Below are 125764 nucleotides of genomic sequence, written 5' to 3' on the forward strand. Positions count from 1 at the left end.
AGATCATGCCAGTGCACTCAAGTCTTGGTGACGGAATAAAATACTGTCTTAAAAAAAAAAAATCTGAACATGTTGTGAAGTGCTTCCATCTTTTTAGTATACTATACCTCATATTTGAGTATGAATGACAATGAAGTTCTGATATAAGACAAAGTTAAAAAATAAATTTTACATGCAAAATACATTGTAAGTACCTAATATTCCACCGTTTGACACCAAGCACAGAAATAAAGAGAAAAGTAAAGAGGCAATGAACAGCACGTGAAAAATCCACCTAATTTTATTTTAATCTGTAAGATAACAAGGTAACAACAGGAATTTTCACCTACTGATGATGGAAGGGGTCAATAGGCTGATGTGGAAACTCATAGTATTGGCCAAATGCCATGTAATGTAGAAACTAATAGTACTGGCCATCTGCCAGTAAGTGTCACCTACTATATGTAATTTTTTTCACTGAATTTTCTCCACAGTCTTGTAATATCAGATTGCATATTACAGGACTTCCCTTTTATAGATTGCAGCTTATTAACTTGTGCTCTAATTCCCTCTACAACCCTGTAATATTAAAAAAAAAAATTCTACAGATTACAATTCATTAACTTCCACCTGCCCCAAAACACACAAGCAATTAGACACACAGAGAGGATTCAAGCAGGACTTCAGGACCCAAAGAACTCTTTACACTTTTCTATGTGACACTGATTGAAATTAAAAGCTACTGAATTATCATCCGCAGTTGTCACCCATAAGTGGCAACCAAAACATAACAAAGGATGACTTGGGATGAATTACTTAAGATTAAAATTGTATATATTTCTTAAAATCTATTTGAAAAAATAATAACCTTAACAATTACCTCAAGTTCTTTTACGCAATTTACAGAGTGAGTTCCTCCTTTATGGAATTAATAACTATGTATTCCACCTGCAAACGAACAACTTTTCCTGAAAGAAAAAACCCAGTTAAAAACAAAATAATGCTTTCCTAGTGAACACAAATAAATTTAATGTTTATGGCCAGTATTTCAGACCTAATAACGATTATTTTTTAATCCGAAATAGCACACGGAGGGGTCAAAATATTTGCAGGCCAGTAAGAAATAAAGTTTGCTGCTCAACAGGCAATGTGAATCTATAACTCTCATGTACACCTTAAAATTTTACCTGCTACACATGCTAATCAGAGTTACACCATCTGCCAAGAGCATGGGGCCTTAGTTTCCATAGGTATTCACTTTTTTAAAGAAGAACTGTCTGTTACTATAGTGTAACAGACAATGTTGTAATCATGTTGCATTTAATATTTTGTCATTTTCACTTCACCTACTATGAATCTATATAGATATGTCATCAAAACATAATTTTTACATATAAGAAGTTATTAATCCATAAAGAAGTAATAGTCTCTGTAAGATAGTAGTAAAAGGGGAAGGTACACATTTGGTGTCTGCTCAACTTCAAGTAACTAACCCTGGTTTACTCCCAAGAATCGATATAAAGTTTCTGCCAAAACTTCACTTCGCATTACGGACAACTTCCTAGTAATTGCCTTCGTAGTCTCAGGCCAATGTATGCAAGAGTACAGGAGGTTATATATCACATAAACATGTTGTAAAGAATAAAAATATATTATAAGCAAAAGAAATCAGAGGCTAGGTCACAAGGTACAGAGAAGTTAAAATTTTCTGGCAGTAAAAAATAGGGAATCTCATGGTTACAGGCAATATGTATCAGAAGGCAATAACATACTGGCAAGTTATTGAAAATTAAAGATTTATCAAAATATATTCAAATAAAGTAGAATAAAATATTGATGATAAATAACTGAATATACAAAGTATTAAACATAAGTGTTTCTCATATGTCAGTGAAGACAAACTTTTTAAAAATTTTATATAATGAAAACATGTATAATTTTGTAGGAGCAATAAAATGTAAGCTGTATTTTGCAGAATATGGAACAGACCCAACTTGGGAAGCTAATAATATAGTATAATAATATAGTAGAATTGGACAATACAGCTTCTTTTTCCCACCAAAACATCAGTTTTATTTTTTATTTCATCTTCAATCAGTCGATAAGTTCTAATGTTACAGTCATCCTTTAGTTCAAGTTGACACCTGAGAATCAGAATGACTAAATACATGTTTCTCCATTATTGTTCTGAAAAAAATGTATCAGTGAAGTACCTTATCTCTGGCACGGGGTTCAGTCAGGGTGGTAACAGAAACTGTAAAATTATAGAAAATAGTCACAAATATTCTTGGAAGGTCAGTGGTTGGGGGGAGTTCCATAGCCTGAGTAAAAGATTTGACTGAAGACAGACTAATCTTCTATATCTTGAATTGATAGCAGAAAAACTAATGACAAGGAAATGTGGAGAAGTTTATCTAAGTAACTTGTTTAATCATGTTGCCCTACAACCAACATTTAAACATTTGCAGGTAGGATACCTCTCTTGGGGGGATGATGACCAGGTTAGTAACCCTCTAATGGTGTTGACTCAAAGACTTTTTTTATTTAATGTGTGTTGAAGAAATGCCAGACGGGCCAGCTGGTCAGGGTGGCTGCTACAGCTCTTTAAGTCAGTGTCCTGGTCCCCTAGTCTGCTGTTTCACTGAATATTGGTGTCTGAGTATGTTATTCATTTATGGTATAGCTGGTGTCTGTGAGACAAACAGTGACAGGTGGTGACCTCCACATGATGAATGGTACAAAGTATTGCACAGAAGCCCAGAAACAAAAGTGTAAAGAAACTGCACAGTCAGTGAGTAATCAGTAAGTATTTGGTACCTGCCTGGGATTTCCAAGTTAATTGGGGATTTCTCAGGCTAGTGTTCCATTGTAGGACAATATCAGCTCTCTCCCCAAGAGATTCATCGTACCTGCAAATGTTCAAAGGTTACTTTTAGTATCATGTGAGTAAACAAGTTATTTAGATAAAGTCCCCCACATATTCTTGTTGTCAGCTCAACAGAAACAGTACATAAAACTGTTGAAACAGCTGCTTAAAACTAGTGGAGCCTCAGCTCTGCCAGCTCACTTAAGGGGCCAAATGCAAACAACTGTGATCTATAATCCATGGTTTTCAAAAAGAAAACAAGTTAGAGCCAGACCTTTGAAAACATGTAGAGAGAAATCTTAAACAATGTCATGTACAAAAGCAATGGACCCCAGTATTATCTTTAACACTGTGGGCTTTAGTAAGGGTGGGTTTTGTCACATTATACAGAGAAGAGCCAAAAAGTAGGGAGGAAGAACTGTCACCTACTTTATCATCTTGAACCCCTTAGTCACTCCCATAGAACTGAAATAACAATGAGAAAACAGAGGTCTTGCCTTAGCTGCCTCCTCCAATAATTAAGAAACAAAACAAACAAAAAAAGACAAAAGACAAAAATTATGCTACAGCTATGGGACCTTTCCTTAAGCAAGCGGAATTAGAAGGGCAGCTTTTATCCTTCCTGGTATGGCAAGATCAGCAGGGAAATTGAGTACATTAGCTCATTTCTTTTAACCCTCATATAAAGATAAGAAAAAGGTATTAGAGGCATATTCAAGAAAGCAGTGGGTGAAAGAAATGGCTTAGTGGCAGAGAAACTCAAGGTGCCCTGGGCTGATAGAAACCACCCAATCTAGAGGCAGCCTTGCAGTGGTGGGAAAAGGGAGTGGCACAAACCAACAGTGACACAGACAAAAGGCAGTACCTACTTGAGTGAAACTTGGTTGGTTCTCAGGGACCAGTGCTGCTGTTCTCTAGTTTGCAAGTGGTCCACGGCAAAATTTTGTATGTTTCTTTTATACAAGTGATGTCTCAGATTATAGTTCTCTGCTAAGATTTAAGTAGAATTTTAGAATTTGAAAAACACCTTTCTGATAATAACCACTATTGTTATTCCAACCCTCGGCCTAACATAGTTCTCTCTAAGTAAAACAGCATTTCATGAACAGAGAGAAATTTCAGAGAGCCCATGGACTGTTTAAGGAGCAATTAAAAAACATACATATAAAAAAATCTAATAGTCCTTGGGACTCCACCATATTTGTCATTCCCAAAATGTCGGGTAAGTGGAAGCTTTTGTATTACTTGCTACTGATATTAATTTGCAGCCTATGGAAATACTCTTCAAAAATGTCTCCCTTTCTCTGTGGTGATTTCTCAAAATTGGCTTATAATTTTTCTTGACTTTAAAGACTGTTTTCATACAATTCCCTAGAAAAACAGAGAGAGAAATATTTGTGTTTACAAAAACAGCTATCAATAATGAAAAAACAGCTTGTAGATTTCATTGAAAAGTGCCACATCAAGAAATACCAAACAGTACCACAGTGTTTCAGCATCACGTAAATCGAGCTTTGCTCCCATACAAAAAAGTTTCCCTATTTCAAGTTTATTCTTTTCATGGGTGATATTTTACTAGCAGCCTCAACAGAGACAATGCTTTTAAATTTATGTAATTCTTTAGTAAAGGATACACAGCTAAAAGGTTTACTCATTACACCAGAAAGAGTACAGATGTCCTCCCCTTGGAAATATCTTGGATGATTACTAAGTCATTGGTCAGGAAGATATCAAAATGTTAAATTAAATGCTAGCAACTTATATAACTTAAGTAATTACCAGAAATTACTAAGCAATATTAATTGTCTCTGACCTAGTTTGCCCTTTTCCACTTATAAGCTGCTAAACCTGATTCCTCTCTGAAAGGGCCTCGGGTACTTAATCTTTGCAGCAAAGAGAGAAATCATAAAAATAGAAGAAGCTATCTCTAAAAGGCAACTAGATCACATTGGTCCAGGATCCTCAATTCAGTTATTTACTTTCCCACCAAACATTCCCTGTAAGGGAATGTTACAGGGTTAAGAGGACACGTGACCCCAAGACTGTGCTTTCTAGAATGCATTTTTGTCTCACATACTGACACAAAAACACCATCTCCCTATATCCAGTTACTTACTAAGGTCATGTGTGTGGACCACACAATGCAATCAGTTGCTGAGTTTTGACTCTGAAGTCATAAGAATTTCTTTGAGTAAAAAGAAATTCAAAGCAGTAATTCCCCTCCCTTTACATTTGTAAAGAGCCCTCTCTGATTACACAGTCCACATAGACAATGTTCTTCATGCTGATAAACTTCTGCAGTTCTTATCTCATTCTTCTGTGATCTTACCTACAGTAATAGTTCACACCCCCATACCTAATGCTTTAAGAGTGTTTCCTCACATTTCTGATAAATATGGAATAGCAGCTGTTTGGTGGAAACCACATGATTTTCTCATTTGACCCGGATTGACTAGCACTCAAAGATCTGAGATAGGGGTTCCAACAGTCGTCCTGGTACTGTTTCCACTCAGCCCATTAAGATTGTCTGTGAATCTGCTTACTCTTCTCTTTACTCCAGAACTGTAAAGCAGCTCTCTCAAAGTCTTTTCTGGAGCCCACACTGTGTGCACTTTTTCTTCAACTACAGTGATTGCTGGGTCAATGCACTCCTCCAATGCTGAACACACATATTCAAGCCCACAGCTCACTGCCTGGTCCATCAGCTTATGAAAATGAACCAGCAAACCTACAAGTTATAACATCTTTGCTTGACCAAGTCACCCAATCACATTCATTTTTCAGTCAAAATTGGAGACACTCATCTAAACAATTTCACTTACCTTGAAACTAGCTAAACAAATTATCCTGAAATGCCCAGATTTCCAGCTCTCAGGCACATCCCCTCCTTAACAGGTGTTAACCCTAGAATTCTAGAAAATAATCAGTTATGAAAAACAGATGTTACACTCATTACTGAATTAGGAAAAATAAGATATGTAGATGTATCTGTTAAAACCAACACTCAATCTAATTAGTACACTTTCCCTTTCTGAAGATTCTACCAGATATATCATTGAACATCTTTTAACTTTTTCATTTATGAGATGACCCATAAAAATTAAAATGGACAATGGTCCAGCTTATGTGAGCTCACAATTTCTGCAATTTTTGTCATAAGTGGAACATCTGATATTCCACAGGCATTCCATATAACTGTCAAATACAGACCATAGTAAAAAGTGTCCACTTCACTCTTAAAAATGTGGTTAAAAAACAAAATAAGGCAAGTATGAGTAAGGACCCTGCAACACTAGCAGCACAAGCCTGATTTACTCTTAATTTTTAAAATACAAACAGTAATTCATGGTGTGGTCCAAAGAAATTGCTAAGATGGGAAAGAGGATATGCTTCACTTCACACCCCCTTGTGTCCTCTTTGGATTCCAGCACAATGCATCAAACAACACCATGGAGTGTCTAGGTCCTAAGCTGGTACCAGAGATGAAAAAACTGAGCTTACAGGCCCCACATCCCTGGATGATGTGGTTTCCTCAAATGACTCAGCTACCTTACACTCCAGATAATTTGTTTCCTTTTTAAAATCTCACTTGCCTGTTACCTGTACCTGCCACAATCTATTGAGCCTATCTTCTAAATCTGCCTTTTTCTTCTTTACTGTTACACAAACATCCCCTTGCCAGCTTCTAACAATGTTATTGCTTGGCTAAAAGGAATTAACATGCCCCCAGTGGGGTTTCTTAGCAATGGCACTCATCAAACTATGGTACCAGAACATTTCATGATTCGAAAAGAATGTTGCTATTATAATCATGATTGTCTTATGTTATTTACTAATTCTAGGTTGCAAAGTTGGATTAAGAACAATTATAAACTTGCCAGACTGATTTCTTGCTGCCCACATATGCCCCCTTTAGTAAACAGAGCCTGGTGCAGACAACAAAAACAGGGAAGATGTTAAGAGTTCAATCAGGACAGTGAAACAACTTGTAAAATAATAGGAAATAGTCACAGACTTTTTGGAAGGCTGGGGAGTTGGTATCATCTCAGTAGAATGTTTGGCTTAAGGCAGCCTAATACTTTTTACCCAAGTAGATAGCAGAAAAAATAAATAACTAGAGAACAGAGGAGAGCTTATTTAAATAACTTGTTTATTCATGTGGTCCTAAAATTAAACTTTAATCATTCGCAGGAGGAAAGGCTCTCTCAGTGTTGGGGTGACAAGGTTAATTTATCTCTAGTGGTGTTAACCCAAAGTTTTCTTACGTAATGGGTGCTGAAGAAATGCTGGCAGGGCCAGTTGGTCAGGACGGCTGCTACAAATCTTTTGGTCAGTTCCCTGGCCCCCTAATCCATGCTTTCACTGAAAATCAGTGTCTGAGAACATTATTCATCTGTCATGCAGCTGGGTCTGCACAATGGACACTAAAGTTTGCGTAGGATAGTAATCATAAACTGCTGTCTCAGTTGTTATGTTTCCACCAATATAATTTAGATACATGTTACTTCTTGAAAATTGCCACACAACTACTTTAGAGGTTTATTTTAGGCTTTCAGTCATAGGTACCCTCAAGACACTTTATATTCTACTCCTGTTTTCTAAGTGCCTTAGTCATGCCTCTTTTTCTTTCTTCCTGGAGTTCCTGGGTTCTGAAATTAGATAAAGTATAAATGGTAAATAAACTACAATACCTGAGGTAATAATTTTAGAAAAAGAATCAGGTGTTTTTAACTCAACAGACCAAAACTGCTACATGACTATTATACTACTGGGAAGCAGAAAGAAAGATCCAGAATTTCTTAATATAGTTATGAACTGATCTAGTTACAGGGCATTGAAACTACCAAAATCAGAGGGTTGTGCTATGTCATTAAGGGAAGTGGGAGAGACTCAAAAGGAAAGTGGTTTCCCATAGAAGATAATTAACACTGAAACAATGGTTTCAGGTGGTAAGTGGCCAAAATCTATACTGGGATAAAAGAAAGATTATACTAGTTATAAGATAACAAAAGCATATTTATGTACTTGATTGTTTATACTGCTGTTTCTAACTATGAAATTTAAATAACTAACATATAAATATTTAAAAGAGAGTATTTGTTTTGTCATTTAATAATCTATCAGTTGTTGCCAAGTGTGGCTGCTCACACCAAGAATCCCAGCTTTTCAGAAAGCTGAATTAGGAGAATCACTTGAGCACACGAGTTTGAGATCAGACTTGACAATGTAGCAAGGCCATGTATCTTAAAACATGCAAATATAAAATAGCAAACAAGAAACCCTTAAAACAACAACAAACAACAAGCAAAAAACAAGCAAACAAAAACTATGGATTCTTTAAAAAGTACCAAAAGAGAGGGAAAATAGATAAGTGGATCAATCTGGACTTCCAAATAATTAAGAATAAAATGATCTGCATAGTGAAACATCAGATCAACCATAGCACCATTCACAAGCCACAGAGGTGGGTTCATAAGTGCTGATACCCAGCAATGATGAGAAGTGCTACAAACTACTGAGCAGTCTAAGAAGTCAAAGGCTGTAGGTATTATCTTCCTCCACTGGTAAATTAGAAAGCCATGGAGAGGTGAAAATGACATTTATTTAGTTTACATGCTGAGAGAGAGAAACCAGAGGTTAAAAAAAAAAAAAAAAAAAGAAATGGAGGTAGAGAAGTTTTGAACTCTCTGCACAAATATGTATTTTTTCCCTCTCTTGATCAGTTGACATTTTTATTATTACTACAAAGAAAAGCAGGTAGGGAGACACTTAAAATCAAACAAAGCAAACTTATACAAGTGAAAAAATAACATTAAAGAAGATGGAGACAAAGTAATAAGATTCCTGGAGTATCTGCATGTGTCAACTAACAGCACATTCTAAATGGAAAAGAGGGCTTATTACAAAAACTGGAGACAGGTGAACTTGCTGTCAGTACCAGGTAAGAGCGGAAGGATAAAACATTTCTCAGTACTTAGAAAAAATGAATAACACATGAGAAATATTATCAGCCAGTGCAAGTGAAGCCAGACCACCATATTTCCTTTTTTGAGCACATATCTGGTGAAAGCCGCAGGTCAAATGTTTGGAATTCAGTTACTATACATAGACAGGCAATACTATCAGGCCTGAAGGAATGAAGTTATTTACACAACCTATGATCTGTTCATGTATTAATTCCCTCCCCAGATTTTTTGTCTGCTCTTACTGTAATTTGATGATAGTATTTTATTATGAGTTTCATTCTAACATTTAATATTTCAAAAGCAAAACTCTGCTGTTTGTTCCTCTTAACTTGTATTTTCTAAAGCTATGTGATATCACCTTTATAAACAAGAACTGTACTTGACAATAAATATTATAATATTTAGACATATACTTAGTAATTTCTCAACCTAGTGAAATCAAAACTGAAGTAAATAAATATAATTATTTCTCAATTCTATAAAACAAAGTACAGACATTAAGGATAACTACTCACATTCAAGAGATTTTAAATGAGGCAGATGCAGTGGCTCACACCTTTAATTCCAGCAATTTGAGAGGCCAAGGCAGGAAGATCACCTGAAATCAGGGGTCTGAGACTAGACTGTCTAACATGGTGAAACTACATCACTAAAAAACAAAATTTAAAAAAAAATTTAGTTGGTCATGCTGGAAAACATCTGTAACCTCAGGAGGCTGAGGCAGGATAATCATTTCAACGTGAGAGGTGGAGGTTGCAGTGAGCTGAGATCTTGCCGCTGCACTCCAGCCTGAGTGACAAAGTGAAACTTCATCTGAAAAAGAAAGAAAGAAGGAAGGAAAGAAAGAAAGAAAGAAAGAAAGAAAGAAAGAAAGAAAGAAAGAAAGAAAGAAAGAAAGAAAGAAGAAGGAAGGAAGGAAGGAAGGAAGGAAGGAAGGAAGGAAGGAAGGAAGGAAGGAAGGAAGGAAGGAAGGAAGGAAGGAAGGAAAAGAAAGAAAGAAAGAAAGAAAGAAAGAAAGAAAGAAAGAAAGAAAGAAAGAAAGAAAGAAAGAAGGAAGGAAGGAAGGAAGGAAGGAAGGAAGGAAGGAAGGAAGGAAAGAAAGAAAGAAAGAAAGAAAGAAAGAAAGAAAGAAAGAAAGAAAGAAAAAGAAAAAGAAAGAAAATTTTGGCTTTGATTTGGAATCTTTTCAGCCTTGTTGAAAAGCAAGGTTTCAACCTTATTCACCTAAATATTCTACTGCATAAATATTGATACCCCAATTATTATTAAATTGAACTTCCATGCATTCCTAAAATCTCTTATGTTATTTATGATACCCAGTGCTTTAACATCACTCAGTCTCTTTTCTAAATAATAATAAAAATAATTAGACATTGCTATGTTCTGTTGCCCAGGCTGGAGTGCACTGGTGTAATCTTGGCTCACTGCATCCACTGCCTCCTTGGCTCAAAGAATCTTAATACTTAAATCAGCCTCCAAGCAGCTGAAACTACAGGCACACACCACCAAGTTCAGCTATTTTTTTGTATTACTTCCAGCCATCAACTATTGCCATTCTGCTCAGACTAGTCTTAAACATCTGGGTTTCAATGACATGCCTACCTGGGCCCCTTAAAGTGCTGGAACTGGAGGCATGAGCCAGAGGCCTTGCCCTTTACGTAAAATTTGGTAACTTCTTCAGGAATAATAATTAAAGAAAATGTGCATTCAGCACTAAATCTTCAAAAGAATAAAAATATCCACTATTTTTAGTAATGGTGCTGTCTTAATGTTTTAGTTTGTGGGTCATTTTGACGCAGAGTTAGCAAACTCATATGAACTTTTAAATAAATGGGCCATCCTTCCGTTTGCCTTCCACAGAGCAAGAATTTACTAAATGTTCTGTCACATTCCAAGCAGCATACTGAGAACTGGATGCAAAGAGGTAGACAGATATAGTCTTTACCTTTAAAGACCTCAAAATGCAGTCAGAGAGAAACAATCCCAATAAAATATGATAATTTCATAAGTGAGGTAAATAAAAATTTCATGCAGAAATGAAGTCTAAGTGAGTCACTCAGTGGGAGTCAGGGAAAGCATATCGGGATAACATCCAAGGTGTATCTTGAAAGACAGTATGGTTTTATCAGGGAGAGAGAGGGATTGCCATTCCAGGTGATGAAATATAAGCATGATGCTTTATATGAGGATGACAATCTTTTTCAAAGCCTTCATATACTTCCAGCCAAACAGAAATCTAGTCAGTCATCTATCTTGAAGATGAAGGTACTAGTCTAAAAACAATCCAATCATCTCAAAGATCTGTGCTTCCAACATTCAGTTTTAGAACTGAGGTAAGCCCAATTCCAAGAAATGCTACACAAAATTGTAGATGGGGTTGCACTTACCATTAAATGATTAGGTGTTATTGAGAATACCCAAGGAAGACTGGACACTATGGGGGAAGCCTTTCTACTTTTAGCATCTGGTAGCAGCAGTTCTAGATCTGTGTTACAAAATACTGCTGTGAATCCATTCATGTCTAAGACACACTCTTGGAATAAGAATATAATTTTCTAAAGAAATAGATCCAATCCCACTTGCTGACATGGATTCTCTGCCACTCCTCATTCTCGTTGACTCTTGTCCAATTACTTTACCATTCCCCAGGTGAAATGGCCACATGGATGACCTTTCTGACCTTAGGTACTCTTTTACCTAAGGAACCTTGATTTTTGCTCATTTCCATGGCATCATTCAATGGCAGTACAGTGCCTTTGGTTTCCAGTTTCCACATGAACCCACATCCTGCAATTCGGCACTTTTGGGCAATTCTTATTCTTCCACTTGTCAGGCTCTCCAGATCTAGTCCTTCATCACTGAGGCTGCCACACAACCCTCACTTTCCCCCTAGCTTGGCAGCCCCCTTCCTTCTCTTCTGAGAGACCCAGAATTTTCAATTAAACAGGCTGCCTTTATAAATTCAAAGTAATTAGGCTCTGCAGAACTCCACACTTTAAATATCTCCATCTTTCCACCCTCACAGAAAATATCAGAGGGAGAGACACTTACAGTTTCTCCCCAGAGCTGGAATAGAAAACATTTACAAGCATATGATTTGGTATCTCAATTCCAGGCTTCCCCAACCACAGATGAACTCTCAATATAGGTTATCACTTCTCTCTGCCTTAATGATTTATTCTCACCTTACTCACATGAACTGCTATACACCTCCAAGTTGCTCCTAAAATGCATCATCTAACCCTCTTAACCTGAGAAGATGAAGCTTCTTTAGGGTTTGTTTCTCATAGCTTCAATGTACTGTTTAACTCTGCAATTCCTGCCTTTCCATTGATCTAAGAGAAAGCAAATCTGTGTATCCTTTTCAACGTCCATTCTTCTTTCCATTTGATCCTTTGATCCTGGTTCCTATTGCTCTTTTGCAGTCTTGTTTTATTCATTGTACCACTTCATTTCTGGATCTTGAGCCAACATAGTAATAACTGCAGGAAATAGCCACCCAGTAAAATAGGTGTATAGCACCTCATGGTGCTCATTAATTCTCTCAAGTTGGCTCTTTTCTTGAAGAATAAAGGCTGTAGATTTTACATGACAAGATATCTCAGAATTGTTTTGGAATGCAGCTGGTTTATTCTCATACTTGCTTTTTGCTTTCATTTTAATTTTTGCTATCTCAGCATCTTAAAATTGATCACAAAAATAAAAATGTCAAATATTATACTATATGAACAATAACAAATTCTCTTTTCACAGCTAGACTCAACATTAATTCTGTGTTTAAATACATTTAAATAAGTCTCACAAATTAAGATATAGAAGCATGGCCAGGTGTGTAAGAGGTCAGGCCTCTGGTTCAAAAGTAAACATGATACTTAGGAGAAATCATAGGCGTTCACAATTTATTTAGGTAGAAACACAGACACATACACATGCAAACACATATACAATCAAGATGAATGAACAAATGAATGGACAGATAAAAAGGAAGCAATTGTAATACAAATGCAATAGTGGTATATAGGGGGTAGGTCTGCAAGCGTTCACTGCAAAATTCTTTCAACTTTTCTATATGGTTGGTTGAAACTGTTTATTATAACATGTTGGAGAAAAAGAGATCCAAGGGTACAGTTTATGTCAGAATATATTTAGATATCTTCCTACCGTCTGTCTAAGTGTTAAGGCAGAGAGCTCCTTATTGTACTTTGTTTAAAGCTGACTTCAGATTCAAAACAATAAATTTTAAAGAATCAAATGTCATGTAGTTTAACACCTCCACTTTATAAGCAAAGGGCAAATGCAAATATAGCTTAATAAGTGACTACATAATAGCATAACCAAAATTAACACGAGGGCTACTGACACTTTCATTAGTCCAATGGCTGTAAAACCAGCGATGGATCAAAATCAACCACACAGCAGAATGCAAATCTGAATGCAGAGTGCAATACTGACCATGTATAACACCCACCAAAAAAGTATGCATGCGGGAAAAAGACTGACAGACGTAGATAATAACATCACAAGTGTTTTTCTGTGCTATGCATGACTTTACACATATTTTCTCATCTACTTTTCTGTATTTTCCAAATGCTGTTAAACATGAGACTCTCCACCCATGTGGGGTCACTGACACTTGTAAAGTGACCAGTCTGAACTAAGATGTGCTTTAAATGTAAAAAGCACATGAAATTTCAAAGGCTTAGTGCAAAAATAAAAATGTAAAATATATCTCATCAGTATTTTCATATTCAATACATTATGAAGTTATAACTTGAATGTATTGGGTTAAATATATTATTAAATAAAAATTTACCTATTTCTCTTTACTGTTTCAATATGGCTACTAGAAAATTTGAAGTTATGTGTGCAGCCTACATATTGGAAAGCACCACTTGATAAATAACAAGTTATACATTTCTAATGGAATTAAAACTACTTAAAAAAAAACTACTTTTATTTAAAGACATAGTCACATAATGCATTTTGTAAATTACAAACATGTCTTTACAAGTTACTGTTACTATTAAAGAGCAAGAAAGGTTGAGAAATTCATTTAGCACATCATTTTAAACAGGTGTTTTGCATATCCACTCAACACAAAACTGAAGGACAGTATGGTATTGTAGAACAGCTGTATGCTATAAAAATCTCTAGATAATAGATAAGAGAATATTGGCTAAGCTATCAGTTCTGATGCAGAATGTTTCCAAATGTATCTTTCTCTGAGGTTCTCAATTTTCTCAAGTATAGAATAAAGTGATTGGCCAATGACTTCTCTAGGTCTTTACAAAGCAAATAGTCTATTACTGTTTAACTTGGTGGATGTAAATTTAAGACAATACATGAGAAATAATCTCTCAGCAGAGGTAAAACACAACAAACAAGAGAAAATGTGAGCCTTTGAATTCCTGCATGCCTTGATAAATGTAGCACTGGCATTCATGAGATGAGGAAAAGACATTCAAGAACACTACCGGTCCCCTGCCAGAAAATGATTTCAGAAGAAGTAAAATCCCTTGCTGCTGGCAGATTGCATTTATCCAATTTAAGGAGCCATCACACCATATGGTAAATCAGCTAACTACCCTCATTTAAAATGAAAACAGCAGAACTGACATTATAAAAGAAGATTATTAGTTCTTAGAGATTATATGTCAAAGATAAATGTCAAAGCTGTCTGAGTTTTCATGTTACAACTCTCTACAGCTTGATGATTTTATTCAAATTCATTTTTGAAAATGCATCAAAAAGCTAAAAAAAAACAATCATACAGTTTTGTTTTAGAGCTTTCAGCGACTGCTCACTGGTTACACAATCTTGGATAGTATCATATAATCATTTTACGCAACAGTTATTATTTTTTTTCTTTTCTTTTCTGTTTTTTTCTTGGAGACAGAAAAGGCTAACGTGCAGTGGTGTAGTTATGGCTTTCTTCAGCCTTAACCTACTGGCTCAAGCAATTCTCTTACTTCAGTATCCCAAGTACTTGGGAATGGCAAACTGCACCACCAACCAGCACTTGAAGCAGATATGATTTTTTTTTTTTTTTTTTTTTTTGACACAGGGATTTCCTATGGTTGCCAGGCTGGTATCAAACTCATGGCCTCAAGCAATCCTCCTGCCTGAGCCTTTCAATATGCCAGGATGACACACATGAGCCACTGTGCCTAGACTTGGGTTCTAAGAAAAAATGTAAAGATGACCTCAAGCATTCTACATAATGTGGAAGAAATTTGTTCAAGCTAACTACATAAAAATTAAAAATTTACGTGTGGTACAAAAATAAAGCAAATAATACACTTCAATAATATGGAGATATAACTGTTGTAAGAAGTATTTAAAAATCATTATCAGTAGATTGAGAGAAAAATGGCATTTTTGAAATATTTTTATCTCTTTTAAAGTAGCCACAGTGTCATTTCTTGTCTAGCAGAAAAGCCCAGGCTTTTAGAACAGAAGACGCAAATTTTCATATGCAAATGCCAGCCATAGAAACTGGATCTAACCAAACATGGCAATTTCTAGCCTCTTCTTTTTGACCTTGTCCCCACATGTGCCTGGAAACATGGTTTCCCCCACATATTCCCATGTTTACAGAACATCTGGGAATCTGCATCTGCATATTAAAACTCAAGGGTGGAGGGCCAGTTTTTTCAAGAGCTGCATGTCTAGTAAATTAGTCATCAATTGCTCCAGCCTTCTCATGTAACTGGCTGATTTCCACATCACTTTGGGTTTCTTCTATTGTCCTTGAAGAATATTTGAATTTTTAATTTAATTTATTTTATTTTTTTAGAGACAGGGATTTCCTATGGTTGTCTGGCTTGTCTCAAACTCATGGCCTCAAGCAATCCTCCTGCCTGGGCCTTACAATATGCCAGGATGACACACATGAGTTACTGTGCCTAAACTTGGGTTCTAAGAAAAAAATGTGAAGAATGACCTTCCCAAGCATAGGATCCCTTTACACCATCATTCTACAGAAAACATTACTTCTTCTTTCTTCTCTTTTCTTTCTTGCCTGTTAAACTCTCTACTTTTTAAAACCACTCCACATGTGTCTGTGTCATTTTATCCAATTGGAATGAGACAAGAGACCTTGTGTTCCTCCACTCACCAGAGCCACATCATTTTGGTGTATAGGCTAAAAATTCAAAGTACAGCATTTGTCAGAGTGCTGAATATGGAGGCAAGCTTGAAACCTGTTCTATCATTCCCCAGCATACTTACCCCCTATATTAATTCAAATAAAATAAATTAATGTGCATCCAACAGTCTAGTGCATATGTTTAACATTGACTTCTGAACTAAAGATATCGATTTGGGTCATGTTGGGGTGAACATGGAGAATGCCTCCTTAATCAGGAGTATTGATCTTTGGACTGGGAGACATCCAGGCATAATTTAAAGGTCTCTGGAGCAAAATTTATTTTCTAGTAGCCCATTCTGGGTGTTTGTAGAGAATTCTTAACTATCCTTTTGTAAAACTCTTCCCTATCCATAGCCTCTTACTCCTTCTCCATGAGAAACTTGCAGGAATTTTTAGTCTAGAAACAAAGTGTTTCCCTTTTCCCTTATGGTGCAGGTTACTTGCTACTACTTTTCTGATGAGTACAAGCATTTCTAAGCCAATGTCACCACCTACTTGAAATGGAAATCCTCTATCGGACACATTTTGTTTCTCTTTTCTCAGAGCAACACCATAGCTTCATTTTAAACTGTTAGAAAGTAAACTCTAGGTCTCTTCTGAGATGGAAAGTTTCTGTCTCTAACAAGTAGGAGAAAGATGTTTTCTGTAGCCAAAATTTAGTCTTAATATTGTCCCACTGAAAGAAAAACAGCCATGCACTTTTCATGTTCCTTTAAGAAATCTATTACATCATGTATTAAGAGAGCATTTAATTAGTTAAGGTAATTTTGAGCCCAGAAGTTAATGGGAACAATTTCTCTATGGGGAAATGCCTTAGCATTGCCATAATAGCATGACATAAAGTCTCAACTAGCATGAATTCTTCCTTAAAGGCGCTTTGCCCAATTATATAGTTTCTACTCAACACAAAACTTAACTCTGCTTAATTCTCAATTAAGAAGAATTAAAAGCATAACTAATGCCCAAAAGTTTAGTGTCTTTGATGTCATGGCTTGAAAGGTGATTCCTGCAGTCATTGTTGGCACATTTAAATGGGTGCTTGGATTTCAGAGCAAATAAAATAGTTACAGAACTCCTCCTAATATATTTATCTCCATTCTGGCTCACATACAGGAAGGAGGAAGACCATAAGAATCCCTTTATTCTGGCTTCTCTTTCTGATGGGTAACGGGGTGTGTTTAATATGCACACTGCTGGAGAGTTTTTTTCTCTTACTTTTTTTCTTTCTTTATTTTTTGTTTTTTTGTTTTTGTTGTTGTTGTTGTTGTTTGTTTTTTGTTTGTTTTTTTGAGGAAGTCTCACTCTGTCACCCAGGGTGGAGTGCAGAGGTTTAATCTTGGATCACTGCAATGTCTGCCTGCTGGGTGCAACAGATTCTCCTGTCTCAGCTTCCTGAGTAGCTGGAATCACAGGCATGCTCCCATATATCTGACAAGTTTTGATACTTTTAGTGGAGAGGGGGTTTCACCATGTTGGGGATTCTTGTACAGAGTTCCTGACCTTGTGATAGGCCTGTCTCATCCTCTCAGAGCTGGGATTACAGGCATAAGCCACTGTATTCATCCAAGTGTGTGTTTTTTTAAAGCACATGGACTTCATGAACCCTGAAACATATAGAAAAACATTTCTTACTTTACTTTGTACAAGGGAATGGCCTTATTATTAGCCCTTTTCAAGTGTTGCAAAGTAATCCAGCCATTCAGAAATCATGTCAGACAGTCTCCAAGAAAATAATTTTTGAAAATTAGAAAAAGAAGTTTCAGGGAAACCATCTAAGTGTTCTCTTATTTAAGGTTCTTTCAAGTTCTCTTATTATTGCAGGACCTTAGACAGACAAAGGAAGACTCATGACAATTATTTGACAATCCTGACAGGTATATAAATTTTCCAAGATTTAACTCAGGTATTTGACCTCTCGTGAAGAAATGTTGTTCTGTTTCAGAGCCAAACCATAACTGCAGCAAAACAGGCAGCTCTGCAAGCAAAAAAGAAAGACAAATTTGGAGATGAGCAATATGTCTTATATAGTAGGCTACACAGGATAAGAGAAAATAGAGAAGGAAAAGGAAAAGGTGAAACACCATTATCAATAGGCAATACGTTTTAACCACCCTATTAGGGACTCCTTTCTATTGTGTTTTTCCTACTTTCATGGTTTAAAATGGCTTCTATCTCTTTTATAATCTTCATCCAAACTGGAAAAATTTATTTATTTAATCTTTAAAAGGTTGGCTTAGAATTCAGGTGGGAAACAAAACTCAGAAGACTGATAAGAAGGCAAAAGAGTAAAAATTTTTTCCTAGGTGGGCTTTTTGCTTCTCTCTCCCTGTGCAAACCTGGAGAAAGTGTCTTGAACTTCTGACCTTGTGACCAGCCCACTTTGGCCTCCCAAAGTCATGGGATTATAGGCATGTAATCCTAACTGGCCAAACTGGCCAACAGCTACATTTTATATGCATATTGTTAAGCAATTAGTATTTTATTCTTTCATTCTTGGATTAAGAAAATAATTTTCAAATGCAATAATGTTAGATTTATTATTATTATTTTTTTATTGCATTTTAGGTTTTGGGGTACATGTGAAGAACTTGCAAGATTGTTGCATAGGTACACACATGGCAGTGTGGTTTTCTGTCTTCCATCCCCTTGCCAGTATCTGTCATTTCTCCCCATGCCATATCTTCCCCCCTCCCCACCCACCCATCCCTCCCCCATTTCCCCCCAATGGACCCCAGTGTGTAGTGCTCCCCTCCCTGTGTCCATGTGTTCTCATTGTTCAACACCCGCCTATGAGTGAGAACATGAGGTGTTTGATTTTCTGCTCTTGTGTCAGTTTGCTGAGAATGATGGTTTCCAGGTTCATCCATGTCCCTACAAAGGACGTGAACTCATCGTTTTTGATGGCTGCGTAATATTCCATGGTGTATATGTACCACATTTTCCCTATCCAGTCTATCATCGTTGGGCATTTGGGTTGGTTCCAGGTCTTTGCTATTGTAAACAGTGCTGCTATGAACATTCGTGTGCATGTGTCCTTATAGTAGAATGATTTATAATCCTTTGGATATATACCCAGTAATGGGATTGCTGGGTCAAATGGAATTTCTATTTTTAGGTCCTTGAGGAATCGCCACACTGTCTTCCACGATGGTTGAATTAATTTACTTTCCCACCAACAGTGTAAAATTGTTCCTATTCCTCCATACCCTCTCCAGCATCTGTTGTCTCTAGATATTTAATGATCGCCATTCTAACTGGTGTGAGATGGTATCTCAATGTGGTTTTGATTTGCATTTCTCTAATGACCAGTGATGATGAGCATTTTTTCCTATGTTTGTTGGCCTCCTGTATGTCTTCTTGTGTAAAGTATCTGTTCATATCCTTTGCCCATTTTTGAATGGGCTTGTTTGTTTTTTTCTTGTAGATCTGTTTTAGTTATTTGTAGATTCTGGATATCAGCCCCTTGTCAGATGGGTAGACTGCAAATTTTTTTTCCCATTCTGTTGGTTGCCAATTGACTCTACTGACTGTTTCTTTTGCCATGCAGAAGCTGTGGAGTTTGATTAGGTCCCATTTGTCTATTTTGGCTTTTGTTGCCATTGCTTTTGGCATTTTGGTCATGAAGTACTTGTCAACACCTATGTCCTGAATGGTTTTGCCTAGATTTTCTTCTAGGGTTTTTATGGTGTTAGGTCTGATGTTTAAATCTTTAATCCATCTGGAGTTAATTTTGGTGTAAGGTGTCAGGAAGGGGTCCTGTTTCTGCTTTCTGCACGTGGCTAGCCAGTTTTCCCAACACCATTTATTAAACAGGGAATCCTTTCCCCATTGCTTGTTTTTGTCAGGTTTGTCGAAGATTAGATGGTTGTGGGTATGCTGTATTTCCTCTGAGGCCTCTGTGCTGTTCCATTGGTCTATATCTCTGTTTTGGTACCAGTACCATGCTGTTTTGATTACTATAGCCTTGTAGTACAGTTTGAAGTCCAGTAGTGTGATGCCTCCTGCTTTGTTCTTTTTGCTTAGAATTGACTTGGATATGTGGGCTCTCTTTCGGTTTCGTATGAAGTTTAAGGTGTTTTTTTCCAGTTCTGTGAAGAAGGTCATTGGTAGCTTGATGAGAATAGCGTTGAATCTGTTAATTACTTTGGGTAGTATGGCCATTTTCACGACGTTGATTCTTCCTAACCATGAACATGGAATGTTTCTCCATCTGTTTGTGTCCTCTCTTATTTCATTGAGCAATGGCTTGTAGTTTTCCTTGAAGAGGTCCTTTACGTTCCTTGTTAGTTGTATTCCTAGGTATTTTATTATCTTTTTGGCAATTGCGAATGGCAGTTCGTTCTTGATTTGGCTCTCTTTAAGGCTATTACTGGTGTATAGGAATGCTTGTGATTCTTGCATGTTGATTTTGTATCCTGAGACTTTGCTGAAGTTGTTTATCAGTTTCAGGAGATTTTGGGCTGAGATGATGGGGTCTTCTAGATATACAATCATGTCATCTGCAAATAGAGACAATTTGATTTCCTCCTTTCCATTGAAATACCCTTTATTTCTTTTTCTTGCCTGATTGCTCTGGCTAGAACTTCCAGTACTGTATTGAATAGGAGTGGTGAGAGAGGGCATCCTTGTCTAGTGCCAGATTTCAAAGGGAATGCTTCCAGTTTTTGGTCATTCAGTATGATATTGGCTGTTGGTTTCTCATAAATAGCTTTTATTATTTTGAGATACGTTCCGTCAATACCTAGTTTATTGAGGGTTTTTAGCATAAAGGGCTGTTGAATTTTGTCAAAGGCCTTCTCTGCATCATTTGAGATAATCATGTGGTTTTTGTCTTTGGTTCTGTTTATGTGGTGAATTACGTTTATGGACTTGTGTATGTTGAACCAGACTTGCATCCCTGGGATGAATCCTACTTGATCATGGTGGATAAGCTTTTTGATATGCTATTGCAATCGGCTTTCCAGTATTTTTTTTGAAGATTTTTGCATCTATGTTCATCAAAAATTCCTTTTCTTAAAATTGTAATTATGTTCTGGAGTACATGTGCAGATCATGCAGTGTTGTTGTATAGTCACATACATGGCAAGGTGGTTTGCTACCTTCATCCACCCATCACCTATATCTTGTAATTCTCCTCTCATTATTTTTCCTTACTTTCCTCACCCTGCTGTCCCTTCCCTACCCACCTTACTGACCATATTGTGTGATGCTCCCCTCCCTGTGTCCACATCTTCAAATTGTTCAACACCCGCCTATGAGTAATAACATATGGTGTTAGATTTTCTGTTCTTGCGTCAGTTTGCTGAGAATGATGGTTTTCAGAAACATCTGTGTCCCTACAAAAGACACATACTCATTATTTTTATGACTGCATAGAATTCCATGTTATATATGTGCCACGTATTCTTTATCCAGTCTATTGATGATGGACATTTGGGTTGGTTCCAGGCCTTTGTTATTTTAAACAGTTCCACAATGAACATACATGTGCATATATCTTTATATTAGAACAATTTATAATTCTTTAGATATATACCCAATATTGATACTGATGAGTAAAATAGTATTTCTATTTCTAGGTCCTTGAGGAATTGCCACACTGTCTTTTACAATGGTTGAACTAATTTACACTTCCACCAAGAGTGTAAAAGTGTTCCTGTTTCTCCACATCTTCTCTAGTATCTGTTGTCTCCAGATTTTTTAATAATCGCCGTTCTAACTGGTGTGAGATGGTATCTCAGTGTGGCTTTGATTTGCATTTTGTAATGAACAATGATGATGAGTATTTTTTCTCTTTTTGTTGGTCTCATGTATGTCTTCTTCTCTGAAGTGTTTGGTCATATCATTCCCCTAATTTTGAATGGGTATGTTTTATTTTTTCTTGTAAATCTGCTTTAGTTCATTGTCGATTTTGGATATTACCCCTCTGTCAGATAGGTAGATTGCAAAATGTTTTTTTTTTTTTCCCATTCTGTTGATTGCCAATTTACTCTAATGACTATTTCCTTTGCTGTAACAAGCTCCAGAGTTTAATTAGATTTCATTTGTCTATTTTGGCTTTGATTGCCTGCTTTTGGTGTTTTGGCCATCAAGTCCTTGCCTATGCCTATATCCTGAATGATTTTGCCTAGGTTTTCTCCTAGGGTTTTTATTGTGTTAGGTCTTATGTTTAGATCTTTAATCCATCTGGAGTTAATTTTAGTGTCAGGTGCCAGAAAGGGGTCCAGTCTCTGCTTCCTGCACATTGCTAGCCAGTTTTCCCAACACCATTTATTAAACAGATAATCCTTTTTCCATTGCTTGTTTTTCTCAGATTTGTCAATGATCAAATGATTGTACATATATATATTGTTGCTTCTGAGGTCTCTGTTTTGTTCCATTGGTCTAAGTCTGTGTTTTGGTACCAGTACCATGCAGTTTTGATTACTGTGGCCTTTCAGTATAGTTTGAAGTCAGTCAGTGTGATTCCTTTGGCTTTGTTCATTTTGCTTAGGATTGTTTAGGCTATGCCAGCTCTCATTTGGTTCCGCATGAAGTTTAAGTATTTTCCAATTCTATGAAGAAGGTTATTAATAGCTTGATTGGGATAACATTGAATATAACTTACTTTGGGTCATAAGGCCACTTTCATGATGTCGATTGTTCTCAACCATGAGTAAGGGATTTTTCCCAAGTGTGTGTCCTCTCTTATTTCATTGAGCAGTGCTTTGTAGTTCTCCTAGAAGAGATTCTTTACATTCTTTGTTAGTTTTATTCCTGGGTATTTTATTCCCCTTGTAGCAATTGTGCATGGGATTTCACTTTTGATTTGGCTCTCTGTTAGTCTGTTATTGGCGTATGGAAACGCTTGTGATTTCTGCACATTGATTTTGTATCCTAAGACATTGCTGAACTTGCTTATCAGTTTCAGGAGATTTTGGACTGAGACAATGGGGTCTTCTAAATATACAATCATGTCATCTGCAAAAAGACACAATTTGACTTCCTCTATTCCTATTCAAATATGCTTAATTGCTTTCTCTTGCCTGATTGCCCTGCATAGAACTTTCAATACTATATTGAATAGCAATGATTAGAGAGGACATCCTTGTCTTGTGCCAGATGTCAAGGAGAATCCTTCCAGTTTTTGCCCATACAGTATGATATTGGCTGAGGGTTTCTCATAAATAGCTTAAGAGTGTTGATCAAGAAGCAGTCCCTCTGCTTTTTCTCAAATGTTCTCCTATTTCTACTCACCTGCCTCCAGTCCTGCTTCTATCACATCCATCAGGGTGACCCAGAAATCCTACAATGTGCTCACCTCTGGCCTGTCAATCTTCAGCAGCTGCTCCTATACAAATGGGTCTGGTGTTCATATGAACTCCTTAGACTTCTCCTGAGTGGGCAGCAGCAGCTTACAGGGTGACCCAAGTGGAGGCTATGGTGGGACCAGAGGATGACTCATCACCAAAAGTCGTGGTCTACAAGAATCTGCTGAGCCCCTTTAATTAGGAGGTGGACTTTAACTTCCAGGCAATGTGCACCCAGGAAAAACAGCAGATTAAGACCCTCAACAACAACTTCATGTCCTTCATAGCAAAAGTAGTTCCTGGAGCAGCAGGAAAAAATGTAGGAGACCAAGTGGAGCTTTTGCAGCTGCAGAGTTTGGCTCAGAGAAACATGGACAACATTTTGGAGAGCTACTTCAACAACCTTAGGCAGTAACTGGTGACTCTGGGCCAGGAGAAGATGAAGCTGGAAGTGGAGCATGACAATGTGCAGCAGCTGGTGGAGTAATTCAAGTACAAGTATGACAATGAGATCAATAAGTATACAGAGATGGAGAATAAATTTGTCCTCATTAAGAAGAATGTGGATGAAGCTTACATGAATAAAATGTAGCTGGTGTCTCATCTGGAAGTTCTGACTGATCAGTTCTGACTGTATACAGCTACCTGAGGAAGAATAACTTCCTCAGGCAGCTGTATACAGAGAAGATACAAGAGTTTCAATCCCGGAGCTTGGACACATCTGTGGTGCTATCCATGGACTCCATTATCACTGATGTAAAGGCACAATAAGAAATCACCAATCACAGCCAGTCTGAGGCTGAGATCATATACCAGACCAGGTATTGCAGAAGAAATTAAATAATAGCAATAATAGTAAAACAATACCTTACAGTTTGTAGTTGCTATAAAATAAATTTTCCAGTGTAGAGTGCTATTTAATGTAATACCTCCCAGTTCTGTCTAAGGCAAAATATTAACTGCCTTCCTGCAAACCATTACACTTTACCTATCCTTCCCCTATTGTTAGCAAAGTTCCCAGGTAACTAAAAGTTCCTGTGCCTCTTCCCTTCAACAGCTGCTAGGTGAGAAAACAGACAGGCTTTAAACAGCAGAATGTGTTCTCAAAATATTACTTTTGAAATGTAAAGTGTATCACAAAACGTGTCACAAGTTAATTAACTGTTCTTTGTTCTGGCTGCTGTAAAGCTGCTTCTGGATTAGTCATCTGATACCAACTAAATGCATAAAGGCATTCCATTTTCTCTGTGCTTTGTTCAGAATTGGGAAATGATTCCTCTGAGTTTGTTTTCATAATTTAATAAAATATACCTGCAGCCCTATTGGTCACTCCAAATCTTCAATTTTTTAATTGCAGTATAAGGAGATACAGACACTCCTCAAAGACCAAAGGGCTTTCCTGGAGGCTGCCATCACAGACACCTAGCAGTGTGGGGAACTGACTATTAAGGATGCCAACATAAAGCTGAGTTGGAGGCCTCCTGTAGGACACTAAGAAGGATATAGCTTGGCAGCTGTGTGAATATCAGAAGTTGATGAACATCAAACTGGCCCTGAAAATCAGGATTGCTACCTACAACCAGCTGCTGGAAAGCCAGGAGAACCAGCTAGAATCTGGAATGCAAAACGTGAGTATCCATGTTTAAAATGTAACAAATGTAAGAACTCAAATCCATTTTGTTTTGCAGAATTTAATTTGAGACATTAATTGCTCATAGAAAGCACATTGTTGTTTATAATACACCTAAAACTAATTTTAATTGCCAAGAATCAGTATACACTTTTACACTTTTTAAATCACAATTAGTAACACTCAGTAAGTATTTTTTAATTTAGTTTCTCTCAACATCTATAAAAATAAGTAAAAATAATTAAACTGAGTATAAGCACTAGCAAATTTAAAGATTATTATAAGCACTTATTTAAGACCTAGGTCCTAAATATTTGATCTGACACTAAAACCTAACTTTTTTGTTGCTTTATTTTAGCTGGATTACTTTTATAAGCAGCATAATTGTAATCATTCACTAATATTATTAAAATATCCATGTAGACTTACTTGAGAAACAAGCAGGTTTCCTAGCACAAAGACATTAACTGGAGACAAAAAGAGAAAATTGTGAATGTAAGCACAACTTTTGAAAGACAGGCAACATAAAATGTGAAAGAAATTAAGGTAAAATAATTAAACAGACAAAATAATGAGAATAAAAATTAAAATGTAAATTTAAGAAAAAAAATAAAAATATATTAAAAATAAATAGATTCATTATTTTTAATTACTAAATTGTATTTACCATGTCATAAAACTGTAATTATATTAACCATGAAAAAAAGTCAGAGAAATTATCAACTTAATTTTTAAGTTATTACATAATCAGCACTACAATTATAACAGTCATAATACCCAGTAATTCTAGTATCATTAAAGTGTAGCAGTCAAAAAATATTATGAAATTACAATAATCTCAGAATTAACAACAGTATCTGCTATCAGGATCTTCAAAGAAAGAAATAATAATGCAGAAATATTTTACTAATCTATTTGTTTCTCCTCTTGGAACGATCATGATTTACATCACTACCCGTGTCTTCAATTGCAGGGATACAGAGTCTGATGAAAATACCTGCTGGATCTCAGAAATTGTATGTCAAGGAGCACCGACTTTTTTTTTTTTTTTTTTTGTTCTACTAATTATTTTGGTGAGCTGGGTTCAACAGAGAACAGATATTCCCACTAAGTAAGTTCTTTGCAAGGTGAGATAAGCAGAAAATTATGCCTATACTATTAACATGACTATGTTTACTATATATAAATATATAAAATATCGTAAATTTTCACAGAAAGTTTGCAGTGTATTTTAAGAATGTGTGTGTGTGTGTGTGTGTGTGTGTGTGTGTGTGACATACTGCTTGTACTTTAGGACACACTGCATGTTATCACTTAATTACAATGTGATATTTACTTATTTGTGTATAATTTACTCTATCAAGCTGACAAATTAATATTAGCAACAACTCATTTAAAACCACAGACGCTTTTAAACAGTACTTTAATTTTTCACATCAACACCCTGAATCATTATACAGATTCTTAACTACAGATACCTTAAGGTTGTATTTAATGACATTTCTTCTGCAAAACTGTTGTTAGAGTTATACAAGGTGGTATAATGTAAAATTTCTATGTGATAGCTATCAATAGCATTAATTATTATAAGTTAACTCAGAGAAATTTGGCACTATAAGTTTTCAGTTAACTGACGTTAGGACTGTATCTATGTAAAACATCATATTTTATCAGTTTTAATTGTATATATGACAACTTCAGTTGAAGACGTGGTTCTGACTCTTAAAACTACAATATAAGTATAAATAACAGTTTCTCTCTTTAGTAACTAGTAGTGATTGCTTTGTCTGTATTCCCAGTTTTATTGTGAAAAGGGATCAATGAGGTGATGTATGTAAAATCACTGTGAGGATTACAAATCCCTCTCTGTAAAATTAAACAAAACTTAAACATCAAATGCCATCTCAGAGGCAGATTACATAAATTGGAGCATATTGAACTGCAAGTTACATAGATTAAAGAAAAAGAATTGAACAGACTTTTATTTACTGACCAGTGTGTTACTAAGAACAAAACTAAGTTAACAATACTCTACTTTGCATATTTGTATTTGTAAAAGAAATTATAAACAAAAAGCTGTATGTATATAAATGTACATACACAGAGATAATCTCTGGACTAAGAATATAAAATTGGTGGAAAGATAATTTTTAGACATATTTTATTTTTTGAAATATATATTCAACATGGATAAACAGGTAAATAAATTAACAACAAATGTCTTTCTGAAAAATAAACTGTTTTAAAACCATATATTTACAATTTAAATTTATTATCTCAATACATTAATAAATTTTCTGTAGCAAAAAGGAAAAAAAATTTAAAAAAAAATTCTCTTCTGCCTCAATATATTCTACAGGACAGGTAAAAATCTTACCTTTTAAGCAGTGAGTTTAGTGCTAAACTTTTATAATGTGATCAACCTATCCTAAAGCAAATAAAGACATCAAACAAGATAATTTCATACTTAGTATTCAAAATTTTATACTGAATATTGTTATTAATTATATTCCTAATAATTATTTTTCTATTAGGATGCACTAACTTGTATTTTTTTTTAATTTTTACTTATACTACCTCCTATTCTATGTTTCAGTTCTCAATAAGGCCTGAAGATAGCTTTGTGGGAATGATCTCTCCCACATATAAGTACATTTAGAACTTAATAAAATGTACTAAAATGTCCTCTTTTCAGATTCTGATATTTAAAACAATACCTTTCTTAATATTCAACTAAAATAATGGTAAACAATTTTATGTTTAGGTTATAAATGTAATTTCAATGCATCTACTCTTAAATATAATTTTTCTTTACCATTTTTGTTTGGATTATTGTTTTGCTAAAATTTTAGGTTCATTTCACATGTTATTAAACAAATCTGACAGTGCTAAGATACCTAACCCAATTATAGCAGAATACTTAAAATATATATCTACTTTTTTCTGAATTAATATTTTTCTGGCTGAAAGGATTTTAATTTTATACCTAACTGGTAAAACATGTTATTCTAGTTAAACAAAAAATTAAAAAGTAAACTTTTTCTGTAAATAACAAAATGAAATACTAAAGTATTATTAATAAACAAAAACAACCTTATAATTTTAAATACCCCCTATTTATTGTTGTGTCTATGTAATATATCCCAGTCTAGTATCTGCCTGAAATTTCTTACACACCTAATAGCTAATTTTACATTTAGTTCAAAAAGATGGTAAATCTATATTAGAAATAAATAGCTGGGTGTGGTGGCTCAAGCCTGTAATCCAGCACTTTGGGAGGCCGAGGCGGGTGGATCACAAGGTCAAGAGATCGAGACCACCCTGGTCAACATGGTGAAACCCCATCTCTACTAAAAATACAAAACATTAGCTGGGCATGGTGGCACATGCCTGTAATCCCAGCTACTCAGGAGGTTGAGGAAGGAGAATTGCCTGAACCCAGGAGGTGGAGGTTGCAGTGAGCCGATATCGTGCCATTGCACTCCAGCCTGGGTAACAAGAGTGAAACTCTGTCTCAAAAAAAAAAAAAAAAAAAAAAAGTGAACTACAGCCTTAGAAAGCCTCCTCAGGTAGCAGTTTTCTCTTTCACATTGCTTGTAACTTTTAGATACAGGAAAGGTGAAAGCATTAATTTCTGCCTACTAAGTTAGAAAAACATACAACATATTAGTATAAAATACAGTATTGAAAAACATGTCTTTACAAAGGAAACAGTTCTAAGTTCATTTAAAACATACATCTGATTATGTCAAAATAAGTTTAGATGTTCTTACAAAAACAATCCTCATTAAAACACTGAGTACAATTAATAAATGTGACTACATTCTCAGAAAATAAATTTTAAAGTGATTTTTAAAAGTTCAGAATCTTGCACAAATTGAATCAGATATAAAAATATTTTAAATAAAAACAACTTGCATTAAAATTATTTTTATTGATTTATAAGACACAAAAACTCATTAAGAAATTATATATATATATGAAGATGGTTATTTTTAATATTAAAATAGAACCAGTTGCAGTAGTTCATTCCTGTAATCCTAGTAGTTTGTAAGACTGTTTAAAATAAGCTTGGCCAACATCTTTATCTATAGTAAATTTCCATCTCTACTACAAATAGAAAACTTAATGAGACATAGTGGCAACAGCCTGTAATTCTAGCTAATTAGGAGGCTGACAAATAAACCTGGAGGCAGGAGGTTGCAATGAGCCAAGATAAAGCCACAGCACTCAAACCTGAAAATCAGAGTGAGACTCCATATCAAAATATAATATAAAATAGTATATTTAAAAAGGGGGTTTATGAGTTCTGCTGCAGCAGACATCAACATAACTGCCCAGCAGCTCTAAATGAACAATGGAGATCACAGCTCAGCACTTGAACTCCTATAAAGGATAGACTCTCTCCTCAGGCAGCTCCCTGACTCCCATATATCCAAAGAGTCACCTCATAAAGGATAGCTCAGACGGACATTTGGTGAGTATCCTTCAGGGACAAAGACAGCAGAAGAAGAAACTGGCAGCAACCCTTACTGTCCTGTAGCTATGGCAGGTGATCCCCAAGCAAGCAGGGCCTGGAATAGACCTCAGCAGTCCTACCACAGAGGGCCTAGACTGTTAGAAGAAAAGCTAAGAAACGGAAGAAAATAACTTCATTATCAACTGGACATCCACTCAGATACCCAATCTGAAAGTCAACAACTTCAAAGATGGCAGGTGGATAACTTCACAAAGACGGAAAAAAAAAAAAAAAACCAGCACAAAAAGAATGAAAGCACTCGAAACCAGAATGCTTCTCATCCTACAAGGGATCACAACTCCTCACCAGCAAAGGAACAAAACTGGATGGATAATGAGTGTGATGAATTGACAGAATAAGACTTCAGAATGTGGGTCATAAGAAAATTCTGTGAGCTAAAAGAACATGTTCTAACCCAATACAAAGAAACTAAGAAACTTGAAAAAAGATTTGATGAAATGCTAATGAGAATAGACAACTTAGAGAGGAATATAAGTGAATTGATGGAGCTGAAAAACACAACATGAGAACTTTGAGAAGCGTGCACAAGTTTCAACAGCTGAATTGACCAAGCAGAAGAAAGGATATCAGAGGTTGAAGGTCAACATAATGAAATAAAATGAGAAGGCAAGATTAGAGAAAAAAGGGTAAAAAGGAATGAACAAAGTCTCCAAGAAATATGGGACTATTTGAAAAGACCTAATCTATGTTTGATAGGTGTATCTGAATGTGATGAAGAGAATGAATTCAAGCTGGAAAATACTCTTCAGGATATTATCCAGGTAAACTTTCCCAACCTTGCAAGGCTGGCCAATATTCAAGTCTAGGAAATACAGAAAGCCCAACAAAGATATTTCTCAGGAGGAGCAACCCCAAGGCACATAATCCTCAGATTCACCAGGGTTGAAATGAAAAAGAAAATGCTAAGGGCAGTCAGACAGAAATGTCAGGTTACCCACAAAGGGAAGCCCATCAGACTCACTGCAGATGTCTCAGCAGAAACCCTACAAGCCAAAAGAGAGTTGGGCTAATATTCAATATCCTTAAAGAAAAGACCTTTCAACCCAGAATTTCATATCCAGCCAAATTAGGCTTCATAAGAGAAGAAAAAATAAAATCCTTTGCGAACAAGCAACTACTGAAAGATTTCATCACCACCAGGCCTGCTTTACAAGAGCTCCTGAAAGAGGCAATAAACACAGAAAGGAACAACCAGTACCAGCCACTCCAAAAACCTAACAAATGGTAAATATCATCAACACAATGAAGAAACTGCATCAACTAATTGGCAAAAGAGCCAGCTAGCATCAAAGTGACAGTATCAAATTCACACATAACAATATTAACCCTAAATGGAAATGGGCTAAATTCCCCAATCAAAAGACACAGACTGGTAAATTGTATAAAAAGACAAAACCTATCAGTGTGCTGTATCCAGAGGACCCATCACACATTCAAGGATACAAAAAGGCTCAAAATAAAGGGATGAAGAAAGATTTACCAAGCAAATGGAGAGGTAAAAAATAAAATAAAATAAAATAAACAACAAAAAAAAAGCAGGAGTTAAAATTCACATCTCTGATAAAATAGACTTTAAGCCAAAAGAGATCAAAAGAGAAGAATAATATTACATAATGGTAAAAAGATCAATGCAACAAGAAGAGCTAACAATACTAAATATATATGCACCCAATAAAGGAGCACCAAGATAAATAAGGCAAGTTTTTAGTGACTTCCAAAGAGACTTAGACTCCCATACAATAACAGTGGAGGATTTTAACACCCCATTGTCAATATTAGACAGATCAACAAAAAAGAAAATTAACAAGGATATCCAAGACTTGAACTCAGACTTGGATCAAGAAAACATAATAGATATTAACATAACTCTCCAACCTAAATCCACAGAATATACATTCTTCTTAGCACCACATCACAACTGTGCTAAAATTGACCATATAATTGGAAATAAATCACTCCAAAGCAAATGCCAAAGAATGAAAATCATAACAGTCTCTCAGGCCACAGTGCAATCAAGTTAGGACTCAGAATTCAGAAACTAACTCAGAACCACCCAGCTTCATGGAAACTGAACAACTGGCTCTTGAATGTTGACTGGATAAAAAATGAAATGAAGGCAGAAATAAAGATGTTCTTTGAAACCAACGAGAATGAAGACACGACATACCAGAATCTCGGACACATTTAAATCTTTCTTTAGATAAAAATATATAACAATAAATGCCCACATGAGAAGAAAGGAGAGATCTAAAACTGACACCCTATCATAAAAATTGAAAAAACTAGAGGAGCAAATTCCAAAAAACTCAAAACCTAGCAGAAGACAATAAATAACTAAGATCAGAGCAGAACTGAAGGAGACAGAGACAAAAAAATAGCCCTTAAAAATCAATAAATCCAGGAGTTGGCTTTTCAAAATCATGAACAAAGTATACCACTAACCAGATTAATAAAAAAGCAAAGAGAGACTAATTAAATAAATGCAATAAAAAATGATAAAGTGGATATTACCACAGATTCCATAGAAATTCAAAGCATCATGAGAGATTATTACAAACAACTCTATGCACATTCACTAGTAAACATGGTAGAAATTGATAAATTCCTGGATACTTGCCTCCTCCCAAGCCTACACAAGGAAGAAGACAAAACACTGAATGGACCAGTAACAAGATCTGAAGCTGAGGCATCAAATAAGAGCCTACCACCTAATAAAAGCCCAGGTCCGGATGGGTTCACAGCCTAATTCTACCAGACATACCAAGAGGAGCTGGTACCATTCCTTCTATAACTATTTCAAATAATCCAAAAAGAGGAAATCCTTCCCAAATTATTTTATGAGACCAACGTCCTGATACAAAAACCCAGCAGAGACTCAGCAAGAAAAGAAAACTTCAGGCCAATATCCATGATGAACAAAGCTGCAAAAATCTTCAATAAAATACTGGCAAGCCAATTGCAACAGAACATCAAAAAGCTTATCCACCATGATCAAGTAGGATTCATCCGGGGATGCAAGGCTGGTTGAACATATGTAAGTTTACAAACACAATTCACCACATAAACAGAACCAAAGACAAAAACCACATGATTATCTCAATTGATGCAGAGAAGGCCTTTGACAAAATTGAACAGCTCTTTATTCTAAAAACTCTCAATAAACTAGGTATTGACAGATAGTATCTCAAAATAATAAAAACTATTTATGACAAACCAACAGCCAATTTTATACTGAACAAGCAATAACTGGAATCATTCTCTTTGAAATCTGGCATTAGACAAGTATTCTTTCTCTCACCACTCTTAATCAATAGAGTACTGGAAGTTCTAGCCAGAACAATCAGGCAAGGAAAAGAAATAAAGGGTATTCAAATAAGAAAGGAGGAAGTCTAATTGTCTCTATTTGCAGATAACATGATTGTATATCTAGAACACCCCATCATCTCAGCCCAAAATCTCCTGAAACTGATAAGCAACTTCAGCAAAATATCAGAATACAAAGTCAATGTGCAAAAATCACAAGCATTTCTATACACCAATAATATAATTAAAGAGAGCCAAATCAAGAACAAACTGCCATTCACAATTGATACAAAGAGAATCAAATACATAAAAATATAACTAACAACGAATGTAAAGGACCTCTTCAAGGAGAACTACAAGCCTCTGCTCAACAAAATAAGAGAGGAAACATACAGATGGAGTAATATTCCACATTCATTGTTAGGAACAATCAATATTGTTAAAATGGCCATACTGCCCAAAGTAATTTACAGATTCAATGCTATCCTCATCAAACTACAAATGACCCTCTTCAGAGAACTGAAGAAACACACCTTAGACTTTATATGGAACCAAAAATAACCCCAAATATCCAAGTCAATTCTAAACTAACAAACAACGACAACAACAACAACAACAACAACAACAACAACAAAAAAAAAAAAAAAAAAAAAAAAAAAAAAAAAAAAAAGCAGGCGGCCTCACACTACAGAATGTCAAACTATACTGCAAGGCTACAGTGATCAAAACAGCATGATACTGGTACCAACAGAGATATAGGCTCATGGAACACAACAGTGGCCTTGGAGGCAGCACTATATATATATATATATACAACCATCTGATCCTTGACAAACCTTACAAAAACAAGCAATGGGGAAAGGATTCCCTACTTAAAACTGGTGTTGAAAAACTGGCTAGCCATGTGCAGAAAGAAGAAACTGGAACCCTTCCTGAAACCTTATACTAAAATTAACTCCAGATGGATTAAAGACTTAAACATAAGACCGAACACCATAAAAACCCTAGAAGAAAATCTAGGCAAAAACCATTCAGGATGTAGGCATAGGCAGGGACTTCATGACCAAAACACCAACAGTATTGGCAACAAATGCCAAAATAGACAAATGGCACCTAATCGAACTTCTCAGCTTCTGCAGAGCAAAAAAAAATGAATAGAATAGAATAGAATAGAATAGAATAGAATAGAATAGAATAGAATAGAATAGAATAATAAAATAAAATAAACTTATAATAAAATAAATAAAATAAAATAAAATAAAAGTCACTAGAGTGAATTGACAACCAAGAGAATGGAAAAAACTTTTGCAGTCTACCCATCTGACAAAGGGCTGATATCCAGAATTTACAAAGAACTAAAACAGATTTACAAAAAAAAAGAAAAAAAATTCCATTGAAAAGTGGACAAAGGATATGAACAGACACTTTACAAAAGAAGACATACATGAGGCCAACAAATATATGAAAAAATGTTCATCTTCACTGGTCGTTAGATAAATGCAAATCAAAACTACATTGAGATACCATCTGATGCCAGTTAGCATGGCAATCATTGAAAAATTTGGATACGGCAGATGCTGGAGAGGATGTGAAGAAACAGGAACACTTTCACGCTGTTGGTGGGAGTGTGCATTAGTTCAACCATTGTGGAAGACAGTGTGGAGATTCCTCAAGGACTTAGAAATGAAAATCCCATTTGACCCAGCAATCCTATTACTGGGTATATATCCAAAGGATTAGAAACTATTCCACTATAAGGACACATGCATACGAATGTTCATTGCAACACTGTTTACAATAGCAAAGACCTGGAACCAACCCAAATGTCCATCGATGACAGACTGGACAGAGAAAATGTGGCACATATACACCATGGAATATTTTGCAGCCTTCAAAAATGATGAGTTGATGTTCTTTGTAGGGACATGGATGAACCTGGAAACATCATTCTCAGCTAACTGACACAGGAACAGAAAATCAAATGCTGCATGTTCTCACTCATAGCTGGGTGTTGAACAATGAGAACACATGGACACAGGAAGGGGAGCATTGCTCACTGCGGTCTGTTGAGGGGAAATGGGGGAGTGATGTTGGGGTATTGGGGAGTTGGAGAGAGATAGCATGGGGAGAAATGTCAGATATAGGTGAAGGGGAGGAAGGCAACAAATCACGCTGCCATGTGTGTACTTACGCCACAATCCTGCATGTTCTTCACATGTATTCCAAAATCTAAAAAGGAATAATAATAATAATAATAATAATAATAATAAACAGAAAAAAATAAAATGTAAATCAAGTAAAACTGACATATATGGAATTGTTTAGTTTTCAATATATATTTGAAGTATTCCATATATTTATACATATATATACAAAGAGTCCACCTATATTTCAAACTGCCATGAAAAATCAATAAGCAGTGTTGTTTAGTTTTCCATAGGCTAAACAATACTGCTCATTGATTTTTCATGGCAGCTTATCCCCTCTCTGATTTGTAATTACTTTATTAAAACTCTTAAAGTGAGTCTTACAGTTTGAAGTTACTGTAACCTATTCAGAAATAAAAGCCTTTTAAAAACAAAGTAGATAAGCAAAAAAGTCTAGAATATGTTTCAAAGACATAATACAGCCCTACAAAGAATTGTTAACAAATATGCATAAAATAATAATAATTAGTTAAGGATCACAACTTATAACTTACTTAAAAAAAAAGAAAAACCTCCATTTTTACAATTGTGATACCTTTTCCAGGAGTTTGAAAGCCCATTATAGCTAATCAAAGATGCCCACTGAACATTTTGTTATCTAATATTTTTTCTTGAAATGTGAAGGTACTTCAATATTAATTATATTCAACAACTTCTAAGAAAACTGAAATTATTTAATTCCACATACATTACTTGAAAGCTTCATTGACATTGGTTTGAATATTGAAATATCTTTTCAACTGTTATGTCATATAACAAATTTTAATATTTGTCATTAAAATGTTATACATTATAATGTAAATTCATAGTGTGTTCTAATGAACAAGTGTGTATTTATATTATGCATGCCTTCCAATTCTTGTGAAGATTACTGTTTTACAAATGTCATTGATTAATTATTTAATACCCTACAATCAAAGGCTCCTAGGTTTGCATTTTATTATATTACTATTCAATTATTTTATTAAAAAGTCATAAAAAACTGAAAAAGAAGAAAAAATACTGTATGGTTTATTTAATCATAGATTACCTGAACTGACTTTATAGTAGTAACACTTATCCAAACTTGAATAAACTAAAATTTTCAAAATCTTCTGAAGTTTCTGTGATTTCTAAGAAATATACATTGAGTTAAGAAGTATACTCAAACTATATCAGTCATATGTATGTTTGTCTTCACAATTTTCTGAAGAGATGATTGAACACTGCTAGTTTCTCAAGGATGACTTCCACTGCAGATTTTAGTATTTTTGGAAGCTTTTCTAGCCTCTCTCCACCTGATAGAGTTACAACCTTTCCAATCCCACTTCCAGTTTTGAGCCAGGCTTAGAGTAAAATATAAAATAAAGTCTATTGATGTATATAAAACTGTACACAATTATGCAGACTGTCTGTTACTTTTATAAGCTCATAATCCATATTTTTCTCTTTCTTACTCTGCTCCAGTGACTGTGACTTTGCTGCTATTTTAATAAGTTAAGCAGGCATATCCTGAGGATATTTATTCTTGCTAATTTGGCTTCATACTCACATAATTATGCTTTTAAAGTTTCCTTTAGATAGTTACTTAAAGGTAACCTTGTTAGTAATTTATTATGTCATTTTATATAAAAAATTAAACTGCACAGTATAATAAATAATTCTGTCTTATGCATTTTGTATACAATTAATAAACTAACTCAAAAACATACCAAACAACTGTCTACTATAAGAACTAATATAAAATCTAACATTCAGGAATCAAAAGAGCATCTTCACAAACTATTTAATTATTCTTTTAACTATAAAACCTAACATTAAAAAAATGAGTGCTTCAGAAATATTAATAAATGCAACACTGCAGGGCAGACAGCCTCAAAGTCTCAGAAAAAGTATTTTACCAACTAAAAGCTGTCTCAATCTGGACCCTAAAAAAAAATAGTTTGTAACAACCATGCAAACACTGAATCAAGAAAGGCAATTTAAAAATTATTGAAAAGACTGTGGTGTCATATAACCTCTCAGGCACAGCTGAAGTTTCCAAAACAGCAATCAACATTCCCAATGGGAAGGACTAACCTCTGATTCTGGAAGGAGTAAAGAAGATTTTTGGCACAATACTAATTGTGTTTGTCCTAGAAAGTGTTAAATAAGACTGTTAAACCAAAAACAAAAACACACCTTGAAGAAATAAAGCCTAACTTCCAGTTAGTATATTATAACATTCCAAATAAAGATTTCTACAAAACAAAACAACAACAGCAATGAAAGTATAGTCATTACGAAGTAAAAGCAGAAACTAAAAATGTCCCAAAATTTTTAGACAAAGATTTGAAGAAAATATTTGCATGTCCAAAAGAAAAATAAAAGAACAACATGAGAGTTTCAGAGACACAAATTATAAAAGGAAAATATAATAAATATAGAAAAAAGTACAATTATGAAAATAGAATATTCAGTAAAGAAGGTTAACAAAAAATTGAGCAGATATAGATTCAGTCAATCTAAAAAAAAAAATCCAGTATAAGAACATTAAACAAAACAGATTAAAGATGTTCAAAAAGCCTAAGCTTTAGCTGATAAATGTATGCAATGTTGGTGTCTCATAACTTCAGGAAAACAAAAGACAGAAAGAATATCTGATAATATTAATAAATAAAATTCTTCACAACTGGATATAGTATGTAAATCTACGAATTTAAGAACACCAAAAATCTTCAAACATAAAAAGTCAAAGAGAGTCAAACACAAGAGCAGAAAGTTAAATCTGTCTGGTTTTTTTTGTTTTATTTTGTTTTGTTTTGTTTTGTTTTGTTTTTACAAAAAACAAACACTGCATCAACTCACTCATAATTGAGTGTTTTGAAAAATGATAACACATAGACACAGGGAGAAAAACATCACACACTGGGTCCTATTCAGGGGTAAGGCCTAGAAAAGGTGTAGTGGGGGTGTGAGTATTGGACAGGAATAGCATTAGGTGAAATACCCAATGTAAATGTGTGGGTGATGGGTGCAACAAATCATTATGGTACACACATACCTATGTAACAAACCTGCACGTTCTGTTCATGTATCCTAGAATTTAAAGTATAATTTAAAAAATAATAACAAAGTAAGTAAATAAATACAGGTTTTATAACTTTAGAATGTTAAATTTTGTTATTATTACAATGACAAAGTATATTAGCAGACCACTAGAAAACTTTCTGCACTATAATTAAAAAAGGAAACCATGAATTCAGTTGCTTTTAGTTTCCCATAGAGGCACCATGGGTTGAAGCCTCAACCGTCCCACCAGGTATTAAAAATGAAGAGCCAAAGACACATGTTGCAGATATTTTTTTCACACAACTTCTATCCTGCCAGTGCATACAAATGGGGAGTGACTTATTTGTGCTCAGTGCTCAGTAGAGCAGTGGATACAGTGCCATTCATGGATTGGTTAACAGCCAATGGAACAACAAGCCTAAAGACATGTTTCAACCATGAGATGTGAAAAAATGAACAGCTATGGATGATGGAAACACCAGCCTTTGACAAGAGGGTATGTTTTAGCATGAGGCTAATAGAAAGTGTCAGCAGATTCAGAGATACCATGTTGAGGAAGAAAGATGGCTTCACTCAGATCTTGCTACCAACAAGATCAACAGATAACAGCACATTGAATAGAGAGGTAATGAATGAAATGCAGAGTGCTCTGGATAGTAAGCTTGTGCTGCTCATTGTGATTGGCAGTGTCTTTTGCTGTGGTCTTAATTTTGAAAACCTTGTGAAGCATTTAAACATGACAGGACAAATGAAGTGCTAAATTAGCGGACACCATCAAATACTTTGTGAATATTCGTTGAGTTACAGAAACCTATTATATTGATCAACGGACTATCCATTGGACTGTCCCTCTGTGCTATGGTTTGGGATGAAGAAAATGCCATTTGGTTTCAAACTCCTTACACAAGCTTTGAGGAGAGTCCAAATGGATGTTCTACCGTTATTTTTCCAAGATGATAAGTGGAGCATCTGACAATTAAGTGTTGATCAATGAGCAGAAGATGATGATGCAAGAACCATGTGCCAAAATCTGGCCTCTCAGGTGTTTGGGTCTGAAGCATTCACACAGGAAGTTGTGATGAGAATGATGACATTTTCAACATGCAATACAGTTGTGCTTGAAATGTTTAAAGCTCTTGTGCACTACAACATGAAGATAGAGTTGAAATAGGGCAATGAGAGAGAGTGGGAAGTACTGAGAAAAATCTGGGGCTCAGCACAATGAATAAAACCCATGTTAAAGTATGCAAAATAAAATTGATGAGTTTTGATTCTCAGTCAGTCTGCTCATGACAGTGGACTAGGCTGAGCAGAGTTCACCATTAGATACAAGATGCTCTACTTTTTTCATGGCCCAAGAAAAGTTCACCCATAACTAATGCTTGAGTGCAGTACTAAAAAGATCCAGGCTACTTATTATCAACACAATTTTAAGCACTGTAACTTTAAAATAAATAGCTGACTTGGTGTTTCATGTCTCTCAGCACTGTGGGAGGCTCAGACAGCCAGATTGCCTGAGGTCAGTTCTATACCAGCCTGGGCAACATAGTGAAATCCCAGTTCTGCTAAAAATTTTTTTAAAAATTATCTGGGAATTGTTTGGGGCACTTGTAATCTCAGCTACTCAAGAGGCTGAGGCAAGAGAATCACTAGAGCCAGAGAAGCAGAGATTAAGTGAGTTAAAATTGTGCCATTGAATGCTAACCTGGGCAAAAAGAGAAAATCTCCATTACAAAAATAAATAAATTGAAATTACAAAAGTTTTTTCCTCAAATGTCATTATTTTATGTACAAATACACACATTTAAGTATAAATTGGTAAGCACTAGAATTATTTTAGCTCTAATTTTTTAAATCTATGGCTCATAAAATAGCAAAAGTTTTTTTTTTTTATTTTGAATTACAAAAAATATTGAAATAACATTTTTTTTTCCACAGAATGGAGAGTCTTGAAGAGTATGAGACAGCTGCTATTTCCATTTCACAAATATACACACAGGACAACATGAGATGTTGCATTTGTTTTTATTAAGGTACAAATAGTTGAGATAGAAAATTCTGAATGAAAAAAATTATCTTTCAGGATAAATATTTCTAGCAAAAAATTCACTGAGTATCATTACCCAAGGCAAAACATGTGCTAAAGATTTATGCTGAGAAATCAGTTGATTTTTTTTCACTTTAAAATGACTGTTTCTTACTGAGTTAACTTATAGAAACCACTTTCTCTTGATAATAAAGTTTTCTGTGCAGTATTCATGAGTCATAAAATAATTGTGGTAGAAATATCTAAGTGACTGTTTATCACATGCAGTTTTTAGGTTAACTTGAAGTATGTTTTATTTAAGAAGTTAAAATTCAGGACACAGCATTAAATAGAAACTCCTTTCAAAAGAAGCCAAAATAAAATATTTACCTGATATTTGACATTTCAAATGACTGGTTTTAGCCATTATGTGCACAGTATTTTCAAGAATACTCTATACGTTCTGTGATTCAGTAGCTCTCTGTAGCCTGTACACGTGGGTTTTATTAAAAACATTTTTTACATATGCATGATTTAATAATCCACTGGTTATGAGTGATCCATGTCACCTCTGTCACAGAATACTTAGGCGGTTACTTCATCAGTCATAACCTCTATAATCAATGTTATTTTTGTCCAACTTTTAACGAGGCTTTCTGGTCAATTTTACTCCCTTCAGCCTTACAGACATGCTTAGCTTTCCCTGTGGTCCTGGAGCTAATTTTTCTATAGGTGAATCAGGCTTAGAGAAGAAAGAGGTACATGTGGGAGTGACTGTTGTATTCGGCCACTAAGCATTGCAGGGCACACAGACTGTGGCAGAATAAGAAGTTTTAGGTGCTTACGAGGGTGCCAGCTTTCTGAAACCCTGTGGCTGCATCAGGCACACCAAAAGCTGCTTCAACTGCAGGCACTAGGGAATGCAGAGGCATCAACAACATTAAAGATTCCAGACTGCAGACACCCAAAAGTGGTGAAAAGCTCTGGATTGTAAAACTTTTTGGTCTAAGCTTCCAGGAAGGCTGTATCTTTTCTATTCTCTCTTCTAGTCTTGTTGTACACAATGTGGTGAACAAGGGTGTGTGTTTTTCAGCTATTTGCTCTATTAGTCTGTTTCATGCTGCTGATATAGACATACCTGAGGCTGGGAAGAGGAAGATGTTTGATTAGACTTATAATTTCACATAGCTAGAATATCTCAAAATCATGTCAGTTGGTGAAAGACACTTTTTACATGGTGGCATCAAGAGAAAATTAGAAAAAAGCAAAGTGGGGCCTTCTGATAAACCATCAGATCTTATGAAACTTATTCACTATGATGAGACTAGCATGGAAAAAAAACATGTACAGCTGCTGGATCACAGAATTCATGTGATAGGCAGCACCAGCATTTTTCAGTCTCTCACACATTTTTCTGGTGGGTAAGATCTAACAGGGAGCAGATCATTTTACTCAACAGAACTACACAAGCTGAGATAAAAAGAAGAAATAATACTTGTATTATGAAAATAATAATTCTGTCCACTGTTCTCTCCATTAAGCTGACAGATTAATGTTAGCAACAACTCATTTGTTAAAATAGTTACTTTGAAATACTACTTTAAATTTTCATGTTAACATGAGCAATTATACAGATACTTAACTACAGACTTCTTAAGTCCTTATTTTAACAGCGTTTTACATGTAACAGTTTTCTTGGAAAGAGTCATATATGATAGTATAATATAAAATTTTCATATGTGAAACAGACATATCTAATAATTATGTTTATTTTTCAAAAAAAAATGTTCTACTTGAAATAAATGTATTCAATTTCCTGTGGTCACAATTTTATTTAAATAAAACATTACAATTATTTTTAATTGACCATTTAAGTTTAAATCATTGTTCTGGCCCATAAAACAAAGCCTTCACAGAAATACATTTCCTTCCACTGTAAAAAACAATAACTGTTTGACCTATATTCACAGTTTTACTGTGAAACAAGGTCAATAAAATTGTGTATTTACAATTACTTTAAAAACTATAAACCCCTCTCCATCTGTGTAAATTGAATGAAAATTAAGCATTAATCCATATTAGGAGCAGCTTAAATAAATTGTATGACATTGAACTGCAAATTATGTAATTACAGAAAATAAGTGTACTAAACAGACCTTTATGTATAGACAGGTTACTAATGCAAATCAAGGTCAACAATACTGTATATTGTATATTCTCATTTGTGTAAAAAGTTATTATATGTATATAAAAGTACATATGCAGAATTGTTCTCTGGACCAGTAATATAAAACTAGTAGAAGGTTTATAATTTTAGAACACATTCTCTTTCATATTTAAAATACAATCGCTAAATAAATTAACTTTATAAAAACAAATTTCACAGGATACTCTTCTCTCTCGATAAAACATACAGGAAAAATACAGATCTAACTTTCTAAGATGTGAGTTTAGTTAGAAACTCCTAGTACATGATGAAAAATATCCTCATACCGAGAAAGACATGAGCAAAATTAATTTCACATTTACTAATTAAAGATTTATACTGAATCCTGTTGTTAATTTTATTTTTAATTATTGTTTTTCATTTGAAATAAAATTTTTGTTACAAATTTCTTATTTTTTCTTCCACATCATCCCATCTGAGCTTCAGTTTTTTGAAAGATCTGAACATAGCTATCCACTTTGTTGGACTTAAATGAGCATTTGAGTTGAATTTAATAAAATATACTCAAGCCCAAGTGCAGTGTAATGTCAGTGTCCTGCACTTTGGGGCCCTAAGGCAGGTGCATCACCTAAGGTTATGAGTTCATCATCAACCTGCCAACATGATGAAACTCTGTGTCTACTAAAAATACCAAACCTCACCGACTGTGTTAATGGGTGCCTGTAAACCCAACTACTAGGGAGACTGAGGCAAGGGAATCACTTAAACCTGGAAGATAGAGATTGCATTGAGCTTGGAATACACCAGTAAACTCCAGCCTGGGTGACAGAGTGAGACTCTGTCTTAAAAGAAAAAAGAAAGAAGAGGAAGAGGAAGAAGAAGAAGAAGAAGAAGAAGAAGAAGAAGAAGAAGAAGAAGAAGAAGAAGAAGAAGAAGAGGAAGAAGAAGAAGAGGAAGAAGAAGAGGAAGAGGAAGAGGAAGAGGAAGAGGAAGAAGAAGAGGAAGAAGAAGAAGGAGAAGGGGAGGAAGAAAGAGAGAGGGAGAGAGAGAGAGAAAGATATTTTAAAAAGTCACTCAAATGTTATCTTTCTACATTCTGTTCTTCAAAACCATACCCTTCTTAGAATTAAAATAAAATTACAGACAACTTCAGTGTTTGGGATTTAAATATATATTCGATAAATACATTTTGAACATAAAATTTTTATATCATTAAATTTGGCTTCAAGTTACTCTAAAGTTGTGGCCGTATTCCACATTTAATTAAATAAAATTTACTATGGAAAGTTAGTAAAACCAACAAACAGGAACATTTTAAAGATATAACTTTATTTTCTTAATTAATGCCCTCCATCTAAAATGATTTTATGTACCTGACATTTTCAAAATGTTAAACTTGTTGACAAAATAAAATTTCAAATTAAACTATTATTAATTAGCAAATACAGATTTATAATTTTAATACTCAGTAGTTATTGCTGTGTCTATGTAGTATGTTTCAGTCAGTCCACTATCGGAGATTCTTTACACAGCCAATAGTTAATGCTATAAGTAGTTCAAAACCAGTATTGAATGTAGCAGCTGAGCTTCAGAACTACAGAGTCAAACAGCCTGTTCAGCTGGTAGTTTTTCATTTTTCATATATTGCAGGTCAATTTTGAATACAAAAAAAATAAGATAATTAAATTTTAGTAAGCTAAAAATTATCATCCCTTAATATTAGTAGAAACTATGGGTCAAATAAACATACTTACTCAAAAAAAAAATAGGCATGTTAATAGACATCAAGTAAACTTAAAATATACTTTTAAGTTTATCTGACAAAATTAAACATTTCATTATAGTTTGAGATGTTTGAATTTTCTTACAAAAGAAAATTCTGATCAAAAGTATAATCAATGTGTTGTGAGTTTCCCAGATTAGATATTTAAAGTAAATTTTAGAAGCTGACAATTTTATATGTAAAAATGTCATTTTAAATAAATTTACTTTTAATTACATTTAAACAGAAATAAATTTATTTTACATAGAAATAGAATCCATTAAAATTACATATTTTTTGAGTTGTGAGACATTAAATAAATGTCGAGATATTTGATATAAAATAAAGATTTGCACAATATTTTTCTTATTTATAAGTTCAATCAAGTGACATGGCTCATGCCTGTTATTGCAAATTTTAGCAGGCCAAAGTGAGTGGATTACCATAGGCCAGAAGTTTAAGACCATCTTGGCAAATATGGTGAAACCCTTTGTTTACTAAAATTACAAATAATTGACTGAGAGCAGTGGCTTACACCTGTAATTCCTGCAGTTTAGAGGACAAAGTGGGGAGATTACAAGATCAGGATATCTAGACAATCCTGAGCAGCTCGGTGTAACCTCTTCTCTCCACATACACACACACACAAAAGTCAGGTGTGGTGACATATACATGTAGTCACAGCTACTTGGGAGGCTGAGGCAGGAAAATTGCTTGAAACCAGGGAGTGGAGGTTACTGTCAGCTGAGATGATGCCACTGCGCTTTAGCCTGAACTAAAGAGTGAGACTCAATTAAAAAAAAAAAAAAGAAAGAAAAAGAATACAAATAATTAGCCAGATGTGGAGGTGCAGACATGTAATTTCACCTAATCAGAAGAATAAAGAAGAGTCACTTGAATTTGAAAGTCAGAAGGTTGGAGAGCACTAGAATTTCACCACTCTACTTGAGCCTGAAAAACATTGTGACAATCTATCAAAGAAAAAATAGAAAAAAAAAAAAAAAAAAGAAAGAAAGAAAGAAAGAAATTCAACTAAACAACAACTGAGATTTACTACTTACCGACTATTTAAAGCCTTTTATCCCAACTCTGATTGGCAATTACTTTACAAAATTTGTTAAAGTGAGTCATAGATTTTATAGTTACTGTCAATGCTTTAGAAATTACAAACTTTCCTATACACCAGTAGCAGGCTAACAGAAAGCCAAATTATGATTAAACTACCATTCACAATTGTCACAAAAAGAATGAAATATCTAGGAATACAACTAATAAAAGAAGCGAAAGACCTCTTCTGGGCAACTATAAACCACTGCTCAAAGAAATAAGAAAGGACAAAAACATGGAAAAACATTCCGTGCTTTTGTTTAGACAAAATATTGTGAAAATGGCCTTACTCCCCAAAGTAATTTACTGATTCAATGCTATCCAAATCAATCTATCCACAAGACCATTGACTGTCTTTGAGAATTGAAAAACAACAACAAAAATAAACACTTTACACTTTACATGGAACTAAAAGACTACCTGCATAATTAAGATAATTCTAAACAAAAGGAGCAAAGCTGGAGGCATCACGCTACCAGACTTCAAACTATACTACAAGACTACAAAAATCAAAACAGTATGGTACTGGTACCAAAACAGAAATAACGACCAAAGGAAAAATATCAGAAGCCTCCAAAGAAATGCCACACATCTATAATCATCTGATCTTTGATAAATCTGACAAAAACAGGCAATGGGGAAAAGATTCCCTGTTCAAAAAATGGTTTGGAAAAACTGGCTAGCCATGTGCAGAAAACACAAACTGAACCCCTTCCTGAAATGAAACCTTTGTGCTAAAATTAACTCCATATGGATTAAAGATTTAAACATAGGACCTAACACTATAAAAACCCTAGAAGGAAACCTAGGCAAAACCAATAGGACATAGGCATAGGTGTAAAAAACAAAACAAAACATCATTAGAGTGAACCAACAGAATGGGAAAAAATTTTGCAACCCACCTATTTGACAAAGGGTTAATATGCAGAATCTACAAAGAACTAAAGCAGATTTACAAGAAAAACGAAACAAAACAACAACAACAAAAAAAGTGGGTAAAGAATATGAACAGACATTTTTCAAATTTTTATGTTTATTATGTGGCTAATAAACATTAAAAATTTCTTATCATCACTGGTCATTAGAGAAATGCAAATCAAAACCACTTTGGAATACCATTTCATGTCAGTTAGAATGGCACTCATTAAAATATCTGGAGATTAATTAGGTTTGGCCTAGGTTTTCTTCTAAAATTTTTATGGGGTTAGGTCCTATATTTTTTAGTTTATCTGGAGTTAATTTTAGTGTGAGATTTCAGGAAGGAATCCAGTTTCTGCTTTCTGTACATGTCTAGCCAGTTTTTCCAACATCATTTATTAAACAGCAAATTATTTCCCCATTGCTTGTTTTTTATCAGTTTTGTCAAAGATTAGATGATTGTAGATGTGTGGAATTGCCTCCAAGGCCTCTGATCTGTTGCATTGGTCTACATCTCTGTTTTGGTACCAAAATCATGCTGGTTTTATTTTTGATAGTCCTGCAGTATAGTTTAAAGTTAGGTAGCATAATGCCTCCAACTTTGTTTATTTTTGCTTAGAATTGTCTTGGCTATGCTGTGTCTCTTTTGGTTCCACATGAAGTTTAAGTTTAATTTTTTTTCCCCTAGTTCTGTGAAGAGTGGTCTTTGGTAGCTTAATAGAGATTGCATTGAACATATAAACTACTTTGAGCAGTATGACAAGTTACACAATTTTGATTCTTTCTAACCACGATCACAGAGATTTTCTCCATCTGTTTGTGTCCTCCCTTATTTACTTGAGCAGTAATTTGTAGTTCTCTTTAAACAGGTTCTTTACATTGCTTGTTAAGTGTATTCCTAGGTATTTTATTCTCATTGTAGCAATTGTGAATGGGAGTTTACTCTTGATTGTCTCTCCGTTTGTCTGTTATTTGCATATGGGAATGCTTGTGATTTCTGCACATTGATTTTATATACTGAGACTCTGCTGAGGTTACTTATCAGCATAAGGAATTTTGGGGCTGAGACAGTGGGGTCTCCTAAATATACAATCATGTTATCTGTAAGTAGAGACAATTTAACTTGTTCCTTTCCTAATTGAATACCATTTTTTTTTTTTTTTTTTTTTTTTTTTTTTTTTTTTGAGACGGAGTTTTGCTCTTGTTACCCAGGCTGAAGTGCAATGGCGCGGTCTCGGCTCACTGCAACCTCCACCTCCTGGGTTCAGGCAATTCTCCTGCCTCAGCCTCCTGAGTAGCTGGGATTACAGGCAAGCGCCACCATGCCCTGCTAATTTTTTGTATTTTTAGTAGAGACAGGGTTTCGCCATGTTGACCACGATGGTCTCGATCTCTCGACCTCATGATCCACCCGCCTCGGCCTCCCAAAGTGCTGGGATTACAGGTTTGAGCCACCGCGCCCAGCATTGAATACTTTTTATTTCGTTTTCTTGCCTGATTGCTCTGGCTAGAACTTCCAATACTACATTGAATAGGAGTGATGAGAGGGCATCCTTGTCTAGTGCTAGATTTCAAAGGGAATTCTGCTAGTCTTTGCTCATTCCTATATGATACAGAACTTCTCTACAGACAAAGAAATAGTCAGTAGAGTGAACTGGCAATACACAGAATGGAAAAAATATTTGCAATCTACCCATCTGAGGAGCAATTAAAATGGTAGTGTCACTGCAAAACTACCATGCAGTTCTCAGACAACCTTGCAACTAAGTGTGGTTATCCTAGAGAATAAAACTTAGGGAAAAAAAAAAAAAAAACTGCACATGAACGTATATGGCAACTCAATCAAAATCATTTCTTAGGTTCTTCAACTGTGAATGGTCAAACAAGCTGTAATACATTTATACCATGTGGTGCTACTCAACAACAAAAAGCAACTACACTATTAACATGTGCAATTGGAAAAATCCTAGGGAATTAAAAGGAGTGGTAACTTGGGTTTGAGTGCTACAGCTTCTCAACTTTTCTCCAGAGCTGTGACAAAGGTACTGTGGTTCATATATTGTTATTAATTCACTGGCTCTGTGAAGAAATGAAGGCCTGACACTTCCTAGTCCACCATCTCCTTGTCATCCTCTCCAGTACATAATACTGAGAACATTCTTTCATTAAATCACTACCTATGCTTATTTAGAAAAAAAATACTTGTGTGATTTCTAAGAAATAACAAAGTAGTCAGAAAAGAATTCTGCTGAAAGATAAAAAATGCATCCATTTTTAAAAACAGATTGGATGTTACCCCTGAAATGCCATAAAAAATTATAGATGAGAAAGCAAAACAAACAGATGAATACCACCTGTTCATGAGAAAATATTTTTGCATTTTAAAACTAAAACACAAACATCTAATAAAACAATTATGACTAAGACAAATAAGATATATAATGGGCATATATTTCAAGTTAATTGAAGTATATAAAATTGTTAGAGTTAGGTTAATCTTGAACTCTGTTGTCATCTGATTCATGAATTAAACTATTAGTTGGATAATTAAACTATTAATGGATATCTATATGCTTGAATCACAGATTCATCTTTCAACCCTCAATTTAACCGTAAAATGTAATTTTCTTTTTAAATTGCATTTTAGTTTGAGGGTACATGTGAAGAATATGCAAGATTATTACATAGGTACACACATGGCAGTATAATTTGCTGCCTTCCTCCCCATCACCTATATCTAGCATTTCTTCCTAGTTGATTCAGATTCTTGATTGTGTTGATGCTGTTTTACCATTTGGTATGTTTTTGAAGTGGCTGGTACTGGTTGTTTTTTTACATGTGTAGAGCCTCTTTCAGGAGTTCTTGTAGAGGTTTGGTGGTGATGAAATCTCTGAGTACTTGCTTGTTCACAAAGGATTTTGTTTTTCCTTCACCTATGAACCTTAGTTTGGCTGGATAGGAGATTCTTGGTTGAAAGTTCTTTTCTTTAAGAATGTCGAATATTGGCCCCCAGTCTCTTCTGCTTGTAGGATTTCTGCTGAGACATCTGCTGTGAGTCTAATGGCCTTCCCTTTGTGGCTAACCTGACCTTTCTCTCTGGATGCCCTTAGCATTTTCTCTTTCATTTCAGCCCTGGTGAATCTGACGATTATGTGCCTTGGGGTTGCTCTTCTCAAGGAATATCTTTGTGGTGTTCTCTGTATTTCCTGGATTTGAATATTGGCCTGCCTTGCTAGGTTGGAGTTTTCCTAGATAATATTCTGAAGAGTATTTCCAGCTTGGATTCATTCTCTTCATCACATTCAGGTACACCTATCAAACGTATATTAGGTCTTTTCACATAATCCCACATTTCTTGAAGGTTTTGTTCATTCCTTTTTGCACTTTTTTCTCTTTCTTGCCTTCTCTTTTTATTTCATTGAGTTGATCTTCGACCTCTAATATCCTTTCTTCTGCTTGGTCAATTCAGCTGTTGAAACTTGTGCATGCTTCACGAAGTTCTCTTGTTGTGTTTTTCAGCTCTATCAGTTCACTTGTATTCCTCTCTATGTTGTCCATTCTCGTTTGTATTTTGTCCAATCTTTTTTCAAGTTTCTAGTTTCTTTACATTGAGTTAGAACATGTTCTTTTAGCTCACTGTAGTTTCTTATTACCCACCTTCTGAAGTCTGATTCTGTCATTTCATCACACTCCTTCTCCATCCGGTCTTGTTCTCTTGCTGGTGAGGAGTTGTGATCCCTTTTAGGAGGAGATGTGTTCTGGTTTCGGGAGTTTTCATTTTTTTAGTGCTGGCTTCTTCCCATTTTTCTGGGTTTATCCACCTGTTGTCTTTGTAGTTACTGTCTTTCAGATTGGGTCTCTAAGTGAGCTTCCAGTTCATGGATGCTGAAGTTAATTCTATTTTTTTTTTTAACTTTCCTTCTAACAGTTTGGCTCTTCTGCTATAGGACTGCTGAGGTCCTCTCCGGGCCCTGCTTGCCTGGTGATCTCCTGCAGCAGCTGCAGAATAGTAAGGGTTACTATCAGATTCCTCTTCTGCTGTCTTTGTCTCAGAAGGATGCTCGCCAACTGTCAGTCCATTCTCTCCTTTATGAGGTGACTTTTTGGATCTATAGGGGTCAGGAAGCTACTTGAGGAGTTAGCCTGTATTTTACTGGGGCTCAAGTCCTGAGCTATGAGCTTCTTTGTTCATTCAGAGCTGCTGGTTTGGTACGTTTAGGTCTGCTGCAGCTGAACTCATAAACCACTTTTTGTTCCCAGGTGCTTGGTCCCGGGGATTTAGGGCTTTATGAGTTTCTGTTGTGCTGCTGCCCTTTTTGTTTTTTTCTTTCAGGCCTGCCCTGCCCAGCTAACAGCCCACCCAGTGACTGTCTGCCTGCAGAGGCTTTGCTGAGCTGCTGTTGGCTCCACCCAGCTGCCGTTTGATCTTCCCTGCAGTCCTGTTTATATGGACATAGTTAGAACTGCTTTGGCAATGGTGGCTCTTCCTCTGTTATGGCGGACTCTCTCTGTTGTGGCAGGTTGCCTCAGCAATGGCAGGTTTCCTTAGCAATGGCAGCCTGCCTCCGTAGCGGTGAAGAGTCTCAGTAATGGCAAACACCCCTTCCCCACAGAGCCAGACCATCCCAAGTTCAGCTGTGCTTGCTGTGAAATACTCAACCCAGAGCATTTTCAATTACTGTTGTTGTTGTTGTTGTTGTTGTTGTTGTTGTTGTTGTTGTTTGGTGTGGTGGCTGGGACCAACTGAGCCTGATCACCTGGCTCCCAGACTCAGAGGTCTTTTATTCATTTTTTAAGTTGAACGACCCAGCGTTCCAGTCACTTGTTGAAAAGGCGCTGGGATCTCCCATGCTGCGACTCACTGAGATGTCTCAAACAGCAGCACCGAGGCGGGTTTTTTTGTCTAGGAATCTCCTGGCCTGGTTATTTCAGATGAATGGGCAACTCTGCCATCTCCTCTGATCACCAGCTAAGAGGGCTCCCATACTAGTGGCTTTTGTAAGGAGAAACACCACAACAGGGCGTGATCAAAGCAGCCTCATGGGCCAAATCAGCCCCGTGGAGGCCAAAACAGTGCACCGGCAGAACAACGGCACTGGCAACCCCTCTGCCTGGGAATCTCCTGGTCTGCGGGCAATAAAAATTCATCTGGAAATGCAGTGTCCACTCACCCTCTGCACTTTCACTAGGAGCTGAACTCCTGAGCTGTTCTTAGTTGGCCATCTTCCCAGCACTCTCCTAGAATTTTTAAAATGATATTATATACTTATCTAGAAAAAAATTCAGTAGATTATCAGGACCTGTAAGTTGCCATCCTTTGCAGTCTTCTGGGGTCCTTTAGAAAAAATTATTTTACATGTTACAGGTTCAAGTTTAAGGACTTTAATAATGTTGAGGTAGATGTGGGGAAAAGACATTCTTTGTTTGGTATTGGGATTATAAAACAGTCCAACTTCCTATGGAGTGCAATTTAGCAACAGTTAGCACAACTCTCACCCTACAATTGTCCTTCTAGGACATTTTCGTGCTGATATACTGGCTTGTACATGTGACATGTATACGAGGTTACTTACTGAAGTATTGTTGATTAACAGCTGCAGAGAAATCAACCAAAATCTCATCAGTAAGAGACTGGCTAAATAATAGTGTATCCATAGTTTGCAATACTGCTTCAAGATATGTATGTTGTTAGGTTTCAACAATAAAACTTGAGAAGAGTTTTTATATGTAATATTTTATATGTATATGTAATATTTTACTATTTGGATGTAAAAGGGCTGGGGAGATAAAGAATATATATATATATATATATATATATATATATATATATATATATATATATATATATATTTATATATATATACACATGTATAAGCATAGACTATCTCTAAAATGACCCATAATAAACTGGCAACATTATTTTTGAGTAAGGAAACTGAGCAGCTGGGATGTTTTTCACTTAATCTTTTTCTGCTTTAAGAAAACTGTGAATGTATTACCTATCCAACATAGTTTCATGAACATTTCCTTTTCAACAAAACTGAGAGCAGAGAAGGGATAGCGTTTTCAACAAATGATGCTGGGTAACTGGATATCCATATGCAAAAACAGAGTATCACTGGTCCATACATCACAAAATATATAAAAATTAAAATGGATCACAGATCTAAATGTAAACCCTGAAACTGTAAAAATCATAGAAGAAAACATAGGAAGAAATCTTAGTGATCTTGGATTACATAAAAATTTCTTAGATTTGATGTCAAAAGCATGATCCATAAAGGGACAAAAATGATAAATTGGACTTCATCAAGTTTGACACCTTATGCTCTTCAGAAACATTAAGTGAATGAAGAGACAAGCTACAGGTTGGAAGGAATTATTTGCAAATCATATATCTGATTAAGACCTTGTTTCCAGAAAGCATTACAAATGTATTATTAAAATTTAAATACTAAGAAGAAAATGTAAGAAAAAGAATAGGCAAAAATTCAAACATATTTTCTTCAGCAAAGATACATAGCTGGTAAGTAAGTGCTTGAAAAGAGATTAAGCATCAGTTATTGGGGAAATGCAAATAAAATCACAGTGGGATGCTACCACACACCTATTATTATTACAAACATTTTATAACTTATTTTGGGAATTTGTTTAAAAGTGAAACATACTGCCACCATATGACCCAGTCAGTGCACTACTAAGTATTTACCAAAGACAAATAAAAGTATGTCTCCACAAAGACTTGTACAAAAGTGTTCACAGCAGTTCTATTTGTAATGACTTAAAACTGAAAAAATCTTAAGTGTCCACCAAGTGAATGTATAACAAAATTGTGATATTCCTGCAATAGAATACTAAAGAACAGAAATAACTATTATATAGACAGATTGAATGACTCTCAAAATAATTACACTGAGTGAAAGAAGTTATTCAAATAAGGGTGCATACAATTGCATATTAAATTCTGGAAAATGCAAGCTAATCTATTGCGACAAAAAATAGATCAGTGATTACTTTTGAGAATCAGTAGGAGTGTGGGAAAAAAAATAGAAGGGAGAGATTATAAAGGAACATTAGGAAACTTTTGGAGATAATGGAAATGTTCAGTATCTTAATTATGGTTTCCAAGTCTTATACATATGTCAAAACTTACCAAAATTTATACTTTAAGTATATGTAGCTTATTATATGTCACTTATACCTCAGTAAGGTGGTTAAAAATTCATGCTACCTATTCAAAAATGTATTAAATGTTTAACATTCTTCTGTTTTTAGGACATAGTCTCACTCTGTTGCTAGGCTGGAGTACAGCGGTACGATCTTGGCTTGCTGCAACCTCTGCCTCCTGGGTTCAAGCGATTCTTGTGCCTCAGCCTCCCGAGTGGCTGGGATTACAGGTACCCAGCACTACATTTGGTTAATTTTTTTTTTTTTTTTTTTGGTATTTTTAGTAGAGATGGGGTTTCACCATGTTGGCCAGGTTGGTCTTCATCTCCTGACCTCATGTCTACTCGCCTCTGCCTCCCAAAGTACTGGGATTTACAGGCATGAGCCACAGTGCCCAGCCTAAAGTAACATTCTTGAAAGGACAGAACTATAGAAATAGAGAACTGTACATCAGTGTAGTATGGGAAAGAAAAGGGCACAAATTAGTGGTTGCCAGAGGACAGGATGGGTTTTTGGAGGGAAGTGTGAATACAGAGATAGCACAAGGGAATTATTCTCTGGTGATGGAACAGTTCTGTGTCTTGACTGTGGTGGTGGTGGTCACATGAATATGTAAATAGGATCAAATTGCATAGAACTGTGTGCATGCACATGCACACACGTATACACATAAATGAAGGTTGAAAAAAATGGCATAAGTGGAATAAATTATGTAATCTAGTTAATCTAGTTAACAATTTATGAATGTCAATATCCTGGTTTTGATGTTGAACTACAGCAATATGAGATGTCTCCATTAGAAGTAGGATAAAGGGACCACGCGCAGTGGCTCACATCTATAATCCCAGCACTTCGGGATGCCAAGTTGGGCGGATCACCTGAGGTCAGGAATTCAAGATCAGCCTGACCAACATGGTGAAACCCATCTCTACTAAAACTACATAAATTAGCTGGATGTGATGGTGCACGCCTGTAATGCCAGCTACCTGGGAGGCTGAAGCAGGAGGGTGGAAGTTGCAGTGAGCCCAGATCATGCTATTAGGCTCCAGCCTGGGTGACAGAGAAAAACTTCATCTTCAAAAAAAAAAAAAAAAAAAAAAGTGAAAAAGCAGGATGAAGGGTACATCAGACAGACTCTGCACTATTTTTGCAACATCCTGTGAACCTAAAATTGTTTTGAAATAGAAAGTTTAAAAAGTCATATTTAAAATGTATGATTATCTGAGCTGATGGTATGAATCTACTAAAACTGTTTCAAGGATATAAGATTCTACTGTACATTTAAAATTCGGATTCTAAATTGCTATGACTTATTGTAATCACTGATGTGTCATGTTTTGTAAGGTTATTTATTGTTTCTTTTTTTTTTTTTTTTTCTGCTTAGGTGAAAGAAGTAAAAAAGAACTGTCCCGAACAGTGAAGTGTCATAACACAGTCCTGAAAGAAAGTCAGAAGTTGAAAGAGGATATGGAGGCTATGGTGGACAGGGAAAATAAGAAAAATCAGTCCCTTCTCACTGTGTGTCACTGAGAAGAAGCACTTTTGAAATATTTCATGAGCCATATGTTTTGCTTTCTTGCTTCCATTAGTAAGAAAGAGTGAGGATTGATCAGGGGAGGATTTCATTTTTTAGAGAAAAGATAATTTTAGAATAGTTTAAATTTTTTCCCTTAAAATTACATCATATATATAACTCCCAATTTTTTTAAAACTTAACTTTCTGTCTTAAATACCAAAAGAGAAAGTTCTAATTTTTTCTGTTGAAACATGACTGATCTTGGTAATAGTAACCTTTATAGTTTTGTTGTATTATGTAATATAAGATTTCTGTGGTGCTTTCTCTTTAACAGAGTGTGCTTAGTGGGAATAGAGTTCACATATCAAACTTCTCTTTGCCAGCAAGTGCTAGATTTTGCCTCTCCAAGGAGGGCTCTGAGTTACCTCATTGTTCAGCAGCTTCCACTTTCTCTTATAGTCTTTTTTCTCAGATAATTCTGATGCATTTCAGATATATTATTTCCATTTGACCTCATCAGAAGACTTCTAAGAGGCCAGCCTGGTATCACCTTGGATGGAGGTTGTGCTGAGTCAGGCCTCTCTGGTTAATGTGTTTTCTGTAACATGACCATAGTTGGGAAGCTGCAGAGTTCACCATAAGATCTGGGGTCAGCTTTTCTTGTTCTCTACAGTAACTTAAGAAACCACCTAAAAATGAAATATACTTTAAGTTTTCCCCTTAACATCCTATTGTATCTGCTTGCCTGCTTTCCATAGTCTTTCCAAGGAGTAATGGGATCCACAAGCAGAAGAGTAACCAGAAAGGATCAAATGTCTTCGTGTTGTTTCATTTTCTGTTAAGTGGGAAACTTTCAGCGACAATTGGCAGAGGCTAAAGAAGACAACTGCAAAGTGACAATCCTGTTGGAGAATGTCCTGGCTTCTCACAGTAAGATGCAAGGTGCTCTGGAGAAAGTACAAATAGAGGTTGGGCGGAGGGATTCAGAGAGTGCAGGCCTCAAGAAAGAAAGGTACCTGTGGGTTTTTTTCCCTATCATTGGTATTACTGCACTGTATTAAGGAACAGTGTGAAGTTAATAAATAAAATCACTTTATGTAGCTTCCTTTGCAAAAATCTAGTAAAATAGTATGTTTAGAGAACTAACAAATTAGAGAAAATCTAGAATTAGAAATATTATTTTCAAAAATTCAGAATGCCCCTATAATGTAGTAATGTGAAGGAATTTCTAGACTATATAGCCTAGAAATTCATTAGCTGTACTGTTGTTTTACCCTTGCTTTCTGCACCACATAAACCTAATTCTTTCCTTCTACAGAGTAGTAATTGTCAAGATAATTGAAACTAAGTACATACTTTAGTTTGAATTAGTTATCTATTTATTATTATCCTGTTTCAAGATTAATAGTTATTTTAGGTGAATCATTCTGTGAACCACTTCTAGCCATGTTTTCTAAGTAAATTTCTTCATAGAATGTTTCAAAAATTAAATTTCTTTTTAAGTTAAAGAATAAATGGTCTGAGATTAATAGGGCATATTGCCTCTATGTTATGAGAGAACAAGTGAGATTTATTTTTTTCATTGTGTTTATCTTTTTTACATAGTATGAAAGTATATTACCTTTGAATTTTTAAAAAGTCAAGGAATAGTATTAAAAATATTTACTATTCACAATACATTTATAAGTGGCTGTTATATATAGATGCAGAAATCTCAACAGCAAGCCAATCTTTGTAAAGGTGACATATTTTTTGCTAGTGATATGTATCACCAGTAAAATTGTAAATTATGTATTATAGAGACATATATCACAAGTAAAATAAATATATAGCATAAAATTACCAGCTCATAAGTTCGTCAGAAACACGTATTAATAGCCTGATATGTGAAGACAAATTGAATTACAAATGAGACAAGTTATTTAATTCCTGGAAGGCTTAGTTTTTTCTTTTTCCTTTTTTTTAAGGCTAGTCAAGTTAAGAAGTGGGATTGGAGAAGGAACAAAGAAATCTGTAACTGTGATCAATTAGTTGTAAACACCACTGCACTCAGACCAGCAGAGCCTTAGTTTCTTAACCTGAAGCTGAGGGTACTAATTGTCGTCTATGAACTCTCAGATATTTTGAGCATCTATTTTAGCTTCTTAGAAGAACTCCCAAGTGGTATCATTCCTAAATGATTCTTTTCTATAGTCATTCTTTCTGTGTTTTCTGTTTTTAGGGATCTCAATCATCAGAGGATGCAGAAGCTAGAAGCTGAAGTGGACCAGTGGCAGGCCAGGATGCTTGTTGTTTGTCATGGAGGACCAGCACAACAGTGAGGTCAGGGCCAGGCTTTAAAAAATGATAACATTGATACTTTTGGTTTTATTGGGATATTACTGTTTTTGAGAAAAACTTTTTTCAGTCAAGTCTGAGTTTTGGACAGTGACATACCTACAGATGGGAAATTGACCTGTCTTACAATGAGTCACTTATTGGCAAACTAGTACCACAATAATGACTAATCTCTTTGTCTTATATGGTCTGCATTTTTCTTTATTTATTAATGCACAGATGACTTCAGAAGTTCATAGGCTTAGAAAATAGCTTATAATCTGTCAGAAGCAGCTAGAGTGATCCCACTATTCATAGGAAGTCACCTACACACACATAGTCACCTACACACACATGGTCACGGGCATGTGTACATACCTGTATATGTATCTGTCTGCACATATAAAATACACATGGATATTAAGGTTTTATTTCCTGTAGATATCTGTAAGGAGCAGCTGACAGGTCTTTTTTTTCCCTCTAGGGAGTGAGACAAGAAGGTCATAGGATCAGGAAGGGGAATTTAGTTTAAAATTTTAAAAATTAGGATAAATTAAGATGGATCTGTTTACCAAAACTCTCTGTTGACTAATGGAGCACACATTTCCCGTTGGCTTCTAAGTGTTTCCTAAGCAATGTCTGTAATAAGTTCTCACATATACATTCCAGGCAGCTGGAATCTTTGCTTCTGGTTCTATCTAATTGTTTCAATAGCACTTGATGTTAGAATGTGAGGAGTGATTACACAGTGTTAGGGACTTCTTGCATCTCTTTGTTACAGTGGAATTGAAAACATTCTTCTCTCTTTCAGATTGAATCTCTACAAAAAGCTCTAGATATAGCTAGAGAAGACAGCAGGAAACTGGCTATGAATCTGGAACAAGCCCTCCAGACAAATAATCATCTGCAAACAAAGCTAGATCATATGCAAGAGCAATTAGAAAGCAAAGAACTTGAGCGACAGAATTTTGAAAACTTCAAGTAAGAGCAGTATAGTCACAGTAAAATTAGGAAAGTGCCTCTGGAGGAGTAAGTCACATTCACATAAATGTCTCATTCACATAAATCAGTCAAATCCTTGTCTCCTACTTTGAACTAGTACATCCAGCAGAGCCATATTAAGGACCAGGCATAGCTGAGCACCAGCAGTTAATAGCTGGCTAGAGCACGCTCATTTGACTTTCTTCTCAGCTTTTCGTTCATTCGCTATCAAGGTGCTGTTTTACATGAAGGTTAAACCAAAACTTAAAGAATATTCATTAGAAGAGACATTCATATGTTTCTACCAAGGTTTTTCTATTAACAGCTTATATGTTGTTTAAAAGCATGATTTAGACAAGAAAAAGACATCGGCCTGGGTAGAATGACTCAATCTAAGCAGATGTTAAGCCATTAAATGTTTTCAGTTTTGACCTGAGATTAGTTAGATGAGACCTATCCAGTTCAGATCAAATGATTAAAGTTTTACCCTAAATTATACATAGGTATATATTATTTACATATTATTAGCATTCCATGAAACTTTATACTTAATGGAAGTACAGTGTTCACATAGATCTTTATTCCTTTATGTATTTTTATTTATTTATTTACTTGAGACTGGGTCTCGCTCTGTTGCCGAGGCTGGAGTGCAGTGGTGTGATCATGACTCACTGCAGCTTCTACCTCCTGGGCTCAAGTAGTTCTCCCACCTGAGCCTCCTCAGTAGCAGGAACTATAAGCATGTACCACCACACCTGGCTAATTTTTTTGTATTTTTTTTAGAGATAGGGTTTCTCCATGTGGCCCAGACTGTCTCAAACCCTTGGGTTCAAAATCCACCTGCCTCGGCCTCCCAAAATGCTGGGATTACAGGCATAAGCTGCTGTTCTGGCCTACATATTTATTCGTTTCATTTAGTGAGCATGTTGATAGAGGAAAGAGGTATAAGCTGAAACAAAGACAGTATTTTCCAGATATATGATATCTGCAAATTTTATATTCAGCTGAAATGTTACTGCCTTAACAGTATGATTGTGCCTTATTGTGTTTATGTAATGGTTGGCAGCATCATTTAAAACTCTTCAGTGTCAGTGTAGGTAATTATAATTTAGATGGTTCGTAATTTTTCAAAAGTCTGAAAATTATTTAGGTAACTATAAAATGTAGTTCCTACTGCTACTGCTTATAACAAACAAAACCAAAAAGAAAAAAACAAAACAAAACAAAACAAAAAAAAAAACATGGTTAGGAATTCACAGCAAAAGCATGAGGTGAGAATTAGAGGTCTCCTTGCAGCATTTGTTTCAGAATTTACCTTTATGTCACTACTTATGATAATAGTTTGTATTTTCATCATAGGTAAATCATGCTGCATATCCTAAAATCATATGCAGAACTGTGCTTATCAGTGCACAAGCTTAGGAAGACAGAGCAGGTTTTGGAGAACTTGTTGAGTTCCAGATGGTTATTTAATAGATTTAGAAATGTAGGTTTAGTTCTAAGAGGCTGCTAGTTGGAATTCATCTCTATAAAGATAAAAGCTAAAGTCCAGGCATGATGGGTCATGCCTGTAATCTCAGCACTTTGGGAGGCTGAAGTGGGCAGATCATAAGGCCAGGAGATTGAGACCATCCTGGCCAACATTGTGAAATCCTCAACCTGGCACCAGAGCAAGACACCATCTAAAAAAAAAAAAAAAAAACAGGATAAAAGATAAAGCCTTGGAATGGGTTAGACTGCCATGGGCAAAGTATAGAGAGAGAACCAAGGCCAGAATTTGAAGATGTGCTGCATTTCAGGTAGAAGTGGAACAGAGGCCATAGAAAGATCTAGAAAAGGAGCATTTAGTGGAGGTAAGGAAAAAATTGGGAGAATATAATATCACCAAAGGCAAACAAAAAGTGAGTCAGATGCTACAGTCAGAGAAAAGAGAGGAAGCCACTGGGTTTTGCAACAAATACCTACAGCTCATCCTCGAGATGGCCAGTTTCTGTAGATATTGGAGATAACACAGAGTAAGTAATAGATGAGGAAAGGCAGTCAGGGAGGAAAATGGTGAAGATAAGGAAGGTTATATAGCAGCTCAAGAGCATAACATGAAGAAGAGTTATTCTGCTGCTGTCCTGTTTTTAGAATGAGAGGAACTGGACCATGATTAAAGAGTATGGGAAAGAACTTGATTGAACTGGAGAACAAGAGAGAGGATAATTAGAACAGTTAACTTCAGAGATGAGGTTGGATGTTTCTTCCTTTGGGTTTAGAGGAAAGCAGAAGCTGGGTGAATGAATCTTCAGAAGGCTGTTGAGGAGACTGATTGGTAGAGGGTCTGTGATTTTCCATAGTAGAAAAAAGTACAAGGTGAATACATTCTAGAGATCTGCTGTATAACACAGGGCTAAGCTTTAGTGAACAACACTGTTTGTTTGCTTAAAATTTGTTAACAGGGTAGATCTCAGGTTAAATGTTCTTACCACAGTAAAAAGAAGAAGAAAGTAAGAGTTGAAGTTGAAGTGCTGTATAGGGACTTAGGGCAGAGCTAGAGACTTGAGAGAAATGTTTTAATTAAAAATTAAAGTTAATAAAAAATTTAACTTAAAAATCTAAAATTTAGAATTTGAATGTTTAGAGCTAGATGATGATGATGACAATAGCTAATATTTGTTACATGATCATGATATGTCGGGTAATATGCTAAGGACTTCACATGCATTATTTCCTTTGGTACAAACTATTACCCTATGATGGTGGTTAGTGTTGCTATTCCCATTTTGAAGATAAGGAAACAAGCAGGGGAAGTAGGTGTACTATACTCAAGGCCAGACATCATCTTATTAGAGCTGAGATTAGGATCCAAGTGGCAGCAGGCTGACTCCAAAACTTAAGAGTCTTAATCGTTTTGATATAATAAACACAATAAATTTAAAGGCAATTTAGAAAGTTATAAGAAAATCAAAATACAGTACTGTACAAATGATGGTTTTGTTCTCTTTCAATAGCTCCATGAATTTTTGCTTATTTTCTAGATTGATGTGGGCATGGGGAGGAGTGTGAGAATGTAAGAAAGAACCATCATTATCCTTAGTGATGTCAGGATTTTCCATCCCTTTATGCTGCGCCTTGAGGATAGGCTTCAGCAACTTTTTAGATGTGATGTACCAAAGTTTATTTGATACATTCCTGCCTCGGGGACTGGAGGGACAGTTGCAGTTACTACCTGCAAGTCTGCAAGACCAAGCCCACTGAATGCTGCCAAGTGGACAGACTGAATCCTTTAGTAGATGTGCTTTTAGAGACACATGGAGAACACAGATATATTATGCAATTAAGAGCAAGAGATGAACAGGAGAGAGAGGGAAAATGAAGATGATTTCATGTCAGGGCAGGCTCCTCTTCCCCTTTGAGAAATAACCAGTAACTCAAGAGTAATCACAGAGTAAGTCATTATCAGCTAGATCAGAGAGTGTTAAAGCTGGAAGAAGCCTAATAATTGTTTAAGTACATTTAGTCCTTTTTGGAGTCATTTATCCTTTTAAAAGTCATAAGCTATATACTCAGCTATACCCCCTCACACACGCATACACATTTTGCATATTTCAGGGAATTCCCACATTCTCAGAAGATTAACCATGGGTCTTGAACAAGGAGTTCAATTTAGGAATGCTGATCTAATTTAAAGCTCTCAGTTTAAAGATAAGGAACAATATTATTAGAAGTTAATATTTAAATGGTAAATAGCTGCCAGCAAAAAGATATCATCTTACTAGAGCTGAAATTACAATACAGGCAGCAGCAGCAGGCTGACTCCAAAACCCATAGTTTTAATCGCTTTACTATAGTAAACAGAATAAATTCAAAGGCAATTTAGAAAATTATTAAGAAAATCAAAATATAGTGCTGTGCAAATAATGGTTTTGTTTGAAAAGACAAAGGCAAGAGAAAAGATAAAAACAAATATCTCAAAGTATTTCTGCTTCCTCTAATATTTTTCTTTGATGTGAGTTTTTTTACTCATTTGATTAGATCTCTTTATGTACAATTAATGTTTTTTAATATTACAGAGAAATTCACTTCTTTTTTATTCTGTTAATGAACTCCAAATTAATGAGGTTCACCAGACTACTGATAGGCTGCTTGTTTATAAATCACACACCTTTTAGAGTTGGATACTCCCCGCCAAAACTTTCTTACCTCTTAAAGTGATTTCTAAAGGTGACTTAACTCTTTTCAAAACAGAACAGATGACTGAAGAGTCCAAAATGGAAGCAGAATTGCGTGCTGAACACATTGAAGCTCTAAGAAAGCAGTTTCAAATCGAGAGAGAAACTGCGAAGAAAGTGACACAACGGGAAGTGGCTGAGGTATAGAGTCATGAGAAAAGTTTCTCTCTTGGTGAATGCCTCTTAGGAGGATAAGCAGCTACAAGATTTCAGAGAATGGGTGCAGTTGTTCTTTGCTTTGACTCTTCTCATCCCCTTTTGACCAGCAAGCCAGATGCAATTGAGGCCTCTCTGTAAAGCAACATACAAGAAAAAAGTTTCTGACAGATAATTATCTGCCCAAAAAAGGAGTACCTTGATGGGAGATTTCCCATCATCTCTCTTCTCTGTTCACTTAACTGGCATCTATTCTGCATCTACATTTCCTGAGAGACACAGGGAAAACAGTAGAAGATATGGTCCATGCCCTTGTATGTGCCAATGACCCTTGTTTGTGATCTCCACTCTGGACATGAGACAAATAGGGAAAACATCAGAGAACTTTCTTGGGTAGCTAGAGGCTGGGTGCAATTTTGAAGGAATTCAAAGTAAGAGAAAGTTTATTTTAGGCCATTTGGTTGATAGAAGGAAAGCTTAATGAGAATACAGGATTGAGACGAGCAGAGATGACAGGGATGGACACCTTACAAAACAGCAAAGGCCAAGCTTACTTATAAAAATGAACAGGACATGTTAGCAGATGAAAAGTAGCCTTTCTTGATTATAGCAGAGACTTTGGAAAATGGTAGATAGAAAGTGTTAACTTACATAGAACCACCTGATGGATGGCCTTAGTTATGGAAATGTTGGATGTGAACTCTTAAGCAGAGATGAAGTATTACTTAAGAGTGAGCAGTGGATGGCAAGATAGAAGCATGAGTTTAGGAAGGTTAATGTAACAGCAGAAGACAGTAGAGAAGAATAAAGAGAAACTGTAGGCATGGAGGCTCAAGAAAACTCTAACAGTTAATTTGAGTATTAGATGATTAGGGCCAAGCAAAGTAGTTCAGTTGAAAAATAGAGAAAAGCCAGTAGAAAAACCATCAAACAGGCTGGGCAAGGTGACTCACCCCTGTAATCCCAGCACTTTGGGAGGCCAAGGCAGGTACACCTGAGGTCAGAAGTTTGAGACAAGCCTGGCCAACATGGTGAAACTCGATCTCTACTAAAAATACAAAATATTAGCCGGGCACAGTGGTAGACAGCTATAATCCCAGCTACTCAGAGGAGGCTGAGGCATGAGAATCACTTCAACCTGGGAGAAGGAAGTTGCAGGGAGGTGAGATTGCACCACTACACTCCAGCTCGGGCAACAAGAGTAAGACTGAAAAAAAGAAAAATCATCGAACAGACATTAAATGTTATATCATGGAGTGGGGGGGGGGGGGATTAAAGTAATTCTTTGGTTGGCATGGATGGTCTGTGTTTCACCAAATTTGTTACATTTAGTAGTTGCAATTGATGGAAACTATTTGCAAAATCAAACTCAAATAATGGTATGTAAAACAATTTTGTGAATTGCAAAGCACTATATATAAATAAAAATGTTATAAAAAGCAAATTCTGCTTTTTATAGAAGAATTGGGAAACATAAAGACATACCAACTGCAGAAATGTACCTTTAGTTGAGAATAATTACAAAACTGAAATTCTTTGAAGAAGGATCAGTGACAGTGACGAACAGTGAAAGTGTGACAGCAATGAGAAGTTGGCAGCACCAATAGGCTCACGGAGCACTGCCTGAGTCCCAGCTCTGCTGTGTATTAATTTATTGTCTGAATAAGTGACTTAATTTCTGAGTTTCAGTTTGCTCAATCATAACATGTAAACCATCACAACTACTTTCTAAGTTTGTTTTGAGAATTAAATGGGAAAGCATTTAAAAAGGAATTTTCGCAGTGCCTGAACTTAATCAGTACAAAGTAAATGATATTTGTTAGGGCTTATCCAGTTTGAGAAAGGCTGTGATTGAGGTAACAGTGGACTGTCTAACAGAAAGTTAGTTGGGTAGTAATAAAAGAGTGTATTGTAAAGTTATGATCTAAAAGAAGGAACTAGTATAGAGAGAAAAGGTACAGACACCCTTGACTTCACTCTGCCATTTTAAATGCTACCAGCCACAGAGAATACCACCTTCCCGTTTTCTCCCTTCTCAACTACCTCTTGCTCCTAAAGTTTTCAAGTGACACTGCTTTAATGGAATATTAGAAGGACAGAATGCTGTAAAATTATTTAAGTAACTATGCAGTTTTTTTCACGAGAGAAATTAAAATCCTTAAGAACGAAAAACAATATTATAAAAATGTGTGCCATGGCAGTCAATAGCTGACAGATATTTATAGAAACTGCCATATAATTCATTTTCTTTCATTTATTTATTTATTTATTTATTTATTTATTTATTTATTTATTTATTTTTGATGGAGTTTCACTCTTGTTGCCCAGGCGAGAGTGCAATGGCGTGATCTCAGCTCACCGCAACCTCCGCCTCCTGGGTTCAGGCAATTCTCCTGCCTCAGCCTCCTGAGTAGCTGGGATTACAGGCACACGCCACCATACCCAGCTAATTTTTTGTATTTTTAGTAGAGATGGGGTTTCACCATGTTGACCAGGATGGTTTCGTTCTCTTGACCTCGTGATCCACCCGCCTCGGCCTCCCAAAGTGCTGGGATTACAGGCTTGAGCCACCACACCCAGCATAATTCATTTTCATTTCTTCAGACTGAGGTTACAAATGACAGAAAGAGAAAAACTTATAGCATGATAATCACAGAATTATTGTGTGCCAGACTCTACTTCTTTCTCTTTATGATCTTATTATTTGTATCCTATGAGTTAGGCTATACACACACAGTTCAGATGATGAACCTGAGGCTTAAGATAGTTAATTGCCTCAAAACACTGAGCTAGTAAGTGGTGAAGCTGGTATTTGGACTGAAATCTGACTCCAAAGCCAGGCTCTTAAAATGCAAATACTGAATATACATTTACATTCTTTATCTATTCCAAGAAAGATTTTGTTCTTTAGTGATAAAAATTGTGAAAAACCACTTGGTCTGTTGCTCCATAAATCTGCTTAATCAGACATTATTGCCTTACTAATGCTTTTTTTAAAAAGAAAGATCCAAAGACAACAAAATATTAGGACAAAACTAAGTAAGCTTCTCTTAATGGAAAGTAAAAATGTTTCAATTTTTTCATTTGTTTTAAGATGAAGAAAGCCCTTGATGAAGCTAACTTCAGATCAGTGGAAGTGTCCCGGATCAACCAACCCAGATCAACTGATCCGGATCAACCGAGAGCTGCGACAGAAACTTGCAGAACTAGAAAAAAATGCTAGAAAGTAACAAGGAGAAAATAAAGAATCAGAAGGCCCAAATTAAGCTCCACTTGTCAGCTAAGGCAAATGCTCGGAATATAGAAAGGATGAAGGTTACACGAGAAACCTCTTCTCACCTCCTGGGTACCCTATGAGGATGTAGGCAGTCAGCGGTGTCTGGGGAAGATCGGCTTTAGAACCCTACCCACCCCGTGTATTCTCTGGGAGTTACAGCCAGTTGCCTTTGGGGAGACTCTTTTTTCAGTGGAGACACTACTGTGTGAATGTTTGATTTCCCATTTGCTGCCAGTGTCACATTCTGGCTCCCTATCTGTCCTTTCTGTGTTGATTGTACTGGACTTTACTCTTTCAGGATCAGTGGGCCAGATGGGAAAGAAAGTTCAGCAGGAACTGGTAACTTTGGGTCTCATATTGGATCCTGTCTGTCATCCCATAGGCAAAAAGAGCAAGCCAGTTTTTCGACTGACAATATTTTTATGTTATTTTCCATTTACTTTTAGCAAATAGAAACAAAATGAAAGTAAATTGAGCTAATTAAGGATCAATATCAGGAAAAAAAAAAAAAAAAAAAAAAAAAAAAAAAAACTTTGAACAGGTAGATGATTTCCATATACTCTGTTTACCTGTCATGCAAAATCTCAAACTTGGAGGGTGTTCACCAAATGTCTCCATCTTTGTATGCTTCCAGTCTTTAGTATCCAGAGATTCGTGTGTGAAATGACTAACCAGCAGAAAGAAATGCAGATGTTGGCCAAGAGCCAATATGATGCCTCAATATGGAATAAACAACAAGAGCAGCACCTAGAAGCCGAGTGGAAAATAAGGCAGGAGCTAGAGAATCGGTGCCAGGTAAAAGGTTTCCTTAGATTTATCTTAAGGATGATCAGCAAATGGCATGTGCCAAAACCCAGCAGTATTGGACCTAGACTTTCCAGAGTCTACAGAAGACAACACACATTTACAAATTGTTTATCTTAGCTAAGTCCTTAGGATAATAGTATGGAGGAAGAAAGCAGTAGTTTGAATGTGGCAAATGTTCTCCATTTTTAGTTTAATAAAAGTAACATCAATTTTAAAGAACATCTAGAGCTTACATATGCAAAGTATCAGTTACCTAAGTAAGACTTTTTACTCTGAACTGAATTTCATGGCCTTTCAGGAGCTTTATACACCTTATTTCTTCTCTTAGCACAGATACACACCTGTTGCTGTTACAGGACTCTTAGGTATTCCTAAATGAATAAAAAGTGTAACATCGTATCACTGAAAAGGGACTTCAAGAGATCTCTCAGCTCTTATCTTTCTTTTTTTTTTTTTTTTTTTTTTTTTTTTTTTTTTTTTTTTTTTGAGACGGAGTTTCGCTCTTGTTACCCAGGCTGGACTGCAATGGCAGGATCTCGGCTCACCGCAACCTCCGCCTCCTGGGTTCAGGCAATTCTCCTGCCTCAGCCTCCTGAGTAGCTGAGATTATAGGTACACACCACCATGCCCAGCTAATTTTTTTGTATTTTTAGTAGAGACGGGGTTTCACCATGTTGACCAGGTTGGTCTCGATCTCTTGACCTTGTGATCCACCCGCCTCGGCCTCCCAAAGTGCTGGGATTACAGGCTTGAGCCACCGTGCCCGGCCCTGCAGCTCTTGTCTTTCAATAGGGTTTTTCATGAGACGTATCTTCCCAGTTCTGAAAAGAGATTTTCCTTATAACTGAAAAATCAAAAGTGTGTAATCATATCCACATAGGTAGACTATAGGCTAAACTGAAAATCACAGTTTGCATCTCATATTGGCAGCACCTGAAGTTAGACGGCACTCCATCCTACTTTCATTTTTGGTTACCCATTTATTAAGATAGCGAAGCATTTGGTTCCTGATGGCACATTGGAAGTTTATAAAAATCTTCGTATCACATTTTCAGAAATTAAAAGAAACTGTCAGACACCTGAAGAAATGTAAAGAGGCAATAGAGAATAAACTGAAAGAAGCCAGTGTGGAATCAGAACAGGTGAGCCAGACCCAAACAAGCCAGACTTAGACAAGTTTCCTTCAACACAGCAACCCTGAAACAACCCAAATCAGTGTGAAATCCTTCATTAACATAGTTGCCAGGAATGCAATAGGCAAGAATCGGTAACTTCCTAAGTGTAGTATCATAAAGAGTGATTTTTAGATTAGGAGTCTGTGTCTTGGTGATAGATGGTAGATAACAATGCTAAAATATTAAACCTGAAGTCCAAGTTTCCCTACTAAATAAAAGGGAAGTCCAGCATGTGCGTGGATTTTAATGCATTATTATTTGGCATGACCCTACTGAAAGTAGATGCTCTTTGTTCAGTCAATTACTAAAAAAGTAAAGTAGTTCCTAATTAACTAATTTGTGTATTTCTTTTCTGTATTCTAAACTTAAATTGGCCTTTTATGGAGTATTTCAAATTTTTTTTTTTTTTTTTTTTTTTTTTTTTTTTTTTTTGAGACAGGGTCTCTCTCTATCACCAGGCATGAGTCCATGGTGTACCACCATGCCCAGCTAATTTTTTGTATTTTTTTGTAGAGATGAAGTTTTACCATGTGGCCAACCTGGTCTTGAACTCCTGGACTCAGGTGATCCACCAGCCTTGGCCTCCCAAAGTGCTGTGATTCCAGGTATGAACCACCACACCTGGCCCATGAACTACTACATTCTTAAGAGTCTTTCATATATATTTTCATTTTCAACGACATCTTGTACTTTCATTCTTAATTTTCTCCTGCTTCCTCTTTTATATTACTTCACATCCAGGAAACATTAACAAATACATGAAAAGCAGCAAGTCTGCAATGCATTCTTTTATTTTTTATTTTACTTTAGGTGTATACTATATCCAGCATTTCTCCCCATGTTATCTCTCACATTTTCCACCCAATAAATTTATGTTAATTTGTTGAAAGATAGGAGATGGTGTTGCATGATTCTTACCTGTTTTTCTAATAAGTATGTTTTATGAAAAAGTATTTAGCAAGGGTCTAAATGATATTGCTACTAAATGATAATGATACTTTGTTTCAATGATGTGCCCTACTCCAACATGTAGTAGATAATTCCTGGAAATAGAATTGTGTGGAAAATGGTAGACTCCTTACTGTCTTGTAAACTTACTTCTGAGTTGGGTAATTACCAGCATATCTTTTTCCTTTCTTTCTTTTTTTGAGATGCAGTCTTGCTCTGTTGCCAAGCTGGAGTGCAATGTCATGATCTTGGCTCACTGCAACCTCAACCTCCCAGGTTCAAGCGATTACTCCTCCTGAGTAGCTGGGACTACAGGCATGCACCACCACACCCAGCTAATTTTTGTATTTTCAGAAAAGATAGGTTTTCACCATGTTGGCCAGGATGGTCTTGATCTCTTGAACTTGTGATCTGCCCGTTTCGGCCTCCCAAAGTGTTGGGATTACAGAGATGAGCCACCATGCCTGGCCCAGCATATCTTTTAAAAGGCTAATATCTCTTTTCTCAAATAAGACATTTCAGAGATTATGTTTCCAGCTTGCTTGGTCATTAAAAAAGTTATAGAATACAGTAGTCTGTTCTGCTCAGGGAGTCTATGCCTGACCGACATAGCTCTTCCTTACTGTAATTAAACAATATGTTCAGCTTTGTCTTTTTATTTCAGATGTTGAGTGGTGGATTAGGTAATCCATATTTAACATATGTAAATGGATGACATAATACCTGGCTTAATTAATACTCAAGTCATCATAGCTGCTACTGATATTATCAGGACCTAAATCAAGTAAACAATCATGAAACTGGAAATAATATAAAATATAAGACTGTCAAAGGTTGGTAAGCCTACCACTCAACACCTGATATAAAATACAAAGCTGCTTGGTGCAGTGGCTCACGCCTGTAATCCCAGCACTTTGGGAGGCCAAGGCGGGTGGATCACACGAGATCGAGACCATCCTGGTCAACATGGTGAAACCCCGTCTCTACTAAAAATACACAAAATCAACTGGGCATGGTGGCATGTGCCTGTAATCCCAGCTACTCAGGAGGCTGAGGCAGGAGAATTGCCTGAATCCAGGAGGTGGAGGTTGCGGTGAGCCAAGATCACGCCATTGCACTCCAGCCTGGGTAACAAGAGTGAAACTCTGTCTCAAAAAATAAATAAATAAATAAAATAAAATAAAATAAAATATAAAGCTGAATTTATTGCTTACTATATAGTAAGGGAGAACCTGTTGTTCAGGCACAGTCCTTGAGTAGAGCAGACTGTTGATCTCATATAGGTTTTTTGAAAATAATGGAATTCATATCAAAATCTGTAGGGTGTGGTTACTAGAGTGAGACTATTCATTGATCACATTCAGGAACATGTAAATTGGAATGGGTCCATTTCTGTTTGACCTTGGAATAAAGAACTCTAACTGGTTTCCAGGTTTGTAAAATCATGTACAAAAAGGCAGGTTGGTTGGGTGCAGTGGCTCACACCTGTAATCCCAGAACTTTGGGAAGGATTGTAGAGTGGCTCTGTAGAAGCAAGAGGCCAAGACCGGCAAATCACTTGAGGCCAGGAGTTCGAGACCAACCTAGCCAACATGGTGAAAGCCTGTCTCTACTAAAAATACAAAAATTAGCCAGGTGTGATGATGCACACCTGTTGTACCAGTTGTTGTACCTGTTGTGCAAGCTACTTGAGAGGCTGAGGCACAAGAATCACTTGAACCCAGGAGCTGAAGGTTATAGTGAGCCAAGATCATGCCAGTGAACTCCAGCATGGGCAACAGAGCTAAGTTCTGTCTCAAAAAGGGAAGAAAGACAAGTTGGCTTTGATCTGGTGGAAAAGTTAAAACTGGTAGTTAAAACTAGCTGCTTGTTCTCATGGCTTCTAAACAGTCTGGTTTTGGGAGATGTAAATGTTTTATTATTTGTGCCCCTTTGGTGCTCATAATGTCATATGTTAGTTCAGTGGCTCTGTGGAAGCATTTGAGACTGAACAACAGACATCAAACAACTATTTTGTTAACCAAGATACATATGAAGTGTTAGCACTGGTGCAGATGCCTCTCTGGTTGGAAAAAGAAAATAATTCATGGCTTATTTTATTACCTATAACTACTTTGGTTCTATGGTTTGAATGTGACCCCTCCAAAATTCATGTTGAAACTTAATTCTTACTGTGGTGGTATTAAGTGGGGGGCCTTCAGGGTCTCTGGGGAAGTGTTATTAAGTGGGAGGCATTTGGGGCTCTGCCCTCAGGAATGCAGTAGTGCCTCATTAATGGGCTGCAGGGAACTAACTTAGGCCATTTTGCCCTTCTGCCTTCTACCATGTGAGGACACAGCATACAGTCCCTTTGGAGGACACAGCAACAAGGCGCCACCTTAGAAACAGGAGACGAAGACCTCACTAGACATCAAATCTGCAAACACCTTGATCTTGGAATTCCCAGCGTCCCCAATTGCAAGAAATAAATGTCTGTTGTTTTATAAATTACTCAGTCTCATCTATTTTGTTATAGCAGAAGAAAAAGACTAAGAAGATGCCCGGTTAAGAAAAATTTAAATTATTTGCTGTTTCTCTAAGGGTTGGGCTGTGTTATTTACTGGGTCAGCTGAAGTGAAAGAACACATTTTTTATGGTGTCCTCAAGTTGTCAAACTCCTATAGGATAGGTCACTATCCTCAGGAATTGATATGGTTTGGCTCTGTGTCCCCACCCAAATCTCATGTTGAATTGTAATTCCCAGTGATGGAGGAGGACGGGCCTGGTGGAAGGTGATTGGATTATGGGGGCAGTTTTCCCCCTTGCTGTTCTTTTGATAATGAGTGACTTCTCACAAGATCTGGTTGTTCAAAGGTGTGTAATACCTCCCTGTTCACTTGCTCTCTCCTACTGCCATATGAAGATGTGCTTCCAACTTTGCCCTTCTGCCATGATTATAAGTTTCTTGAGGCCTCCCAAGCCATGCTACTATACATTCTGTGGAACTGTGAGTCAATCAAGCCTCTTTTCTTCATAAATTACCCAGTCTCAGGTAGTTTTTTGTAGCAATGTGAGAATGGACTAATTCAGGAGTCTCCCTAAAAAGGGATCTGTCCCTTTGGACTCTTTATAAAGATATATAGTCAGTTGAGGGTATTGGGGAATTATAACCTTAAAACAGCCTAACCAGGAGCCCCCCCAGAATAGTTAACCTTGGACCATGGTCAGCATTGAAAACCTTGGTGCTGAATTCCGTAAAGGAAAAAGATCCCACTTATTACACCAGGGAGATGATTAACCTTAATGGATTATAAATTTATTATCCCTTATGTTGTCATGACAGTCAAAGTTGTATGACAAGAATATTTATATCCTGTTTTTCTAGAACAAGGATATTTTATTCACTTAGGTATTGTCCTTAAAGGGTATTATTATTGATATAGTTAATGTAACATACCTTTATATTATTTTTTAGATTGACTATACTAGATTGGGAGAAAGACACAGTTAGATTGATAATCATTTTAGTAAAGTTTATATTTGTTATAAGAGGTATTATGATAGCTAAATCACAACCATCTAAGCTTAAACTAGTAAATAGAGGAGTATGATCAACAGAATAACAGACAAAGGTATGTTAAAGAGAATGTGACAGAATAATCTTGTTTGGATGGTGTTAGGCAGAAGCCACCTGTTTTGTGTGGTGATCTGCTTATTCTGAGGCTTTTGGGTTAGCAGTCAACTTGTGCAGATCATCTTCTGAAAGCCCTTCAGAGAACTTTGGGATCTCTAGTAACTTTCTGATTCTATTAAGACCTTTTCTGTTTCTCCAGAGGATTGAAGTGATATGAGCAATAAGGATTTGTTTAAAAGGCAAAACTTTTATAATTCAAATCATGAAAAACCGTTCCAACTTAATGTGTCTCTGTATTATTAGATTGATGTAATGTCCTTGGTGGAAAACACAAATTCTAATCCTTTTTTAGCCATTGTAAGTGCTGGCTTTTTGACAAGGGAGTGCTTCCACTCATCCAGAAAATAAATATACCATTATTAATATATATAACACACATAGAATGAAGTAGTTATATAAAATCCATTTGAATGTATTCCAAGAGTCTTTTAGGGTATGGTTCTAGTTCATACCCCACATTTATAATTTTTCCAAATTAATTTCATTACAGGTAGACATTATCTGGCCACATTCTTTGCCATACTCAAAAAGTTTCTATTAGTGATTAGTATTGTGGAAACTTTTTCTCTACTGCGATAGATTTTTTTATAGGACTTTAGCAAGTGTCTATTTGAAGATTTTTTTTCTTCAACTTATTGTAAGTTAAGCAGTATATGTGCAGGGTGTACAGGTTTGTTACCTAGATAAATGTGTGCCATGATGGTTTGCCACACAAATCATTCCATCACCTAGGTATTAAGTCCAGCATCCATTAGCTATTCTTTCTGATGATCTCTCTTCCTTCACTCTACCCCTTACAGGTTCCCATGTGTGTTGTTGCTGCCCATGTGTCTGTTTGTTCTCATCACTTAGCTCCCACTTAGAAATGAGAACACATGATGTTTAGTTTTCTGTTTCTGTTTTTTGGTTTTCTGATTTTCTAGTTAGGACTGCCTCAGCTATTCAGGCTCTTTTTTGGTCCCATACGAATTTTAAAATCGTTTTTTTCCCATTTTTTTAGTTTGCAGAGGATAATGGCTTCCAACTTCATCTATGTCACTGCAAAAGACATGATCTTTTTTTTTTTTAATGGCTGTGTAGTATTTCATGGTGTATATTTACCACATTTTCTTTATCCAGTCTGCTGTTAATGGGTTAATTCCATGTATTTGCTATTGTGAATAGTGTTTCAGTGAACATACATATGCATGAATATTTATAACAGAATGATATATGTTCCTTTAGGTATATTTCTAGTAATGTGATTGCTGGGTCGAATGGTATTTCTGCCTCTATGTCTTTGAAGAAATCCCACACTCTATTTCACAATGGTTCAACTAATTTACATTCCAACCAGCAGTGCAAATACTTTCCTTTTTCTCTGCCACCTCGCCAGCATCTGTTGTTTTTTTACTTTTTTATAATAGTCATTCTGACTGGCATGGTATCTCATTGTGGTTTGGATTTTCATTTCTTCAATGATGAGTGATGTTGAGCTTTTTTGTTTGTTTGTTTGTTTCAAACATTTGTTGGCCATATGTATGTCTTATTTTGCGAAATGTCTGTTCCTGTTCTTTGCCTACTTTTTAATGGGGTTGTTTGTTTTTTTTCTTGTAAATTTGTTTAAGGTCCTTGTAGACTCTGGATATTAGACCTTTGTCAGAGGGATTAGATTACAAAATTTTTCTGCTATTCTGTAGATTGTCTGTTCACTCCAATAATAGTTTCTTTTGCTTTGCAGAAGCTCTTTGGTTTAATTTCATCCCATTTGTCAATTTTTGCTTTCTTTGCAATTGCTTTTGGTATTTTTGTCATGAAATCTTTGCCTATGCCTATGTTCTAAATGATATTGCGCAGATCTTCTGTTAGCATTTTTATAGTTTTGGGCTTTGCATTTAAGTCTTTAGTCCATTGTTAGTTAGTTTTTGTATATGGTTTAAGGCAGGGGATCAATTTCAATTTTTTGCATATGGCTAGCCAGTTATCCCAGCACCTTTTGTTGAGTAGGGAATCCTTTCCCCATTGCTTGTTTTTGCCAGGTTTGTCAAATATCAAATTGTTATAGGTATGTGTGCTTGAGAACCTGAATGGCCAGGCTAACCAAAATGCACATCATACTGAAGCAACATGCGTCAGGAGCTACCTGACCTTCCAGTTACATCTTTGGATTAAAGAACAATGGCTCCAGAAAAGCCTAGTGGAAATAGAGTGTGTTGTTTGAGAGGGACAGCTTATTAGCTGATCAGTGCTCAAGAATGAGAGAAAAGGGCACAGAGGAGAGAAGTCAGAGTAGGAAGAGGATTCAAGGTAGCTCCAAGTGGTGGAGAGCAGTGAAAACATGGGCCTCCTTTCCGTTGCTAGGATTGTGAAATAGGAAAGGTTCCCTCATCCCCCTCGCAGAGTGTGTGATGAGGGTGTGACTAGCTTCTTTAGTGCCCCGCTGCTCAAACCTCTAGTGGATCATACAGATGGGCAAGTTGTGGGGCTCCAAATCCACAGCAGTGTCTAGGGTTGCATGTTTACAGCTGAAGCCCCAGTGGGCGTGTGCTACAGGGTGTTTTTATAGTTTAGCCATCTGTAGGCAGCTTCTGTTAATCAGCTCAGTTAGACCCCTGCCTTATCACAAGGACAGAGGGCTTTCTGATCCTGCTGTACTGGAAGAATGGGATCACACGTGGGCTTGGACAATGAGTGCAGGGTTCTATTGAGTGGAAGTAGCTCTCAGCAGGTGGGGGAGCCAGAAGAGAGACAGTTTTCCCTTGGAGATGAGCCACCGCGTGGCCCAACCCTTCTCTGACTGTCCCAGGCCAACTCTGTGTCATTCTGCCCATCGGTGGCCTGCCACCTGGCGGTGCCAGTCAGCATGCTCCTCCATGTCCAGCCACTTGTGTGTCTGCCTGCTAGGGTCTTGGGGTTTTTACAGGCACAAGATGGGGACATGGCAGCCACGGTGGACTTGGGAAATGCAACATTTGGGCAGGAAAACAAAAACGCCTGCCTTCACCTAGGTCCAGGACACAGGCCCGGGGTAGAGCCATAGCCAGGGTCACGCCCTCCTCTACTCAGCACTTCCCTTGCCACCTCCTCATCATTTATTTATTTATATTTATTTTTGTTTTTTTGAGATGGAGTCTAGCTCTGTCACTCAGGCTGGAGTGCAGTGGCACAATCTCAGCTCACTGCAACCTCCACCTCCTGGGTTCAAGCCATTCTCCTACCTCAGCTTCCTTAGTAGCTGGGCTCTCAGGTGTGAGCCACCACACCCAGCTAATTTTTGTATCTTTAGTAGAGACAGCATTTCACCATGTTGGTCAAGCTGGCCAACTCCTGACCTCAGGTGATCTGCTCACTTAAAGTGCTGGGATTATAGGCATGAGCCACTGTGCTGCCCAGCCCTTCCATGCCATTTAAAGGAACCATGCACTTCCCTTCTGTATCAGTTGGGGGTGGTTTGAGGATAGAGACAGCACTAGGCAAAGGCTGGCAAGACGGCCGAGGGAAGACAGGGAAGAAAACCTTACTTTCCAATTTTATCAAAACACTTCCAGTTTCACAAAAAAAATCTTATTATTATAATCTCTGATGATTAAATCTCTCTCTCTCTCTCTCTCTCTCTCTCTCTCTCTCTCTCTCTCTGTGTGTGTGTGTGTGTGTGTGTGTGTGTGTTTCTCTCTTCTCTTTCTCTCTCTGTCTCTCTTATTCAAGGAGCCCTTTTAGCTTCAGTCATCATGAGAGGGGCTTTGAAGTTAAAAGGTCGAGGTTCAAATGCCAGTTTTGCCTCTTCCTAGCTGTGATACTGCAGCTAATTCACTGAACCTCTCCAGTCTCAGGTTCTTCATCTGTAAAGAGGAGGCAAGAGAGCTTTGTCCATGGGGTTTGGTGAAAATTGCATGTGCCTGGAATATGAGTGCTCAGTGAATGCTGTGAAGTGACATTTAGTTGCATTGACCCACTAAGAAAAACATCCAGATATTTATTAGTTGCAACCTGACATTTCAGATGGGCTCAAATCTTTGTATTATTAAAGCTTCTAAATAAAGAATCCTGACCTACTGCTAATGCTTTCACTGAAAGGATGTACTGTTAATATTGGCATTGGCAATGGTGTATTACACCCAAAAGTAAACTGCTAGCACAGTGCATGACATACAGCAGCAGCTCCATAAATGTGTGCTATGCCTTCAACAGCATGTTTCAAATCTTCAGCCAGAACGCCAGCTGTGGATAGTCAACAACCCTCAGAAAATACCAATTATGTGAAGTGCTGATGGAAACCTGTGAGATGCCCCATAAAGCTGAGGGCTCCAGGCAGTGGATAAGGGGAAATGGAGTAATATCTACCTTGGGCAGAGCTCGAGACATGGGAGGTAACCACCTGATTTAATAAAAAGAGTACATACAGCAAAGGGGGAAATCTTTCTCTAATACTACATCAAAAATAAATTTTCCTTCTGATGGCTTAAATTGCCTTTTTCTTCTGTCTTTAAGGATCTCTAAGCTATTGCTTAAACAAATAAAACCCTCTAGATGACATTAAACTCATACAAAAATGTATATAAAATGAGCATTTACAAAATTACAAAACTTGTGAAATGTACCTCTTTAAATCCTCACCTATTTGGCCTTTAAGGTTTTTTTAAAGTAGACAAGAGAAGCAACAAAGATATATTTCATGTAAATTGCTGGTGCAGCCTTCACTTCTGAGGCATTACTTGCTTTGAGCATTAAGGGTATATGTAAAACCCCGAGTAGACAATTTTTCAGCGGGGCACAGTGGCTCATGCCTGTAATCCCAGCACTTTGGGAAGCTGAAGTGGGCGGATCACTTGTAGTCAGGAGTTCGAGGCCAGCTTGGGCAACATGGTGAAATGCATCTCTACTAAAAAATACAAAACTTAGCCAGGCATGATGGCGCACACCTGTAATCTCAGCTGAGGCAGGAGACTTGCTTGAACCTATGAGGCGGAGGTTGCAGTGAGCCGAGATCGTGCTGGTACACTCCAGCCAGGGCAAATAAGTGAGACTATGTTTCAGAAAAAAAGAATTTTTTTCTGCAACCAAGGCTTCCTCCTCCTGGCCACGCCTTGGCAGGCCTTCATTCTTTCCTCAGCAACAGTTAAATTTTCCAAGCTGTTGCCACAAGCACTGCTTTCAACCTGGCCCTGCTGGTGTGACCCTGACCTGCCATGGCTTTCAAAGCAGCTGTTAATGGTGCTGTTTGCCAGTGGATGAGGAGGAGGCTTGGAGAGTGTTCTCCTCTGCTGGCATGACATATTGGTCAAACCTTTGTGCTCTGAGAGTCCCTAAATGAAGACACTTGGTCAGAGAACACGTGAAGGCTATAGTGTGTTGAAACTATTTCTTCAGCTTGACCAAAAATCAGTCAAAATTAGCTTTGATCTTGCTAGTCATTATCTCTCAATTTACAAAAGCTACCTAGGCCTGGGGTTACCTGAGGAGGACCCTGGAGAGTCCAACAAATCACCAATAATTTTTCTCCAAATTTGGAGAAAACTTCACTATTAAAACCTTACTGAGGAGGCAGAAAAATCAATGCCTTTCATGAATAAAGCTTGAATTACAGACAAAACTGCAGCGGTCTGGTGCATCCCTGCAGGGACAAAATCCCTTCAAAGAAAGGTTGCTGACTTTCCACTTCCTTCGAATGTGTGCAGAAAGAGCTTCAATAAAGCTTGTTTCCTTCACACTTACCAGACAGCCCTGAGGTCACTACAGATCTAAGTACAAATTGAACATTTAGAATAAAATTAAGGACAGCTTTGTGGATTTCTGGCAAGAAGTCCAAGGGCGGTTTTCTCCTTTCAACAGTGACCCCTTCCCTCCCTTACTCTTTCCTCTCTTCAGTCATTGTTATGATGCTGGGTGGACAGCTTGATATCAAAGTTAAATGGAAATCAGTGGAGCTGTATCAAAGGCTTCTAATTTAATACATCTCCACTATTACTACTTATTTATTTATTTAGCATGCTGTATTTTTTGTTCTATTTTAGTGATCATGATTTTAAAAAATCCTATCTGTAGGGCCTCTATTGGTTTAGCAGTAATAAATTTCTTCCAACACAGTGTTCTACATAGAATTTGTAACTCCACAATCACCTATTCTCTAATGAGTAGTGTCTTAAGAAACCTAACCTTCACATTTTGGAAGGAACTGCTGTATGTGAAAGGGGTACCATAAAATAAGTAAAATTAATTTATGGCATTTCACTATGAACAACTTAAATATATTGTTGAGACGCTATTTAACAAAATGTTTATTTAATTAAGAGAAGTGTGAGACAATTAGGGGAAAATGTGAAAATGGGAACAGTAATATATTTAACAATCACCTGTTGTTAATTTGGAATATATGGCTGTATTGCCTGGAGACATTTTGATAGTTAATACATAAGATTAGCAAGTACAGGGGTTGCTTGAGTTTCTAAAAATTTTAAATATGTATTAAGCTCTTACACCAAAAGACTAATTTTCCAATAGTAACCATTTGTCTCGTAAAACATTCACCAGGTTTGCCTCACAAATTTGGATTTGGAATTAAAGGCGTAATTTGCATCACAATTGTGTTTGTACTGTAAGAAAGAGTAGACCACATATAAAAGCATTTTTGGGGAGAAGGAGAACACGCTTCTTTTGTTATACTTGGTTTGGAGGTATGCAGTATATATTTTTATGTGGAGTTAGGATTTGAGTTTTCATCTTAATGATGTTTGTGTGAATTAGATTTGCAAGTTAGATATGAAGGCAGGACCAGCAAAGGCCAACTTCTGATTAATTCAGGATAGAGTAATTCTTGACTCTCAGCCACTACTACTGTGCTGACAACACATTCAACAAATTCATGTCAATATTAGACATGTTTTGATAACAATAAGAACTCACAGTTATACAGAATGCATAATCATTGTTCTAAGTATGTACACACATCAACTCATGTAATCTTCACCTCAGCTCCTGAAGTACATATTGCTTTTACCATCACCATTCTCATTCTCATTGTCATTGTCTTCTTCTTTTCTATTGATGTTGTTTCTGTCTTGTTGCCCAGGCTGGAGTGCAGTGGTGTGACCTCAGCTAACTGCAACCTCTGCCTCCTGGGTTTATGTGATTCTCCTTCCTCAGCCTCCCAAGTAGCTGGGATTACAGGAGTCTGCCACTACTCCTAGCTAATTTTTATATTTTTAGTAGAGATGGGGTTTCACCATGTTGGCCAGGCTGGTCTCAAACTCCTGACCTCAAGTGATCCACCAACCTTGGCCTCCCAAAGTGCTGAGATTATAGGCATGAGCCACTGTGTCTGGCCATCATTGTTTTCCTCACTGTTTTAAAGGTAGGGAAACCTGGGCACACAGAGTTTAAATAACTTACCCAGGATTAGCCAGCATGCATGAAGGAGCTAAATGCAAACCCAGATACTACAGCTTTCTAACCTGGGCTCTTCTTGTTTGTTTTAGAGATAAGAGTCTTTGCTCTGTTACCCAGGCAGGAGTGCAGTGGTGCAAACATAGCTCACTGAAGCCTCCAACTCCTGGGCTTAAGTGATTCTCCCACCTCAGCCTCTCAACTAGCTACAGGTACACACCATTACTTATTTTTTGTAGAAACAGGTTCCTGTTATATTGTGCAGGCTGATCTCAAACTCCTGACCTCAAAGTTTTCCTCCCACCTCGGCCTCCCAAAGTGCTGGGATTACAGCGTGACCCACTACTGTGACTGTGCCTGTCCCTGGGCTCTTGAGGACTAGCCCCCTTGACCTTTTCCAGTTAGAGCCTATGGGTGTGAGTTACTGTTTCCAGTGTCACTCTAGTGCCCACGCACATCTCACTGCATTGAGAGAACAATTGTGATGTCTGTTTAACACACTTTGTGGACCCTAGTCATGTCTACTATGAATCACCTTGAGTATTTTGCTTCCTAACAAAGATAATGTCATAGCTCATATACAGAGACATTTCTGTTTCAAAAAACAAAATGTAAAAATGCCCTGAAGCCGGACGCGGTGGCTCAAGCCTGTAATCCCAGCACTTTGGAAGGCTGAGGCGGGCGGATCACGAGGTCAAGAGATCGAGACCATCCTGGTAACATGGTGAAACCCCGTCTCTACTAGAAATACAAAAAATTAGCTGGGCATGGTGGTGCGTGCCTGTAATCCCAGCTACTCAGGAGGCTGAGGCAGGAGAATTGCCTGAACCCAGGAGGCGGAGGTTGCGGTGAGCCGAGATCGCGCCATTGCACTCCAGCCTGGGTAACAAGAGCGAAACTCCGTCTCAAAAAAAAAAAAAAAAAAAAAAAAAAAAGCCCTGAAATGTCAAATGGGTATTTTGGTAATCTGCACTAAATGTTTTCTGCCAAATGAGACACTCACTCATTGGTGGATGTTTGTTTCCATTTAAGTTTTTAAATTACAGGGTTTCCTTCAGGTTTTAGCTATTCTTTACAGTATGGCTGAGTTTTAAATTAAGCCTGCTGAAAATAGAGACTAAAATTGGTTTGGCCACAAGGTTTACAAAAGCATTTTTTTTTCCCTTCTCTTTCTTCTATGTTTTGTTTATTTTAGGATCAGAACATTAAAAATGAGTCAGTGGTCAATGTATCATTTTCCTCTAAATGAGATTTATTTTCCCCTTCTTTTTTATATTTTTGTGTGTGTGGTGTGAGTGAGCTTGTTTAATTACTTTGCTTACTTTAATTTAGCCAAACATTATATTGTCTGTTCATTTGTTATTATTTTCATTTTTCAAGGTACTGTTTTCTCATGTTTTCAACATTCTGATGTTCAAGTTCTTTCTTATTTTGTACTTAGAGGCAGACAATTCTCTGTTCACAATCCTTTTGTCACAGTTTAAAATATGGTTTGTAAGGTTTATCAGTAAAATGAACCTTCCTAAGATCACCATAAAAGATAGGGCTGCTACAGGAAGTTACCAAAAGAGCATCTAAGGTCCTGAAGCTGTTGACAGATTGTCACAGTATATTTCCAGTTTGTAAATTTTCAGTCTACAAAATCTGAAATTCAGATTGCCACTAAAATTTGTATTCCTGAAGTAATCATAATAATGAAAGGCACTTACTATTTTGTAAAATACTGTTTTAAACATAATCGTTAACTCAACCTCGTGATAACCTTATGAAGAGTTGTTATTTTCAGAAGCACAGAGTGTTGAGTGAAATTCTTCTTGCTAAAAAAGACAGATCGCAGAGCCATAAAAATATCATTGCTATCAGTTATACCATAAGAGCTTTTATTAAGCACCTTTTAAAATTATCCAAGCTATTCTGTTAGGAATGTATTCTGTGTATTGCTCTTTTTACAGATAAGAAATCTATCTGTGGGAAGTAAAAAAGTTCCTTTTTAAAGTTTCCTTTCTTGATAAAGAATAAATGTGCTAATAGCTTTGCTAAGCCCTATCCTCTGTAGCTGTTAGACATGCCATGCTTACAGGCATGTAGTACATTCTATGTCCTTGTACTTTAACCAAAATATCTGTGCTGGACCATACTCACAGGCATGTTCAAGCTCTCCATTGTTTTTACCTGTTTAGAATAGTTTTAAGTTATTAGTCAACTGGGTTTTAGTTTAGATTATAAGGTCTGGCTCCAGCCAACCAAAATCAGATGACCCCAAATGAGTAAGGAATAAATTTGTATGTTTTCTTTTGTTCATTGTACTCTCATGTCAAGATGGCTAGTCAGGGAACGCTTTCTGCATCCAGAAGTTAAAAATTGCGTTGCCAAAAAATCCTTTGCCTCAGTGCTATTTTTCTTCACGGAACCGTGCATCTATTTCCAACGCAAGCCAATAGTAGTTAAATAACATATGGAAAGCCACAGATCTTCAAGTCAGTGTTGGAAATCAAGTTCAGCTGACTCCAAACCTGTGCTGTGTCAGCTACTCCCCAGTTCTTTATAGCTGAGGGCCTCAATTTTCTCAGGTGGAAAATTTTAAAATCCCCTTTAATCATAGTAATGTATTACTAAAATTGAAAGACAATTATTATGGCCCTGAGTCTGAATACCGATAGCAATTTTTCAACAGAAATAAACACTTTTGGGGGTGAGAGAAACCATTTTTGATAGAAAAGGTTTTTCCAAAGAGATTCTGTTTGATGTGCATGGTCTAGATTTTCTGTGATCTTCTGTGATCTAAGGAAAGACCTAAAGAATTGGAAGTTTTGAATGCTTAATATGTTCCTGGGGCCATGTATCCTTCTTTATATTACTTGTCTTGGCTGGATATCTGACAAGATGTATACAGTAGAACATACACAAAGGTCAAGCTTAAGGGCTTGTTATGTATGTATCATTGGCTCTTTTCTTCATTTTTACTATTTATGGAGCTTTGCTTTTCTTTCTATAGATCCTGATTTCTATGGGGTATCATATTCCTTCTGCTTGAAGAGCTCTCTTTAACATTCCATGTGGTTAAAGTCTTCGGATAATAAATTCCCTCTACTTGGTTTTTCTGAAAAAGTCTTCATTTCACCTTTATTTTTGACAAAAAATATGTCACTGGATATAGACCTCCAGGTTATCAGTGGTGTTTTTTCAGTACTTTAAAAATATTGCTTCTTTGACTTATGGTTTGCATAGTTTTTGTTGAGAGGTTGGTCATAATCTTTATCTTTATTTTTCTGTATGTTATATGTCTTCTTTTTTTGTCTGACTACCTCTGACTTTCTATTTCTATTTGTTTTTGGGAAATGTGATTACAATCTATCTAGATGTGTGACAAGACCATCAGTCTTGGTCTCAGGTATTCTCTCTTTCTCTTTCTCTCTCTCTCTCTTTCTTTGTCTCTCTCTCTCTCTTCATCTCTTTTTGCCTCTTCATTCTTTTATTTTTCTCTTTGTGTTTCAACTTGGGTAATTTATATGGCCCTATCTTCAGCTTCACTGATTCATTTCTCAGCTGTGTCGAATCTACTAATGAGCCCGTCAAAGATATTATTTCATTTCCACTAACATGGTTTTGGTTTTGTTTTTAATTTATGACATTTCCATTTAACCCTTTCTTGTAGTTTTCATCTTTCTCATAAAATTTTCTATCTCTACACACATGATCTGGTTTTTTATTAGAGTATCAAATGTGTTAATCGACTATTTTCAAGTCTCTATATCACAGTCCTAACAACTATATTATTTGAGTCCAGACTGTTAGTTGCTTTGTCTCCCCAGAATGGATTGTTTTTTCTTTCTGTTTGTGTGTGTGTGGTGATGGAGAGCTTCCTAATTCTTTTTTATGCCGGACATTGTGGCTAGAACTCTAACTAAAATTTCTACGTCAATAACCATTTATAAGCCATATCAATAAGAGTAAGGCAATGGTAATTGGTTCTACAGGTCCAGATGGGATTTTAACACTTAGTTGGTGCATGACACACAGGTCTGGAGTTGCGATGAGTCTGCAGTGGTGATGACGAGCCCAACTACTCTGGCTACATACAGAAGTCCCACAACTCTCAAATAGCTTGGATAAGAATTGAAAGCAGTTTGTCCCACTGTTTGATATTTGATTGAACTCTGTAAATAAAGGAGCCATGTATGTTTTATCTCTTTGTATTTATTATTTTCTGAATGAATGAATAAGTGAGCTACTCCTGGGTCAGGCTACTAGAGAGGGTGTTTTGTTTTGTTTTGTTTTGTTTTGTTTTGTTTTGTTTTGTTTTGTTTGAGACAGAGGTTTACTTTGTTGCCCAGGCTGGAGTGCAGTGGCAGGATCTTGGTTCACCACAACCTCTGCCTCCCAGGTTCAAGTGATTTTCCAGCCTCAGCCTCCCAGATATCTGGGACTACAGGCACACACTACCATGTCTGGCTAATTTTTTGTATTTTTAGTAGACACAGGGTTTCACTGTGTTGGCCAGGCTGTTCTTGAACTCCTGACCTTGTGATTTGCCCGCCTCAGGCTCTCAAAGTGCTGGAATTACAGGTGTGAGTTGCCACGCCCAGCATAGAAAGGGTGTTTTAAGTGGTATTCCAAACTCTCTATGAGAACAAAAATAAACAAATCAAGCCACAGAATGAATTTCAGAGAAAATATAATTAGGAGAAAGGTCTCTAGCACTAAAAACAAAAACAAAAATATAGTTGAAATTAGACCCTGGTTTAAATAGAGATGCTTCTGCCCAGCGTAGTGCCCATGTGACACAGCTAAAGCTGCCCTAAAGCCATGTGTCTTTAAGAAACAGGATGCCTGTGACAAAAAGGTTTCCTTTGTAAACAGACCAGCTGAGACTAGTTAGAACCAAGATAGCTGGCCATAGGTATTCAAAAAACCTCAAGCTTCATTATAATCTCATTTCCATGCTAAATGGCATTCCCATCAGTGCCATGACAGTTGACAATCACCCTGACAATGACTGCAAGAGGCCTTAACAGGACAAAAAGGAAGGCAGCACTTCAGGTCCCAGAAGTTCATTTCCCATATCTGAAAAAGGCATGAATATTCCCTCCTGGCTTTTAATATCCAACACCTTTTTTTTTTTTTTTTTTTTTTTTTTTTTTTTTTGAGACGGAGTTTTGCTTTTGTTACCCAGGCTGGAGTGCAATGGCGCAATCTCAGCTCACCGCAACCTCCGCCTCCTGGGTTCAAGCAATTCTCCTGCCTCAGCCTCCTGAGTAGCTGGGATTACAGGCACGTGCCACCATGCCCAGCTAATTTTTTGTATCTTTAGTAGAGACGGGGTTTCACCATGTTGACCAGGATGGTCTCGATCTCTTGACCTCGTGATCCATCCGCCTCGGCCTCCCAAAGTGCTGGGATTACAGGCTTGAGCCATCATGCCCAGCCTATCCAACCCTTTTTTTAGAGGAACTCTGTATTTGAACCCCCTCGCCCCTCACTACGGAGAAGTTGATCTGTGAGCCCTGCTCCCGATTCTCAATTCCACGACCATTGAATAAAGCCTGCACGGCCTGACACTCACTTTCAGTTTCATGTATCAGCTTCATGACTCCGAACAGGAAAATACTCAAGCTTTGGGGAACCAGCTTTGCCAGTAACGATGCCAACAGAACTTGATAAAGTAAATTTCACTAAATACTAATTAATTAATTAAATGGTGCTTGGACCATTGGCTAGTTATCTGAGAGGGAAGAGTCTACATTAAAAAAAATATGACCCCTTCAGAATCTTTCTCAACACCACATTCCAGATGGCCACTGCCAATCAACTGGAGTTAGCATCTAACTGGAACTTATGTGCCATTCTTTATTTAGTATCTTACTTCTAACAGATTTTTTAAAATAATGATATCAAACATTTATATGCACAGAAATAGATGATAATTTTGACAGCTAATCTTTGCGTAGTCAAAGACGCTCCTAAGTGCCCAAGTTCCTGAACAAGTCACAAAGGAGCAAATCAATAAATGTGAGCACATTAAAATTTAAAATATCTTTCTAACAAAAAACCTGACTGAGTACAGTAACTCATGTCTGTAATCTCAGCACTCTGGGAGGCTGAGGTGGGCGCATCACTTTAGGTTAGGAGTTCAAGACCACCCCGGCCAACATAGTGAAATCCATCTCTAGTAAAAAAGATTCAAAAATTAGCCAAGAGTGATGGCATGTGCCTGTGGTCGCAGCTACTTGCATGTGTTGAACCAAGCTTGCATTCCGGGGATGAAGTTCACTTGGTTGTGGTGGATAAGCTTTTCTATGTGCTGCTGGACTTGGTTTGTGAGTATTTTGTTCAGGATTTTTGCATCAGTGTTCATCAAGGATATTGGCTTGGAGTTTTCTCTTTCTGTTATACCTCTGCCGGGTTTTGGTATCAGAATGATGCTGGCCTCATTTAATGAGTTAGGAAGGAGTTCCTCCTTTTCAATTTTTTGGAATCATTTCAGTAGAAATGGTAGCAGCTATTTATGTCTGGTAGAATTTAGCTGTGAATCTTTCTGGTCCTGGACTTTTTTTGGTTTGTAGGCTATTACTGTCTCAATTTCCAGACTTGTTCTTGGTCTGCTCAGGAATGCATTTTCTACCTGGTTTAGTCTTGGGAATGGTGTATGTGTCCAGAAATTTATCCGCTGCATCTAGCTTTTCTAGTTCATATTCACATATATGTTTATAGTATTTTCTGATGGTTGTTTATATTCCTATGGGGTCAGCGGTAATATCCCTGTTATCATTTCTGATTGTGTTTGATTCTTCTCTCTACTTCTTTAGCCACTAGTCTACTTTTTTTTAAAAAAAAACAGCTCCTCAATTCACTGATTTTATTTTTTTTAAGGGTTTTTCATGTCTCTTGTCTCCTTCAGTTCAGTTCTGATCTTGGTTATTTCTTGTCTTCTGCTATTTTTTGCGTTTGTTTGCTCTTGGTTCTCTAGTTCTTTTAGCTGTGATATGAGATTGTTAACCTGATATCTTTTTAATTTTTTAATATGGGTATTTTAGTGCTATATATTTTCCTCTTAACACTGTTTTAGCTGTATCCCAGAGATTCTAGTATGTTGTATATGTGTTCTCATTAGTTACAAAGAACTTGATTTCTGCCTTAATTTAATAATTTACTCAAGAGTCATTCAAGAGCAGGTTGTTCAGTTTCCATATTGTTGTGTAGTTTTGGGGAATTTCTTAACCTTGAGTTCCAATTTTATTGCACTGGGGTCAGAGAGACTATTTGTTATGATTTCAGTTCTTTTGCATTTGCTAACTAGTGCTTTACTTCCAATTATGTGTTCAATATTAGAGGAATTACCATGGAACGATGAGTACAATGTGTACTCTGTTGGTTTTGGGTGGAGAATTCTGTAGGTATCTATCAGGTCCATTTGATCCAGAGCTGAGTTCAGGTCCTGAATATCTTTGTTAATTTTGTGTCTCAGTGATCTGTCTAATATTGTCAGTGGGGTGTTAAAATCTTTCACTATTATTGTGTGGGAGTGTAGGTCTCTTTGTAGGTCTCTAGCAACTTGCTTTATGAGTCTGGGTGCTCCTGGACTGGGTGCGTAGGATAGTTAGCTCTTCTTATTGAATTGAACCCTTTACTATTATATAATGCCCCTCTTTGTCTTTTTTATCTGTTGGTTTAAAGTCTGTTTGTCAGAAACTAGAATTACGCTGCCCACTGTTTTCCATTTCCTTGGTAAATTTTTCTCCATCCCCTTATTTTAAACTTATGTGTGTCTTTTGTTTGTTTTTTATCTCTTTGAGATAGAGTCTTGCTCTGTTGTCCAGGCTGGAGTGCAGTGGCGTGATCTCAGCTCACTGAAACCTCTGCCACCTGGATTCAAGCAATTCTTCTGGCTCAGCCTCCCAAATAGCTGATTACAGGCACCCACCACCATGCCCAGCTAATTTTTTTTGTATTTTTAGTAGAGATGGGACTTTGCCATATTGGCCAGGATGGTTTGAAACTCCGGATCTCAACCTATGTTTGTCTTTGCACATGAGATGAGTCTGTTGAAGACAGCATATTAATGAGTCTTGGCTCATTATCTGGCTTGCTATTCTGTCTTTACTTGGGGCATTTAGTCCATTTACATTTAAGATTATTATTGTTTTGTGGAAATTTGATGCTGTCACCATGATGCTAGTTGTTTATGTGGTTGCTTCATAGTGTCACTGCTTTATGTACTTCAGTGTGCTTTTTTACTGGCTGATAAGAATTTTTCCTTTCCATATTTAATGCCTTTTTATGGAGCTTTTGCAAGGCAGGCCTGGTGGTGATGAATTACCTTAGCATTTGCTTGTCTGAAAAAGATCTTATTTCTCCACTTATAAAGTTTGTTTGGCTGGATATGAGATTCTGAGTTGGAAATCTAAACCCATTTATGTTGGAGGTTGCAGAATTTTTTTGTGTGTAAAATCAGACCTTGGCAATGACTTTGAGCAGTAGTACATGAATAACTCCCACAAGCTTAGTGTTCCAATAAGGCAACACTAGACATAAATGGCTTAAGAATATTGATTATTGGTTTCCAATCTCTTCTGGCTTGTAGTGCTTATTCTAAGAGTCCTGCTGTTAGTCTGATGAGCTTCCCTTTGTAGGTTACCAGGCCTTTCTCTCTGGCTGTCCTTAACAATTTTTTTCTTCATTTTAACCTTGAAGAATCTGATGATTATGTGTCTTGGGGTTAATCTCATGAAGTAACTTACTGGGGTTCTTTGTAGTTCCTAAATTTGAATGTTGACCTGTTTTGTTCATTCTCTTACATTTTTTTCTTCTATTCTTGTCTGCCTTTCTCATTTCAGAAAGATAGTTTTCAAGGTCTGAGATTCTTTCCTCACTTGGTCTATTCTGCTGTTGATACTTGTGATTGCATTGTGAGGTTCTTGTGTTGTGTTTTCAGCTCCATCAGGTCAGTTATGCTCCTCTCTAACCTATTCTGGCTCTCAGCTGCTGTGTTGCTTTTATCATGATTCTTAGCTTCTTTGCATTGTACTAGAACAAGCTCCTTTAGCTCAGCAAAGTTTATTATTACTTACCTTCTGATTCCTACTTCTGTCAATTTAACCATTTTATCCTCAGCCCAGTTCTGTGCCCTTGTTGGAGAGGTGTTGCAGCCATCTGGGGGAGACAAGGCACTCTGATTTCTTGAGTTTTCAGTGTTTTTGTGTTGATTCTTTCTCATCTTTGTGGGCTTCTCTGCCTTCGATATTTGAGGTTGCTGAACTTTGAATGGGGTTTTTGTGAGATATTCTGTTGTTGCTATTGTTGTTTTCTCTTCATTTTTCTTTTAACAGTTAGTCTGCTCTTCCACAGGGCTGTTGTGATTTGCTGGGGATCCACTCCAGACCCTAGTTGCCTCTGTTTTTCCCTTACCTGGAGGTATCACCAGTAAAGGCTATGAAATAGCAAAGATTGCAGCCTGTTCGTTCCTCTGGAAACTTTGTCTTAGGGGGATACTGATAGCCTGAACTGTACCTGTAGGAGGTGTATGGAGACCTCTTTTGTGAAGTCACCCAGTCAGGAGGAACAGGATCACAGAATTGCATAAAGAAACAGTCTGGCTGTTTTTTTGGTAGTGCAGCTGTGCTGTGTTGTGGGGTACCCTTCCTTGTCTAGACCATCTGGACTCTCCAGAGTCAGCAGACTGGAGCTGCTGAGTCAACTGAATGGCAGATATAGCAGGTGCCCCTGCCCACAGGAACTCGGTCCTTCTCAGACCAACTTCAGCCTGTCACTGCTGGCTGGCTGGAATTCCAAGCCAGGGTGTCTTAACTTGTAAGGTGCCATGGGAGTGGGGTCCACAGAACAACGCTGCTAGCTCCCTGGGTTCAGATCCCTTCCTAGGGCTATGTACTGATAGACCATCCCCCTTGCTGGGATCCTGGGGCCAGAGTATGCAGAACTCCTGGGTCTCTGTGTGTGCCCCAGTGGCTGCTCTGCCAGGATTCCACATAGCTCTGTATTAATTGCAAGGCCCTGTTGGCATGGGCTTATGAGGGGAACTCCTGATCTGCTGATTGCAGAGGTCTGTGGGAGAAGTGTGGTTTCCCAGGTGGGATTGCACAATCACTTACTGCTTCCCTTGGCTGGGGGTGGGGGTTCCTTTGGCTCCATGTTGTTTCCAGGTGAGCCATCACCCCACCCTGCTTTTCTTTATTCTCCATGAGTCGAGCTGGTTGCCTAGTCAGTCCCAGTGCAAGAACCTGGATATTTCAGTTGAAGAGGCTGAATTCACTCTCTACTTTCATTCCTCTCCATGACTGCAGGCTGCAGTTGCTTCTAATCGGCCGCCTTGCCCTGCTCCATCCTCTGCCATTTGAAGTTTTATCTTGTGCTACTGAGTGGCCATTCTAGTTTTGCTAGATCTTATCATCAAGGATCTTACAACCCAGTCATTCTTAGTGTTTTTTTTACAGAATTTGTCAGTGGGGAAAATTTAGTGTATTTAAGATGGATTCCTTGAACTTTTCCATGGATTTGTTATTTAGGTTCTTTTTTTTTTTTTTTTTTTTTTTTTTTTAATAAGTTGTCTTTATGTAAGGACTTTAGTTAGAACAGCCTGTTTCATGTGTTGATTTGCTAAAATATTTCTATGATATAGTTAAGTGTTTCTATTATATTTTTAGTGTCTATAATATGATATACTAACTTCCATTGTGGGCCTCTACTTTTATGGCAGCAGTAGGATCAAAATATTATCAAGGCATCAACTAATTCATGTTTTTTGTTGATTTTTAAAGGACACTTGAGACTAATAAATGTCTTTGTTTCTCTGGCATTTCAAAGGAGTGAATTCTAAAAGTATTGCAGCTACTAGAACATACATTCAATCTGTATTTTCACAATTTTTCATGCCTCACAAAGACCACAGTTTAGTCATTTAAACAATTTGGGTCCTAGTAAGGAATTAAATTCCTTAATAGACATTTGTTGACATTCTATAACCAGCCTGATCTGTCCCTTTTTGCTTTTAATATAAGATTCATCAACAAACAATATTAAGTCAGAATTTGATATTGAAGTGTGCACATGCTCTGTTAAGGACATGGATACACACTTGAATTACTGAAATGCTGTAATGAAATTCTCTTCCACTGAGAAAGAAATATAAAATTAGGCTAAGGCTATTAAACCAGGGTGTCTGCTTCCGACCAAGATAGGGTTACAGGGACCAGATTATCCTCCCACCCAAAGCAGCCAAAAAACAGACATATATAGAAACATTGTTTTTTAAGAACACTGGAAGTCACACAGTAAGAAACAGTGATCCTTGAGAGAAAAGGAACAAATGAAGTAAGCCCTACAATTGCCCCAGTATGTTGAGAAGAAATCCAGGTGGAGCCCAAGAGGTCTCCTGAGTTAAGAGCTGGAGCTGAGATTCCAGAGAGACAGAAGCAGCTAGAGTAACAGGACAGAGACCAGAAAGGAGAGCTGGACAGGGGACATTTTCAGGCATCTGCAGAAGTTTTTCTTAGAGTATTTACAGGAGTTCTGGTCAGCACACACAGGGGAGGAAACCATCTAAGTCTGGAGAAAGAATTATCCACAAGCGTTAGCAGTAATGATACCTGGTACAAAAATATAGTGCCAGTTTCCACCTGTCAGAATTGGAAACCTTATTGGGTAGAGTATACAAAAGGATCTTATCTCAGTAGTAGAGAACAGTTAGCCTGTGGTGAACACTGCTGTGGTCTCACCTAATGAATCTTGAAAGACCCCAAATTGTCTGTTTCCAAGTAACTGTGTTTAGGATAGTGCTTAAGAATATTTAGAGGAACACTAAACTATATAGCACTCATCAAGGTAAAATCACCATGTCTGGCATCTAATCCATAACTACCAGGCATGCAAAGATGCAGGAAAATATGGCCGATAAAGAGAAATCAATCTAAATTGACCCAAAACTAACCCAGATATTAGAATTAGTAAAGAAAGATATTAAAAAGACATTATCATTATAACTATATTCTATGTGTTCAAAATACTACACCAGTGGATGGTATATGAGAAAGATATAGTCATCTGTTGTTTAATGACAGGGATATGTTCTGAGAAATGTCTCTTTAGGATATCTTGTCATTGGGCACACTCCTTGCCTCAGAACAATGAGTACACTTGATCTACAGATCTTGTATTAGGATCAAGATCCTAATTAAGATTTTTAAGAAATTTGTTGTTACCATGTGGTGAATAAATCTCTATTGCTAAATAAAGCCACTGATTGTTTTTCTACTAGTTAATTAATTATTAATTAATGTCACTACAGTCATGTGCTACATGATGACATTTCATTCAATGACAGACTGTATCTATTACTGTGGTCCCATGAGATGACAATACTGTATTTCTACTGTGCCTTCTATATGTTTAGATACATAAATACCATTGAAGAACAACTGCCTATAGTACCAGTACAGTAACAAGTTTGTAGCCTAACAGCAATGGGATATACTATATAGTCAGGTGTGTAGTAAGCTACACCAGGTAGGTTTGTGCGAGTACATGCTGTGGAGTATGCCCAAAAAGGAGGCTTAGCCATGGCCACTGAATTAAGGGATAGGCAGTACCTCTTCTAAGTGTGTGGTATTGTTGAATCACCCCTAGAGCATTGCCTAACCTTTTCATGTCTGTACAAAAAGATTTTATGAAAACCTAGGAAGAATCAATCTGTACTGTAATTGACTTTGCTGCAGTTTAATCTGTGGAGTCTTTTGCCCTTGTACCACAGTTTTTTTCTCTGGTAGTTGCTTAAGGTATTTAGTGAGATCAGTGGTGTACTCTAATGTCATATCAGCTATAATCTGATCATATGTAAGAGCTGCAGTATATATTATGTGGAACTACATCCTACCTGTGAAATCCACAGGTGCCACAAGAAATAAAAGGATATTGTCCTGACTTTGATCCCAAAGTGGCAGCTACAGATTGAGACTTAGTATTGTAATTTCTAATTTTTTGATTGTTTCTAGTAAACCAAAGCAAATAAAGTCAAGCTTCTATAATTATTATGCATTCTAAAATTCACCTTGCATCTTTTGTATTATCTATTACTTGTCATAAACTGTTGACTTTAAGACAAAATATCTTATAAGTCAATTTTCCTTTTGCATTTTAGACAACTTTAAAATTCTCTCTGAAGAATCCGATGTTCCATATTGGTGGGACTGACTGTCAATGACACTAGATCAACAAGAACACTATATTGTTCTACTTGGGAGTGTAGAGGAAGGAGAGGGGATTGCTGTGAACTAACTTATCCTTGGAGTGGCATCGTTAGACAGGTTTTTAATAGGTACCCTTCAGTTTCTTAGCCAGTATTAGACCATTGTTCTTTCAGTGATCCTTTTGCTTACACTCTCTTCTGGTTTCTTCAATAGTCCTCCAATTCTTAACAGGAAACTTTCTGGTCTAGGTTTTAAGTCAGAGGTCATTTTTATTAAAAGAACCATAAGTTTTATTGATTTCTAGCTTGTATACTTTTTAAGGCTCCCTAAAAACATTTGGTCACAGATATTTTCTAAAACAGTTTCACATTTCTATTTACTTTTTTGTCATGACACTGTCAAATTTAGATTTAAGCTCATCAACAAAAAGACAAGGTAAGTCTTTCTTTACTTCATCTGTCGGATCTACGCCATAATACTACGTGAAAGAAGGGCAAAACTGCTAAAACATTTGTCAGCTATTTAACATTTGGCATCGCTTTCCTCAAGAGCATTTATTTTGGCTCTTATCTGATGATCAGTCACGTCACTGAGCAAAATGGCTTAAGTTGGCACTATACCATGTGATCCTGTGTTCTCTGCCTTGGACTTCTTTAGACAATACGTACTCTATAAATCACTTTCTAATTGTAAGCCCTTTTATAAGTGGGGTCAGAATAATGTACAGTGTATAGCAGACTAAAATAGACTATGGAATATTTTATGTTTACCAACCTCAACAGAAAGACAGCTTTGCTTTTTTTTTTTTTTTTTTTTTTTTCCTAATAATATTGAGTCTCATTGGACTGGTTACATGCCTACACTTAACCAATCACTGTGACTTTAAAGATAGATTTTACACTGATGGTGGGTCTGGGTGGGTGCCATGTTCCATCTCTGAAACTGAGGGTGGTTTTCCAGAGGAAATCAAGGTGGCGTTATCACTACAGAAGGGGAAATGGTAGGAGGTCAGATCAAAACCACAAACGTCCAACCATCAAAAGATTTTAAGTAAAGAAAATACACCAAGGTGGTCACTATTGAATTTTATTAATGCTGCAGCCAGAGAGCCCTGAGCTTGTGCTAGGTTCTTCTCTTATACTAGCACCCCTTTTTCTCTAGAGTGCTTATATAAGATAGCCATAAGCTGTCTAGTTCTTCCTTAAGCTTTTACAAACTGATTCTTAACCTATATGTAGGAACCTCCAGGTAGCTACAGAGAATGGCAACTGCATAGCTACCCACTTCTAAGTATTTCCTCCACCAGCAGTATGCAGCAAGACAGGAAAAGTCAGATCCACATGAAAACCACACCTTCAGCATAATTCGAAGATGGACAGTGTCGAATCTTCAAAAGTAAAAAGAGAAAAGTCACCAAATCCCTCTACACACTCTCCCCTATGAGTACTTCTGCCCAACCCTCGCTTCACCATAAGGCAGGAAACAAAGGCAGAGCAAGAAAAACTGTAGGGACTACAGAAAAAGGAAGCTAGTGCAGGGGTCAAAGACTGACCTGAAACTACCACCACAAAGACTAAATGCATCCAAAGTCAGGGGGTAATAAAAGTGTCCAGGCAGATTAGAGCATTAACTACAAGGAAGGAACTTCAGGATACACAGGATTTAAAGATGGAGGTAAAATTTAAAACCAAAGGGCTTAGCTTCTGGAGAAGAAAAAGGGCAAAAAAAAAAAAAAAAAAAAAAAAGGGAGAAAGTCCCTTTTGGCAATTGGATTGTTAAATGGAAAGGGAAAAAAAGGAAAAGAAGAGGGATTAGCAGGAAAAAAGAGAAGCATAAAATCAAAGGACTCAAAACCCTTCTCACAATCACCAGAACACACACTCTCTCTCCCTCTCCATCCATCTCTCTCTCTCTCTCTCTCTCTCTCTCTCTCTCTCTCTCTCTCTCCTCTCTACTCTCTCTCTCTCACTCTCCCCCACCCCCCTGAAAAACACCTGGACTTTGCTACTACATTCACAAAGAGAGACATAACAAACTAGAAATATTAATAAACTGAAAGTGAACGTTTCAAACAAATATATTCAGACTTTGAGGGTATGGAAAAACACTGTGAAAGAGAAATTCAGAAATAGGATAGAAGTGGACAAAAATCAGAGAATAAAACAGTAGATTCAGATAAAAGCAAGAGTCATTCAAAAAGCCAGGAAAATAACCAAGAAAAGGAAAATGACAAAGTAAAAAAGATCACAGAAAAAGGAACGGAATGGAAGTAAAAAATATCACAGAAAAAGGAACGGAATGGAAGACTGCAGTATTTGTGTTACTGAGGAAGAAAATTAAAACAGAACAGAGGTAATGTTTAAAACCGTAGTCCAAGAGCACTTTCAAAAAGAAAAGAAAAAATCAGTCTATAAATTGAAAATGTTTAACAAGTGTTAGATTGGGGTGCAAAAGTGGTTCCAGTTTTGTAATTAAAAGTAATGGCAAAAACTGCAATTACTTCACCAAAAATTTCCCAAAATACCTGGAAAAAATTAATCGACTTTGAGACATACTCCAATAAAAGTATTAAATTTCGAAGACAAAATATCCTCAAGGTCAACAGGGCCAAAAGATCAAAAGAATGTACGAAGGCAAAAATGACTGTCAGACATTGAAAAGCCATACAGTAAGCAAGGTGACAGAAGTGGTGAGGTTGGCAGGATCCCTCGCCTGCTGGTGAACTTGCCTGCATCATCCCTAGACTGTGAAATTGAGTGATTTTTCTCCCATAACTAGATTATATTTCAGGGTTAATTTTACAAAAGTGAGATTATCCTGGTGGGCCTGACCTAATCACATAAGCCCTTTAAAAGCAATTTTCCCCACTTGCTTGCAGAAGAGGTTTAAAGCACAAGAAGGATTTCATGTGCTCTTGCTGCCTTGAAGAGGAGGAAGCCACATATGCAGGTGGGCTCTAGAAGCTGAGAGCAGCCCCTGACTGAAAGTCAGCAAGAAAACAGAGACTTCAGTCCCAAAACTGCACCCACCTGAAGGAGCTTTAAGCACATTCTTTCCCTGAAGTTGCTTTAGGGCTTGAAGCTGAGCTCAATGTTGAGTACATTCGACTTTGCTAAGTCGGGGCCACCAGTCCATTTCCTGACAGCCCCTCAGCACTCTGTACCTTTTCCAGCATCCAGCGAGGGTGCCTTGGGGCAGTAGAATCTACCACCAATAATGATGATTCCTGTCCAAGGAAACCCAAGTAGAATTTATCTCCCAACCTAGGTGAGGCTGTAAGTTTCTGAATTCTATTGCCTTTAATGTAGGTGCCAGCACCTCTTTCCACACCTTTAAAATCACTGCTGTAGTCGAACAGAGCTATCCCATGTTGTTTCCTCTGATTTTCTTGAATCTCAGCTTTGCCTCCTTTCCCTCAGATTCAGGAACCATCGTGGGTTGTGTTTGTTTGTTTTTACCTCTTCAGCTACCTGAAATAACCTGCAGATGGCAGCACTCTTGATTCTTTCCACCTCCACTGCTTTTATAAACGTTAAGTTCTTCACTAGCCCTAGCAGACACAAAGCGAGACTACTTCTGGCTTCCTGATGAGATTAGGTTCATTTTGGTTTAAGGGAAAGCCAAAAGCTTGGAATAAAGCTTAGTCAAGCTGAGAGTCTGTGTACTCTATCTGTACTTCTAATCCTTGTAATATCTCCGAGGGCCTTGTAAATCCTTCAAAATCCACCTCTGCCTGTTAGCCTCTGAAGCGCCCCCAGATCCACTTTCTGCTTCCTGTTAACGTTCCACTTCAGCTGTTTCGGTAAAACTGTTTCTTCTCTATTTTGTTAGTCAGATGTAGATGGGGCTGATCTGCTTTCTACTGGGATCCTCTTAAGAACTCTACTCGATTTTCCAGGATCTTCCTTACTTTTCTTTTTTTTTTTTTTTTTTTGAGACGGAGTTTCGCCCTTGTTACCCAGGCTGGAGTGCAATGGCGCGATCTCAGCTCACCACAACCTCCGCCTCCTGGGCTCAGGCAATTCTCCTGCCTCAGCCTCCTGAGTAGCTGGGATTACAGGCACGCGCCACCATGCCCAGCTAATTTTTTTGTATTTTTAGTAGAGACGGGGTTTCACCATGTTGACCAGGATGGTCTTGATCTCTTGACCTCGTGATCCACGCGCCTCGGCCTCCCAAAGTGCTGGGATTTCAGGCTTGATCCACTGTGCCCGGCCTACTTTTCTAAACACAATCCAACTTTATTGTGAAGCTTCACGTTGGCCATAAGGGGGAAAACTGATAAACTTGATGATATTAAAATCTAAAACTTGAGTCTTAAAATATACCACAAATAAAGTGAAAAGTGACAAAGGCTGAAATACTAGAGTAAGAATGCATATGATTCAATAAGAAATATGACCCAATTTTTAAAAAATTGACAGAGACTCTCAAAAGCAATCCTGATAAGAAAATACAAAAGGTTTATAAATATATGAAAAAATAGATTTCAGCTTAACCAGTATGCAAATGAAACAACCATTTTTCACTTATTGGTCAGGACAAAAACGTGAAGTTTGAAGCAAGCATGGGCAAACAGGTATCCCCACACAATTGGTACAGCCATTTGGGAGGGCATCCTGGCAGCATGTACTGTATTCAAATGCATGTACCCTATGAACCAGGAATTATGGCTATGTACACAGCAAGGCACACAGGTTTTTTTCTTTCTTCTCTGGAAAGACTAACTTTGTTTCCTACAAGTCCTATGCATTACAGGAGGAAAACCTTAGATCTTTCCATGTGAATCTTCTGCAAGACAAACAGAGCTTGATATTGTTAATCTTGACTGACTCTTGCAGCAGAACTTCAGTGTGTTAATGCCTTAACATCTCTTTTCTCTCAGGCTTACCAAAGAGATCCTCTAGGGAAAGAATGGGGATAGGAAGGGAAAAGATACTGAGGAGAGGGGAATAAAACCTGTCTTGTTATTTAGCAGCTGAAATTATCAAGACATTTTTGGCCGTTAAAATTTTCCTAGAGATAATGTGATTTGTTTTTCACTCATTCTAAAGCTGGCTTTAGTCTGTGTCTCGAAGGTAATGCTTTTCAACCTTTTTTGTTTCATGGCACACAGAATAAACAGCACTATATGTAAGGTATGCTGAGATGAATGGTAAAGGCTGTTCTGGGATTTACTGGCTTCCCCACGGCCTGACAGGTGACCACAGGTGCTCCCACCACAAAGTTGGAACACTTGGTTTTTTGCCATGGTGATACATGCCTTTAGTACTAGCTACTTGGGAGGCTGAGGTGGGAAGATTACCTAAGCCAAGGAGGATGAGGATGCAGTGAGCTGTGATTGCACCACTGCATTCCAGCCTGGGTGACAGAGCAAGACTCCATCTCTTTAAAAAAAAAAAAAAAAAGAAGAAGAAGAAGAAGAAAAAGCTTGGCATCCTTGGAACCAGTTGCAACAGAATTGACTTCTGCTTGCCCTGTTATATGTAGTTTTAGGTCCCTGGACCAGAAGCATCTGGTTATTGGCTTTCTCTTTCTCCTCTACACTGGCCTGAACTCCCTGAATGTAAACACCTGACTCTACTAAAATGCCAAGTGGTCCTACTAACTCTCAGTTTTCACATTAGTGTACTTACCCTGAACTGCAAACAGGATAAATCTGGGGTATGATCTTTGGGGTTGTGATTTGACTTTTCATGCTTGATATGGTCACCTTGATACCTGCTAGACTTGTTTAGGTTAAAGCTGAAAAGTGCGCAGAAAGAAACACATACTAGGTCCAGCTGCCCTTCCTGGGAGTCATGCAGATAGAGCTTTTGGGATCTGATTGCTGAAATGTGGAGGAGAGACTGAAGTTATTTCTATTGAAATGTTAAAAGTTAGACATAATATATTAAGACAATTAAATTTTACTAAGTACAATCCTAAATTTCTAGAAATGTACTGCCATCTACTGCATATAAAAAAATCATTGCAGGATATGTTCCTTCCACTGGATTTATCTATGTATTTATTTTTGCTTTTAATTTTTTTGAACCAAAGTTTCGCTCTTATTGCCCAGGCTGAAGTGAAATGGCACAATCTTGTTTCACCGCAATCTCTGCCTCCCAGGTTCAAGCAATTCTCCTGCCTCAGCCTCCTAAGTAGCTGGGATTACAGGTATGTGCCAGCATGCCTGGCTAATTTTGTATTTTTACTAAAGATGGGCTTTCTCCATATTGGTCAGGCTGATCTCAAACTCCCAACCTCAGGTGATCTGCCCACCTCAGCCTCCCAAAGTGTTGGGATTATAGGTGTGAGCTACCATGCCTGACTAGAATTATTTATAATCAAGCAGCTGCACACATTGAAATATACATGAATTTATAAGATATGGTAACTGCCATAAAGAACTCATTTAGACTTTTATAATCTTTAATTTTCTTATCTGAAATGTTCTTATCTCAATTTTCCATTTTGTCTCTAAATTCTATTTTCATCTTTTCATTGAATTAACTTTTGTGGTTACATTTTAAATCTCCTAATGCTTAATTCTTTGAATTCCTTCCTTTTAATGCATCTTCTTGTTTCATGTGTATGATATTTTCTTATCTGGGGATATGGATTGCATTTTGTTTTTCTACTTCCTGCACAAATTCTGTTTCCTTTGTGTTCCTTCTTTCCCTCCCATTGTTTATATGTCTCTCTCTTACTCTTGAAGTGTTCCTCAGCAGTCAGATGATCATCAGCTGTCCACTCATGCTGCTAGCAAGGTGCCAGCAAGCTGACAGCATTGGAAGGGGTTTTTTCACAGGCAGGCTTCTCTGGCCAGGATGGGCTGCTGTTTTATTGAGAACTCTCAAACTGCCAGTATATGTAAGTATTTTTTTCTTGGATATGGTTTCTCAGAAAGGAACCCTTTAACTTCCCGCTTAGAGAATGTTAAATTGATCCCAGTTTTCTAGGAACTAAGAAGGAAGCTGGGCATCTTGCTGCTCAGTGTGTAGACTTCAGCTTGATCATCTGCTTTCAGTATAATACTGTATCCTTCATCTCTGCCTGGTATTCCCAAATCCAGAGGTCCTGATTCAGCAACTCCAGAAAATAGACCAGTGTTCCATGGGTGAGTGGGGATGTAGTTTCCTGCTTTAGGTGAAAAGGGTAAGTAGAAGTGTCTCACTGTGGTTTAACAGGCTTTCCACTGCTCTCGTTTTTGATCACACTTCCTCTGCCTTTGGAGGCACCTAATATCCGAGCTTTAAGGTCCTGAATCAGCTTGCTTCTGCCCCTCTCCCCACCTCTTTCTGTGGGCACTTTGCTTTTATTTTTCTGTAGTTTATTCAGTTACCAATAGCCCATTTGCTTCCTAGTTTCTAAAAATTATTTTGTCATCTGCCTGTCATTTCTTCTCTTATCCTTTTTGGCCTTGAGTTTATACTGTTTGCATTTGCGTCTTTTGTTGGTTTTTGGATTTTACAAGTAAAGGTATTGATCGACTTATGACCTATGCAACTTACGATCATTTGACTTTACGACTACAATCGCTAGCCACGACTGCTCCGCCTCTGGCAGCGCAAACGTTGCCCAGCTGGATGTACAACAGCGCGGACCAGCTTCTGGCAGCACTACGATCTCCGCATGTACCATTGCAACTGTACATATCATGTTAGGACCGTTCTGCAGTCCTGACCATGGTCGTAAGTCAAGCACTAGCTGTAAAAGTAACTGTGTTACTTTGAGATGGAGCCAGGGACCCCTCTTAGGGACCTGCAGCCTGTCTCCCCACCAAACAGAATTTTTTAAATCTTGAGTTCCTTAAAACAAAAATTTCAGACACTTAACTAGCCCTAAAAAATAGCTTAAAGATGGTAACTTAATAGCCTAAAAAAATTAGGCACTGTATGTTTGGTCCCTATAAAAACTAAAAAGAGCATCTTATAACATGTCCCTAACTTGTTTTTCAAAATCCCAGACCTGCCACCAAATGAATCCACTGACACATAGACCTCTAATAAGGGGGAACTGAAGATTACTGCCATTCCTTGTTCTGAATTTCTTCCTGAGGGCCTAAAAAAGTCACACCCATGTGCCAGTCTTTAATCTACCTGTTACATCTAAGGCCCTGCTTCAAGATATCCTGCCCTTTTGGGCCAAACCAATGTATCATGGAACTACCATGTATTAATTTACAATTTTGCCTGTAACTCCTGCCTTCCTAAAATGTACCTCTGCCTTTAAAAACTCTTCCTTACAAGCCATTGGAGAGGTCAGGTCCTAAGTATAAACCTCCCAATTCTCCTTGCTTCAAGGTGCCTACAAATAAATGCCCTCCTTTCTCCTGCTGAAAACCTTGGTGGAGATGTTTGACCTTACTATGCCAGGCAAGCAGACTCCACCTCAGTTTAATAACATTTTTGAGATTTTTCATTAATTCTTTAATATTGGCAATGGGTATGTATTATAAGTTCTGGTTTCCTTACATGCAAGTGTGACCACTCTTTATATTTTCACCTAAGTCGTTAATGCTAATGAACACAGTGGCATGTCATTTGCAGTTTCTCTCCAGTTGACATCAATCTGTCAAAATGTATTCTTTGAGTTTGGTCATTCTACCAGTTGGAAAACCAGCCACACTTTCCCATTCAATCTGCAAGTGTATCGCAGCAGGCTTCTTCACACACTGCTGAAACCCAGATACATAAAAACTAAGGTAGTCTACCAAGCAAAAAGAGTACATCTCCTAAATGATTGAAGTGGATGTTATTATACAATCAAGGATAGCTTATAGAATGATTCCAAGGGTAAGAAGGCAGCTGGCCTTTATGCTTGGAAAAAAAGAGTTAGTACCCTATGGAACATCATTTCTCCTAAGGGCACACAGGTGGCTGGAATCATGCCAGGAATAACACGCCTAAGGGGTTTCCAGAATCCACCTTTTGCCCACTTTAAAAAATCAGTTCATTATTTTCTTCTGAGAATGCCTCAGCAATTAAAATTTGCAATTTCATAGCATAGCAATGACTATAGGGACTATGGGCCTGGAGGTGAAATTCATTTCTAGTCCCTCCTTTACTCATATCCTCACCCACTATCTTGCAATTTCCAAGCATAGCCATGAGTTTGGGGACTATGGACCTGGAGATGCAGTTCTAGTCCCACCTTACCCATATCCTCACCCACTATCTTGTGCATTAACTCTTTTCTACCCTGTTCAGTATTATGTTCGAGTGGACGTTCTTTCAATCTTACCTATAGTATTATCATACTATTAGCTTTACTACACCACAGCAGGAACATTCCTCCTGTTCTTGCTCTGAACAATTATGGAAAGCCTTTTTATTGTGGATTAGACTTTGTGACACTGCTTATAATTCAGCAACAAATTTTCATATTCATTCCTGTTTATGTTCTTTCTTCCTATGAAAATAGCTAGAAAGCAGTAATGCTAAACTAAAAGGACAATGGAATGGTAGTGAATCAGTTCGAATGTTTTGTGTGTGCATCTAACAGAAAAACCCAAGCTGGTGTAAATATTAAAGTGGAAGCTATGACAGAATCAAGGATATCTCCTAGAATGAGTCCAAGGGTAAGAAGGAAGCTGGCCTTACGATAGAAGTGAAAACTGGAAATTTCTGGAGCTTCAGAGAGAACTCTCTCCATTGCTCATCTTTACTTCTTGTAATACATATACCTCGCTTATTTTTTTAATAGAATGAGTTAACTGCTAGTTGGCCCCATTGTTCTGAAGTTCTGGCCCCAGATGAAGGCTGTTTCAATTCTGAAATTCCCAGGGAAAAAGGGAGGAAACTCGGTTGGCTCAGGAGCAGACTCCTTCCTCGATCAACTGTGATCATGCAGGAGCAACGGAATCTCAGTGCATACAGCAGTCATCAGGATCCCACTGCTAAGGTGAGGATGGCAGGTAAAGGAATTAATATGAGCTTTTCAAGAGACACTCCAAAGATGTTTTCTACAGGGGCTTTGATGGGCTTAAGGCCTAGAAGACAGAAACACTGCCTGTTTTGTTTTTCTTGAAGTTATGATCAACATTTGCTGTTAATCTGAACTGGCGCAACTCATGTTCTACTGAAGGAAAATCTCTGATCAAGGAGTAGTTTGCTAGTGATCGTGAACATGCTATTTAACCTTAGATATAAGGTGCTGATGACAATATCATTAATAACGCCTACCTTGCAGTTCCCTAAATCAGAGATAATTTATCCAAAGTGTTTAGCACTGTACTTAGCATACAGTAGCAGAGTTAAAAACTCACCAAATGGTAGCTATGATTTCAAAAGCTAAACAAACATATGCAATATCACTTTTTTTTTTCTTAGAGTTATTATTTCCTCCAAGGCTATTTACCAGACACTGAAGTCACAGTCCAGTGAGCTAATTTAAGAGAGAAACTCAGAGCACAGAATTATCACTTCCACGGAATTCCAACACACAAGTCTAACTTATCACTGTATCACAGCTAGTTCTACGATGACCTGTAAATGGCATGAAGTAAAAAAAAAAAAAAGCATGTGAAACAACCTTAATTATAAAAATAAAATGTATTTAAATTATACAGTATATTTACTATTACATACAAATTCTGCTTCTCAACTGGAAAGTTTTTTGTACAGTAGAAACATTTAAGTCCCCATTTTATTTCTTTGATCCAAAGCCTCTATTTGTTTCCCTCCCGCAATTGGGCTGGATCTTACAACCCATATGCACATTAATTACTGCATTTGTTTTTCCCTAAAAAGCTGTTACTAAGCTAACAGTATATCTAAAAAGTATTCTTAACTTAAATTCAAAAACATGTAATAGTTGAGATGAGTAAAAGGTTTTAATGTCTTTTTTTACTTTATCAGCATTATATCCTTTATTCCATATGTACTACATGCCCAGTCTTTTATATCCCTTGTGATCTTGAAATGGAAACCATGTCCTGTTAATGGACATGCTCCTCTGTTTTTTCATCAGAAAACCACAAATTAGATAAAGCATTTTATTATTTGCCTTGGAGCAATACGTTTCAAATTAAGCCCAACCCTCCAGGTTTCATAGTTTAGGTAGCTAAGATACATGCTGGTGAAAAGTAAAAAAACTAAATTATTTGTCTTTCTACCTACCACATAACTATTTTAAGTAATTTTCTTAGGCACTTAATTATCATGGTCATGACAGAATAAACAGTCCTAATTTGTCTTTAATAAGCAACCCCTCTTTACATGTATTTGAAAAACTGCCTCATGATACTGACAGAGCTATAGTATTAAAAACAAAGATGATTAAATGGTGTGAGTGCAAAACAGTGTATTCAACTCCAAGCTGACTCAAAGGCTTATACATCCATTTTAGTACTGGGAACAATTTCACTACAGAATGCAAAAAGAAAATGAGAGACCAATATACAAATTTTTGTGGGATGATAATTTCGCATACAAGATCATTATCACCTACTAAAAATAAATACACCGTTAGGTAATTCTGAAATTGTTTCCATTTTGGAGTTGGCAGAAGATACTGGTCCTCACATAGCAGCTGCCAGTGCTCCATTCTCATGTGCTTTATATAGTCCAAACGGTATAAAAAAGCCTGAGCCATTCCAGTACTCCCACTGCATTGAAAAATGAGAGACAAGTTGTAGGCAATATCTCTTTGCAAGTCTAACTGGTCAACTTCTATACCCTAGGGAGAAAAAGATACATTTATGTTTAATATTTCCAACTGTCAACCAGGACAATTTTATGGCAAATTAATAGTTTTATAAGGGTAAATTTTCAAAAGCTATGAAAGCTCATATACTAAATAAATTTATAAAACTATGCATATTCCTTGGATGTATCACCAAATATTTTAACTGTCTAAGCAGCAAAATCTCACCCACAAGCTACAGCAGAATAAACTCAAGATGAATTTAGAATTTAAGAGTAAAAAACAATGAAATCATAAAAGAAAAAAAAATGAGGTAATATAATCTTGGTTAGGCAAGGCCCTTTTTATGATAGCAAATGACCAGATGGGGAAACAATACCTATGCTATATACAGAAAGGTATGTAAAGCATAGGGTTAGGAGGCATACACTAAATTTACTATAAAGATTACCTCACGGGTATTATAGTTTTTCCCACATAAATAGCAAACCGGTGAATTCAATGGAATAGATTAGACCTATGTTTCTAATCTTTCTTAATACAAAAACTTTGGGTCAACTGAAAGAAAATCTGCAACAATTAAATATGATACCTATAAACTCAAGTATAAGCTGTAACAATAGTTATCAAATAACACTATATAACTATAAACAACTTTTAATAAACCTGTTAGGTGTATTTGAAAAACTGCTTCAAGGAATATTGACAGGGCTATAGTATTAAATACAAAGATGAGTGAGTGATGTGAGTAAAAAATACCGTTTTTATACATATAAAAATATATATATGAATATGTTTATACATATATTTATACATATACAAATATATGTATGTATAAAATGTGCATGAAATACATATATATGTGTGGATCAAGATGGCCGGGGGAGACCTATGTTAATTTAATCTAAATAATTATAGCTTGCTTGGCTCTGAGTACCCTGAAGTTTATACACTGAACTAAACTATATTATTGGTGCAGTTAATTAGAAATCAAGCGGCAACAGCAGGCCTAAGGTAAAGACCATCCGAGAGCTCAGTAACACCGGCGAACACCTCGGGGTGGTTGCAGAGCTGGCAATACTGCTGTAGTCCCACGAATGCCTTCAACACGGAGACTGCATGAGGGCCTCATAAAGAGGGCTTATGCAAAGATCTCTGAGAAGGGAGGAGACCTCTGCTCACAAGATCTGGGAGAGTCTTTGCAGATGGGAACTGGCAGGGAGGAAAAAGCTTTACAGGGGGCAGAGATCACAGAACACTTCAGGCTCTGCCTAGGTTCTCAGAATATGGAGTGATTTTAATTGTTCTATGTCCTCAATGCTCAGGAGATAAAGCCCCTTGATGCACTGAGTGTGGTCAGATCCCTCATCCACTATACTTCTGATGTAGTCGCACCCTGATAACAATAGGTAATAAACTCAAAGCACTAGTTTAGCACGTCTTAGAAGGATCTCAAATGCTCTTTTCTCGCCCAGCTATCTTACCTACCCCTTCAGTGCCCTTGAGATCAATGAGATTATACACATAATTAAAGTGTCTGGAACCCAGAGCTTGGGGCCAATGTGTTTCCCAAGTAGTGTTGGTCCCCTGGACCCATGCTGTAATTCTATTCTTGTGTCTCTGTATTTATTTCCTTTTCTCAATCCTTTGTCACCTTCGGTAGTGAGGGCACCCACGAATGGGTAAATACATAAAATTTATATATGTATTTCATACATATATGTTGGACCTGGTTCCCAACATAGATGTATAAAATACATATATAAATAGTATACATTTTATGCATTTATATAAAACAGCATCACTATAAAAATATATATTCATTTGTTTAAACTGAGTAACGGTAATAGAAAACAAATGTGAGGGAATACAGGGATTAAGATTTTTAAAAGTTTTTTCTAATACAGTGCCGTGTTAAAATACATTTAAAAATTAACATATTTCTGGTCAAGTCATAAGGCTCAGATATCAAAGATCTACCTGTTATTGAAAAGAATTATGTAAATATACTGAATAGGAGAAAATACATTTTAATATACAAGCTATAATTTACTGTCTGGACTTAGCTAACTCTACTTATCTTCAGACAGATGAAGTGTCTCAGTTTTAAAAATGTACAATACCTCTACCACAAGTGGAGGGAGCTCCAGGGCCTTCTGATAACAGTGGATTGCTACATGAATCAGCCCCAGCTGATGAAGACCATGGCCCAAATTGTAAAATGATTCCTGGCAGGGCCCACGTAAACTGAGGTATCGATTAAGAAAGGAAAAGTCCTAAACAAAAAGAAAAAGATAGGCTGGGCACGGTGGCTCAAGCTTGTAATCCCAGCACTTTGGGAGGCTGAGGCGGGTGGATCACGAGGTCGAGAGACCGAGACCATCCTGGTCAACATGGTGAAACCCCGTCTGTACTAAAAATACAAAAAAATTAGCTGGGCGTGGTGGCACGTGCCTGTAATCCAAGCTACTCAGGAGGCTGAGGCAGGAGAATTGCCTGAACCCAGGAGGCAGAGGCTGCGGTGAGCCGAGATCGTGCCATTGCACTCCAGCCTGGGTAACAAGAGCGAAACTCCGTCTCAAAAAAAAAAAAAAAAAAAAGATAAACAATTCAATATTTCACGGATTTGACAACTATGTACTAGACCACTGTATAACCAGGTGCTGAAAATACATTTATTAAAAAAATATATCTGCTTAGTATCCTATTACTGTGTAGTATTACAGTGTAGTTAGGTGTCAACATTATAACTCTTCTCAAGATGTAAGAATTTTCTTTAGCTAAGTATAAATATTCACAGAAAACAGCCAAATGTTACAACTAGCTACCAGAAATTCATAATCTACAAGTACGCAATACTTTAAAAAAAAATTTCAAGTTGGCTTGTGCCATTGTAAGCCAATAAACTTTCTGATGTGAGATTCATGCCTAAAAGCTTGAGCAAGATAAAAAAAATAATGCCAGGCACGGTGGCTCACGCTTGTAATTCCAGCACTTTGGGAGGCTGAAGCAGGTGGATCACGAGGTCAAGAGATTGAGACCATCCTGGTCAACATGGTGAAACCCCGTCTCTACTAAAAATACAAAAATTAGCTGGGCATGGTGGTGCCTGCCTGTAATCCCAGCTACACGGGAGGCTGAGGCAGGAGAATTGCCTGAACCCAGGAAGCAGAGGTTGCAGTGAGCCAAGATTGCGCCATTGCATTCCAGCCTGGGTAACAAGAGCGAAACTCCGTCTCAAAAAAAAAAAAAAAAAAAAAGAAAAAGAAAAAATAATGATAATTTACAAAGGTTTCCTCTCAGGAGCAAATTTGCTTGAGTATACTTAACCTTTTAGTGTAAATTTTACCTTTTATGTTACCTCTTAACCCAAAAAAACTGGATTTTTTTTTTTTTCCTTCTGGAAGCTTCTGACTCAAAGACTTTATGGAGAAACTATTTCAAAGCACAGCTGTAATGATGCTGGCTCCCTGTGGATCACAGAGTTCAAAAAATAACTTGTTTTTTCACCTCTTCCCTATTCACTTTCCCTTTTAATAGAGCTTCAGTTTTTATCATCCACCAAAATTACAAATTGCAAAGGTCCAAGAGTCCTAATTAAGTCATCAAATATATCACTAAATAATTAAGAATAAATCAACTATTTATGATATTTAATATAAAATAGAATTATTCTCTAGATGATCTGCTATATAATAAGTGGTCACAAGTTTTCCCTTATAAATAGGTAAATAATAACAAAAATTAATTATTTTGAATGAATGCATTTTAGGGGTAGCAGTACTCATGTTCAGTATACAAATCATACTTTCTGCATAATAAAAGAACCTATTTGTGTGACTATGACCTCTATTCCACTGAAACACAGTACCAGCAGATTATTCAACTATTAATCACAGAGAAATATTAAGCCTTCATATTTTAAAATGACAAATGTAAAGATAAAATATGAGGAAAAAGGAATAGTAATCAGATGAACTGTTGCAATGCAATGAACTTGTAGGTCTTCTAATACAATATGAACTTGTAGTTCTAATGCAAATTAACTTGTAGGTCTTCTAACACAATAATGGAATTACTTGCCTTTAAGAAATTTTTAACAAATTTAAGAAGATAATCTTCTTGACAGCTGAAATAATATTTAGTGATTTTAAAAACTAGACAGCATGGGCAACCACTTTATTTTATAGGTACTGTGAATTACCAAGTTAAAAACCTGCAAAAATAATGACAAAAGTACATCTTTTTTTTTTTTTTTGAGATGCTGTCTCACTCTGTTGCCCAGGAGCACAGTGGCATAATCTTGGCTCACTGCAACCTCCACCTCCTGGGTTCAAGCAGTTCTCCTGCCTCAGCCTCTCGAGCTTGGATTACAGGCCCATGCCACCATGCCTAGCTCATTTTTGTGTTTTTAGTGGAGATGGGGTTTCACCATTTTGGCCAGGCTGGTCTCATACTCCTGACCTCAAGTGATCCATCTGCCTTGGCCACCCAAAGTGCTGGAATTACAGGCGAAAACCACCATGACTGGCCAAAATTATGTTACATTTCAGACATTTAAATCATCACTAAAGGGCCCAATGTACTCACTGTGTATCTAATATTAAATAAAGGTAGACATAAGGAAATGAATCATTTTACTTTTAATACAACATAAAGGTAAGAAAGATAAACCATAAAAAAAATTTTTTTTAGGTAGTATAGTACAAAACTAACTATAGTCCCACAGCAAGAAGAAAGAAAAATAAGAGAAATTTAAAACAATTTCAGGAATGATGTTATTTACAATAAAATCTGCTTTTCAGAAACTTTAAGGAAAATGTTTAACATACACAAGAGATTAGTCCAATGAACGTCCATATACTCATTACCTATTGTTTCATCTCTACTTCCAACTATCTGAAGGCTGCTGTTTAACTATAAAAGTAATTTGAAATTTAGCTTCCATATTACATGAATGTTTGTCCTACAGGCCAAAAAAACTGCATATTTTACATATTTAATGAATTAATCTATAAAATGTTCTCATCAGTTTTTACCAGAATTTTATGAGGGCAAGAAATTCTGCCTGTGTACTCACTCACTGCTGTGTCCCCAGTTCCTAGCACACAATGAGTGCTCAATATGTTTAATTTATATGCAAGCCTACATTACTTAATATAGCAAACAGTATTCATTAAGGAAGAAAAAGAAGCTGTGAGGGAAAGGTAGAATATAAAAAAAGGTAAACTTTACAAATTTTTTTTTTCAGGATTTTTTCAATTTTCAAATATACAACAGATAGAGACCATCTCAGTGAACCCCATACCTAATTTCAACTATTAATATTATTACCATTTTAATGTAGGCTTTATTTTAATCATTTTACTTTAAAAGAAACAAAAAGCCCCTTACTAGACCCTGCTACTCCATTCAAGTCCACGTTTTCTTTCATTTCTCACCTACAACTTAATAAAATACATGTCTATACTATAGCATATTTTAGAAACATCAAACATACAAAAATGAAATCACAGAAACAAAAGTGCTGAAGGCAGAGTAGTGAACAAGACAGACAAGATATCTAACCTCTTGGACTTTGTGCTTTCATTAGAGGAGACAAGCTATTAAAAAAGCAAACAAGGGGCCTTCCAGCAAGACGGCCAAATAGGAACAGCCCCAGAGAGATCTCTCCCAGAGAGATCGATGCAAAAGGTGGGTGATTTCTGCATTTCCAACTGTGGTTCCTGGTTCATCTCGTTGGGACTGGTTGGGCAGTGGGTGCAACCCACAGAGGGCAAGCTGAAGCGGGGTAGGGTATTGCCTCACCTGAGAAGTGCAAGGGGTCAGGGAACTTCCTCTCATAGCCAAGGGAAGCCATTAGGGACTGTACCGTGCACTCCAGCCCAGATACTGTGCTTTTCCTACGGTTGCTGCAACCCACAGACCAGGAGTTTCCCTCCGGTGCCTACACCACCAGGGCCCTGGGTTTTAAGCACAAAACTGGGAAGCCATTTGGGCAGACACTGAGCTAGCTACAGAATTTTTTTTTTCATACCCCGTGGCACCTAGATGCCAACAAGACAGAATAGTTCAATCTCCTGGAAAGGGGGCTGAAGCCAGGGAGCCAAGTGGTCTGGCTTGGCAGGTCCCACCCCCACAGAGCCCTGTAAGCTAAGATCCACTGGCTTGAAATTCTCACTGCCAGCCAAGCAGTCTGCGCTCCACCTGGGATGCTCAAATTTCATGAGGGGAGGGGTGTCTGCCATTGCTAAGGCTGGAGTAGGCAGTTTTCCCTTATGGTGTAAACAAAGCTTCAGGGAAGTTCCAACTGGGTGGAGCCCAACACAGCTCAGCAAGGCCACTTCAGCCAGACTGCATCTCCTCTCTGGGCACAGCATCTCTGAAAAAAGGCAGCAGCCCCAGTCAGAGACTTACAGATAAAACTCCCATCTCCCTGGGACAGAGCACCTGGGGAAAGGGGCAGTTGCAGGCACAGCTTCAGCAGACTTAAACATTCCTGCCTGATAGCTCTGCAGAGAGCAGCAGATCTCACAGCACAGCATTTGAGCTCTGCTAAGAGACAGACTGCCTCCTCAAGTGGGTTCCTGACCCCTGTGTATCCTAACTAGGAAACATCACCAAGTAGAGGCCACCAGACACCTCAAATGGGAGAGCTCTGGCTAGCATCTGGTGGGTGCCCCTCTAGAACAAAGCTTCCAGAGGAAGGAACAGGCAGCAACCTGCTGTTCTGCAGCCTCCACCAGTATTACCCAGGCAAACAGGGTCTACAGTGGACCTCCAGAAAAGTCTAGCAGACCTGCAACAGAGGGGCCTGTTAGAAGGAAAACTAACAAACAAAAAGGAATAGTAGCAACATCAACAAATATGATGTCCACTCAGAGAGCTCATCCAAAGGTTACCAACTTCAAAGACCAAAGGTAGATAAATCCATGAAGATGGGGAGAAACCAGCACAAAAAGGGTGAAAATTCCAAAAACCAGAACACCTCCTCTCCTCCAAACGATTACAACTCCTTGCCAGCAAGGGAACAAAATTGAACGGAGAATGAGTTTGACAATTGACAGAAGTAGGCTTCAGAAGGTGGGTAGTAACAAAGTTCTCCAAGCTAAAGGAGCATATTCTAACCCAATGCAAGTAAACTAAGAACCTTGAAAAAAGGTTAGACAAATTGCTAATTGGAATAACCAGTTTAGAAAAGAACATAAATGATCTGATGGAGCTGAAAAATACAGCATGAGAACTTCGTGAAGCATGCACAAGTATCAATGGCCAAATTGATCAAGCGGAATAAAGAATATCAGAGATTGAAGGTCAACTCAATGAAATAAAGTGAGAAGACAAGATTAGAGAAAAAAGAGTGAAAAGAAATGAACAAATCCTCCAAGAAATATGGGACTACGTGAAAGGACCAAATCTACGTGTGATTGGTGTACCTGAAAGTGAGTGGGAGAGTGGAACCAAGTTGGAAAACACTCTTCAGGATATTATCCAGGAAAACTTCCCCAACATAGCAAAGCAGGCCAATATTTAAATTCAGGAAATACAGAGAACACCACAAAGATACTCCTCAAGAAGAGCAACCCCAAGACACATAATCGTCAGATTCACTAACGTTGAAATGAAGGGAAAAAAAAGGTTAAGGGCAGCAAGACAAAAAGGTCAGGTTATTCACAAAGGCACACCCATCAGACTCACAGCAGACCTCCTGGCAGAAACCCTACAAGCCAGAAGAGAGTGGAGGCCAATATTTAACATTCTTAAAAGAATTTTCAACCCAGAATTTCATATCTAGCCAAACTAAGCTTCATAAGTGAAGGAGAAATAAAACCCTTTACAAACAAATGCTGAGAGATTTTGTCACCACCAGGCCTGAATTACAAGAGCTCCTGAAAGAAGCAGTAAATATGGGAACAACCAGTATGAGCCACTGAAAAAACATACCAAATTGTAAAAACCACTGATGCTATGAATAAACTGCATCAACTAATGGGCAAAATAACCAGCTAACCTCATAATGACAGGATCAAATTCACACATAACAATATTAACCTTAAATATAAATGGGCTAAATGCCCCAATTAAAAGACACAGACTGGCCAAGTGGATAAAGAATCAAGACCCGTCAGTCGGATGTATTCAGGAGACCCATCTCACATGCAAAGACACACATAAGCTCAAAATAAAGGGATGGAGGAATATGTCCCAAGTATATGGAAAGCAAAAAAAGCAGGGGTTGCAATCTTAGTCTCTGATAAAACATACTTTAAACCAACAAAGATCAAAAGAGACAAAGAAAGGCACTATGTAACAGTAAAGGCAACAATGCAACAAAAACAGCTAAGAATCCTAAGTATAGATACAACCAATACTGGAGCACCGATTCTTAGAGACCTACAAAGAGACATTGACTCCCATACAATAACAGTGGGAGACTTAACACCCCACTGTCAATATTAGATCAGCAAGACAGAAAATTAACAAGGATATCCAGGACTTGAACTCAGCCTTGGCTCAAGCAGACCTAATAGACATCTACAAAATTCTCCACATGGTATCAGCAAAATACACATTTTCTCAGCACCACATCACACTTATTCTAAAATTGACCATATAATTGGAAGTAAAACACTCCTCAGCAAATGCAAAAGAACAAAAATAATAACAGTTTCTCAGACCACAGTGAAATCAAATTAGAACTCAGAATTAAGAAACTCACTCAAAACCAGACAACTACATGGAAACTGAACAACCTGCTCCTGAATGACTACTCAGTAAATAATGAAATTAAGGCACAAATAAAGATGTTCTTTGAAACCCATAAGAACAAAGACACAACATACCAGAATCTCTGGGACACATTTAAAGCAGTATGTGGAGGGAAATTTATAGTACTGAAAGCCCAAAAGAGAAAGCAGAAAAGATCTAAAATCAACACCTAAACATCACAATTATAAAAGAACTAGAGAAGCAAGAGCAAATAAATTCAAAATCTAGCAGAAGACAAGAAATAACTAAGATCGAGCAGAACTAAAGGGGACAGAGACACAAAAAACCCTTCAAAAAATCAATGAATCTAGGAGCTGGTGTTTTGAAAAGATCAACAAATAGACCACTAGCCAGACAAAGAAGAAAAAAGAGAAGAATCAAATAGATGCAATAAAAAATGATAAAGGGGATATCACCATCAATCCCACAGAAATACAAACTGCCATCAGAGAATACTATTAACACCTCTATGCAAATAAACTAGAAACTTTAGAAGAAATCGATAAATTCCTGGACACATACACCCTCCCAAGACTAAACAAGGCAGAAAAGGAGTCGAATTTCTGAACAGACCAATAATGAGGTCTGAAATTTAGGCAGTAAATAATAGCCTATTACCCAAAAAAAAATCCAGGACTAGACAGATTCACAGCCGAGTTCTACCAAAGGTACCTCTGTACTGTTCCTTCTGAAACAGTTCCAGACAACAGAAAAAGAAGGAATCTTCCCTAACTCACTGTCTCAGAACAGCATCATCCTGATACCAAAACCTGGCACAACAACAACAACAACAACAACAACAACAACAACAAAAATTCAGGCCAATATACCTGATGAACGTCCATGTGAAAATCCTCAGTAAAATACTGGCAAACCAAATCCAGCCACACATCAAAAAACTTATCTACCCTGGGATGCAAGGCTGGTTCAACATATGCAAATCAATAAACGTAATTCATCACATACATGATTATCTCAATAGATGCAGAAAAGGCCTTCAACAAAATTCAGCAGCCCTTCAGGACAGAAACTCAATCAACTAGGTATTGATCAAATGCATTTCAAAATAATAAAAGAGCTATTTATGACAAACTCACAGCCAATATCATACTGAATGGGCAAAAATTGGAAGCATTCCCTTTAAAAACCAGGACAAGAAAGGATGCCTTCTCTCACCACTTCTATTAAACATAGTATTGGAAATTCTGGACAGTGCAATAAGGCAAGTGAAAGAAATAAAATGTATTCAATTAGGAAAAGAGAAAGTAAAATTGTCTGTTTGCAGATGGTAGGATTGTATATTTAGAAAAGCTCATTGTCTCAGCTCAAAATCTCCTTAAGATGATAAGCAACTTCAGCAAAGTCTCAGGATACCAAATCAGTGTGCAAACATCACAAGCATTCCTATACACCAAAAACAGACTTAAAGAGAGCCAAATCATGAGTGAACTCTCATTCACAATTGCTACAAAGAAAATACCTTACCTAGGAATACAATTAACAAGGGATGTGAAAGACCTTTTCAAGGAGAACTACAAACTACTGCTCAAGGAAATAAGAGAGGACACAAACAAATGGAAAAACATTCCATGCTCATGGATAGGAAGAGTCAATACTGTGAAAATGGCCATATGCCCAAAGTAATTTACAGATTCAGTGCTATCCCTATCAAGCTACCATTGACTTTCTCCACAGACTTGGAAAACACTTTAAATTTCACATGGAACCAAAAGCACTCATAGCTAAGAAAATCCTAAGCAAAAAGAACAAAGCTGGAGACATCACACTACCTGACTTCAAACTATACTACAAGGCTACAGTAACAAAAACAGGATGGTATTGGTACAAAAACATATATAGACCAATGGTACAGAAAAGAATAGGCCTGAGAAATACCACCACACATCTACAACCATCTGATCTTTGACAAACCTGCCAAAAACAAGCAATGGGGAAAGGATTCCCTATTTAATAAATGGTGTTGGGAAAACCTGCTAGCCATATGCAGAAAGCTGAAACTGGATCCCTTCTTTACACCTTAGACAAAAATTAAGATGGTTTAAAGACTTAAAAGTAAGACCTAAAACCATAAAAACCCTAGTAGAAAACCTAGGCAATACCATTCAGGGTATAGGCATGGGCAAAGACTTCTTGACTAAAATACCGAAAGCAATGGCAACAAAAGCCAAAACTGACAAATGAGCTCTAATTAAAATAAAGAGCTTCTGCACAGCAAAAGAAGCTATCATCAGAGTGAACAGGCAACCTATAGAATGGGAGAAAATTTCTGCAATCTATCCATCTGACAAAAAGCCATTCTTCAGAATCTACAAAGAACAAATCTATAAGAAAAAAAAAAAAAAAAAAAAAAAACCCATCCAAAAGTGGGCAAAGATATGACAAACACTTCTCAAAAGAAGACATTTATGCAGCCAACAAACATGAAAAAAAGCTCATCATCACTTCTCATTAGAGAAATGCAAATCAAAACCACAATGAGACGCCATCTCACGCCAATTAGAATGGCAGTCATTAAGAAGTCAGGAAACAGATGCTGGGGAGGATGTGGTGAAATAGGAATGCTTTTACCCTGTTGGTGGGAGTGTAAATTAGTTCCACCATTGTGGAAGACAATGTGGCGATTCCTCAAGGATATAGAAATAGAAATACCATTTAACCCAGCAATCCCATTACTAATACCCAAAGGATCATAAATCATTCTATTACAAAGACACATGCACGTGTATTTTTATTGTGGCACTGTTCATAATAGCAAGACTTGGAACCAAACAAAATGCCCATCAATGACAGACTGGATAAAGAAAATGTGGCATATATACACCATGGAATACTATGCAGTCATACAAAAGGATGAGTTCAGCTGGACACAGTGGCTCACGCCTGTAATCCCAGCACTTTAGGAGGCTGAGGCAGGTGGATCACAAGGTCAAAAGATCAAGACCTTCCTGGCAAACATGGTGAAACCCAGTCTTTACTAAAAATACAAAAATTAGCCAGGCATGGTGGCACACACTGCTACCTGGGAGGCCAAGGTGGAAGAATTGCTTGGACCTGGAAGGCAGAGGTTGCACTGAGTTGTGACTGCACCACTGCGCTCCAGTCTGGTGACAGAGCAAGACTCCGTCTCAAAAAAAAAAAAAAAAAAAAAAAAAAAAAAAAAAAAAAAAGATGAGTTCATGTCCTTTGCAGGGACATGGATGAAGCAGGAAACCTTCATTTTCAGCAAATTGACACCAGAACAGAAACCCAAATACTGCATGTTCTCACTCATAAGTGAGAGCTGAAAAATGAGAACACAGGGACACAGGGACAGGGGGAACATCACACACTGGGGCCTGTTGGAGGGGTGGGAGCTAGGGGAGGGAGAGCATTAAGAGAAATACCCAATGTAGATGACAAGTTGATGGGTGCATGAAACCACCATGGCACATGTATACCTATGTAATAAACCTCCATGTTCTACACATGTACACCAGAATTTAAAGTATAATTTTTTAAAAAGTAAACAAGAACATGAAACATAATTTTTTCAAATTATTATAAGGACCACAAAGAAAATTTTAAAAGAATAATTTGTTGGTGATGCTGTAAGGAAACAGTCATAATCATATTACTGGTTGTATTATTATTTATTTTTAAAAACTCAATTAAATGAATCTTCAGTATCTAAGAGAGCAAGAGACCTTGGAGCACCAAACTATAAGGAAGCTTGCCAGTGCATTCCTCCAGATTCTACCTGTGTCTTTGTCCCTGATGATCTGGCTGTGTACCTTTCCTATATTGCTGTAGTAAGTCCCAACCACACATATAACTATATGCTGAGGGCTGAACATAAAGTGTTGAGGACTCCCGTCATGTGTAAGTATTGTTTATTACTTTTGAAGCAGGATTTTAAAAAAAAGTATTAACTATATTAACTTTTAAGAAACAGTCAAACAATGAGAAATTCAAATAATTACCTGTACAATAAGAGCATATCTCCATAACACATACTTCTGAGAAGCCATATTAATAAAGGTTAGACCTATACAGAGGCTATAGAGAGGTTCATCAGGGTGAGTGCGAAAGGTTTGCACATACTGTCCTGGAAAATGAGCAGTGGTGTCAGACCGTGTGACAAGAACAGAGTTCCTTATTTCTTCACCACTTTTAAGGCTAAACAACATACTGATTTTAACATATACAAGGTGTACATTCTATCTTAAATATCAACCAGACACCTATTAGTTTTGAATTTTAAAACAATGTATAAAATATAACATAATTAGAAGTTCCCCGTGGAAGTATCCTGACCATGAAGATTAATATGAATAACTAAATTAACTTTTTCTAGGCACAGTTGCACATTTCCAGGTAAAGTAATACTTCCGAAATAAACAATTTATCATAATAAGTAATCGTCTATTTTATGACCTTAAATCTAATTGGAAAGGAAATGTGTTTTGGTGAACATTTTTATAAATTCAGTTGATCTGTTTTATAAATTCAAATGTGGTATATAATGGAGGTGAGAAGAGGAAAGTTTTGTTTTGTTTTTTAGACTATGGTGTTGTTTTCCCAAACATAGCAACTATTTTGTATCCAATAACAGAATAAGAATTTGGAGTTTTATGAATTACATGTATTCTATATATACAATCATCTCATGTCAAAAGCCTAAACAAATGCAGTTTAGGGGAATTTAAGAAAGTTTTTCTCATAAAGGAATAAGATATAATATATCACATATAGATTAAAACTCTATTCTTCTGGCTTCTATTCTGGAAGGAATGGCACCACAGAATCTCTTAGGCAGCAAAGATGGTAGACTGCCATTTTTCTATCATTTTAACCTTTTGTAAAAGTTTCTAATATAGGAAAATAAATAGTTATATTTTCTTAATCTGAAAAAATTTCACAAAGCACACACAAAAGAGGAATGTTTCAACATCTGATGTTTGAGGTTACTAGATGAACAATTAGAAAAACACCAGCCATATACAAATAATCATCAAAGTATTAAATAGCCAAAAACCATAGTTTACTCATAAACTAAATCTGTCAACACCAGCTTTTAGGCAGTAGAATATACAGGCCTAATTTTAAGTTTAAAGATTTGGTTAGGTATTTTTCCACTTGTTTGCTTCTTAACTTTTTTTTAGAGGAGAGTCTGCATGTAATAGTTATTTACTTCTGATTCCTTATTACAGAAATTCTTTATTATAAAATGATCAATGAAGTTTCCTTGAGTTTAATTAGAATTAGTAAGCATCGCATAAATAAATCTTAATATAGACTTATCTCCTAAAGGAATGAACTTTCAGCAAATCTTGAATATGTTTTGCATTATAGCAAATTAAAATCAGGTGGCAAAAGCATCCATAATTAATAAAAATCGTTTTAAAAATAAATAGGCCTAAGCAGGGAGAATTGACCTTTAAAATGAATCATAAGACCTATATAAGCCTTTTACAACCAAAGCTTAATAAGAATAAATATTAATATTAGTAATGACCATTTTTGCTGTTATATCCACTTACTATATGTGCCGGGCACTGTTTTCTCTATATTAACTCAGTTAATTTTCACAATACTCTACAAAGTAGGTCCAATTATTATCTCAATTTTAGAGATAGACAAACTGAGGCAGGAGGAGGTAGAATAATTTGTCACAGTGGGGCTGCTAATTAACCCTGATAGTTCCACTGCAGAGGCTAGGCTCTTTGCCACACTATGCTTGACAAAGTCATGTTCTAGGACACTTACCAAGCACATGCTTAAAACTACCAGATACAGCCAGGCGTGGTGGCTCAAACCTGTAATCCCAGCACTTTGGGAGGCCGAGGCGGGTCGATCACGAGGTCAAGAGATCGAGACCATCCTGGTCAACATAGTGAAACCCCATCTCTACTAAAAATACAAAAAATTCACTAGACATGGTGGCACATGCCTGTAATCCCAGCTACTCAGGAGGCTGAGGCAGGAGAATTGCCTGAACCCAGGAGGTGGAGGTTGCGGTGCGTCAAGATCACGCCATTGCACTCCAGCCTGGGTAATAACAGCGACACTCTGTCTCAAAAAAAAACCAACAAACAAACAGAAAAACAACAACAACAACAAAACTACCAGATACAAATGCATTGTGTCCGTTTAAGACACATAGGGCATGATTTCCTGGGTTTTTCAGCATCAAACGGAGACAGAAGCGATGGTGTCGTACATCTTGGGAGTGCATGGTAACTTAACTGAAAATGTTCCAGAGCTGGAGTTTATTGACATTTTCCATTACTATTATCCTAAAATTGCAGGAAGAGGGTGAAAGGTAAAATAATGTAAAAATCTTCCTGATTTCTAAAAATAATATCCTTCAGTGCTGTCCCAGCAGCACTGAAAGGTACCATCCTCCAACAAGGAAAAGCAGACAGTTTCAGTCTATTTAAAGCAAAACTCTCCTACGCAATGAAAGATTTTTCCCAGAAAATGCTGCTTAAGTTAGTATTTCTACATCTTATTTCTACTTTCAACAGAACTTTTAAACTAAAACAGAATCAAGTGGCTTAGGTTTCACTTTTTCTCTCCCTGTCCACTATAGCTGCAGTACTGAATAATAACTCATAATATTTGCCAGGTATTGTTAAAAGGCTTTATATATAATTCCTTTAACCTTCATTATAACCTTAAGAGATCAAAGTATTATGATATCCTTTTATAAGTGTAGACTGTAGCACTTGAGATTACCTAAGTAGCCTAAGGTCACGCAGCCAGTAAATGTCAGGGATGGGATTCGAACCCAGAAAGTCTGGCCCTAGAGTGAATGCTCTCATATACTGCCTCTGAGAATCACCAACGAACTGAATTAAACAACTTATTGTTTAGTAGTAGAACCAAAAATAAAGTAGCTTCTAAATCAAAGTAAATATACTAACTCTATTTAAAAATCTAATTGAAATAAATAACTGGGAAGTCACCTGATATAGTTGTATGCCTTTCTGAAATTTTTGTCCAGAATTGCAGCAGACAGACCAAAGTACTCTAGTTCTTTGTGTTTCTGCCTGTCGTTGTAAAATAAATAATATTCCAGTGAATAATCTACAAGCAACTCAGCCTCTTGAAATTGGGATAGGTCACATAAGGTGTATATGGCCTTCAACAGAAGGTTCCACAAGTCATCCTTTGTCAAGACACTTGTGAGCACAGCAATATTGCTAAAATGAGACCAATGAAAACCAGTTAGGACACTGTACTTCCAAAAACAGCAGTATTAGAAAAATTCACATCATCAATTTTAAGAAAAGGTTAATAACCATGAGCCTAAATTGTTGCCAGTGCTCTACAGACAAAATGAGAAGGGGAGTTGGTTGCTTACACTCCTTCAATACTACCTCTTTCTATTCTTCCAGTTTAACAATCTGCAATACCAGGCATCTGAATCGGACTTGTTCTCTACAAGTTCCAGCTAATCCCATCTGCATTTCTCCATGCTGGTTAAGATACATCTCCAGGGCAGAAAAAGTTTACTTTCTGTGACTGCAGTCCCATAAAGAAGCGGTCACCAACCTTTCTGGCACGAAGGACCAGTTTCATGCAAGGCAATTTTTCCAGGGACCAGGGGTGAAAAGGATGGTTTCAGGATAATTCAAGCATATTGTATTTATTGTGCACTTTATTTCAATTATTATGTTGTAATACATAATGAAATAATTGTGCAACTCATGAAAATGTAGAATCAGTGGGAGCCCTGAGCTTATTTTCCTACTACTAGACAGTCCCATCTGGGGATGAGAGAGAGTGACAGACCATCAGACATTAGATTCTCATAGAGTGTGCAACTTAGGTCCCTTGCATGGGCAGTTTACAATAGGGTTTGCGCTCCTATGAGAATCTAATGCTGCTGCTGACCTGACAGGACAGGGAGCTCAGGTGGTGATGTTCACTTGCCCACCTACTGCTCACCTCCTTCTGTGTGGCCCAGTCCCTAGTAGGCCACAGACTGGTATCAGGGTTGGGGACCCCTGTGATAGAGGGTTACGGATATACAGGCATTCAACTGTTTGCTCAGCAAATGATTTCAAATTCATACTTTGAGAATCAAGTTGTTCTTGATCTTTTTCTGATCTCAATTTTCTCTGTCTTAAAATGTCTCTTTAACAAGCTCTTTCTCTCCTTAGTTCTCTGTAAAAAGCCTCCCTTTTATAGCCCTTAAGTATCAAAAGCCATAAAAAATTTTAGTCTTTGATCCAACAATTTTCCTTCTGAGAATCTATCCTAAACAATCAAAATATGAACAAATCTGTATGTATGAAAATGCTACATTATTGGTTATAAAAGAAAATTATCAAAAGTGATCATAGGCCAAAAAATAAGAAAATGATTAAATAAATTATGGAATGTAATACAGGCAGTGCTCAACTCACGACCACGGTCAAGACTGCAGAACGGTCTTAACACGATTTGGTCGTAAGTTGAGTAGCCTATATGTACAGTTGAAATGGTGCACGCAGAGATGGTAGTGCTGCCAGAAGCTGGTCTGCACTGTCGTACACCCAGCTGGGCAACGTTTGTGCTGCCAGACAATTGCTAGTGGTGGCTAGCAATTGAGGTCGTAAAGTCAAATGGTCCTAAGTTGCATAGGTCGTAAGTCGATCAATACCTGTAACCTTAAATATAATAACTATGAAGAGAAAAGAGCAAGATGATAAAATATTTATGAAAAAACATAAAGTAAAAATATTAGGGTACAAAGTTTCATGTAACATAAATAGGCTTAATTCATGCTATCCTGGTACAACAGTGTAATGTGATCCTCATCATGATAAAATTTAAAACAACAAAATTTTAGAGCCTAAGAAAAACTAACCATAAACCTCCAATGAGGAACCACTGAATGAAAACAGGCAGATCACATAGAAAGAAAAATATAACATAAGGAAACAAGATTCAAAACACAAGCTGCATAGGTAGAAGCTGTCATCTTTTAAAGTTGTATTATTTAAGACTGGGTCACAGCAACTTATTTTTAGAGTTTCTATGACTATTGCTATGGTTGTTAAAATTATGTAATAGAGAATGGAATAAAGTGAAGTCTCTGGACATATAACCTATACTGTCATCTAATCTTCACAAATTTCTTAAAATGCATTTTCTTTTTAAAAAGTAAAATGAAAAGTTTTGTTTTACTTCTTTCACAGATCCAAGCAGATGCTTTCCTTTTTAAGTATTTACATTTAGCCTTTCCTTTTTAACACCAAATGTGTTTATTACTCTTGAGAGATTTAGATTAAGAAATTTCATTTTATTTGAAAAGGATATATTTTCAATTATATTACTGTCCAATGTTACTTCACAATTCTTTTTCAATTAAACCACTTTTTATATAATATAATGCAAATGAAGTAATTACCTTTTGCATCACAAGTTGCTGACTCTTAGTCATTGCTGTCTGGTATTTTGTCTCTCGATACTTTAATAAGATAGAGATGCCTCTCTCCAGATTTGGAACTTGATATCAAACAGACTTAGGCTCAATTCATTGCTACCTGAATTCACAATGAAAATTTCAGATTTTTTAAATGATAATTTTTTGTTTAGATATAAAGTCTTTTGGCTCAGGCTGGATTTGAACTCCTAGGCTTAACGAATCCTCTCACCTCAGCTTCCCAAGTACCTGGGACCACAAGCATATGCCACCATGCCCAGCTCTAAACAATAATTTCTAAAGAAAACCTATGGGTCACAGCTGTCACAAGTGTGACTGAAAGTTCCCTTACTAAGAAAAAAAGAAACCAAATTACTACATTAAAAAACTAAATTAGAAAGAACTGACTTTTTTTTTTTTTCTTACCAAAGGAATTTTGGGTCGCATTCCTCACCTCAGAAAGAAAAATAAGCAATTCACATTAATATTATAACATGTATACATACACACCCCAGAGATACACCCACAGAGCTACCTCCCTGCAAATAAGTCAGACTCAGAAAGAATATTGAATCTGGAAAATAGTTTGCAAAGTGAGTAATTTTGGCTCATAGTACCGTCTACTGGGCGCATATCTGATAGCACTACGGTGCTCACTTTTCTAAATATGTACTATGGAAGATTTTCACTTAAGCTATTGTCAAGAACTTTTAGTCATATGCCAATAAACTCTAGCTTTTTTGTTTTATCGGATTTTCACTTTTAAAGTCTGAGTTTAATGTAGTAAAATAATTATAAAGTAGTATAATCTATGTTTAAATAAAATAGTAAACATTTAAAAAGTCATCAAGGCTAACATAAAGAAAGATCATTACCCACCTTTAAAAGCATGGCTAACATGGTAAGTAAGGTATCCACATAACCATACATTTTTCTTTGTGAAAACAATAGAGTGGAAGGATGAAGCAATAACTTCAGTTCCTAAACAAATAAGCACAAAATAATGAGCCTAACGAGATTCCTTTTCCATAAATTGTTTTATTTGCATAGAAACATTTTTAAAAACAAAACTTTAAGAACATTTGCATTTTTCAGAATAATTAAGTGCCAGTATTTTAAAAACTACAATTTATAGTAAGTGGCTGAACAATCTAACACTTAAAATTATTTTTCAAAAACACTGAATTTAATACACTAAAATAAAAATTTGGATGTAAGCTATAGAGACATCCTTAACTGAGGAGAAAGTTCTAAAACATAATGTACCAAGAAAAAAACTTCCTTCTATGTGACATGGCACACCTGTTGTGCAGCATTTGCATCCTGTGCTAAAGTATCTGGATCATAGATTGGTTCCAGAGCTTCCAGAGCTTTCTCAGGCCAGCCCACCTGTTGCTGAAGGGTAGAAAGTGAAATCCTTGCATCCAAGTGGAGTGGAGCCAGATCAACCACCTTGCTGTAGCTTTCACAGCTCACTCCGTATAGCCTAAGGCTTTTAAACATTCTAAGACGATTTTTAAAAAAGCATTAAGTATGAACTACAGATTGGTAAACTGGCCAAATTGACCTTTCTATTTGAAAAGAAATATAGCAATATAAAAATAACAAAAAATGAATATGTATTTCTAGTACTCTGAAACTTCTATCCCTAATCTGTCTATTAATCAATCAGTCAATCTCTCTAATAAATTTAAATTGCTATAAGTAGTAATCAGTGTATACATATAATTTTGGGTTCTGCTTTATTCATTGAGCATTGAACACTGACTTCATTGGCATTTTGAATGGTTACATAAAAATCAAATTTGTACTCTAATAAATAATACTGCAGTTAACATCTTCACATACACAAACCAGAGCACACAACTGGCAGACCAGTGTAACCCACAGGTATGTTTTATTAGGCCACATACTTTTAAAAACTATTAACATCCTATATTTCTTAAAATTAGGATTTTAATAAAATCCAGGGTACCAGAGTATTTTGAAAATTCTGTATTTGGCACCAGTGGGTGCACCATTCCCACATGGCACATCAGTCCAAGCAGAGAAACTGCCCTTTAGAAAGGGCTCGTCAGTTCCCACCTCTCCCTAGCATTCTCTCTCCCACTTCAGTCATTTGTGTTACATGCCAGGCTCCCAAGTTTTATGATCCTCAATATAAACTACTTCCTCTCATCCCACTCAATTAGTTCCTGGTACGTTTTCACAGGTGAGGTTACTGGGCCCTATTTCTCAAACTTTACACCCAATCAATCAATACATTCAATCATTTAAACCTGAAAATAAGTCTCTGTAAGCATTTCTTCTTTCCATCCTTTTCACTGCACTGTATTTCCTAAATATTTTTGCCTCCAGTTGCTATCTCAAATCTCTCTTGACCATCATATTTAGGTTAAATTTTGATAATAATGGAAGAACATTAATATGAATGGACCATCACAATGACATCACAATTTCTTACATTTACTTATTTTTCACTGTTAAAAACATTTTGTTATTTTGTTATGCTACAAGCACCGAATTCTTCTAATTATATATATATACTGATCCCAGATTTGTTTATGATTTTTAGATAGATGACTCTAAGATTTTATCTTCCATTCATCTCAAGCCACATGGGCTCAAAATGGAAATAGCATTTAACAGAATCATGATTAAATAGGATTTTTAAAGTGTACATCATTAGTAACAAAGGAGCAGTTTCAATATCACAGCCCTAATTAGAAAGGCAATAGGCCGGGTGCGGTGGCTCAAGCCTGTAATCCCAGCGCGTTGGGAGGCCGAGGTGGGTGTATCACGAGGTCAAGGGATCGAGACCATCCTGGTCAACATGGTGAAACCCTGTCTCTACTGAAAATACCAAAAATTAGCTGGGTATGGTGGCACATGCCTGTAATCCCAGCTACTCAGGAGGCTAAGGCTGGAGAATTGCCTGAACCCACGAGGCGGAGGTTGTGGTGAGCCGAGATCGCGCCATTGCACTCCAGCCTGGGTAACAAGAGCGAAACTCCGTCTCAAAAAAAAGAAAAAAAAAAAGACAATAAAAACTCAAGTAACCTGCTCATGTCTTTAAAATTCAAATCTTACAAATAATGCAACTTTTTATGATGGTATTACCTTTGTCTTCTTATTCATTCATCTAAACAGAAAATTGTTATGTTAATCATTAAGTGCTCTTTTTCTTAGTTCATATCTGTGATGTGAGTGCACTATTGCCC

At 36.9% G+C, this 125764-nt stretch overlaps 1 pseudogene; it reads left to right on the forward strand.

Annotated features, from left to right (window-relative positions):
- Positions 1–4060: 4060 nt before the first annotated feature.
- On the forward strand, positions 4061–119447 carry LOC141583056 (coiled-coil domain-containing protein 150-like; annotated as a pseudogene).
- The last annotated feature ends 6317 nt before the right edge of the window (positions 119448–125764 follow it).

This window comes from Saimiri boliviensis, chromosome Y (genome assembly GCF_048565385.1).
Source record: "Saimiri boliviensis isolate mSaiBol1 chromosome Y, mSaiBol1.pri, whole genome shotgun sequence".
Taxonomy (NCBI): Eukaryota; Metazoa; Chordata; class Mammalia; order Primates; family Cebidae; genus Saimiri; species Saimiri boliviensis.